The sequence below is a fragment of the Coenobita brevimanus genome, chromosome 114 (genome assembly GCF_032717465.1).
Source record: "Coenobita brevimanus isolate Jiangsu-jjx chromosome 114, ASM3271746v2, whole genome shotgun sequence".
NCBI lineage: Eukaryota > Metazoa > Arthropoda > Malacostraca > Decapoda > Coenobitidae > Coenobita > Coenobita brevimanus.
The window spans coordinates 18884848-19029026 of NC_137067.1; positions in this window are offsets into that span (position 1 = coordinate 18884848).

The following is a 144179-nucleotide window of genomic DNA, read 5'->3' on the forward strand; positions in this document are numbered from 1 at the left end:
TGCGATACTCATGGTCTGCCTGAATCCTAGCAAGTTCAACTTGTGCGTGAAACTCAGCCTCCTTAGCACGAGCCTCCTGCAGGGCTAGCTGTAACTTAACTAATTCAATCTGCGTTTGCTCATCTGGAGGACTTACAGCTCCGGACAGATGAAACGGCTACACCCCATCCACCAGCGACTTGGTTTGGGTCTCAGTGGTTCTGGTAACAGTTGCAGGTGGAGGGAGGGTTGATGTGGGAGGGTGAGGAGGGGAGAAATGTGGGCGGAGTTATATAGGGGGTAGTGTGGGAGGGTGAAGAAGCATCACAGTCTGGCTGGTGGGAGGGGGAGACGAATGGTTGGGTAGCGGAGACGAGAGTCTGCTGGAGGGTAAGACAGGTGAGTGTGATTAGATGAAAAGAAATTACAAAAAATGAATTATTATAATATCTGCTGCATATATTGCATTTTATCTACTAAATAAAAACACTGTCTATTATTCACCACCGTATTTGGGTATCCTACTCATTATTATTATCCTTTGGATATTAGGCAATAAATAAAGATATTGGACGGTCTTTCGGACCCGAACCAATTTTTTCATAACTTTTTTCTTCAGCTATTTCCGTATTCCTATTATCCCTCGTGCTTGAAGTCCCTCTTTTTATCACTTTCTCCTGCGCCCTACATTTTTTTTTAGGCATAAGGCAGTTTAACTTTCTCTTTAAATAACCATATTTGTCAACAAATATTCCTTTCATTAATCTATTTAATTACCTGTTTTCTTTCAATATGCATTTGTCTAATAATGGGTGTTACACCTTAATTGGCGCCGCTATTTGACGTTTTGAATAAATTTGGTCTAAATTTACGCATATATTGCAGTCTCTCTCAAGTAGGCTGGCAACCTCACACATCCTCCCCCCTGCTTTCTCCTTCTCTCGCTACCCGTTCTCTCCTTTCCATTTGTAGTACTGTTTATCTATTCTTTCTCATATTTTTAACCTCATTCCTTCTTACAAACTTTTAGTGCCATAGGAATTTCTCCCTTATCAACTACAGTCCTACTACATGAAAGTGGAAAAAACTGCCATCGGGAAAAGAATAACTGGATATTTATGGCGAAGGTTACGATATTAGTTATTTAGAATGAAAGTGTTGGCAGATACGCATTCTTGACGTGATTATCGCAGCCACAGCATTTCGCCTTCATAAAACAGAAGGACTATAGGTTTCATGCATTACCTCCTTACGTCCAGCATTACTGTGCAGAACGTCATGTATAACACATTAAGGACCACAAGGACAGTACTGGTAGTCATCGTGATTCTCATGAATCTCTCCATAGGCTATTGAAAACAGTGCTTTATGCTCAACTTCAGAATTATGTTCTCATCATGGCAATGATAGGCAAAGATAATAAAAACAATATATACAACCAAATTATCATTTATTATACAACAAAGCTCAAACTGCCTCCGTGCGCAGTCTCAAGGGTGTAACCAGCTCACACAATCACATGTAACCTGAAGAAATTAAATCCAATATCATATATATATATATATATATATATATATATATATATATATATATATATTAATAACCATGAACAACACTGTTTGATCTAAAATTTATTGTGTTGGGTAAAGCAGAGGACACTAACTAGCATGGCAACCTACCACACGGAAACCACCATGTTGCACTACACGCTACAGAAACCGATGCACAGACCATGATATCAGCGAAAAGACTATGAGAAGAGTATTGCACGAAGCAGGGTTGCATCACAGGACCCTAGCAAACGTTATGTTGACAAGCCAGAGAATTTTTGGAAGTGTGTCACTGAAGGTGCAACTGCTGGAGAAGGAATAATACTCGGTGAGTATTATTTCTGAGGTTTTCGCTTGTGTAAACTAAACTATTCAGTCATACATGACCATAAAAATATATTAATAATTACTGCAGGGGGACAACCAGTTTCGTTACAACGTCAGTCCATGCAGAGGAAATTACTTTAGGCATATAGGGTTACTCGATGTTAAATTTCATAAGTGTAGAGCCTGTATGATTATATATATATATATATATATATATATATATATATATATATATATATATATATATATATATATATATTGTTATATATATATATATATATATATATATATATATATATATATATATATATATATATATATATATATATATATATATATATTATATTGTTATATATATATATATATATATATATATATATATATATATATATATATATATTGTGACATAGCCTATGATTTCATCATCCTTTGTATAATTCTAACGTTCAGTATGCTGCATGTTTGATCACGATTCGCCTCGTGGCTTCCATAGTGCGTGTTCTACCTCACTCCCCCCCTCCTCCCTTATAGTAAAGACGTTCTTTCTGTTGTTCAGAGCAGGAGTGTCAACTCTTTGTCCCCTATGGCTTCATTTGCGCGTCCTTCTTACAAGTTGTATCAAGCTCTGCCGGCCCCTATATAATGAGCTCAGTCTCTGCATTAATTGCCACTTAGATCTACTCCTCATTTTGTTCACATCTCTGTCATCCCCTGTACAGTTGTTATTATTTTTGTGAGTGCTCAGGAAGTCTCCAACCATCTAGCTGCTGTGTAATTTGAGTATAAGTGTTATTACATTTTTTCTTGTACTGTATAGCATAAGGTGTTAATTCGTAGGCCTGGTGAGGTTTTTGTGATTAATGTAAAGTTTTACTGTCAGCCAGTAGTAATAATATTTTGTGTCTGTAATAATATATATTGCATTAACTGAGCATTATCCCGTTTTCTCATTTTATCAGGGCTGACTTAGATAAATTTACTCTTGCTAATTTCGTGTTAATAGAGGCTATTGCAGTTAATCATATATTTAACCTGTTTTTTGCCATTACATTATCCTTATGAGTCCTGAATGTTTTGTTGTTAGTTTGAACATTAAACTTTAACTTGTAATTTTACCTAACTCTTTTTTTTTTGAACCTGGAACTTTGCGGGACAGTTTTCTCTGTTCCGTAACATAAATTTGGCGACCTCGCCAGGATATTCAGGATATTGCTTGATATTTTGTGACTGATTTATTCATGATGTCTACTATTACTACTCTTGATGAAGCCAAAGATTTTTTGTCAAATGTGCAAACAGTGTGTGATGTAGAAAACAAAACAAAGAATGAACTTAAGCTTGTTGCTCAACAATTGGGAATTGCTGTTCGCTCTCATCATTCTAAAGATCAAATTGTTGACATAATTAATAAAACCTTGTTTAATGTAACTCCTCCAGATGAGCAAACGCAGATTGAATTAGAAGCGACAATAGATCGTCTCACGAGGAAGGGAGCGACAATAGGTCATCTCTACCAAGACACTCTCAGAGCGACCATAGATCGTCTCTACCAGAGCACTTTCGGAACGACCATAGATCGTCTCACGAGGATGGGAGCAACCATAGATCGTCTCTACCGGAGCACTGTTGGAGCGACCATGGATCGTCTCACGAGGATGGGAGCGACCATAGATCGTCTCTACCAGAGCACTTTCGGAGTGACCATAGATCGTCTCACGAGGATGGGAGCGACCATAGATCGTCTCTACCAGAGGGGCGCCGTCTGGAGTGTCTTTTTCAACTCCACCCCTAGCTGACCCAACAATTCCACTCCGTGAAGGTAGTGTCCTTCTACGGCGGCGACGGCGTGGTGGCTGCATGACACAGGGGCGCACGGCCCGGGTGACATATGTCGCTGTTGCCGGGAGTGGTGGTGACTGGTGGCGGCTACCCTGTGGGGTCCGTGTGGGGGTGTCGGCCCATCCTCGGGCATACTGAGCTGTGTTTGGCTTGCCCTGTCGTCGGGGGTACTATGGTATTTTTCGGGGGCACTGTTCTTTAAGTCACGCATTTTATATATATATATATATATATATATATATATATATATATATATATATATATATGTACTATATATATATATATATATATATATATATATATATATATAAAATGCGTGACTTAAAGAACAGTGCCCCCGAAAAATACCATAGTAACCCCCGACGACAGGGCAAGCCAAACACAGCTCAGTATGCCCGAGGATGGGCCGACACCCCCACACGGACCCCACAGGGTAGCCGCCACCAGTCACCACCACTCCCGGCAACAGCGACATATGTCACCCGGGCCGTGCGCCCCTGTGTCATGCAGCCACCACGCCGTCGCCGCCGTAGGAGAAGGACACTACCTTCACGTAGTGGAATTGTTGAGTCAGCTAGGGGTGGAGTTGAAAAAGACACTCCAGATGGCGCCCCTCTGGTAGAGACGATCTGTGGTCGCTCCCATCCTCGTGAGACGATCTATGGTCACTCCGAAAGTGCTCTGGTAGAGACGATCTATGGTCGCTCCCATCCTCGTGAGACGATCTATGGTCGCTCCGAAAGTGTTCCGGTAGAGACAATCTATGGTCGCTCCCATCCTCGTGAGACGATCCATGGTCGCTCCAACAGTGCTCCGGTAGAGACGATCTATGGTCGCTCCCATCCTCGTGAGACGATCTATGGTCGCTCCGAAAGTGCTCTGGTAGAGACGATCTATGGTCGCTCCGAGAGTGTCTTGGTAGAGATGACCTATTGTCGCTCCCTTCCTCGTGAGACAATCTATTGTCGCTCCGAGGGTGTGCAGAGAGAGGTGAGTAGAGAGACGTCTCCATGGCAGGAGACTAGAGCCCAGGCTTCCTGTCCCAGAGTGACCCAGACAGGCATCACAGCCTCCCCTGGTCTCTGTTCCCTGCGCTTGGCTCTAGAGCAGACGCACCTGACGGACCCCAGTGGAAGTCGCTGCCGCAGCCCTCACCTGTCGGCGCCCCTAGATGCTGGAGACCGCAGCCCAGTCTCTCTTGGTTCTCCCCAGGACACCTGGGCGTGATCTCTCTACGCCCCCACGATGCCGGGACTGATCACAGAGGTTCCTGGAACTATTCGGCCCCAGTCCCGAGGGCCACACGCCTGAGCCAAGCCCAGAAGCCACGGGAAGCCCAGGACGCGAGAGGACGCCCTTACGAGTTATCCCGTGCCCTCTCGGCACGCCTCGCATTGGCAGTGCCCCTAGCCCGGCAGGATCACAGATGACATGTTCCTGCCTATCCCCCTGATGAATACGTGTGATATTGTAGCACGAGTGATTTAGGTTAAGTGTGATTTCCCCTAATGTAAGTATTGTGCAGTGATTTCATATAGTGAATATCGGGGTAAATAAGATCACAGTGAGAAGTTAAAGGACGAGAGTGTGGAACAAGATCTGATTGACTATACTTATGAGTGACATCCCTGTTATACAATTAATAAGCCTGTGCCGCTTGGAGATTCCCCTATAAAGACATACCCCCATTACTGTGAAGGAATATTGTGAAAGGAAGTATTAATGGTATTCTCTCCCTCCCCCCACGCTACCCATAAATCTTGTTTATCACCCTCTCTCACTCCAGTATCCCGAGTAAGTGTGAATCAAGAATAAAATCAATTACCAAAGTCCCTTGGCTAGTGGAACCCACATAAACTTCATGGCTAATATCTGCCGCTCTCCAATATTACCATAACTTTCCCCCTACCCGTCACAAGTCACTCCCCGCACCTCCCCTATCTCCTCCTTGTGAGATTCAACACCTCTCCCGCACCCCCGTGCGCGCCTATATTTATTGCACTCATGATACACTAGGGTTGAGATTGTTGTCATTATTATCAGAGAAACAAGTATCCTGCGAGATACACATATCCTAGATAAGGTTTTATATTGCTATGTATTGTGCTGTAATATCTGCTGATTTGTCCTGTGTCTGATTGTGGTAAAATACGTGTAAAGGTTGTTGCCTAGAGTTTTTGTGTCCTGCCTCTCTTTATTGCACTAAGCTCCGGTCTCGAAAGAGGACCCCGCTCCACGTTAGGTGAAATAGGAACGAGAAGTCGCGCCTAATTTCACCTAGCATTACAATATATATATATATATATATATATATATATATATGGAATTCTGCCAATTGTTTTGAAAAAGTGTTCCCCTGAACTTGCCTCTGTCCTAGCTAAATTCTCCAGACTATGCATACGTACTTCTTTATTCCCAAATTCATGGAAAGAAGCCAAAGTCCACCCAGTTCCGAAGAAAGGGAGTTCGTCTGACCACTCCAATTACAGACCAATAGCTGTCACATCTTCTCTTGGTAAGGTATTTGAAACTTTAATTAATAAGCATATTGTTAAACATCTTGAATCCAACAACTTAATTAGTGATAGACAATACGGTTTTCGCCACGAAAGATCCGCCATTGACATACTCAATCTCTTAACTCATACCATCCATCAATCAATTGATCTTTTTGGAGAAACTCATGCAGTAGCTCTGTGGTAGGTCTCCATATTATAATTGCAAATCATAATAGATAGATAGATAAATAGATAGATAGAGAGACAGATAGAAGCAGGAAGTCAAATGATGAGAAGGTGTTGTGTCTGCGAGAATCGAGCAATGCTAAACATGCTTACACTGAGGAAAGCTGACGACAGCAGCCAGTAAGGAGATGATGCAGTTAGCTGTCAGCAGTCCTCTCGTGAACAAAGACCCACGAGGAACACACGTGACACACCCCTGCTACACCAGAATTTAGGAAAGAGAGCTCAGACGGAGATTAGCCACCGAACAGGCTAGACAGAAGGAGACAAGCGACCCTAGAGAGAGGTCGAGACGGAGATTAGCCTTAGAACAGAAAGAGAGAGAGATAGCGAGACAGGAAGGTAGCTACCCGGGACTTATACTCTTATACCTTTTTAATATTTCCAAGACAAATAAAAATAGTCCCATACTATTCTTTACCTCTCCCGTCACTACATGACATCTGGTGGGGAAACTACTACAAGATATAAAAGCCGCTCGACCACAAGTCTAAAATATATGCCTCTACAAGCAAATACAAAGTCGCTGCTTTATGATACAAAGTCTTTATGACATTTGGTAGCAGCGAACGTATACGAACCTCGTCTACGAATCAACATTAAATTACTACAAAATATCAAGATTGAAAACAACCAACAACATCAGCTCCTGACAGTATTCTCTCCATCCTGCCCCCTCCGTCTCCCAGATCATTACGCTGATGCAGAGGTCAAGAGATCACTCGACGCCTTGCACGTAGCTTAACGACAAACCAGCAAATCTGCGGACGTCGTCTCCGAATTAAAAGCAAATTTCTACAAAAGCAACCGAGACTCTACAAGATTAGCTTCAGTTCAACATTGAATCCTACAAAATACAGCCTACAGTGCGAATAGTCTACAAAGTCTACGGGTCTACGACGAATCAGCGAACTACAACCATCTACAATCAACTACAATTAACAACTCTACGTCGTCTGTATAATCTTCTACACGCACCTACAAGAAGCGGCAGTCTTCATCCCACAACGAGTAAATCACAAGAAAAAAGGACCAAGAATACATCAAGAAAGAAAGAAAACAAACAAACAAACAAACGAAGAGTGAGAGACGACTCACAACTCATAACCACCAGACCTCACCCTCCTCTCTCTGCTACATCCACCCAACCCCCAACGCTTACGCAGGTGTGAAGAGGTCAGGACGACGAAGCAAACACCAAGTCCATATTCACAACTCGTCTTACTCACTCGTCTTCACTCAAGTTACTCATCGCTACTCATTCACTCACCACAGCTACCAGTGTGGGAAGCCGACGTCACCATGTGCTGAGACGACAACACGTTAATCAACCCGCGAAGGACAACGCTATCACCACGTGCACCACCACTCACACCATTTTCCTCCACGGTAAAAATTAGTGAGTTACATAGTTACTTCATTTATACAATACACAGTGATAGACAATAAGCTTCTGCACAAACATAAAAAACGTGTTGTATAGTTACAGTTTAAATACACATACTTCAATTATCTGCATAACTCAAATACTAAATAATCACCAACAATAAATATTCTACACTGTATATATTCATTCATTTATTATAACATTTATTTACTACCAACGAGTGTTACCATTTATACCTACATAAAATACGTGTTTCATATATACAACTATACATTAGTACATCTACAAAGTAATAAAGAAAATATCCAATCACAGTTACTCAGTGAGCAATTAAAAGAACTATATTAAACATTTATTAATTAAAGCTACCTAGTGGAAACAGACAAATTAAGTTACAAGGTAAACTAGAGAAAAAAAAAAAATGGCCAACACAAATGCCGTTAGCAAGAGTGAACATCTTCAACACAATCGTGAAGACAATGATTTCCACACAGTGCTGACACACATATTACCCACGATAGGTACAGGTGAACAACAAGTCAGTGTGTATAGTTAATACTGTATATAGTGTATATATTTTTTATATAAAATAACAAAATATGGGACTATATAATATCATTTTCAGTAGTATCTGTGCAATATAAACTAAACTTTAAAAAAGTATCCCAAGTAAATTAGCCAGTAATTATGTAACCATGAACAACATGGAAAAAAGTGTACACAAGCAAAGAGAAACAAACTATAGAAAATCATACAAAAAAAAAAAAAGAAAGAAAGAAAGAAAGGAAAGTAAAACAGAAAAAAGAGAAATAAAGTAAGATCACATAACAAACAAATGAAAATAAGTGTAAGTGTTACTATATATGCCAAAATACCACATAAACTACAAACAAAAAAGCAAATTGTTGTCTCCACAAACAAGTGGCATGACACGTCATCACTATCATCGACCGCAGCATATGTTAGGACTGCAGTTATTACAATCATGTTACTCCATATTATAATTATGTAACTACAAACAATATGTACCAATTTATGTGACAGTTGCATTAACAAGATGTAACTTTTATGTAACTTTAACTACAATTATGTAACTACAAACGATAGGTAACAATTATGTAACGACAAACGATTGCATTATGTTACACTAACTACAATTATGTACCTACAAACGATATGTAACAATTATGTAACGACAAACGATTGCATTATGTTACACTTTGCCAATTATGTAACAGTTGCATTAACAAGATGTAACTTTTATGTAACTTTAACTACAATTATGTACCTACAAACGATATGTAACAATTATGTAACGACAAACGATTGCATTATGTTACACTTTGCCAATTATGTAACAGTTGCATTAACAAGATGTAACTTTTATGTAACTTTAACAACAATTATGTACCTACAAACGATATGTAACAATTATGTAACGACAAAACAGTTGCATTAACAAGATGTAACTTTTATGTAACCACAATTATAAGGCCAACACAATTATGCATTAACACAATATTTGGTAACAATTCATAAAATGTTACAATTATGTAGTACCACAATGTTAGTACAATATTATAAGTCATACAATTATAGCACAATTCTATATTACCAGTATCATCATACAAGTTAGGTGAAATATTAGACATTACTAAAGTGATAACTCAAATATATAATGTATAACCTAGCAGTATTACCATTGCACAATTATATGCGTAATATTACTGAATAATCACTATTTACTATGAATAATATATGTATACAATATTCATACAATTATGTTACTTTACAATATTATGTATTTCACTTAATTAGCTTATAAGTTCATTATAATGTGTATGTAGTATATATTAATATGTTATGCCTATTATATGTCGATGGCACGCCATTTTTGCGCGGCCGAGCAATGTGGTAGGTCTCCATATTATAATTGCAAATCATAATAGATAGATAGATAAATAGATAGATAGAGAGACAGATAGAAGCAGGAAGTCAAATGATGAGAAGGTGTTGTGTCTGCGAGAATCGAGCAATGCTAAACATGCTTACACTGAGGAAAGCTGACGACAGTGGCCAGTAAGGAGATGATGCAGTTAGCTGTCAGCAGTCCTCTCGTGAACAAAGACCCACGAGGAACACACGTGACACACCCCTGCTACACCAGAATTTAGGAAAGAGAGCTCAGACGGAGATTAGCCACCGAACAGGCTAGACAGAAGGAGACAAGCGACCCTAGAGAGAGGTCGAGACGGAGATTAGCCTTAGAACAGAAAGAGAGAGAGATAGCGAGACAGGAAGGTAGCTACCCGGGACTTATACTCTTATACCTTTTTAATATTTCCAAGACAAATAAAAATAGTCCCATACTATTCTTTACCTCTCCCGTCACTACATGACATCTGGTGGGGAAACTACTACAAGATATAAAAGCCGCTCGACCACAAGTCTAAAATATACTTCTCTACAAGTAACTACAAAGTCTTTATGACAGCTCTTGATATCTCTGAAGCTTTCGACAGAGTATGGCACCGTTCCCTGCTGTCCAAACTTCCTTGCTATGGACTAACGTCTTTTGTTCCTTTGATTTCTTCTTATCTTAGTGACAGTAAAATAAGAGTAAAAGTAGATGATGTATATTCGAATTTCCACTCAATTAACGCCGGCGTGCCGCAGGGATCAGTTCTGGCGCCAACGCTATTTCTGGTTCATATTAATGATCTCTTATCTGTCACTCACAATCCCATTCACTCATATGCAGATGACTCAACACTACATAGTTCATTCACACTCAGACATCCATTTACAAAGTCTAATATCTCTACCTCTCAACTCAGTACAGCCATCTCCATAAATCAAGATCTATCTACAATCAGTGAATGGGGACAAAACAACCTTGTCACTTTTAATGCTAGTAAAACTAAATATATACAGTTTACTAATAGACAGATATTGCCAGATTCGTACATTACCTTCAGTGCTACTAATATTCCCATCTTCAAAAGTATTGAAATTCTTGGTGTCTCACTAAACAGTGCCCTCAGCTGGACCTCTCATGTCAGATCACTTGCTAAAACCGCCTCAAAGAAACTTGGATTATTGTACAGAGTCTGTAACTTCGCCGATGAGCAGTTGGCTGTAATTTATAAGAGTCATGTGCGCTCTCAGCTTGAATATTGCTCACCCTTGTGGAATGGTTGTTGAGAGGTTGCATTAAGACAACTAGACAAAATTCAGAATAAAGCAGTTAGAATCATTAACAACCCTGCCATTACATATAAACTACCTCCCCTGCAAGTAAGAAGGAATGTTGCCTCCCTTGCATTATTTTACAGATATTTTTTTGGCAAATGCTCAGACGAAGTTGCGTCCATGGTGCCACCTCTCCATGCCTTCCCTCGTGCTACACGGGCATCTGGTAGCGCTCATGACTGGAATGTCACTCAACCATATTGCAGAACTTCTGCCTATCAGAATTCTTTCATTCTCCGAACTGCATCTCTGTGGAACTCGCTTCCCCAGAGTTGTTTTCCTCCAAATTTCAACCCACAACTGTTCAAGTCTAACTGTTACAGATATTTTATGAACAGAGGACACCAGTAATCTGGTGTATGGATTATTTTTTTTACCCATTTGTTTTTCCTTCCTCCGTTCTGTTATTAAAAAAAAAAAAAAAAAGTATATATATATATATATATATATATATATATATTTGACAACCGGGAACAAGAGTTTGCTCAAACTTCAACTCCTCTCTTACTAACTTTCCTCTTCTTACTAATGTTTTCATTCTGAGAAACGCTTCGTATGTCATATGTTTTCTGCTAATAGGTCATATGATTTATCAGGGAAAAAAAATGACGAGTAAGCCCTAAGTGTAAAGTAGATGCATTAAAGCTGGAGGTGTACTTATGTCTCTGGCTGTACTGAACAGTTTCTGAACAGAATATTAATTTTATACTCTTCATCACGATAATTAACGAGACAATGAGAAATAACTTTTGAAAACCGGTGAAGCAGTGTTCCGAGCCCCATAATTTTGTCCGATGTATTTTCAAATATTTCATATATGTTCAGCTGAGAAGTGGAGCGATATTATTGTCTGCAGCTGTGGATGTAAAATAAGTCGCTGAAGAAGAGGCGTTGCGAAAGCTGCTAAGCCATCGAAATACGACCTCTTGTCAGCGGTGTTGTGGCACCGTACAACTGCCACTTCATATTGTGATAAGGACCATAACAATACCTGGTAGTTTTGTCTACCGCCACTACAGCACGCTATGTTGGATGGTCCACACGTCACAGTGGTTGTTATTTACATGATGGGGGTGTGGTGCCCCGGGAGTGGACTGAGGCCGGACACTTGCATAGCGAATGTATGGTAAGTATGAATGAGACTGCCGGCCAGCGTTGTGGTAAAGGAATAAATGTCTTTGTCGTTTCGCTTCTGACTAAAGTATTTGGAGGTTAGTTAATGTGAATCCACTTTCATTACACCTTCTAGCTGTACAGGGGACCGAGGCGAGGCTACCGTAATACAGTCACATATAACCCCTTCGCTCCGGTGACATTTAATCACACTATCACTTGACTATTATTCAACGATTTTATTCAGCTCTGGTACTGAGGGAGTTGTTGAAGGCTGTATCTAACCCCTCAATGCGAGGCCTTTCCGACGCTGAATAAAAATCGTCTGAAGGTACTAAAACAAATCGAAACATACTTCGTGGGGATGAAGGAGTTAATATATAATGACCAGACTACTACCATTTCGTGGCACAAGACGATATAAAACTCCCCAGCCAATTAATGTGAATGGAATCCATGTGCCTGGCTGAGTTCTCACTGACTGGCCTCTCCTACCACTGACCACCAGACACCCACTGCCCTCCGTATCATTCCTCCCCAGACAACATATTTACATTTCCACCACACAATACACTTGCCTTGTCTTTACACAGAGATTTTATGCACCAACCTGATATATGACGGGCAAGGCAGTACTGTATTTGTCAGCGAGGCGGACCCCATGTGTCACGTTCTCGGCCTTTAAACTTGTTTCATTTAAATCAAACCACTTTTTGTTTTCTTGTTCGACTCTGTTTAGTACTTTTCCCTGCCACGCAGCTTCACATGTCACCATTTCAGCTCCAACAATAAAGAGTACATGTATGACTGTAACAGTCACGACCAGTATGATAATATAGTGGAATTATTTTTATGATATGCTGACAAGTCTTGCGAATGGTTAGTTGTTGCCTTAACAGCAACGACAGCAACAAACGTTATGGGAACGTGTCATATTCAGTCCAAGGATTGAACTGGCGTCTTTTCAGACAGCAGACCGCGTCTCTAACCACGTAACCACCAGCTTCCTCTGCCAGAACGATGCTATCACTGTTGCACAGAGATGATACAGCCAGTTGCCATCTCATTCGCGCTTCGTATTACACTTATCTTACCAAGAGATATGTACTGCCTAATAGCATAATTATCTGTGATTATTTACACACACACACACACACACACACACACACACACACACACACACACACACACACACACACACACACACACACACACACACACACACACACACACACACACACACACACACACACACACACACACACACACACACACACCTCAGATGCTAGCAATCTGGTCATATATTTTTTCCCACATTGTAGTGCAATCAGATGCTGTGTTTCGTCGTCTTGCCTTAACCCAGAGTAAAAGATTATTTCATTCCGTCCGTCTGCAAAACTTGGCTGTTCTCTTAAGTAATCGGTCGATGTAGGAGAGGGGTGAGGGAGAGGGTGGAGTGGGTAAGGGGAAGGCTTGGGGAGGGGGTTAAAAGAGAAGGACTGGGTAGAGGAAGGGGAGAAGACAGGGTGGATGGTGAGGGTAAGGGGAAAAATTAAGGGGAAAGAGAGGGGTTGAGGATGGGGAGGCGAGAGGGTGGATGGCAAAGGCAGGGGAAGGTTTGAGGAAGGGGGTGAAAAAGGAAGGCGGATTTGGGAAAAAGGAGGAGAGGGTAAATGGAGGGTGGTGAGGGTGATGGGAAAGGTTAGGGGAGGGGGTTGGAAGGAGGCGCGGTAGGGAGAGGAAGGATGGTGAGGGTAAGGGGAAACGCCGGGAAAGGAGGGTAAGAGAGGAGGACGGGATAGAAGGAGGAGAGGGAAGAGGGAAAAGTTAAGAACATGCAGGAAGGAAGGACAGAAAATCAGGGGAGGGAGGGAGGGGAGGTGATGCGGATAATGGGGAGAGGGAGAAGAAACAAGGAGGGGCTCGAGGTACGAGTGTAGAGGGAAGTGAGCATTGCCATGTGTAATGAACGAAACCGAAGAAAAATTATGGGAAGTGATGGAGGTCTTTATCCGGAAAACATTTATGATTTTTGGTAATACACTATTGTTGTTTGATGATGTTTCTGGGAAAGTGTGTTTGGAGGAAGGATTGGTCTGGGAGATGAACCATTATCTTACCTTTGTTGGCGATTCTGATAACCGGGATGTATCAGTATCACACACACACACACACACACACACACACACACACACACACACACACACAGCGAGGGGCAAAATAGTGAAACCCATCATCTTATCTGCCCACTTGTTAAGTTATATAGTCATTTTGATATACACTGCTTCTATCCACAACACAGTTTGTTAGTAACAGCAAGTCCTCACAAGGTATTAATAACAAGGCATTTCCCCGCAAAACAAGTATGATTCTTTTACCACAAAACTGTAAAACTGTCCTTGGGTCCCGGGTACTGGCTGAGTAAAGACGGGAAATGTTTATGATCGTCTGTGATTTAAGCTTTGCCTGTACAGTATTCTTGTCATCTCATCCCGGTTCATAGATATAGTCGAGTGTGTGTATGTGTATGTGTGTGTGTGTGTGTGTGTGTGTGTGTGTGTGTGTGTGTGTGTGTGTGTGTGTGTGTGTGTGTGTGTTTTGTGTTTGTTCATTGCTTGTGTTCGCCTCGGAGCTTAGCGAATGCTGTGATGTATCATCCTATTCGTCTTTGACTTTTTCCCAGTCAAGTTTGGCCACTCTTGTGTTGTGTTGTGATGTTTGTTCATAGCCTGTGCACGCCTCGGATCTTAGCGAATGCTGCGATGTATCATCCTATTCATCTTTGACTCAGTCGAAGTCGAGCTTGGCCATTCTTGTGCATCCTTTCCACTGCCTTATGTCTATGATGCTCTTCTCTTGTATACCCATGTTTCTTCTACTTCTTAGCACTTCTTTGTTTTTAATAACACCATGAAATACTCCTACATGTTGTCTTGCAAAATTTACATGGAAAATATACGAAAAAAAAAAAATGAAAATAATTAGGCAAAATAAATGTTGATAGGTGCAAACACCCACCAGTCACTCACACAGTATACTGTTTACTGATACATTCAGCTGACGCTACGATATGAGACAAGCCAAATGGTTTCCTGTACTCCACGAAACCATTTACTGCGGTTGTGATAACCGTAACATCAACAAATGGATACCTGGTGGTCTGGTGGTCTGAGTCAGTCCAGCCAGATGTGTCTTGTATGGGTCGGAGGTGAGGGAATACTTAGGGTTTATTGCTCACTTAATACCACTGAAGGGTCTGTGAGTGGTCACCCTTGTCTTAAGTACCCTAGTCCCGATCCCCTGCCATCCTGATTTTAGGTTCAGAACAGGACCAGATGATGGATAAACAGTTGGCAAAATATGCTGAAGAGATGTTAGGAAATCAAAGCCAACAAGAACATTGTCCAGTGACTGGTGCACCGGCTGGGTGGAAGCCTCGCACTATCATCTGTAGTGTGGGGCGAGTCTAATTGTTTTACTTCATCGTAGAGGAGGGCAGTTACTGGCTTCCCAATTGATTCATTTTGACCAAAAACAGCCGAGCTGGGGAAAATGTAATTCGCGGATCCCCGCGCTGCAATCAGCCAGACACAGGCGGGTAACTGCTATTCCAAAACCGGCGAATTTTGGTTTATATAGCTATATAGTTTGTGTGTTATTTGCTGCACAAGCAACTGTGTGTTTGGTAGCCATTATTTATACAAATTGAGTTACTCTAGTAAACAGGTAAACCTCTTCAGGACGCGGAAGTCATTTTGATTTCACTTTCGCTATCTTCTGATGAGATTTTTTCAGCTTAGGATAAGTTTTTCTTAACTGAGTGGGATTAGACAAAAGTTCGTGAATACTTGGCGGAAGCTGAGAACTCTCCTAAGTAAAATTTTCAGATGATAGCAAGATTAAATTAAACAATTCAGCTTCTTACTGGGAAGGAATGAGCCAAAAACTTCATTATTCGTGCTTAAGCTGGGGACTCACCTAAGCTGAATAAAATCGTTGTTGACACATAGGGGACACATACGGGTTCGTTATATGGTTACCATCCAGTGTTCTAAATGGTTTCCTGGCTTACAGGAAACTACTAGGGTTGCCAGTCAGTGAAAAGGAAAGAAGAGTACGTTAATAAGTGACACGAAAGATGGAAAAGATGGGAAGAGAGAAGGGAAAACCAGAAAAAGAAAGATGAAACTGAAGGAAAAAGTAGGCAGCGCTACATCTAGTGAGTAGATGATGCTCACCTCTAGCTATGATAGACGATAAGTAAGGAAACTGGAATGCGCTGACCGTTTTCTAGTTCACGGAGTGCGGGCTGTCGGGACTGAAGGGGGAAGAAGGACATACGGACAACTGTAGGCGCAGCGATAGATTAGATCCAGAGTGATTCGGGGTCGTTCACGTACCAGTATTCCTCCCTCAGTGCTTAGGTCTGGTGGTATAACGTCTTGTGCCACTACTTCATTTTCCACAGTCAGAGACTGGCTGTATTTTGGGGGATTTACATCTTGAGAAAAGACTCCCGCCGCCATCATGCAGCACCGTACCTGCAGTCAGTAACCGTGGCTACCTACACCTGTTGTGAAGCAGGCAGGGCGCCGCGAGAGGTACGACCCAGAGATAAGTAATGCATGGGTGGGCGAGGGTGAGGCTGCCTGGGTGGCCACAACAACTGCCCCTGGAATGGACCAGCAGCGCCGAGGTTTCAACTGAGCTCATACGCAGTCCCTTTTGTGAGTCAAAGGTGTGTTGGACAAAAAATAAAAATTAATAATAATAATGACAAATGCATACATGTCATACTGGCAAAAATTTGTCTCGTCACAAGTTTTTAGGAAGCACGAATTATAATGGTATTTTTTCCGGGATTTACTATGGTCCAGATAACAAAAATGTTTTCAAAATTTAGTTTTCCATAAAATTGCAGCTTTAGTCTGGATAAGCTGAATAAACTGATCATTCAGTTATATCCGGGTGGCAATTGATATTTAATGGGCCATTTTCTGTGATTTACCGTGCACTAGAGAACAGAAATGATGAGCTGCAAAATATCTTACTATCCGTCCAAAGGCAAGTGGCAAATCAGTTTTATAGGTAGCATTGGAGCTGTAATAGGCAGTTTTTGTGCGATTTGTTGTGGACTTAAGAGCAACAATAGTCAAAATGCAGCTTATAACAGGACCTGCCTGTAATAAATCGGTCTGACGCGGTGTGTGTGTGTGTGTGTGTGTGTGTGTGTGGAATCATGGCAAGAAATACGTCATGTCCCTGGTTTGGATCCCGGGTCTCACTAACCAGACCCAGTTATCAACCACTGTTGGCCGCTGGGCTTCTAAACCTTTGTTCACCTCCGGGACTCGATCTGCGGCGCCTAGACCAAGTGCTGACGTCATGTTTACACTTTGCTACCTTTAGACGATAAATAAATTAAATATTGCGAGGATTCAAACCAGCGCTTGCAACTGCTTGAGTGTGTGTGTGTGTGTGTGTGTGTGTGTGTGTGAGAGAGAGGGGGGGGGCAGGGGAAAAAGGATGGAAGAAAGAGCTAATGCGGTACTGAGGGCATTGCAAAGGGGAGAGGGGGAGGCAAGGGCGTCAGTAGGCAGAGGAATCAAGAGTTGCATGCAGCTTGGCACAGCAGATATTTTAAGACAGATTTACTCATTCAGTGTTTGCATTTTCTGTAGGAGTATGTATATTTTTCTAGAGTCGAGTCGTTCTTTATTTGGCGACATTTTCAGTGTTGTTGAAAGTTAGTAACGTTTTGTTCAAATATGACTTATGTTTTCAGAGCTGACGTTTGTATTTTCTAACATTGGCAATTCAGAAATGTGGTTGTAATTGTTTGAAATTCGCTTATTTCTTTTTTTTTTTTCAAAATCAGCTGAGTAATTTTGTCTTCGTTGCCAGAGTCAAATACTTTCATATTGTAAGATTTTCTCCATCCCCATACACAATACTCAAGAAAAAATCTGCACCTTCTGTTGGCCAGGAATTACTAAACCAGCCCCAAACCTCGATATATTAAGCATCGGCGTCAATAATAGTTCGAAAGCAATCAAGGGTGAGACGCTGAGAAGATTATAGCTTCACGTAGATGGGCAGGCAAGTGGAGAAGAGAATGACTATTGGCGGGCGGGGAAGAGACGGGATGTCTGGCTACAGTCTGGAGATAATGATGATGATGATGATGCAGTCAGATTTTTACCCAGCAGGTTTGATTTCGAATTCGTACAGTTAGGAAATTATTTATCTACAAAGTTTATTGAATACTTTGTGGAAACATTGGGCCATCTAATACACGCTTTAGTCTCGTTAAGATTATTGTCATCTTTTGCCAGTCTAAATTAATCTTCGGACAAAAGTAAAGAGAGTTGTTCAATATGGATTAGTACAAGCCTGACTCCTGGTCGCTGTGGATTGTGTTGGATGTCAGAGGATGGGGTTCGTTACCCGTCCCTGACCCGGAGGGGCTTAGGGACGGATATAGTTTTCACTCGGTTTGTCTGTTTGTTTGTCATTCTGTCGGTCTGTCTGTTAACAACTTTAAGTGAAAACAACTGGTGCAATTTTGACCAAAATTACAGATATGGTGGGCTATGACCTTCTGATCACCTGCTTAAATTTTTGGCCAAATTGGGCCAAGGCCTAGACTGCATGCCAAAAAAGGGTAAAAAAAAAAAAAAAAAAAAAAACAGATGGGTAAATATCGGTTTTCTCCTTAACTCCTTTCAAATCCGTCATATCGACATGAAACCAAAACCTAAAGGTGCATCTTTCAAATCTGCATCCTATAACATACCTCATTACATCAGAGGGGTCATCCCTCCAGTTAGCGGTAGGGTGGTCAGTGTCAGGTGGGTCGTCCCTAGATTTCGAATGGGCATAAAATCGTCAATTTTCACCTGATTTCCTCCAAGTTTGGTATGTGACATCTTTGACTAGATATCCTGTTGTGTTTATACGTCAGCACTAAATGACGGTCGGGGACGGGTTTACTGTGGCTTGGCACTGCTTCTTGTTCATCCTAAGTTAGTGACCTGCCAGCGAGGCAAGGGTCGACTGGGCCGAATGAAAACTTTTCCAGAGGGTGATTGAAAACCGTGGGTAGTTGGCGGGCTTTGACAAAGTCCAGGAGAGCTGTTTGCCATGTAAGGAAACCAGGCTTACGTCAGGACTGCAAGGGTCGCTACATCTCTTTACTCAGGTCACTCCAGCAATATGGTGGCATTCACAGGCTTGGAGGCAACACCCGACATAATGCACAACAGACCTTAGTATTACCCAAGACTTTAGTCACACTGGCAGGGGTTTTTATTTATCTGACCGTCCAGTGACAAACGACAGCTTTTATGAAATTCGATCTGCCTTTGCAATTCCTTCATATGCCAGCCTTAGTTCCCTGCAGCTGTGTACCAGCGAACGTGATAAGAATACCGTACCTTTAACGTGTTAAACTTATACTCCTGTCTCCTTTCTTGTACATATTTATATGTGGTGTCAGGCCTTAGGGTACCAGAATATTCTGTCGAATTCACACAACCACTACATAAGAGGATTAAAAGAAAATAATTTCAAACAAGTTGTTGCCTAGCTCTAAAACCGGTACAAATTTTCTACCTAATTTGTGATTAAATAAAAACGAATTATACCGTAAGACAGACCAAACAGGCATTCAGTAATGGACTGTGGGTATTAATGCCTAAGTACACTTGTGAAGGTGTGTAAAACATAAGACTCCTTGGTCTCGAGGAAGGGTCTGACTAGAGTCAAAATTGGTTAGTGGCGTGAATTGTTCAAGTAGAAGTATTATTTCCCACATATGGTGACTGTGTTTGTTCAAAAAAAATAATAATAATAATAATAACTCAAAAAGGCTCACGTCTGGCTAAAAATGTCGAATCTTTAAACATTTTTTTTTTAATATATGGGTATAATTCTTCCAGCTGAACAATTAACAACAGTGTGAAGCAGCTGCTGTGGTTCGGTGGTTGGCATACATATGTCCTAATGCGTGGCCCCTGAGACTGGTTCGAGTTTACGCCGTGACAGATATTTGGAGGGAGTGCTGGCTACATAATGTCGCTCCCTGTCCGTTCTGCTGATTACATAATTTAGACTCTGGTACACATAAGCTTAACGAATGATTTATACAGACACTCCTTCCCCTTTTGCACTTAGCCAGCATGAAAACTGATTTATATTGGTAGCCACTCTCCCTCGTGCAGCACTGCTATCCTTGTCATTGTTGTATTCACGATCGTGGTGGAAGCCAGTGACTGGCCAGTCGGTTCTGGTTCCCCCTGGTCCCGGCCATGGGTGAGCCGCAAGACCTCCACCATATTAGCCATAGTTTATCACGTCTGGACCTGCCCTCGCTGGTGGGAGATGTCGAGGAGAGAGTGAGAAAGGATCGAAAAATCGTGTGTCCATGTTGGTGTGTGAAGGACGGGCAAAGTCGAGGTCGGGGAAGGTCATGTGTTTTCTTGATCTTGACTGAGTGTATGAGGGAGGAGGCAGGGGTCATGGAAAAATATTAATAAAATATCTCAGTAAAATGCTGTAATGAATAACTTTTTGTTGTCTAATTCATTATATCATTCACTCGCTTGGTGCAAAGTGTATGGTACTTGTGCGAGTGAAGATATAAATGAGCTATTTAACACGCCAAACATACACATAAAAGTTTATGCATACAGCTCCTGGTCTCGTCGTGGCCAGTTAAGATGCAAGGGATGGGTGGGCGTTCGTGAGGCGGCGTCACTCCACTGTAAATATTGTCAATTGTGCCGCGTCCACGTGTACACTGAGAGAACCTGAAGAGTGGGAGGAGGTGGAGTCTGCAAAGAAAAAAAGGGAAGGGGAAGCAAGGGGGGGCGGGTAGCAGTTGAAGGAGGAGGAAGAAGAGCTGGAGAGGCGAATAAGGATCAAAATATATTGCAAGAACCAAGCATGAGGAGCTGACGATCACAGGAAAAGCGGAAAGAATGGACATCTGAAATAAGAGAAGAAAAAAGAGTTATTAGATTTATGAACCAACTTACGATTCATTTCCTGCTGTACCTGTGATTTTTTCTTTTTTTCTTTTGAGGAAAAACAAGGAGAATGCAGAACCCTTCCAAGCTTCTTGTTCTTGCAAAAATAAATGCTAGTTAAGAGAAAAAAATGATTATGTAGGTCTGTGAATGTCAGCAATGGAGAGGCAAGGAATAAAGGATCAAAAACTGTGGCAACAGAGAGGGGACTAACGACCCTAGAAAAGCTTATTCAGCATTAAGGAAAAAATAATGGAAAAGTGAGCAGCAAAAACAAAGGATGAGGCTGAGGCTGTTGTTGTTCCACCACCACCACCGATCTGCTGGCTTTCACTGGCTCGTTTTTACTGCACGCCTGTTTGTCTGAATGCTTGCTCCTGTGAGTGTGTTTGTTTGTGGCTATATATGGCCATATGCATGTATTCCTGATTGTCTGCTTATGTATGTGTGTGTGTTTCTGCATGTGTGTGTGGGCGCCTGCTTGTATGTATGTGTGTCAGTGGTAGCTAAAGACACAGCACATTTATTGTCGGTATCTGATTACTGTATATACACGAGTTCACCTGAATGATTACCTTTGTTGCCATGTGTCTGAATCAAGAGGAAACATTTCTCTCTCTCTCTCTCTCTCTCTCTCTCTCTCACACACACACACACACACACACACTTATTTACTGGCCCGTGCTGGTGGTGGTGTGTGGTGTGTCCCAGGCCGACCCAGGCAATGTACTCGACTGGTCCCCGACGCTGTTACGGCGCTTATGACAAGGAGAGGGGGTGGCGACTGACAGGGCCGGGGCAGTGTGTGGCAGGGGTGGACAACAGCCAGGAGAAGAAAGTGACCTGATGAAAAACGAGGAAAGGATAAGAAAGAGATACTTATAGAGGAGTAACTGGAGGGAGAGAAGACCAACAGAGACCAATATGTGGTAAAGATGGCGATGATTTTTTTTTTTTTTTTTTTTTTTTTTGAAGAATGAAGACAGTGGATGGAGTGGAGAGGTATATGAGAGAGGAGGGTGTGTGAGCTGGGAGCAAGGCAGTGAAGTGGCATTGGACAGGGCGACATGGAGGCGATTTTTTTTGTGACCACTCCTTATATGATTGAGGCGTCTGGCAATAGGTAGATAGATAGATAATGTAAGAACAGACGAAGGGGGAGAAGAAAGAATAATAATGATAATGGGGACAGAAGAAAATAATGAGTTTTTGATAAATTAAAGGCAAAAGGGTGTAAGAGGAGAGTGGAATATCTGTGTAGTAAATGATCACTGGATGGGATGTGGGGATAAGATGGAGATGGAGAATACTCGATGTCCTCAGCACAAAATACCCATACAATTAGTGCTTCAAAGGAAGACAACTGGCAAATTAGCTTTGAAGGTTACATTTGGTAGCACTTTATTACCGCCACCAACGAAGATGGAGGAGGTTATGTATTCACCTATGTTTGTCTGTCTGCCTATTTGTCTGTTTGTTTGTCCAGACGATATCTCCTAAAGTTCTCAGTGAATTTCAATGAAATTTTGTGGAAGGGCGAGCTATGGGCCAAATTTTAAATTTTGGGGCGGATCCGGATCCGGAGTATCCCGCACAATATTTCCAAAAGTTCTCATTGAATATAATTGAAATGTTGTGGAAGGGTGAGCCATAGGCCATAAATGAATTGATTAAATTGATGGGGGGGGACAGATCCGGATCCTATCTCCACGGATCCGGATCCTTTTTAATGGCAATGGCAGTGGCGGAGGTATGGCGGAGGTATGATGCCTCTGAATACTTTCTAGTTGATAGTTGAACGCCAATTAGAACTTCAGAATACTGACCTATAACGACACTTTATGTACTGATTAGGAAAGATGGAATAATTGTGATCAAATTTACTGTGCAAATAATGCTGCGATTCCATACTGCGGAAAGAGACAGAACAGAGGTGAGGGGAAAAGTATGAAAAAGAATGATGTACGAGTACCTTATATTTTTATTAAAGGAATTATTTTAGTCATCATTATCGTGACCATGTTAGTCATCCTCAGGGTGGGGTGAGGTAGGATACAGAAACTTGGAAGGAGAAACAATGAAAGTAGAAGAGAACCACTGATAAGTGAAATAAAGCAGTGGGAATTAGTGAGCAGAGATGAGAGGTGAGATTATCATTGGAGGGAGAAACGATGGAGAGAAGAATATTGGAAAGCGCACTCGCGGTAAAGTTAGAACGGCGGAACTGGAAACTGAGCGTCATATAGGAAGAAGTAGGATATAAATTCTGGGGAATGAGTAGAGGGAGGGAGGGGGTTACAAGGGTGGGAGGATGGGGTGGAAAGGAGGGAGGAAAGGAGACGCTCTTGCTGAGGTCACGAGTTCAGTATTGATGATTCGGGTCCAGACTCCTCCCATCCCCATGAATCTCCTCCTGCGTTTGCACTTTCTCCCTCTCTTCTCTCAGACTTTGGAAGGTATAAGTTTCTTATATCAGACTGTCAGATTACTTTATGTGTCCTCGCCAAACCTCCTAACTTTTGGAGATTAATCGTATTTTAATAGACTCGTCTGGTAGCAGTAAAAATAAATCCGTTTAGATGTTAATTTCACTGCAGGGAATGAATTAAATACATACGGGTAACTGCTTATATGACGTTAACCACCCTCCACTGCAACCACCAACTTATCCACTGTCGCAATCTACAGTCATTCACCATTAAACCATCCACCACCACCACCACCACCACCACCTCCTCCAGCACCAGCATCACCAGCACCACTGGAGGTAACACATTGGTCCAGTTTAGTTCCAGCACCACAACTAATTCTCTCAAGTGACTTTTTCTGTCCCTCATACCCGAGTCAGTTGGTAATCCTTGACATCACCCTAGTATTAGCTTTGGTGCCTTACTCATAAAATTTACTGAGCTTACCTGCTGTGAAGTCGTTTGTTTATATCTTTATCTTCCCTGAAATACCTGCTAAATGCTACACAACCAGGTAGGAGTGAATATCCTTAAAAGTACAACACAAAATGAACCATGTTTTTTAAATGCTATAGAGATGTGTTAATCGTGAAAAATGATGAAGCTCTAACGCGATGTAATTTCGTTTTATACCTACTAGAGTCCGACGAATTTGTTCTACTTAATAAAGGACTTCTGAAGGTGATGGGACTAACGATGGCTGTATCTAACCACAGCAGTTCCAGAATGTTCCCTAAGCTGAATAGAAAACATTAAAGGTGGAGGTGACAATGTAAAAAAAAAAAAAAAAAATGGGCTGAACGGATTATGATTTGTGAGTATTCCAGCTGGATTAACAAGAAAAAGATGAAAATTGTAAGTTGTTTCAATTTAACTTAGCCTAAAACTGCCATCTCGACATTTCGAAAGCCTAGTTGTAGCATTCAATAAACGCTAAAATATGATGCAAGTTGCGTAGAGGCGCAATGGAAAAGATATACAGCTGTAGCACTGCCTTATTCTGGCACTGATCTACTTGAGATAAGTTGCAAAAGGACGAAATTCTAGGTTAAGCTGCAAAAGGACAAAATTCTAGGTTAAGTTGCAAAAAGACAAAATTCTAGGTTAAACTGTAGAAGGATAAAATTCTAGGTTAAGCTGAAAATGGACAAAATTCTAGGTTAAGCTGCAAAAGGACAGGATTCTAGATTAAACTGCAAAAGGACAAAATTCTAGGTTAAGCTGCAAAAGGACATAATTCTAGGTTACACTGCCAAAGGACAAAATTCTAGGTTATGCTGAAAAGAGTATAGCTCCTGAAACAACGAGACACCAAGTGAAAAGTGGAAGAGTATCGTTTGGGAGTAAGATGGACTTTGAAAATGGCTGCTGATAATTGTACTAGATGAAGGGGTTTGGTAATGGGCGAGAGGTTTTCAGTGGTACAGGTTTGCATGGCTGGATATTGGCAAAGCCTCACACAAAAACTGGTTTGTGTGAGTGGATGCATATAACCCCTTCACTACCACAGCTGCATCTTAAGCTGAATAACATCATCCCGTGCTGCCAACACTGACATATTTATACACCGTAGCGTTCTGACAGGGGTCACTGCAAATGTTTCTGACCTCTTATGTACGAGAGAGAGAGAGAGAGAGAGAGAGAGAGAGAGAGAGAGAGAGAGAGAGTAGAAACAAATATTGTATATGAGAGACATTTTCACAGCATATTGGCTGAAAGATTGGATAAACTAGTCATGCGAGAGACAGTAATTCGTAGGAGATAATTTAAAAGTCGATGTATGCATGAAGGATGTAAGGAAACTGGAAATGTGATGTTACAGGGCGGGAATGTGGTACAGAGAAGATACTTCTCTTCTCTGTAGATATTATCTAACGAGGCTGCCAGGCCAGAATTATAACCAGATGGAAGTAAGAAAAAGAAGGGTTAGATACACGCCTGTTGATTATAAGAGGGTCATTAAGGCTTTATTGGTATAGGAGAGCAATTATAGTGGCCAAATTTTGTGTATTTTACTAAGCATTTAATTTTATAAATAGAAACCTCAGAAATAAATAGCGTTTATAAACAGAACGTATTGTATTATGCTCAGGATACACATGCAAAACAAGCTTTGTCAAGTTAGCGAGAACTTCATCATCATCAGCATCACCATCATCATCATCATTACATTATCATCGTCGTCGTCGTCACTCACTATCCGTCATCAATTATCATCATCATCATCAATCATACTCATAATAAAAATTCAGCAGATGGCCGACGCAGCAAAATCAGGAACTGAGATGACTCCACAGCTAAATAATGCCACACGTTAACAGCGCATCCATCTACGTCCTACACCAAGACCCGAAAAAAGTTGAATTTACGCCTGTTGGTGCAGGCAATGTACTGTACGGGTATGCGGACAGGGGATGTGAAAAAAGAAATGTAAATGAAAAGCCGTGGATATCTGTGCTGCAAGCGACTGTTGTGTGGAATGTACATGTGAATTATAATTTTGGCCCTGAGAAGTTTAAATATGCATCAAATTCTGGGCAAAGAATACACAGTTTACTGTAATCTCGAGACAAGGTGTAGCTGTGCTCAACCGAGGCGTCACATATCCATGAAATACCAACATTTGGGCACTAATCCCAGCGTCCGTAATGAATGTATACCAAGGCTGTTTCATTCAGGAATAGTGTGACGGTATTAGAGGGAAGGATTTTGAGATGTCCTTGGGTTATGTAGATGATCTCAACTGTTATTATTATTATTATTATTATTATTATTATTATTATCATTTAAGATACGGTAAGATCAAGGTGAGAGCATACACCATGAGGCGCTTAGCCGCGATGTTCATCTCCGTAACTTAGGCCTTTGAACCTGTAGCGGGTTATTCACCCAATAGCCTAGGATACAAGGCCACTGCATCATTCAGGTCACCACAGTTACCTCCTGTAGGTGTTACCTTAGGTACAGTATTCATTTTACCAACCAACCCACATAGGGTGGATGGACACCTGAGCCAAGTGACCCCAACTGCCCACACCAGGATTCTAACGCTGGAGCTAACGGGCCGGCGGCTTTGCCATCAGCGATACTAACCACTCAGCCACCGCGGGGCACAGATTATTCCACACCCACCATGGGATCAAACTTGGTTCCTTTCAAACGGCAGGGCAACATTCTACCCCTTGAAAGTGAATAATGACTAAACCAGAATAAGGCATGGGTTGAGGCAGAGGTAGGAATGGAATGAGACTAGGCGAGGCATTGAGGCATCCAGGAAGAACAAGAGACTTGGGAATAATCTACACATTCCTTATCTTGTTCATCCTGCAGCAAGGAAAAAAAAAAGTTTGTTATAGTTTTCCATTACCGTGTTATTTCCTTAACCTTCCTGTAAAAATCAAGGCAAATGACGATATGGACTGGCATTAGTTTGTGGATCAAACGTTCTCGTTCTTAATGGATTGAGTTCCTGCTGGCTATGAAAGTGTTGTAACTCCTCTTCCTCGGTGACTTTTGTTGTTGAATACTTATAAATATCTTGTTACTGATGCAAGTTTTGTACAAAGTATGGTTTATTCATACATTACTCTTACTCATATATTTCATGCATAATTAAATAATAATCTTGTGTAATAAGGTGGCGACCACCATCCACTCACTTGATGTAGTGCTGCCTACTTCTTCCTTAGCCTGTATCACTCTTTTGCTATGCCTGCCCTCCTCCCTTCCTATTTCTCCCATCTTTCCTGTCACTTCATATTGCTTTTCTTTCCTTTACAGGTGGCTTTACATTGAGTGACAAGCCAAATGGTTTCCTGTAACCCAGGAAACCATTTACAACGCTGGGGGTTAACCATATAACCAAACCATACGTGCTCCCTAAGTGTCAGCAAGTGGGTTGGTGAGGGGGTTAGTGTCCCTCCCCGTAAAACAAATAACTCAAAGTCAAATGGCCACCCCTTACGGGATTATGACATCTGGCAATAAATAGACAGAATAAGGTTTCTATTGATCCAGGTAATAGTGGTGCAGTGCCTGTTCTGCGTATGTAAGAGCCAACTTTATCCAGTTCATAATGTGTTGACACTGAAAGACTGATTAATTATTTTTATTAGTTCTTCATATTCTCAAATATCATTTGGATTACCGTACATTGTATTCATTTTATAAGGTAACAGTGTGGAATATTGTTTTGCTGGATATGTTTGTCCCTGTCTGGGTGTTAATTGTACATTCAAACAGTGTTGGTTCGATTTTAACCAAACTCGTGGAAAATGCTGAGGGTCAGACAGTGGGTTGACTTTTTTTTTTTTTTTTTTAGAACAAAAATCAAATTATGATATTCCTGTTACATATACCTGTCCTCATTATCTGATACAACTTCTCAGCCGGTAGTTTACATAACTCCTGTTTTCCTGCCACGCCCTTTTCTCAATACAGATATATACCTAAGCACTGGTCAGATTCCCACTGTTCTCTCAGAACACAAACCCATGGACCAGTAATGTCTATCACCTTCTCTTGTCTTCCTTCTCATCTAACTACGAACCCATCCGCACTTTGACCCAGCTCTAAGGTTTGCTTCACCGTAGAGTGAATGGACTGAGTGTTCACTTACCCTAATTTAATTTGCTGAAGTAGGGGAAGGAGTTACTGACTGTTGTTTTTGAGAGTACACCATCATACCTTTTTTTCTTTTCTGTTCTTCAGGCACTCTCCTCTGTCTACGTATCTGTCATGTCAAGCTGATTACACTCTTCTTCAGATTATGTTTATTCATACTTGCACATCAGCAATTCCCGGTGTCTTTCCTCTCTGTGTCATAAGAAGTCGGCTACGTACCAATACTGCTAACTAAGTGAATCATCGTTTAGTCTTCATTTCATAGCCACAATCCAACGATAATGAAGTACCGTATATCATAACAAACGGTAACCAAGTTTTCCCCTGAGGGTGGAGAAAGTAACAGGACATTATCACACCTTACTTACCAGAACATTTATTCTCAGGTATTCTAAAACATAAAATTAAACTGTTGGCTAATCAGCAAAATTATTGCACATATTAAGGCCGCAGTTTATTCCAGTACAGTCAAGGGCTGTCAACACTGTTCCAGAGAAGGTGGGTGACATATTACATATCCAATGAAAGAAAATCATTCGGGAGCCGAACGCCAATCGCCCACCAGAATATGCTGTTGGTCAAGTCCAAGATTTAGGCCATATTTTGATACCCTGACTGTTTCATGTTGATAGCTTAAGCCGTTCATGAGACAGTTTTGCTTGGGGGGCTATAAAAACTAGTTGACCTTTGGCAGCATATTGGTGACCTTGACCTTGACTGCGAGTACCCATTTTCGAACTCGTCCAAGATTTTGGTCATATCTTGATACCCTGAAGGTTTCAAGTTGATAGCTCAAGCCGTTCATGAGATATAATAGGAACACACACACACACACACACACACACACACACCGAGTCAGGCAAAAACATTATGGCTCCGCCTTCTAGAGGCGTGCGATAAATATTTATCGGTAATATACATTCGAGAAACAAAGGAAATAGGAAAGCTAACTAGACATTATCATTCATTCTGTTAGCTTTGGATCAGTTATCTATATTGTTACATAGCCTATGATTTCATCATCCTTTGTATAATTCTAACGTACAGTATGCTGCATGTTTGATCACGAGCGTGTTCTACCTCACTCCCCCCTTCTAACCCTTATAGTAGAGTAAGTCGTTCTTTCTATTGTTTAGAGCAGGATTGTCAACTCTTTGTCCCCTATGGCTTCATTTGCGCGTCCTTCTTACAAGTTGTATCAAGCTCTGCCGGCCCCTATATAATGAGCTCAGTCTCTGCATTAATGGCCACTTAGATCTACTCCTCATTTTGTTCACATCTCTGTCCTCCCCTGTACAGTTGTTTTTATTTTTGAGAGTGCCCAGGAAGTCTCCAACCATCTAGCAGCTGTGTAATTTGAGTATAAGTGTTATTACATTTCTTCTTGTACTGTGTAGCGTAAGGTGTTAATTCGTGGGCCTATTGAGGTTTTTGTGATTCATGTGTTATTGGTGTCAGCCATTAATAATAATATTTTGTATCCATAATAATATATCTTGCATTAACTGAGCATTATCCGGTTTTCTCATTTTATCAGGGCTGACTTAGATAAATTTACTCTTGCTAATTTCGTGTTAATAGAGGCTATTGCAGTTAACCATATATTTAACCTGTTTTTTGCCATTACATTATCCTTATGAGTCCTGAATGTTTAGTTGTTAGTTTGAGCATTAAACTTTAACTTGTAATTTTACCTAACTCTTTTGTTTTGAACCTGGAACTTTGCAGGACAGTAGTGATTTTAGTATTCTCACTTGAAGTGTTCATTATCTCTTTCTGTTCCATAACAATATATATAAAAGAGTCGCGTTCTTTGTTTGTTTGTTTGTATGTCCTTTAATTTTGCCCAAACCAAGGGCCAGAGACCCCCAGACTCATTTATATTCTGAATCAGGGTGACTCAAGGATGGTTATGGGGGGTCAAAAGACGGATCTGGGTCATTTGAGGTCAACGGTAGTGTGTTCGCCTTCTGGTCCGGGCAACGCCGGGTACCCCTGCAGCCCAATTTTTGGCATGGAGACTCAGATGACCTCCAGTTCGGACATAGGCTGTGTGAAGTTGACCTCCGAGGTCATTTGAGGTCCCCGGTCAGAGGTCATTTGAGGTAACTGATAATAGTAAGCAAGTGTGCATAAATACTGTCCGCTAGTCTGTGAAGGCTGAAATAGAAAGTTCCTGGACCTGCTCTAATCCCTCTTCAAAAGCATAAGAGGTACATGATCTTTCTTTAGTAGAAAGAAAGACTGAACTAGAACTAACAGGATTAGAGTGTTAGCCTTTTTGGCCAGGCAACGCCGGGTACCCCTGCTAGTTTAAGCTATAAAATAGTGCAGTGCCACAGCCTGAAGTTTAGCCGGATAGGGGAAAAAATGCATTATCCCACTCTTTTATGTACACCTACACAAAGAACTGAATACGCTTCACAACCATGGGTGGTATTTACTGCAGTATTGATTAATACTTAGGCTGTACGCAGGATCGGGATCGTCAGTATATTACTTGGTTTTCCATGTGAACTGTGGTTTGCCTTGTGACAGCTAATCATTCTGCACGAGCCCTTCGTGTCTCTCTGGTGAAACCCAACAGCATCTCGTGGCGCCTCTCGTCCTTCGTCATTTTATCGGACGGCTTGTCGTTTCTTGTGCCATTGCTTCTCATGCTGTTACAACTCTTCACACACTTGTCTCCCACTGTTCCTTTTACATGTGCAACAGTAACCTCAGCTTTCCCTAATGCAAAGCTTTGCCAATACTTTACTCATCTCTACTTTTTTTTTTTTTTTCCTTTTTTTTTTCTTTCTGCCTCAGTACAGTTTTCATCAACCTAGTGAAGCTTCTCACTGGATGTGTTAATGAAGGCCATATATGACTCCCATTCTTCGGAAGAGCTTTCATAATCTGAGTAAAATCGTCTGGAGACTGGAAGAATAAAATTTGTGACGCCATCGTAGTTTTGTGTACCGGGTAGTAGTGTGTGTGGAGGGACGCTGTACAGGCTGTTAAAAGGATGGTTGGAGAGGCACTGTGTGGTGAAGAAACTGCTGGATGGTTTGAGCAGAGCTTATGCAAGAAAACAGTGTGCGAGTTTATGTGTTTGGAGACTGTGTGTGCGTGTGTGTGTGTGTGTGTGTGTGTGTCAGTGTGTGTGAGAGAGTGAGAGAGAGAGAGAGAGAGAGAGAGAGAGAGAGAGAGAGAGAGAGAATTATGAAAAGGAAAGAGATGGAGAAAGTACCTGATGAAGGACGAGGAAAAAGAACAAATGGAGAAGGAGAAAGATGAGAGACAATGAGAAGAACGGCTGGGAGAAAGGGAGGGTGGAAGGGAGGAGCGGGTGAGTTAGAGGTCCAGTAAGAAACAACAGGAAGACATAGGCTCCATATATTCCTAATTTAACAGTAAGTAATATAAGGGAACACTGAATGATGAGACAGATGTGCCACACCCTCACAATACAACATGCTCGGGGATCTGTAGTTACCTCCAAGTTGGCAGATTTACTCAAGACATTCTGATCACATGCTTCGTTTCAACTAGGCAGAAAACGAGACTAGGATCCGTGTTAATTAACTTTCCTAACCCCAAACTGTGCATAAGGCTGTTGTTGATATGATTATCTTCACCCCAGCAGGTAGCAATAACTTTGTAACCAAATCATATTGAATATTAAGTTAATAGAATGCAATCAAAATGTGTCATAAAACGACTTTGTATTTACTTGTAGTGGAGTTATATATATATATTAGACTTGTGGACGAGCGGTTGTTATACTTGAGTAGCTTTGTAAGTAGATAATCTTCTTTCCCATTTGTCATGCAATGACAGGAGAGGTAAAGAATAGTATGGGACTATTTTTATTTGTCTTGGAAATATTAACAAGTCTCTCACACAGAGCGAAGTATAAAGTAGAGTCCCGCTAGCTATCTCTCTGTCTCGCTCTCTCTGTCTCTCTCTCAAGTTGCTAAGCTCCCTGCGACCTGTCTGTTCTATGGCTAGCTTCCTTCTGAGCTCTCTTTCCTAAATTCTGGTGAAACAGGAGTCGTATCACGTGTGTTCCCTGTGATTGGAAAGTTCTAGAAGCCTGTGTGTGAGTATGTGTGTATGTGTGTTCACCTGGTGATCGCTGACCAACTAACTGCATCATCTCCTGACTCCTACTTCCTAGTCTGTCGTCAGCTTTTCCTCAGTGTAACTTGCAAGATCATTTCCCATTCCCAGGCTCGCATAGAGCTGTCTATCTATCTATTTATCTATCTATCTATTATGATTTGTAATTATAATATGGAGTCCTAATATATGCTCGGTCACGCGAAAATGGCGTACCATCGACAGTTAATAGTCATAACATATTAATACATATTATATACACATTATAATGAACTTATAAGCTAATTAAATGAAATACATAATATTGTAAAAGTAACATAATTGTATGAATCGTGTATACATATAATATTTATAGTAAATAGTGATTATTCAGTAATATTACATTTTAAACAAGCTGTATACATATTTGAATAAATGCATTAAAAGTAAATTATTTAACTGTAATACAGTATGTACTTGGGTTATTGTAGTGAAATGCATACATGCAAGAATAAAAGAAAAAAAATAGTTTAAAATTAAGATTATGGTAAGAGTTATTAATATTTCATTTAAAGATAATGGTACTGGTATGCCATACATGGGTCATTCTTCTTTGTATTTTTTTTTTTTTTAATATGTAATTAATACTATATACAAAATATGTACACTTCATTCAGGGGGGTTAACTTGGATGTTAACTCTCCCCCCACTAAATAATGACTCCAAATTAGCAATTCTTGCATGCATTCTGTGCATTGCGAACAGCAGTACTGCAACTACAGTGCAGACGATTATAAAGACAGTAGGTGCTGGGCTATACACATAATATGAGTTGAACATACTCAAACTCAAATCTTCCCAGGGCTTCATTGTTTCATTGATCAGCTGCATAGTTTCAAACTTAGGTGAAGTCAACTTAATACTTGTGCTCATGTTTAAGTTCAAATCATGCAGTGGGTGGAAATGTTTGTGTGTATGATTGAGAATGGCGTAGTGATTGATGGTGGATAAAGTAGACATGGCTGGTGTAAATACCGAACAGTAGTCTGGTGCTATGTATAATCCTGATGCTGATGTATGAGATGGTGGTATATCTGGACAGACTATGTAAACTGATGTGTTATGAGGAAAATAAAAAAACTGTGAGTGTCCAATGCGTTGATGGTGTACAAGTTTATCTGGAGCAAACGTGAAGTTGCAATGATGATGAATATTGTCATTTCTGATGATAGCCATTTCACAAGGGACTGTATCAGTAGGCTTAAACGTGAAAATGTACGCAGGACAAAGATGAACAGCATGTAAGGATGTGCGGCACTTTCGTTTAATTGTTGATTCACTTGCGAAAGTGACAGTGTCCCGTCTCTTGGAGACCATGATGAGTTCGGTGTCTGTGTTGATGTTGATGATGACCAAAGTGTTGTTATTTTTATAGGGGAAGGGATGTATTTGGTATACTGTGAACAGGTCTTCAGTTATGAATGGTACATGAACTACTACTGATGCTGGTGTTAGTGTTGCTTCTAAATATAGGTAATATTGCATGAATTCCCTACTGCGGAACAACGGCTTCAATTTATGTTTATGTATGCCTTGACTAACTATCTGACGTAGCTCATGAACTGGGAGTAAGTCAATTGCGATCTTGCCATCACCAGCATTCGAAATTCCTTGCATAAGTGCCCTGAAACGATCTCTAGTGTTGTCTAATTGTAGTAGAATCGTGTCAATATGTTCTGTGATGATGGAGAAGTGTTGGAAAAGTGTAACGTTTCCCTCCATTTCATTTATTTTATCTACACTCTCGAGAGCTATGTTTTCTGCTTTTTTCAGATTTTTCACAATTGTCTTCATTGCTGAGTTCTGTCCTGTGATGAATTTATCTTGGTATGTTAGTACCTGAGCTATCTTATTAAATTTGTTGTTTATTTCTTTAAGGTCATCCTCTGTAGCCAATCCAAAGATGTTTCCAAGAACTGCGCCACCCAGGTCGAACAAACCGCGCTTTTGGCGAGTACGTGTGATGTTGTTCCTGTCGCTCAGTACCTCCGTTCCATAAGATGGGAGATCTTGGATCATGATGAGCATAGTTGACTTTGCCTGTTCTAGTTTCCATTTCGCTAACTTTACCATTTCATTCACTTCCTTGGTGTTATGTGCTTGTGAAACATAATTTCCTATCATGAAGTCCAGAGTTCGCATCGGCGTCGCAAGTCTGTCTAGATAAGTAGGTAATTCATACAAGTAATCTAGACTTATTTCAGTACTCATGACGTCCTTAACGATTGTAGTCGTGGCCGTTGGAGCTATGAGGCATCCCTGTCGTACTATGTGTTGGGGGGTCTAAGTGCGCATATCCTCTTGCTATGTAGAGGAGAATCCATAGCATAAGTCCCTTCATCGTAACCTACCGAAAAAAAAAAAATCTATTAATTTCCTAATTTGGTCATGCTGTGGTCGATGATAGTGATGATGTGCGTTACGGTTGATTGTTATTTCATTTATAGAAGGAGTTTAAATCGATATTTAATTCTCGTAAATGATGTACTGTAGATTTGATTGGAACAGTTGCACCTATGTTCGATTGTTTGGTATATGACCTTAATTTCTTTTTGTAATCATTGTTGTTTTCTTGCTTGGTTTCTTTAGGTACGTTCGCCTGTTCAGTTGTATCCGAGGCTGAATAATTATGAGATAATTCCCTTGAAACTCGTTTTAAATGGTCAATATGAACTTGTTTCTCCTCGCCACTTGAAAGTGACTTAATTAAAACTTTGTTTGCTTTTATGTTAATTACTCTGTATGGGCCCTCAAATTTTGGGGATAATTTATTGTCTCTCGTTTGAATGACACCGTAAACAATGTCTCCTAAGCTGATAGGTGAATCTTTTGCCTTCTTGTTAAATGCCTCCGTCATTTCTTCCTTGGACATCGTTAATTGTTTTTTGACTCTTTTGTGAATGTCCTGGAATTCACGTAAACGGAGTTTAGAGTAATCATCGTAATTGTATATAGGCATGCTGTCACCTTCTAGGAGCTCATATGGTAATTTTTTTATCTGTGCCATATATAATGAAATGTGGTGTGTCACCGATGGATTTATTTATAGACCCATTAATTGAGGCCTCTACTCTGGGAATCCAATCATCCCAGCTTGCATAATTTTCACTGAGAATGTGTCGTAGCACATCTAATACCTTTTATTTTGTCTCTCTACCAACCCATTCGATGCTGGGTGATAGGCCAAAACGTTAACCTTTTTGATGTTGTATTGTTTACATATTTCTTGTAAGATCTCAGAATTAAATTCTCCTCCATTATCACTTATTAGTACCTTTGGGGTAGTAAAGCGACATATTACATTATCTGTTATTGCCTTTGCTACTGTCTCTGCTGTCTTATCTTTAATTGGAGCTAAAATGACATAACGGGAAAAATGATCCTTTGCTACGAATAAGTATAGGTTATTATTGTATGATAATGGCATCTTGAGTAAATCAACAGCTACAACGTCCCATGGTTGATGTGGTACAGGGTAATTACCCATTGGTGCAGGTGTGATTGGGTATCCTTTGTGTTTCGCACATGATTCGCATCTGTCTATATGATTGTTTATATCTTTTCGTAATGAAGGCCAGTAATATAATAGCTGGGCTTGGTTGAATGTCTTATCCTTTCCAGGATGTCCTGCATGTGGGCTGTCGTGTATCAATCGTAATACTTGGGGTATCATGTCATTAGGTACTACCAACTGGTTAGTATTTCTTTGGCGTTTTGGTTGTTTAGAGATAATTTTGTATAATGTATTATTGACCGTTGTGAATTGTTCAAATGGGACATGCAGTTTGGGTAATTGTATGTCATCTCCACTTTCTAACTTGTATATTACTTTAGACCATATTGGGTCAAGTCTTTGTGCCTTTGCGATATCCTCGTGGTTTGGGATATTTCCTTTGAGATCTAACGCCGTGACCTGAATTGTGTTCGGGTTCCTAGATAATGCGTCAGCTACTATGTTCGTTTTACCTTGTATATAATGAATTTGTACATTGTAGTTTTCAACTGTACACTTCCATCTTGCTCTCCTCCCAGAAAGGAGTTTTTCTTTAAACATACCCACCAGTGGTTTATGGTCGGTGAATAAGTGGATTTCGTAACCATATACCAAATCTCGAAACTTTTGTAATGCAAAAACCACTGCAAGTGCCTCTAAGTCTGTAGTGCAATAATTTTTCTCCGCACCTCTTGTTTGTCTGCTGGCAAATGCAATTGGTTGATTCTTTCCTCTTTTATCTTCCTGCATCAGTACAGCCCCTAATCCTTTAACTGATGCGTCTGTACAAATAAGAAGTGATTTTGTGTACTCCGGATATGCTAAACAAGGTGCATTTGTTAGTTTAATTTTTAGATTGTTAAATGCCCCTTTTTGTTCTTCTTCCCATTGGAATACAGCATCTTTTTTGAGTAGTTGGAATAGAGGAAAGGCTATATGAGAGAACTGTGGTACGAATGACCTATAATACCCAGCCAGACCTACAGTAAAAATTGTGTAACTTCGTCAGTCGTAGTGGGTTCAGGAAAATCTCTCACTGCCTGTATTTTGTCATCAGTGGTGTGAATACCATCAGAACTTAATTTGTGGCCTAAGAAATTTATTTCCTTAAAGCAAAATTTGCATTTAGAAAGTTTAATTTTTAATCCAGCATCACTAAGCTTTTGTAAGCGTAAGTCTAATTTCCTGAGATGATCCTTAATATTCTTCGTTGCGATTATAATATCGTCAAGATAAACAAATATTCCTTGTCCTAAAATTCCGGACAATACGTAATTCATAAGACGCTGGAATGTGCCTGGGGCTGTCCTCAGTCCCATTGGCATTCTTGTATATTGATAATGGCCTCTATTTGTTGAAAAGGCAGTGTATTTACGTGACTCCTTAGATACCGGAATCTGATAGTAGCCGTTTAGGAGATCGATGGTCGAGAATATATTATTCTCAGGACCAATATTCTGTAGAACATCGCTTAACAATGGCATGGGAAATCTGTCTGGGATTGTGTGATTATTCAGTTTACGGTAATCTACTACCGCACGCATTTCTCCATTTCGTTTGGGCACGAAGAATAGGGGGGCATTCCACGGGGAGACTGAAGGCTCAATAATTCCAAGTTTTAACATTTCATCGACATACTGATTTGCAAGTGTACGGTGGGAGTGTGGTATGCGGTAAGCTGGTCCGAAAATTGGTGGTGTTTGTGGATGCACATTAATCATGTGATTAATCAAGTTAGTACACCCTAATTGTTCTCCGGGCAATGCTACGGTGTTCCTGTGTGTTTCCAGCAGGGTTAACAAATCATTTTCTTCATCAAATTCACCTGAGTGAATTAAATTCTCTTTTATTCTTTCTCTATCCGTAGATTATATCTCACTTGTTACTCCAGCTATAACTGTTTCCTTCACAGGGGCGGGACATTTTTCAGTATTAACTATGCAAGTTCCCTTTTTCAACTGAACTTCCCCATTCATGTGATTAATTATGAATATTTGAGTTTGCCCTTCGTCGTTCGTATGACATAATGCGTTTTCTACTGACAATCCCTTTACTTTACATAATTCTTCTAAGACAAGAACAGTACTATTCCGTAATTTGCTCTTTATGGTAACCTTCATGTATGAATTAGGTGGTATAACTAAATCATTAGTGAGATGGGCTGGAAAAATTGATAAATCAGTACTGTTATCTGGGTCACTAATTCTGGAGGATGGGGTTGGTGGTGGGAGTGGATCTATACACTCATCTGTTTGTGTATGTTTGTTTAAGCCTTTAATATTACCAATTCTTTTGGCTCCCTTCTACCAATCGGTGAGGGCTCTGAAGTTATTTCCTCTATGAATTCATTATCAAAGTCTATTCCATTCATTTGTGGGAGTATAGTTATGTTCTCAGCTCTCATGGATCTTAAGCCCAGTAACATATGAGCTTTAATTGCTAAGTTTTCAACGATATAGAAAAATGCAGAGAATGGTCTTGTAGTTTCTGTGAAACTGAGATTTAATCTTATCATACCCTTCACTGTAATCTCTTGTCCATCTACTGTGTATAAATCTAAATCAGCTTCATCCAGAAAAGTTACTTTCTTTTTATTTTTAAGAATTCTACTTAGTTCTTCATGTGTTATTAAGTTCACTGGAGAGCCTGTATCTAAAAATAAGGAAACGTTTTGATCCTCACATACCGCTGGTATCAAGATGCACTCATTTCCCAACATGCCTCCTATGTGAAGTTTAGCCTTGTTCTTCTTTACGTTTGTTCGTTTTTTGTCATGACTTGGTCTTCCCCCGATTTGAACATAGACACAATTTTTTCTACTGTTTTGCAATCACTAGTCCAGTGCCCTTGGTATCTATGATGCCTACAGTAAGGACCAAATCCTTGTGTCTTTTGTTTGTCCTCTTTTGCCTTGATGAAGCATTCATACCTTGTGTGTCCTGGTTTTCCACAATAATGACATAGAATGGACCTATCCCTTGACTGTGACCTACGAGGTGATTTCCCATAAGAAGTGTTGTTTATGGCGCGAGACCTGCTCGGGCTGCGCGAAAACTTATGAAACTGCCTGTAGGAAGGCATCTGGGAACGAGGCCTAGGCGTTTTTGTTTGTTTGGCCTGCCTGATTTCTGGTCGCGATCGATTTTGTTCTCTGTTTGGGGTCGGTGTAGATGTTTTCACAGCTGATACTGTCTCAGGTACCCTGATTCTACCAGAATGTGCATGTGTGTCGACCACACCTGCTTTACTGCACTGCATCTCTACCTCGTTCATTAAGTCTAGCAAGCACATTCCTGGGGTGTACGCGATCGTCTTGGCGATCTTAAGGGTCCTATCAGGTAATTTACACAAGGCAGCTACATAACCAATGATGTCCACGACGAGGCCTGGGGACATCTTTCCATCATCTGTTATCCAATAAGAATTCTCCAATGTAGCTAATAAAGTTCTCTTGATTGTGGAGACATCAGCAGTTATTTCACTGAGCACATGGTTTGTAGTGTGCTCCCTTACAAGATCTACAATTTTATGTAATTCTGGAATTATACCTGGCAAGAAGTTCATACCTCCAGAAAATTTCTTCAGAAATTCAGTTTTAAATTCATCATATGTCCTAGCACGATGGAGCTTATCTGAGCACAATAAATTGCTTGCTGGACATCTTTCCTGGCTTATGCAAGATGAAAAAATAGCAATTTTCTCTTGTTCATCTACTATGTGGTGCTTGATGAACATTTGTTCGCACTGACTGACTAATGAAATGACATCAATGCGATCTTTGTGCCAGAGAATTTTGGGGCAGTTTTATCCTCATGATACACAAACACGTGAGGTGTGGTTGTTAGATCAGCGGTATTTGTTTCTTGATCCATTTTTATTGTTTGCCCTGTTAATTCAACTTGGACGTGTTTATCGTTGTGTGAGGGAATGGTGGAATATGTACGACCGGACCGGTGAACCCTGTTAAGTGTATTGGCATACGTGTGCAAGGCAGCGGCAAAGTCCGCACTTCCTACGTCAGAGGTGGTTTCCCACTCATCATCTGAAACTGCCGTATTTGTTTCTCGATATTTAGTGTGTGGTGAGGTTTGTACAAGGGGTGGGCTGCCTTGAGGCTCTCTTAAATGTGAGTCTGATGTTGTGGCAATTTGTGTGTTATCTGGTGTGTTGCCTTGAGGCTCTCTTAATTGTGAGTCTGTTGTTGTGGCAAGTTGTGTGTCATCTGGTATTAACGTGGGTGGTGGCGAAAATATTCCTGTCATTAAGATATGGTGTTATGAAATACGCCTCTTGTTTATTTATGTCCTAGCAAAATAGATGAGTAAATAAGTTGAATATAGCTAATTTTAGCACTGAGAAGAAATGAGTAAGTATAATTTTACCCACTTGATACAGATCGTAGAGGTGTGTCGATACAAAAGTCGATCTCGGAAGAAAAATACAGGTTTGATTGAAGATCTCTTGATAATTCTAGTGGTGTGTTGATGGACGATATTACTCAGGAAATTCCATGGCCTGGTGCTTGCGGTGGTTAACAGCTGTCCCAGGCAAACCTCAGCATAGAACGTCGAATTTCCAACTTAACTGTGAAAATAAATGAGTATGAGTAGGAGCTATGTGAATAATGAGTAATGAGTAGTGGGTGAGAAGTGCCTGGTGTCAGTCACACATTGCTTGGCATGGCAGACTCGCGTTGTGATGTCATCTCAGCACATGGTGACGTCGGCTTCCCACACTGGTAGCTGTGGTGAGTGAATGAGTAGCGATGAGTAACTTGAGTGAAGACGGGTAAGATGAGTCGTGAATATGGACTTGGTGTTTTGCTGTGTGTCTTGACCTCTGCGTCAGCGATGACAGGAGAGAGTGGTGGGGGCTTGTGTGCTTGTTGCTTTGGTCTTTCCTCTTCTTTACTTGCTTTGTTTTATATTCTTCTTGTTGCTGCTTGAAGTTACGTGAAGATTATAGAGTTGTTTTGTAGACTTGTAGGATATTTGCATTGTAGGCTGTATTTTGTAGGAATCACTGTAGAACTGAAGCTAATCTTGTAGAGTTTCGCCTGCTTTTGTAGAAATTTGCTTTTGATTCGGAGACGATGTCCGTAGATTCGCTGCTACCAAATGTCATAAAAGACTTTGTGGTTCCTTTGTGGTTGAGTTATATATATATTAGACTTGTGGACGAGCGGTTTTTATATCTTGGAGTAGCTTGTAGTAGATAATCTTCTTTCCCATTTGTCATGTAGTGACAGGAGAGGTAAAGAATAGTATGGGACTATTTTTATTTGTCTTGGAAATATTAACAAGTCTCTCACACAGAGCGGAGTATAGAGTCCAGTCCCGCTAGCTATCTCTCTGTCTCGCTCTCTCTGTCTCTCTCTCAAGTAGCCAAGCCCTTCTCCCTGCGACCTGCCTCTTGTATGGCTTGTCTCCTTCTGAGCTCTCTTTCCTAAATTCTGGTGAAACAGGAGACGTATCACGTGTGTTCCTTGTGGATGGAAAGTTTAAGAAGCCTGTGTGTGAGTATGTGTGTATGTGTGTGTATGGTCACTAGGGCTTTGTTCACGGGTGGACTGCTGACAACTAACTGCATCATCTCCTTACTGGCCACTGTCGTCAGCTTTCCTCAGTGTAATTTGCAAGCTCATTTCCTATTCCCAGGCTCGCATAGAGCTGTCTATCTATCTATTTATCTATCTATCTATTATGATTTGTAACTACAATACAAAATTACGACTGAAAGGGCGTCGATTTGACTCGATTGAGGAGATCCAGACAGAATCACAGGAGGTGCTCAAGACCATCACACTTGAAGCCTTCCAGGGATGCATGGACTCGTGGAAAAAAAGCTGGGACCACGATATACATGCCCAAGGGGACTACTTCGAAGGTGACAGTGAGAACTAAGAGGTCAGGTAACTTACTTTCCTACAATATTCAAATTACTGAAACTCTTGGGTAGCACCTCGAGAGAGAGAGAGAGAGAGAGAGAGAGAGAGAGAGAGAGAGAGAGCTTTGGCATGAGTATTATAATGTATGGTCGGATGTGTTTGGATGTTGATTCCATATTGATGCAGGGGATGTTGTGTCATGGGAAGCTGGGTTGTTACTGAATGACAAAAACATATGGTCATTATATTCAGGTTACCTCTGACGGGATACGATGTCAGGCAGTATATGGCAAGTTAGATTCTTGGTTGCATAAGAGATTTTATAGTACCTCTTCCCTTGTGAGTAAGTGTGCTTGTTACGCCTTGATAATGTCCTGCTGGTTATTTACGCCTTGATTTGCGACTTCGTATGCATCACTCGGCTGACGAACAAGGAATACTGACATGTAATCAGAAAACATCGCAGAGGAGAAGTTTTACGAAGTCTCCCAGTCTTAGATACATCTGTATGTACAGTAACATATATAGTAATTTCCTTTTCGTTATTTTTTTTTATGCTAGGAAGAAGGAACCAAAGGCCACGAGCCCGCAATAACCGTTGCCTCCAAGAGGAAAACAAAATACAAGAGAGCCAAATTCAAGATCTGATCATTTCGAGATGCCTGGACACACTGCTTTTGAAAGACTGGGGATCATAGGAAGCAGGAAATACAGACTGAGGGAGACAGTTCCAGAGTTGACCTGTTTCATAAATGAAGGGCTGGGAGTAACGGTTAACTCTTGCATTAGAGAGTTCGACAGAAAAAAGGATGAGAGTTTGCTGCTAGACAGGCGCTACGCTCCCGTCGTAGAGGTGGAGGGATGCAAGCAGACAGTTCAGAGGAGCAGTGACCATGGAAGTAGCGATAGAAAAGAGATAAATATGCAACAGTGCGGCGAAGAGACAGAGGTTGAAGGGAGCCAGTAAGAAGAAGAGAGTTAATAAGACGATAAGCCTTCGACTCCACCCGATTCCAAAGAGCTGTATGGGGGGAGCCTCCCCACACATGAGAGTTGTACTCTACATAGGGGAGGATAAAATCCGTGTGTAGAGTCAACAATTGTGCAAGGGTAAAGAAGGAACGGAGTCGGCTTATCACACCTTAGCTCTTAGAAGCAGATTTACAAGAGATGTAATATGATCTATCCAAGATAAGTTCGAGTGAATGAAACCCCAAGCATGTTCAAGGATGATGAAGGATTAAGCTGAATATTATTAAACATTAGTGGGTATACCTGTAGAAGATTTTGTCTGGTTGATAGGTGTAAGAACTGAGTTTTTGATGCATTAAAAACAACAAGATTAATTTTAGTCCAGTCAGAGATACGAGCCAAGTCAGACATTAGGTGTGCCATAGCCTCATCTCTTGTTTGTTGAAGTAACTGCTGAGATGGAAAGACAAGGAAAGTGGTGCTAAATTTAATACCTGGCGGCCGCAGAAGTAAAATAGCTAAGATTCTCATTGTCGTCGGAGGGTTAAAGCGAACCACGTGTGGTGACACCATGCCAACATCATCCTCATACAGATGCACACAAACAGACACACGTCACCCACATCCGCGTCCATCATCCACAAATACACAGGGAACAAGTAGTACACACACATAAACAGACACACGTCGTCCACATCCGCATCCATCATCCACAAATTCACAGACAACAAGTAGTACACACACATAAACAGACACACGTCATCCACATCCGCATCCATCATCCACAAATACACAGGCAACAAGTAGTACACACACATTATCTGCCAGCCTTTCCAGTGCCACCAGAACCACAAGGAAGATTAATAATGTGGAAACTGCCTGTTTGCTCCACAGGGTAATGAATTTGCACAAGGGGCACCGCATATGGACAGTGGGGTTTGGTGAGGGAGGAAGAGTGGCCGGGTAGAGGAGATTCACTCACGAACGTTAAATAGCCATGACATGCACAAACAGTGGTGGTGGGGGGGGGGTTGCTGTGTGGTTGCGTATACGGTCCCAGTAATTGTAGAAAACTTTTGTAGAAATATACTCTTGCCATATGTTGGAGATGTTGGGAATGGTGTCCTAATGCCAGGTGACATGCGGGCTGCTGAGTATCATGTCACTGTTGGTGTAGCAGTGGTGGACTACCGGACTTCGTAAGTGGTATCCTAGCCTTTGTCTGGAGTCATATGTATAATCACACACACACACACACACACACACACACACACACACACACACACACACACACACACACACACACATTCAGTATAATGACGTACAGTATTTTTAGCAGTGTTTTTGTTGGCTCCATGTAATTATCTATGAAGATAATTCACGACCTAGAGGTTCAAGTGTAAACCCTCATTAAGGCCTTCAGTACGAGGGTGCTGTCTAAAGTTAAATAAGTAATGGCGTCATTGGCCTGAATAGGATATGATGATACTTGCCGACTCTGACCATGGCACCAGGATGAGCTGTTATGTCTCTTAATTAGCACAGCATTCATTAACTGGATCGAGTCTGCATGTGGTGTCAGTGGCTGGGGCTTGAAGGGGAAGGTAATGGTACAGGCCCATAATTGTCGCTCTGTTGCCGGGTTGGCCACTTTGTCTTCTGGGAGGTTTTAGACCAGGTTAGGTTAGATTGTTAGGGCTTGGTTAGATTCGGTTTGTTTATGTTAGTTTGTCAAGGCTTTGTTAGGTTAGCCCTTCTAATGCCAGATGGGGTCAGATGGACCCCAGCATATTTTTTTTAATGATGCCATGTAGCCTCTTATTGTTTTAGGGATATGGCGAACCATGACTTTGTTTGTCATGGCCGATTATATAAGCACAAGAGATTTTAGCGAAAAGGCTCTTTTAGTTCAGGAGTTTGGAAGGCGCCAAGTACAAGGAGGGTAATCCAGTACCCCACCTAGCATTCCAGGTAACACTTTTTTTTTTAATATATATTCTTGATATTATTCACCATGTCACTGAATTTTGAGACTTTCTACAGTCCTCTGGGGAGAATCGTACAAGATCCTCCCGTTGCTGATGCTGTTAATGACATATTAATTGGCTTTACTGAATGTTTACTAAATTTGTAATCATTTTTCTGAATATAATGTAAATGCCAATCTTTTCCTGGACATCAGTAATGTCAGTCTAGTTTACTTCATTTGTAAATCATTCAGGGGTTTTCTGAAAATAAATGCTAATTTTGTCTATTTTCTGAACATCGATTCTACCTAATTTATCGAGAAATTTTATTTTCATGATTTTTTTTCTATGGTATTACTGTATAACTGATTATACAGTTATTTTATTATGTTCAGAGCATGCTGAATGAATAAGAATGACGTAACCTAAAAATATATACCACATTATCCATTACATGTGCAAACTTCAATAAAAAAAAATTGAAGAAACTCATAAAAATTTTACTAGGAAAAAAAAAAAAAAAGGCTGTACAGTGGATTGGCTGCACGTCCCGTGTCCTGGACAACATATGTGCAAAGTTTGGCAATTGTAACTTTGGGCATATGACAGAAATCCACCAATTAAGTTGGGGTCTCTCAAGACCCCACATGGCGCTCGGGGTTACGAATTTTCACCTGGTGTACGAAGGGTAATGTTAGTTATGGTTTGGCTTTGTTGTTTAGGTTATGTTAGGTTAATCTTATTTGCTGGGGATAGGGTAGGCTACGTTAGTTTGTTAGGTTAGTCTGTTATGATTTAGTTTTTGTTAGAATAGTTAAGCTATAGATAGATAGCTATAGATTGATAGATAGACTAGTTAAGAGTTGGGATGTGTTTGGATAAATGCGGTTAGTTTAGTCTGTTAGGGTTTGAACAGATTAGGTTGGGTTGGGTTAGTCTGCTGGAGTTAGGTTTGGTTCAGTTCAGTTAGGTTGATTTGTTAGGTTTAGGTTATGTCAGGTTAGGTATAGGTAAATGAAGTAACATTCTGAGCATAGTACTGAGTGCGTTGTGCTGAAATGGCTGTATGGAAGTATGCGACTGGGACATTGACTCGTAGCAACGCTTTTTACTCACTTAATTAATCTATACATCTGTGTGTCTGTCGTGCCTTTTAGTGGACACTCGGCCACTTCATCATACTTTAGTCTTCACGTCCTTTCCCTGTCGCTGTCTTTGGATGGATGGAGGGAGAAACTTGTTAGCAATGATTAACGTCATTCATCCACTATTTTTTTTTTAGTTAATCCTGTTGACCCGCTGGAATTCGGCTTCCAGCACTAGAGTGACAGTAAATAAAATATTCGCAGATAATTTATCATTATTGCAAAACTGAGCTACGAAAAACAATGACTGATGAAAATGTACGTCGTGGTACGTACAGTAAAATGGACCATCAGTGTAATGCAAGAGACAGCAGAAGTATGGGCAGCAGCAATTACTCCTCTGCCAAAACTGTGTATTTATATGCATACCATGTGTCTCTGGTACAGGGAAAGACTAATATATCTCAGTATATATTTACCTTCCGGCGAAACTGAATATTCTGGCGGCAATTGTTCTGTCTATCGACGCCGACGCTCTTTCTTTTACACTATCTTGAACTGAAGCTAAGCAATTATGAAGAAGATATAGCAACTATCTTGCATACGGCAAAGTTCTTCTAGCCCTTTGACAGCAAAAATCATATATTTTTCTCTTATTCTGTTAAAAGATACAAGAGAGTTTCAGTTCAGAGAAGACTACCTCATCAGAAAGGTTACCAAATATCTCGGTTAACGTTCTGGGCGGGAATTAATGCAGCACTCGTTAGTAATTTACCTTAAAAAATGGCAGCACTAGTTTAAAAAAAAAAAAATTCACTGAAAACCCGGAAATATATATAAATATATATTTCAATGGCGCTGTTGTCAATAATATTTTCATACATTTGGGGTTCCAACCAAATGAAGCAAGATTCTATCCCTTTCAATCCGCTTGAATATTACTCGTTATTTTAGCAAGATCTCATCAGGTTTTTGACCCGGTTTTAAGACAGTACGAAAAAGAATATTCTTGCTGTCACCGGACGATTGAAATAAACTTTGGAGTGTTCTATCGTCGATTAAGAACTGAAAACGGTCTCTGCTAACCCTCAGACGGTGATGGATAGATGAGTTTCTGCATTTCTGTTATCTCCAGACGTTTTCATTTCATATATATATATCTATATATATATATATATATATATATATATATATATATATATATATATATATATATATATATATATATATATATATATATATATATATATATATATATATATATATATATATATATATATATATATATATATATATATATTTTTCCTCTCAGAAGAGAAAAAATTGTTTCCACGAAGCGTCTTACCGACAGTCTCGATATAATGGTATGAAAGTAAAATGTCTTGTTTTTTTGAGAGAAGTGTCGTGGTGAAGTAAGGAGGGCCATGCGATACAAAATTAGTGAGGCTTGAAAAATAAGATGTGGCATCAAAAGGTGTTTAATTTGACGGTAATAGCATCAGATTCGCCACTGACAAGGTGGAAGTTTGGTGTGCTGTGCTTTGACCAAAGTATATTGACAACAGAGTATACTTTATCTGTATCCTTTGAGTCTGGGCGTGAGGTGTGACCGCAGTGAGGATGTTTGGTGAGGTGTGGTGTAGTGTGGCAGAGTGAGATGGGCTCAGAATTTCTTGGAATAATAATATTAACCTTTGTAGATATGTATGGAACGTTTGACATTTATGGTTGCGTCAACTCTCGTATTTGGTTGAGGTTGCATTTTCGGTCTTTTTTTTTTTTTTCTAGTAAACAAAAAATTATGAAATTCATCTCAAGGGTGGGTCACAGGACCAAAGTTAACACTGTCACCATTAATCTTCTGGTGTTCAGAACACCACCTCTGGTATTCTGTTCCGGCAGTTACCAGGCGACTTTATTCGGATGAGACTTTGTCATAGGAAACAATCATGAAACACTATAGTCTGACCACTCAGAAAATATTGTTTCGGGTCATTTGGCTACATACACAGTGACTTTGAGGAGTTCATAACTGTTCTTATAAATATGAGTACGAACCCAGCCCGCTGTACCATGGACTAATGGCCTCAAACGTACAGTCAGGGACAATGTTCGCCTACTATTCCAGTGCGTCCATTTCACACTCACGGCGTGTTCCTCACTTTCTTCTCTGCCTCATCATATCAAAAAGAATCATACAAGAACCTCCTTTAGCTGGGGAATATTAGCCAGTAAAGAAAAGTGAGAAATAGGGAAGGTAAAATATTAGGCTAACTTTTGCCCTGGACTATACCTGTGATGATCAGTGAGGTGTAAATTAGATCTACGCCAGACAAGTCAGTGTCCGCACCATCTCACATCCTGAACTGATAACCATGAAGCGGCTAATTACGAGCGACAGCGATTGGGAGGGCAGGGAGGAGACAGGTATTGTGAGGGAAAGGCGATATTGGAGATAGAATAGCAAGGATGGACGGAAGGGGTATTGATGGCAGGAGGAAAAAGAGTAAGATTGAAAGAGGTGATGAAGGGGGAGGAGAGGAAGGCCATCAAAAGGAATTTCTTAAAAAGGAAGAAGGCAACAGCGAAAAAATGTGGGGAGACAGAGACGGTCATATAGGATGGAAAATACAGGTAAGGGTCAGGCAATGATGAGAGGAGGAAAGAATGGCAAGATGGAAGGAAGTGATGAAGCTGGAGAAAGAAAATCGTAAGGCTATTGCTTAACCCTCTAACTGCTACGATTTATTTCGACTGAACAAAATCGTCTAGTGTTGGCCTAAGTAAAATATTTCAGTGATCTAGTAGCAGAGAAGGGGTTATTTAAGATTTTTTTTTTTTAAGCTTATGACTTAAAGTATATCAGTCGGTTCAACAAAATCTTCTGAGGTTAGCCAAAATATATTGCCCAAGGGCACCTATTTCAGTAAAAGTGTTAATAGAAAGAAGGTAGTGTGGGACAGGTAGTGATGATAGGAAATGGAGGTAAAATACAGGTATAGGAATTAGGCAATGCTCTGTCTATTCGTCTATCTACCCATAGCCAGAAGTCATAAACCCATAAAAGGTGACCGCTTGTTTTTGAGATGTTTTACGGGAAGGGGCACTAACCCTCCGCCAACCAGCTTCTTAACACGTGGTGAACACGTATGGGTTGGTAACATTGTTACCACCCAGCGTTGTAAATGATTTCCTGGCTTATAAGAAACCATCACGCTCGTCACTCAGTGTAAAGCCACCTAAAAAGGAAAGAATAATAATAAAAGTGACAGAAAAGATGGGAGAAATAGGGAGAGAGGAGGGCAGACACAGAAAGAGAATTATAAGAGTAAAGGAAGAAGTAGGTAGCACTACATCAAGCAAGTGGATGATTGTGAAAAATAAGAAGAGAGGAGGGCAGACAGAAAGAGAATGATGAAGGAGAAGGAAGAAGTGGGCAGCACTTCATAAAGTGTGTGGATGATGGTTGATATCACCTACCACTAAAAGCAATGATGAGAAGAGAAACACGAAGTAATATGAAAGGAAGTTAAAGAGAAAGAATACCAGTGTCAAAAGATAGCTACTGGCAAGGAAGAAAGCAATACAGAAAATACTGTAAGGGGCTGGTGGTGAAGGTGATGAAGGGAAGATGCAGATGGAGGTGATGGGGGCAGTGGATGCAGTGAGAAGGGTTGGTGTAAGTTGGAATGGTGAACCTGAATAGGGATATCTTGTACACACACACACACACACACACACACACACACACACACACACACAGGGTGGAGGGAAGTGCGGTGACGGACACCTCACTGTCGTTTCAAGAAGGTACGTCCTGAAGGCTGAACAAGTTTACTCCTTAATTACAGAAGTCTAATAACATGACAGGAAAGCACACAGAGAGACAGACACACACAGGGAGCATGTGTACGTTTGTATGCGTGTGTGTGAGTGCGCGCGAGCGCGTGTGCTTTCGTGCGTGCGCGAGCCAGAGATAACTAAGACACGGACCAGGAGGCGATATATCGGACAAAGAGGGGCGGACACAGACAAATGGACTGGAAAAAAAAGAAAGAAAAAAAGAAAAAAGACCACAAGATGGATCTTTTTATGACGGCCTGTTGATTGCACCGCCGACAACCCGGACACTGCACTTGTTAAGTTAGAGAGAGAGAGAGAGAGAGAGAGAGAGAGACCAAAGGAAGAATGAGGGGTCAGATTAAGAGCGTATGGGAGAAGTAATTCAGAGAAGGCGGGAGGAAACCATGAACGGGACGATATGCCAGGATGCTGGAGTGCAGTATGGGTGGAGTGATGTTATGGGAAGAAGAGGGAGTCGTTACTGAGTAGGCTACACGAGAAAGTAACACCTAGAGGCCATAAAGATGAGCCCACCCCTCCAGGATGCAAAGTAGGACAATAGGCTTCAGACAATAGATAGGCACACAAATGGACAAACAGACAAATTCGCAGAGAAAGGGAGAGAGTGTGAGGTCTCACAGCTGTTCCCTTACCACATTCAGCCAGTCCCAAAGAAGGGTGACCACTCCCAACTCTCCAACTATCGTCCAATTGCTTTAACGTCCTGTATTTCAAAAGTTTTCGAGTCAATTCTTAATAGAAAAATTTTAAGGCATCTTTCCTATCACAACCTTCTTTCCGATCGTCAGTATGGGTTCCGTCAGGGACGCTCCACTGGCGATCTTCTCACCTACCTTTCAGACTCCTGGTCATCCTCCTTTCGGGACTTTGGCGAAAGCTTTGCCATTGCACTTGACATCTCAAAGGCTTTCGATCGAGTCTGGCATAAATCTTTAATTTCCAAACTGCCCTCCTACGGTTTCTATCCTTCTATCTGTTCCTTCATCGCTAGCTTCCTTTCTGGTTGTTCTATAGCCGCTGTTGTAGACGGCCATCGTTCTTCTCCTAGATCTGTCAACAGTGGTGTTCCTCAGGGCTCTGTCCTATCACCAAGTCTCTTCCTTTTATTCATCAATGATGTTCTAAGCTGTACATCTAACCCTATCCACTCATACGCTGATGACTCCACCCTTCACCTTTCCATTCGGTTCCCGCAACGCCCATCTCAACAGTTACTTCAAGAAACAAGGGATGAGGCTATGGCACACCTAATGTCTGACTTGGCTCGTATCTCTGACTGGGGTAAAAATAATTTGGTTGTCTTTAATGCATCTAAGACTCAGTTCTTACATCTATCAACCCGACAAAATCTTCCACAGGTATACCCACTAATGTTTAATAATATTCAGCTTAATCCTGCATCATCCTTGAACATGCTTGGGGTTTCATTTACTCGGGACTTATCTTGGAAAGATCATATTACATCTCTTGTAAAATCTGTTTCCAAGAGATTGGGTGTGCTAAGCCGACTCCGCTCTTTCTTTACCCCTGCACAATTGTTGACTCTATACAGGGGTTTTATCCGCCCATGTGTGGAGTACAACTCTCATGTGTGGGGAGGCTCCCCACATACAGCTCTTCTCAATAGGGTGGAGTCAAAGGCTTTTCGTCTCATTAACTCTCCTCCTCTTACTGACTACCTTCAATCTATGTCTCTTCGCTGCACTGTTGCATCTTTATCTCTTTTCTATCTCTAATTTAATGGTCACTGCTCCTCTGAACTGTCTGCTTGCATTCCTCCACCTCTACGACGGGCGCGTAGCACCCGTCTGGCAGCAAACTCTCATCGCTTTTCTGTCCAACTCTCTAATGCAAGAGTTAACCGTTACTCCCAGTCTTTCATTTATGCAACAGGTCAGCTCTGGAACTGTCTCTCTCTGACTGTATTTCATACTTCCTATGATCTCCAGTCTTTCAAACGCAATGTGTCCAGGCATCTCAAAATGATCGGATCCTGAATTTGACTCGCTATTGTATTTTGTTTTTCTCTTGGAGGGAACTGTAACTGCGGGCTCATGGCCTTTGGTTCCTTCTTCCTTGCATAAAAAAAAAAAAAAAAAAAAAAAAAAAACAGGCGGTGTGGGTGGCAGTGCTTTGATCGTGAGCAGCCGACCATGACAGAACTGAGCAACTGCGCATGCCCCGTGACTGGCCAGTACGTGTAGGGTGCCTACTGGCCATTGTGAACTGTTGGTGCAGAAAACAAACTACTATTACGGTAACCTCCACCAACTTAGTTGGACGTGCGTGTTTGTTTGTGTACAAAATATCTCAAAAAAATTATCGGATTTCGTTGGAAGCTTGTGAATATGTGGACAATAGGTCAAGGAAGAGTTGATCAGATTTAAGATGGATCTGGCATCTGATGCAGGAATGAATATAGATTTTATCATCGTTGAAAGAGGTATACGTTCCCTGAAATTGTGTAGCAGGGCAGACTAAGACCGTAGAATTAACTGTGTGAGATCGTAAATGTATTCGTTTGGTATGAAAGGGGAACTACAGCAGTAAATCATAAATTTTATTGGCGTTGGCGGAGCTGTGCGTTCTGGATGCTTTCTAGTTTACTTTGTATTTCCTGCTGTCGCCAAGAGGTTTTGTTTGACATAAGAATTGTCTCGTATCACTATATTTCGGGGAAGGGATGGAACGAACATAAGACTGAGAGGAGGCCAAGATCTACATCTGTTCATTTCGACATGGATAAACGCATTGTATACAAGACTAAAGTCCGTGACAAAGACACCTTGAGGAAAGCAGTTATGAAGCTGACAAGTCTCCAGTTCATAAAATATCTCCAGCTGAAAAAAATCGTTAAGACTTGTTAAGAATGAATTAAAACGAAATATTTTCTTCGGTTGAAAGGTCTAATGGTAACCAAAAAGGTTTCAAGAAGGCAATGAGATAGCAGTTTGTTAGAGAGAGAGAGAGAGAGAGAGAGAGAGAGAATGGACCTGTAGAGATGCAACGAAAGAGAGGAAACACGTCGGCTAGAGAAAGTATCATGATTAATGAACGGCAGCAAAAGCTACTTTCCTCTACCTGCCATTTACTTTACTCCCTTATCTCTGTCGATCCTGCTGTCTAGTCAGGAAAAAGGGAGCGACGGGGAAGACAAAAACAGAGTCACGGACTCACGGGGATGCCAGTGTGTCGTCACCTCGCCGTGGGGAATCAATTCTTCACTTGAACCAGACCAGATCAAACGCCACCACCACCACCATCACCTGCCTGTCACTGCTGCACACAATGGCTTTTCATGTACACCCCCCAAAAAAAATATCGACCTCATTATAGCATGTATCATTCTGAAACATGGAAGAAGCATTGTAATATCTGGGGCATCCTGTAATTACAAGTGTGATTATCATCTTTGGTAATTATTTGAACTCAAAATTGCAAAAAGGATCACATACTGAGTGGTATATGTTTTGAGGCACCACATTTATAGACTCATGTGTGTCCGCGGAAGTTGCTCATTTTCACAGCCATCGTACCCTAAGGGGCCGATTCTTTTTTTGAGAGAGCTTACTTCACCGTGAAAAAAAAAAAAAAAAAAAAATATATATATATATATATATATATATATATATATATATATATATATATATATATATATATATATATATATATATATATATATATATATATATAGAGTAAGATCATCTAGCACAGCGCTTTCACAGTAGACATAATGATGGTAATGATGATGATGATCATGATGATGACAATAACGATTATTTGCAGAGATCCCTATGGATGTAACCATACCTTGCTTATTATACCCGTTATGTGACGACCATCACCAAAAGCATATTTCTTTTTCTGTATATATAACCTTTCCTCATCTTTTTAACTCACTACTTAACAATACCAGTACAACAGAATTCTCTCCCCAACCATTTTACATGTATCTGTAAACTTCTGTTGTTTCCCTCAGCATCAGTTATGGGTTGTGAAATACTGCTAACCCTTGAAATAGGTAATGTATGCTATTTTTGAAAGCCACCGGTTGATTTTATTTATTTTACTGGAGATATTTCAGAGTGATGGGGTTGAAGGATTCTTCGACCTTCATAATTTCGAAGTCTGTCAAGTATTATACTGAACTGCTTTTCAGGGGCAAAGACCTTTCACATTTATTGTACTAAAACTTACCTGCTGCCGAGGTAGATCATCACTGTGTCCTCCCTCATTTTTTTCTTTAGGTTTCAATTGTACATATATTTTTAGCATATTTCCTCTTTTCCTCTTCTTTGTTAAATTCTGCTTCTGCCTTCCTCTTTTCCCATTCTCCATCACTGTCTCAGCCTCTCAGCTCACCATTATCTCATGTTGCCTTTCATTATATTTCCATATTACTTTCTTCATTACGATGACTATTGTAATACATTCTCCCTGCCGCCACACGACATTCTTCAGTTTAGGATGGAGCCCCAATAATGAAGTGGATAAAGGCAATCTCCATTAAGTCCTACAGTGCAATGCTGACTTATATTGTTCTTGATACCACCAGATAATTTTCTTTTCGTTCTTTGGAAGATCACTGTCTTGTAGTGAAGGGATTAACACGGCCACTCACACCATCCCTGCATAATCTCTCTCTCTCTCTCTCTCTCTCTCTCTCTCTCTCTCTCTCTCTCTCTCAAAATACTGAAATTGGTATGTTATGGTAACAGAACAGCTTTAACTAAGCAGAGTCAATGATTGGCTGAAACTACTTTCGACATAACACAGTATCACAGTGTGGGTATAGAGCATATGCACACTCTTATTGTCAGACTTATCATTACATTATATTATATGGCTGGATCGACCTCTCTTGCATATTACTCACATCCCATCACTCACAGTTCATCACCATCACTCCCTCCTACAATATGAATTTCCATTTCTGTTTCTCTTCCCATTACAACTATCTCTTTCGTAATATTTTTTGTCTATAGTGCACGCCTGGTTTGGTTTACATATTGTATTATGTGCAAACTTAACTGGTTCTTATTCTTACACAACATTTCTTCCACTCCCCCTTCTCCTTCGTCTTTCTTTCCTTTTCCCTTCACTTAAATATTTCTTCTCGTTTTCCTAACTTCTTGTCACCCTTCTCCTGGTCTCTTTATCCTTATGTCTTATTTCTGTTTCTTCCTCATTTTCGTCCCCTCTGTACTCTTCTTCCATTTCCACTCTTTATCCTTATCTCCTTCTCTTCACCTTATCCTTATCTCCTTGTCCACTCTTTATCATTATCTTCTTGTCTACTTTTTATCCTTACCTGGCCACTCGTCATCTAATATACTATAGCACTAGCCGTGTGTGTGTATGTAAGCGTCGCTGTGCTCGCTTGCTCGTAACAACAGGAAGAGACGCTGAGACCAGGTGAAGTGCAGGTGAGGATGCACACACCATACCTGTGAGAAAATGCTCGAGGAAAAGTTTACACACAGAGGGCCATTTCATCTTGCTGATAGAGGGAATTATTTTATTATTGTAAATAGCAATCCTGTGTTCATAGTAGTGGTCGTATTTATTGATTTATTTATTGATTACAATTAATATATCAACGTATAAAGTTTGTTATATTAGGATAGTCATATGAAGTATGGAACCGCGTGGAGAATGTAAGCTAATGTTTATGTTTATTTATGTAAATTAAATTGTCCAAATATAATTAAATAGAGCAGTGTAGTGTAGGCTAATTTGGATTGTATTGTTTCAGGTAAGTAATTGTGCAGTACATGGTCTACATAATCTGTAAGTACCAATTTATTCAGCTCATAGTTTGCCTCTCACTCTGCTGTCCAAATATAATACTCCTGTTCTTAATTTCATGTCTGTTTAACACGCATGTCGAAGTATATAGATAGGTTGAAAGTTACACATAGATAGACAGGTATGGAAGAGGCGGCAGTAGCCATCTTCAACACAGGATTATACTGCCCATTGCATTTGTGTGGCGTTGATATAACAGGCTCTCGTATGGGCTTGGTTCACGTTCTCACAAAATCCAGCATCCAAACCCTATATCAATATCTCTATTGTCAGTGCCTGTTCCTCCCGCCTACAGTCGTACATACTGGACATCCCACTTCACCCTCCCACAATTTTTTTTTTTTTTTTCCGGGAAGATCTAGGTTAGGGTGGTTTAGCTTGCGTTAGCTGCTAGGTGTTTGGTTGGGTTATAGTAGGTTAGATTAGGTCTTTTGGCATTAGGTTAGGTGACAAACAGTGACAGGGACCGCACACACAAGCATCCACGCACACAAAGATACAAACTTTCTACTGTCAGCCTTTAACCCTCCAGTTGGAACGTTAACATTTCGTGTTTTACTCTGGTTACTGTTTTATTCAGTTATGAAAAGCACTGTGCAGGTAAAAAATGGAGCAGTGCCACCTTTGGAGGGTGTGGTGGTATGTCCTTTTATGTGTTCTTGTTCGAAGTCATTCCAGGTTTAATGTATGACTTATTGACTTTCATTTACAGACACAACTATTAAGCATAAATTAACCTCTGCACTTTCACCCAATACTGCTAAAGCCTTCCACACCTATACCCGTGTGTGAAGCATTGGGTGGGGATTGAAACTTCTTCACAGGAACAAAGTGATTTCCGACAGCCCTACGTATCAGTTACCCTTCAGGACCCGCGAAACGTGGCTTGGACGTGTAAAGTACAGTTTATATCCTAAGTTAGGTGTGTAGAAAAATCGGTCACTAGAGTAATATAGTAGACATACACACTGTGATGGCTATTAATTAGGTACTGTATTGTTGCTATTGTCAGACGATTTTCTTCAGCTAAGAAAACAGTGCAGCTAAAGCGTAAACCTGCCTAATCTTTCGTCTGTAAATAATCTTGTGTCATCCACGAGAATAGCATGGCATCAGAGAGAACCCCAGTGCAGCTACAAGTGACAAAACTGACTAAATCTTTTTCTCCATATAATCATTCTGTCTCCATTTCTTCTCCAGCCATCCCTTATGAACCCTGCTGCTTCTCTCTTTATTATTTTTACCTGTATCATCATTTATTTAGTCTGGCATTATATTCCTGTTCACTTAATTGACGACCGACAGGCATGTTCTCAGGGGTAACATTAATTTGACCATAACTTTGTTTTCTTATACCTTCCTCAACATAAGTAATTAGTCACCAGCGTGGGAACGTGGTCTGTGGTTTGGTTGGAGGGAGTGGATAATGATGGGATGAAGAGGAAAGGCATTTGAATTTAATATGTTTTGCATTTAATATTATTGCCAAATCATTACAGTCGAAGAGATATGTGTGTAATACTTATGTCTGTCTGCCCGTCAGTCTTGTAAATAGGAAAAAAGACATAGATATACAGACACAGACAGATAGACTGATAGATGAATAATGTTTGTACCAGCATTCCTTACCGTGGTAGGGGTAGCACCCACTCCCGTGGCTGTATATCTGTACCAACACTCTTTACCCTCGTCCCAGCCACCCTTAATGACTAATCACATTCTTTACGGCGCATAAATCGGTTTCTAGTTCCTATTACATGTATTTTAGTGGCAAGGTCTGAGAGCACCTTCATGGGGCAGAGCTGATTGCTGTCTCGTGAACTACTTTGCATGCCTCGGTCAGAATGTATCGTCTAAATGTGGCAAAATCCAAATGCAGTTACACCCACGGCCAACTGTTACCGCCTGTGATAACCATTTAAATGCCTGCTCCAGAATGTTTATCTGTGTATAAGTGACTGAACTCTCCCTCCTCTCCCTCCCTCCCTCCAGAGAAGGCAGCCCCCAAAAGCTGTAAAAAACCCAAACGCGGGGAGGTGTCTGGCCGGGTCCAAAAACCTCCCTTTCTCCCCCTTCCCTCCCTCCTTCCATAGAGAGCGGACACCAAAGGCTGAAAAACACCCAAGGGTGGGGCGATGTCTGCCCGGAGCGAAAAAAAACTCCCTCTCTCCCTCCCGCGCTCCCTCAATAGAGAGTGGCCCCCAAAAGCTGTAAAACACCCAAGGGTGGGAAAGTGTGTGCCTGGGGAGAAAAAACTCTCTTCCTTCCTCACTCACTCCCTACCGAGAGAGCGGCCCCATAAACTGTAAAACACCCAAGGGCGGGGCAGTGTCTGCCTGGGGCGGAAAAACTATCTCCCTTCCTCCCTCCCTCCCTCCCTACCGAGACAGCAGCCCTCAAAACCTTTAAAACACCCAAGGGCGGGGTGGTCTGTGCACGGAGCCAAAAAACTCCTTTCCTTCCTCTCTCCCTCCCTCCCTACCGAGAGAGCGGCCCCAAAAACCTTTAAAAAACCCAAGGGCTGGGCATTGTGTGCCCAGGGCCTAAAAAACTCTCCCCTCCTCCCTCCCTCCCTACTGAGAGAGCGGCCCTAAAACTTTTAAAACACCCAAGGGCGGGGCGGTGTGTGCCCAGGGCCAAAAAACTCTCTCCCTCCTTCCCTCCCTCCCTACCAAGAGAGCAGCCCCCAAAACCTTTAAAACACCCAAGGGCTGGGCATTGTGTGGCTTGGGCCTAAAAAACTCTCCCCTCCTCCCTCCCTCCCTACTGAGAGAGCTGCCCTAAAACCTTAAAAAACCCAAGGGCGGGGCGGTGTGTGCCCAGGGCCAAAAAAACTCTCTCGCTTCCTCCCTCCGTACCGAGAGAGCCGCCCTCAAAACCTTTAAAACACCCAAGGATGGGGTAATCTGTTCAAGGGGCCAAAAAATTCCATTCCTCTCTCCCTCCCGCGCAACCGAGAGAGCAGCCCCCAAAACCTTTAAAACACCCAAGGGCGGGGCGCTGTGTGCCCGGGGCCAAAAAACTCTCTCACTTCCTCCCTCCTTCCCTCCCTCCCAACCGAGAGAGCGGCCCCCAAAACCTTTAAAACACCCAAGGGCAGAGCGGTTTGTGCCCGGGGCCTAAAAACTCTCTCCATTCCTCCATCCCTCCCTACCGAAAGAGCGACCTCCAATCCTTGAAAACACCCAAGGGTGGGGCAGTGTGTGTCCAGGGACAAAAAACTCTCTCTCTTCCTCCCTCCCTCCCTAACAAGAAAGTGACCCCCAAAACCTTTGGAATACCCAAGGGTGGGGCGGTGTGTACCCAGGGCCAAAAAACTCCCTCCCGTCCTCCCTCCCTCCCTACCAAGAGAGCAGCCCCAAAAACCTTTAAAACACCCAAGGGCTGGGCAGTCTGTGCCCGGGTCCAAAAAAACTCTCTCTTCCTCCCTCCCTCCCTACTGAGAGAGCGACCCCCAAAACCTTTAAAACACCCAAGGGCGGGGCGGTGTGTGCCCAGGGCCAAAAAATTCTCTCCCTTCCTCCCTTCTTCCCTCCCTCCCTACCAAGAGAGTGGCCCCAAAAACCTTTAAAACACCCAAGGGCTGGGCATTGTGTGCCCGGGGCCTAAAAAACTCTCCCCTCCTCCCTCCCTCCCTACTGAGAGAGCGGCCCTAAAACCTTTGAAACACCCAAGGGCGGGGCGGTGTGTGCCCGGGGCTAAAAAAACTCTCTCCCTTCCTTCCTCCCTCCCTCCCTCCCTACTTAGAGAGCGGCCCTAAAAACCTTTGAAACACCCAAGGGTGGGGCGGTGTGTGCCCGGGGCCAAGAAACTCTTTCCCTTCCTTCCTCCCTCCCTCCCTCCCTCCCTACTTAGAGAGCGGCCCCCAAAACCTTTAAAACACCCAAGGGCGGGGCGGTGTGTGCCCGGGGCCAAAAAACTCTCTCCCTTCCTCCCTCCTTCCCTTCCTCTCTCCTTCCGTCCCTCCCTACTGAGAGAGCGGCCCCAAAAAATTTTGAAACACCCAAGGGCAGGGCGGTGTGTGCCCGGGGCCTAAAAACTCTCTCCATTCCTCCATCCCTCCCTACCGAGAGAGCGGCCCCCAATCCTTTAAAACACCCAAGGGTGGGGCACTGTGTGTCCAGGGCCAAAAAACTCTCTCTCTTCCTCCCTCCCTCCCTAAAAAGAAAGTGACCCCCAAAACCTTTAGAACACCCAAGGGCGGGGCGGTGTGTACCCAGGGCCAAAAAACTCACTCCCTTCCTCCCTCCCTCCCTACCAAGAGAGCAGCCCCAAAAACCTTTAAAACACCCAAGGGTGGGGCAGTGTGTGCCCGGGGCCAAAAAAAACTCTCCCTTCCTCCCTACTGAGAGAGCGACCCCCAAAACCTTTAAAACACCGAAGGGTGGGGCGGTGTGTGCCCAGGGCCAAAAAACTCTCTCCCTTCCTACCTTCTTCCCTCCCTACCTACCAAGAGAGCAGCCCCCAAAACCTTTAAAACACCCAAGGGCTGGGCATTGTGTACCCGGGGCCTAAAAAACTCTTCCCTCCTGCCTCCCTCCCTACTGAGAGAGCGGCCCTAAAACCTTTAAAACACCCAAGGGTGGGGCGGTGTGTGCCCGGGGCCAAAAAACTCTCTCCCTTCCTCCCTCCCTCCCTCCCTCCTTACCAAGAGAGCAGCCCCCAAAACCTTTAAAACACCCAAGGGCTGGGCATTGTGTACCCGGGGCCTAAAAAACTCTTCCCTCCTGCCTCCCTCCCTACTGAGAGAGCGGCCCTAAAACCTTTAAAACACCCAAGGGCGGGGCGGTGTGTGCCCGGGGCCAAAAAACTCTCTCCCTTCCTCCCTCCTTCCCTTCCTCTCTCCTTCCGTCCCTCCCTACTGAGAGAGCGGCCCCAAAAAATTTTGAAACACCCAAGGGCAGGGCGGTGTGTGCCCGGGGCCTAAAAACTCTCTCCATTCCTCCATCCCTCCCTACCGAGAGAGCGGCCCCCAATCCTTTAAAACACCCAAGGGTGGGGCACTGTGTGTCCAGGGCCAAAAAACTCTCTCTCTTCCTCCCTCCCTCCCTAAAAAGAAAGTGACCCCCAAAACCTTTAGAACACCCAAGGGCGGGGCGGTGTGTACCCAGGGCCAAAAAACTCACTCCCTTCCTCCCTCCCTCCCTACCAAGAGAGCAGCCCCAAAAACCTTTAAAACACCCAAGGGTGGGGCAGTGTGTGCCCGGGGCCAAAAAAAACTCTCCCTTCCTCCCTACTGAGAGAGCGACCCCCAAAACCTTTAAAACACCGAAGGGTGGGGCGGTGTGTGCCCAGGGCCAAAAAACTCTCTCCCTTCCTACCTTCTTCCCTCCCTACCTACCAAGAGAGCAGCCCCCGAAACCTTTAAAACACCCAAGGGCTGGGCATTGTGTACCCGGGGCCTAAAAAACTCTTCCCTCCTGCCTCCCTCCCTACTGAGAGAGCGGCCCTAAAACCTTTAAAACACCCAAGGGTGGGGCGGTGTGTGCCCGGGGCCAAAAAACTCTCTCCCTTCCTCCCTCCCTCCCTCCCTCCCTACCAAGAGAGCAGCCCCCAAAACCTTTAAAACACCCAAGGGCTGGGCATTGTGTACCCGGGGCCTAAAAAACTCTTCCCTCCTGCCTCCCTCCCTACTGAGAGAGCGGCCCTAAAACCTTTAAAACACCCAAGGGTGGGGCGGTGTGTGCCCGGGGCCAAAAAACTCTCTCCCTTCCTCCCTCCCTCCCTCCCTCCCTACTTAGAGAGCGGCCACCAAAACCTTTGAAACACCCAAGGGTGGGGCGGTGTGTGCCCAGGGCCAAGAAACTCGCTCCCTTCCTCCCTCCCTCCCTCCCTCCCTATTTAGAGGGCAGCCACCAAAACCTTTAAAACACCCAAGGGCGGGGCGGTGTGTGCCCGGGGCCAAAAAAACTCTCTCCCTTCCTCCCTCCCTCCCTCCCTACTTAGAGAGCGGCTCCCAAAACCTTTGAAACACCCAAGGGTGGGGCGGTGTGTGCCCGGGGCCAAAAAACTCTCTCCCTTCCTCCCTCCCTCCCTCCCTACTTAGAGAGCGGCTCCCAAAACCTTTAAAACACCCAAGGGCGGGGCGGTGTGTGCCCGGGGCCAAAAAAACTCTCTCCCTTCCTCCCTCCCTCCCTCCCTCCCTACTTAGAGAGCGGCCACCAAAACCTTTGAAACACCCAAGGGTGGGGCGGTGTGTGCCCAGGGCCAAGAAACTCGCTCCCTTCCTTCCTCCCTCCCTCCCTCCCTATTTAGAGAGCGGCCACCAAATCCTTTGAAACACCTAAGGGTGGGGCGGTGTGTGCCTGGGGCCAAAAAAACTCTCTCCCTTCCTCCCTCCCTCCCTCCCTCCCTACTTAGAGAGCGGCCCCCAAAACCTTTGAAACACCCAAGGGTGGGGCGGTGTGTGCCCGGGGGCAAGAAACTCTCTCCCTTCCTCCCTCCCTCCCTCCTTACGTAGAGATCGGCCCCCAAAACCTTTAAGACACCCAAGTGCGGGGCGGTGTGTGCCTAGAACCAAAAAACTCTCTCCCTTCCTCCTTCCATCCCTCCCTCCTTAGCAAGAGAGCAGCCCCCAAAATCTTTAAAACACCCAAGGGCTGGGCATTGTGTGCCCGGGACCTAAAAAACTCTCCCCTCCTCCCTCCCTCCCTCCCTACTGAGAGAGCGGCCCTAAAACCTTTAAAACACCCATGGGCGGGACGGTGTGTGCCCGGGGCCAAGAAACTCTCTCCCTTCCTCCCTCCTTCCCTCTCTCCCTACTTAGAGAGCGGCCACCAAAACCTTTAAAACACCCAAGGGCGGGACGGTGTGTGCCTGGGGCCAAGAAACTCTCTCCCTTCCTCCCTCCCTCCCTCCCTCCCAACCGAGAGAGCGGCCCCCAAAACCTTTAAAACACCCAAGGGCGGGGCGGTGTGTGCCCGGGGCCAAAAAACTCTCTTCCTTCCTCCCTCCTTCCCCCCCTCCGTCCTTCCCTCCCTCCCTACTGAGAGAGCGGCCCCAAAAACCTTTGAAACACCCAAGGGCAGGTCGGTATGTGCCCGGGGCCTAAAAACTCACTCCATTCCTCCATCCCTCCCTACCGAGAGAGCGGCCCCCAATCCTTGAAAACACCCAAGGGTGGGGCAGTGTGTGTCCAGGGCCAAAAAACTCTCTCTCTTCCTCCCTCCCTCGCTAACAAGAAAGTGACCCCCAAAACCTTTAAAACACCCAAGGGCGGGGCGGTGTGTACCCAGGGCCAAAAAACTCCCTCCCGTCCTCCCTCCCTCCCAACCAAGAGAGCAGCCCAAAAAACCTTTAAAACACCCAAGGGCTGGGCAGTGTGTGCCCGGGGCCAAAAAAACTCTCCCTTCCTCCCTCCCTCCCTACTGAGAGAGCGACCCCCAAAACCTTTAAAACACCCAAGGGCGGGGCAGTGTGTGCCCAGGGCTAAAAAACTCTCTCCCTTCCTCCCTCTCTCCCTACCTCGAGAGCGGCCCCCAAAACCTTTAAAACACCCAAGGGTGCGGCGGTGTGTGCCCAGGGCCAAAAAACTCTCTCCCTTCCTCCCTCTTTCCCTCCTTCCCTACCAAGAGAACGGCCCCAAAAACCTTTAAAACACCCAAAGGCTGGGCATTGTGTGCCCGGGGCCTAAAAATCTCTCCCCTCCTCCCTCCCTCCCTACTGAGAGAGCGGCCCTAAAACCTTTAAAACACCCAAGGGCGGGGCGGTGTGTGCCCAGGGCCAAAAAACTCTCTCCCTTCCTCCCTCCTTCCCTCCCTCCCTCCCTACTTAGAGAGCGGCCACCAAAACCTTTGAAACACCCAAGGGCGGGGCGGTGTGTGCCCGAGGCCAAGAAACTCTCTCCCTTCCTCCCTCCCTACCGAGAGAGCGGCCCCCAAAACCTTTAAGACACCCACGGGCGGGGCGGTGTGTGTCTGGGGCCAAGAAGCTCCCTCCCTGCCTCTCTCCTCTCCGTATCTCCCTCTCCCCCCTCCCTCCCTCCCTTGTCTCCGTCTCTTCCTATCCTCCCTCCCTCTCTCCCTCCATCCCTCCCTCCCTCCCTCCAGAAAGAACGGCCCCCAAATCCTGCAAAACACCCAAGGGCGGGGCGGTGTGTGCCTTGGTCCTGGATTGACTTAGCCTCCAGGATGAGGTGGCCATTGAGGATGTTGGTTTGGGCGGCCTTCACCTCCATCACCTCCATCTCTCTCACCTTTACCGCCCTCACCTCCGTCATCCCCCTCACCTCCTTCACCGCTCTCACCTCTTTCACCTTCTGCATCCCCCTCACCTCCCTCAACCCCCTCACCTCATTCACCCCCCTCACTTCCTTCACCCCCCCTCACCTCCTTCACCCCCCTCACTTCCTTCATCGCCCTCACCTTCACCGCCCTCACATTCTCGTTCTCCTTTTCTTTTTTTGGTCAGATTCCAATTTAGTACATTTTTGCTGCTAAATTTGGAATCTTTGACATTTAGGTTTTTAAGGCCTATTTTTTTGAAATTACTAATAATGTGGGATTATTTCTCTCTCTCTCTCTCTCTCTCTCTCTCTCTCTCTCTCTTTACTCGTATTTTTCACTTTTACAGGTCTCTTTTTTTTCTCCCTTTTCTTTTCATTCGTTCTTAACATCTTGCAGTTTTTCCTTTTTTTTTTTTTTCAATAAATTCACCTTTTCCTCATTATCTGTTTTCCCCTCTTCTCGTAATCTATCTCTTACGTATTTTAAACTTTCATTTTTGTCTCTGTTTTCTGTATTACGATTTATTTTGACATCTTTCTTAGTCCTTTTGTTTTTTCATCATTTTGTATTAAGTGTAAGGTTTAATGAGGGAGTGATTTTGTGAGTGCTAGTGAGTGGATGTGATGGTGATGGAGTGGCTAGGGAGTGATAGTGATAATGAAAATGTAGTGAGAGTGATTTAGTGTGGCTGTGATGATCATGGAGTGGCTAGGGACTTTTAATGATAGTGAAGGTGTAGTGAGAGTGATAAGTGTGTGTGATTGTGATGGAGTGGCTAGGGAGTGATGGTGATAGTGAAAGTGTAGTGAGAGTGATTCAGTGTGGCTGTGATAGTGATGGAGTGGCTAGGGAATGATAGTGAATGTGAAGTGAGAGTAATTCAGTGTGGCTGTGATAGTGATGGAGTGGCTAGGGAGTGATGGTGATAGTGAAGGTGTAGTGTGAGTGATTAAGTGTGCCTGTGATAGTGATGGAGTGGCTATTGAGTGATGGTGATAGTGAAGATCTAGTGAGAGTGATTCAGTGTGGCTGTGATAGTGATGGAGTGGCTAGGGGGTGATGGTGATATTGAAGATGTAGTGAGGGTGATTAGGTGTGCCTGTGATAGTGATGAAGTGGCTAGGGAGAGATGGTGATAGTGAAGGTGTAGTGAGAGTGATTCAGTGTAGCTGTGACAGTGATGAAGTGGCTAGTGGGTGATGGTGAAATGAAAGTGTAGTGAAAGTGATTAAGTGTGGCTGTTATAGTGATGGAGTGGCTAGGGAGTGATGGTTATAGTGAAAGTGTAGTGAGAGTGATTAAGTGTGGCTGTGATAGTGATGGAGTGGCTAGGGAATGATAGTGAATGTGTAGTGAGAGTATTTCAGTGTGGTTGTGAGAGTGATGGAGTGGCTAGGGAGTGATGGTGAAGGAGTAGTGAGAGTGATTCAGTGTGGCTGTGATATACTGGTGCCACTCAACTCAGGTATCCATTCAGCCTTTATGGGTTGGTAGGTAAAATATGTACGGGAACACCAAGGGGGGTAACTGTGGTAACCCGGAGCGGTGGCGTCTTTGTCGTGGGCCCACCCCCCAGAGGCTGTCGAAGCGAAGGAGGAGGACAGCATGGGGACCAAACCACCACAACCCCCCCCCCCCATCCGAGAGCCTGGGAGTGGCTTTGGTCGCCTGGGCAAGTACCACGTCTCCAAACACAACACACACAACAGCACTTTTTTCCACAGCGAGAAATGACCCCCCCGGCGGTCATTTCTCAAAGACTTCATCCAGCCAGTGACATCGAGTGCAGTCCAAGACCCATCAACAAATACAGCTCCCAGTTATCATCACTACCAAAACCAGAATCACCCCAGCTGGCCACACACACACACACACACACACACACACTAATTATAGGAGTGCCAACTGGGAGGCCTTCACAACTGCAACAGAACAACACTTTGAAACACTAAACAGTACACCCATCACAAATATCAACACCGCTGTGCACACTTTCAATACAATTACGCAAAACGCAGACAAAAGGCACATCCCTAGAGGCAACAGAAAGAGACTCAACCCCAACTTCACTCTAGAAACTCAAGGCCTCATCAGTCAACGCAACACACTACGACACTCCCCAACACCCGATACACAAGACACCGTACAACAAATACAAGAACTCAACACCCAGATAAACAATAAAATCTCAGAGCAGCAAACACCAAATAGGAATAATTATCTCCAAACACTTGATCACAAAACATATACCAGCAAACTCTACAAGACACTAAACAGCATCACACTCTCCAACAGCAACATTACACAATCACATACTGCCATCACAGCAACAGACACTATACACTCAGACAAACAACAAGCACTCTCATGAATCACTTTTGACACGTTAGTGATGTAAACCCCTATCTCGACGACCGACGTGTCATCTGACGTAAGAGACAGTTCCCTACACACACAGACTTTTCACCTTTCACTTACAACCAGATGATGCACATCATTAGCAACCTTAAGCACTCATCTGCCTGTGGACCAGACAGCATAAACAACATACCCCTTAAACATCTTGGACCACAAGGCATATAAGCACTCACCAACATATAAAACTACAACTACTTACACAACATTACACCCAACATCTGGAAGCATGGTACTATCATCACTATCCCCAAACCCAACAAAGACCGTTAGCCTCCTCACACCGTCCCATCACACTCCTCTGCACCCCCTCCAAAGTCACTGAATGACTGATATTACAATTAGTTACACCTCACATCCCCTTAGCCCCATCACAACATGGTTATAGGCCACTCCACTCCACAAACACTCTTCTTACAGACCTTATGCATCAATTCAGCTAGGCCATCACACAGAACACTCTTAGCCACACTAGACATTACCAAAGCCAGAGTTATTTACCACAAATCGTATCGTCATCTCGCCATAACTCCTGGCCGTAATTTTACTTTCTCATAAATTTATCGGCATCCCGGAAGTATTGACAGGAAACATACCATCCGGAGCAGTAACATAGTCAGACCGCCACAAATGGGGGAGTCAAATGGGGCCAGTCCCAATTTTGAAGGGATTCACTGCTGAAATTCCGAGTACGGGGAGGGCAGTGGGAGGGCCGTGGGTCTGACTGGAACGGGGGCGCTCACCATGCCCTCCCCCCCCCCCCATAGCTAGACGGCATTGCTTCTAACTTCTGCCCTCAACCCTATTTTCTCAGCGTAACTTCTTCATGACTTGCTCTTCAGTTACTTTATTATGATTCCTTCCTAAGCTGCCCGTCTCACTGCAGAAAAAACTAATACCTGTCATTCAAGTAAATATATGAAGGCGATGTGGCAAAAACGGCCCGTGAGCGAGATTCCAGGTAAGTGGGCCACCTGACTAACTCGACCCACCTTTTTGTGGCCTATGGTGTGATGGCCTGAGTGAGGGAGGGTGCCTTGGTGTGTGTGTGTGTGTGTGTGTGTGTGTGTGTGTGAGAGAGAGAGAGAGAGAGAGAGAGAGAGAGAGAGAGAGGTTACAAAGCACCCCAGATACACAGACTTTACAGACCATAACTTTTAACTCAAGCGATGAAGTGCGTCCCAATCTTCACTAAAAAATACGATTATTATTACAGTAATGGAGTGTACGTTGAAGCTCTCCCCACCCACTTCTCCCTCCGGCATACCAGCCTGCATGAAAAATTGGAGGAGAAAGAATTACCTCGAAGAGAGAGAGAGAGAGAGAGAGAGAGAGAATACTTCGATTACCCGACCTACGTTCTGTTATTCTGATACCTGTTTTGATCTCATTCGTCTCTACTGCACAATCACATTAAATTTTTACTATACCCGCGCACGTGAAGCAAGAGAGGCTGTGATGTTTTGCTTGACGTGTGTGTGTGTGTGTGTGTGTGTGTGTGTGTGTGTGTGTGTGTGATCTGATTTCGATCAAACTTAGTGGAAGGGTTGAGAATCGACCAAGGATTTCACCTGTTGTTTTTAAGAGGGGTTGTATGGGGCTGAAGGCGTCGGGTATGGGGGGAGGTGACTCATTCCCTTCAAAAAGATGTTTGTTCACATCTTAAAAGTCTGTAGCATATCACGATTTTCTATATATTTTGGTAATCAGTTCACAGTGGAAGAGGTGAATGAAGATTATTTTGATCCCATTCACTATGAGAAGCATCGTCACCGTTAATTTGAACTGACGAGATAAAACTAATATATGGAAGAAAACGTCATCGTAATAATGGGTGGAAGGAGGAGTGGAGTAAATGGTGGAGACCTGTGTGGATCATGGAGTGGAAAAAAGCTTAATGCTATATTGAAACGTAAAATAACTTGTTTTTTAGACCAGTAATGGGCGTCTTTAATGGAAACTGGTCTTAATAGCCTTTTTATGCCGTAGACGACGAGGTGGTTTGGTCATGTGGAAAGCATGGAGAGTGAGAGACTGACGAGGAGAGTATGTGAATGAGGTGGAATGGGGGAGAGGGAGGGGGAGGCGAAGAATGAGATGGAGAGATGGAGTGGAGAGGTATATGAGAGAGGGGTATGTGAGCTGGGACCATGGCAGTGAGATGGCGGGGGACAGGGCGACATAGAGGCGATTTGTTTGTGGCCACCCCTTACGGGATTAAGGCGTCTGGCAATAGATAGATAGATAAATAGACGACGAGGGGCCACAACTGAACAGAATAATTTCGCATGTCAATAGCAAGAATTTTTTGTCATAGGATCCTGGAGACTATTTGACCTCAGACAAGGAGAGATTTCGAGGCAAGTTTAGATCATGAAATCCCTATTTATCTCCTGCCTGGCCGTCCGTGATACAGTGGAGGTTTTTACAGAAACTGAAATGAGTTACGTGAACATCTTGAGTGTCTAATTCCTCCTAAACCATTCTGTTACAAAATGACCCTTAATTATCACCTGTATATCAACTAGACCCTTGTGGCTAATGGTCGCTCCTTAATTAACAGACGGAATGAATACTGGGAAAATTAAGAAGACTTTGAGCATAATATAAAGGTCCTTAAGCCAATGCTTCTCCTCGTTCTTCTGAAAAGCCTGGCTATGTTGTCACCTATTTTAAGAACTTACTGTTATCCCCATTATATTAATTGTTCTTTTTCCTAGCACCATGAACGTACAGCTTGCCATGTGTATGCTCGTTATTCATCATCTCACCTAAGGAAAAGAGGTACAAGCCAAAAACAAGGAAGAGTAAGTACAAAGATGGGAGAACTATCACAATCGTGCCCAGCAAAATAAACCACAGTCATCCACACACCACACACGTCCGCGAAATCCTACCGCTGTCTTAGAGGCCTAAGCGTCATGTAGGTCTATGCTAGGTCACAGAAAACCTACAACAACTTGACAATGAAAGAGATAAAACAGGAGAGGAGGTAAGGTTGCTGGTGAAGTGGTGGATCCGTCTTGAGTCTATAGCTGGCCACGTATGAACTTAGTATTCGTGTGAAGTGGAGGTCTGTATACACCTTTTGACATCCCTGCATCACAGTTTCTTAGCCGTTTTGTATAATATTTGACACCCCTGTTCGTTCATGTTACTGCCACCAATTGTAAATACGTCAGGGTTAAGTGCAGCAGATGCCCGACCTTATCCATGCACTGACGCTGTCCCAGGTTCATGTGGCCAGCTGTACGTGTAGTGAATGATAGGTGATGGCAGTGTGGGTTATGGTTAATGAATAGGCTTGTTCAGAAGTATATACATGTTTGGGTGGTACTACGTATATCTTGACAATGTGGTTGGGGAAGTGAGAGTTGGCTATAGGTTTATCAGTCTGTCCATCTTTCTATCTGTCTACCTATCTATCTATCTATCTATTGCTAGATGCCTTAATCCCGTAAGGTGTTGCAACAAACAAATCGCTCCCATGTCGCACTGTCCCTCACCATTTCACTGCCCTACCCCCAGCTTACACCCCCCTCTCTCATATACCTCTCCATTCCATCCCTCCATCTCATCCACAGCTTCCCCCTTCCTCTCCCTCTCCTCCACTTCACTCACATACACTCTCCATGTTAGTCTTTTGCCCTCTACTGTATAGGTAAGAGAGAAATATAGATTGCAATTTATCCCACTAAATCCATTGACACGATTTGCATTTTGTTTTTGTTGTCATCATTGGGGACTTTGTTTTTGTTGTCATCATAGGGGACATTCTTGACACTGGAGAGGTTGAGACAGCCTTACTTAACCTCCTCAGTACAACAGGTGTGTCCTAAAATTAATTAACTCACTTGCAGGTGCCTAAAAAAATATAAGTCTCTCTCTCTCTCTCTCTCTCTCTCTCTCTCTCTCTCTCTCTCTCTCTCACCATCATCGCACACATCCTCCTGACACCACCATCGCACACATCCTTCTGACACCACAATCGCACACATCCTCCTGACACCACCATCGCACACATCCCTCTGACATCACCATCGCACACATCCTCCTGACACCACCATCGCACACATCCCTCTGACACCACCATCGCACACATCCTTCTGACACCACCATCGCACACATCCTCCTGACACCACCATCGCACACATCCCTCTGACACCACCATCGCACACATCCCTCTGACACCACCATCGCACACATCCTCCTGACACCACCATCACACACATCCTCCTGACACCACCATCGCACACATCCTCCTGACACCACCATCGCACACATCCTCCTGACACCACCATCGCACACATCCTTCTGACACCACCATCGCACACATCCTCCTGACACCACCATCGCACACATCCTCCTGACACCACCATCGCACACATCCTCCTGACACCACCATCGCACACATCCTCCTGACACCACCATCGCACACATCCTCCTGACACCAGTATCCGAATAAAAATAGGAATTACTGTAAAGTGAATAGATTTATAAATTGTTGTAGAAGGAAAGGATATATCTATGGCTGTAGAATGAGAACATGGATGAAGTTAAGCCAAAATCAGTGCTGGAGAAAGATGGTGACAGTGGATGAAACACACTTCCATTAGCTTTGAGAAGGGATGGGGTGGTAAACAGAGAATACTAATGTGAAGCTGACTCAGACCCACGAGCTGAATTTATAATTATCAGTTTATAGCTCACCGGGACACTAGCGTGCCTTATAAGGTAGCGAATCCTTTACCACCCCTGGAACCTTCTACTAACACACACACACACACACACACACACACACACACACACACACACACACACACACAAAGTGCATCAGTATTTATTTTCACAATTGTTCAGATGTGGACAAAAGTTCGGCCTCTGTTTCACTGCATCTTCTTCACATGTATCATATCAAAGAGAATCATCTATGAGCACTGACACAGACCAAGTCTTTCTCAGCTTGGGATTATTCAACCAGAGGAAAGTAGAAAGAAATGGTGAAAATCATATTAGGTCAACTTGTCTGTGAGTGTATGTTGCTGGGAGCCCTGGACCACGTTTGTGTACAGGAAGGAGACTTAAGTTGAGGGATGGGTGTGGGTATGGGTGTGGGTGTGGGTGTGGGAGGCTTTGTGTGGGGATGTGGGGCGGATGGAGTGTCCGGCTCAGGCCATAATAGTGGTGCTGATGATTTACACACACACACATATACCTACTAAGCCACACCTGCCTACGCCTTTCATGTTCTTAGACATTGTAATGGTTCTTAGATATTGAATTTCTTTCCTTAAAGAAGTTGTATTCTTGACATGAACATCCCTTATATGACCTTTATCCTGCTTCTCTCTCTTTACACCAGACAAACAACCTCTTTGGGGGATATTATTGGAATATATTAAGAAACACCATTAGGCGTCGAAGGAACTTCACTTCAGGAAGGACAATAAGAACGTAATGAAGCATTCTTATGCTTATCATGCAAAATAACACCATATTTACCGAGCAACAATGAGAATCGGTGCTTTGGCAACATTGGGTGGACCGTCCTCCATTTTTCCCACAAAACATGGATCATGTTTTCATTGAAAATTTAAAGATATTCATCTTTGTCGCGGTTATTACGTAAAAACATAAGAAGAGAGGATAACTGCAGTAGGCTGGTTGGCGCATGCTAGGCAGCTCCCAGAAAAGTAACTGAACTACTAGAATGAGACATGGATAGCAAAGAAGGAGGCTCTCAACCGCCCTCCAAACGCTCAAGCCGAAGCCGGCAGGAAAGGGCAGGAAGAACGCCAAGCAGTAGGCTTTAGAAAAACTGGCGTGGACATTTTATAGGAAAGTGTGAAAGGAGAAAAAGAGACTATCATAGTTTAACCTGAAAAGGAAAATGAATGAGTTAATACTGGTTATACGATTTTTTCTTTCCTCTACCCACCCCATATTTGTCACATGCTTATCTAGCCTATACTTGAAACTCTCAATGGAAGAGGCAGCAACTACTTTAATAGGTAGCTTATTCCATTCGTCTACTACTCTATTACCAAATCAATTTCTACCCATTTCTTTATTAAAACGGAATTTTTCTAGTTTGAAACCATTATTTCTTGTTCTATCCTGTTTGTTCACAATAAGTACCTTGCTAATATCTCTCTTATTTATTCCCTTCATCCACTTAAACACTTCAATTAAGTCTCCCTAACTCTGCGCCTCTCTAGTGAGTGCAGATATAGTTTTTTTTGGTCAGTCTTCATATAACAGGTTCCGAACATCATGTATCAATTATGTCATTCTTCTCTACATTGTCTAACGAGTTTATATTCATTCTATAGTAAGGACACCAAAATTGGCCTGCGTAGTCTAAATGTGGCCTTACTAATGCTAGATAAAGTTGCAGTATTACTTTTGATGACCTATTGCTCACTCTTCTCGAAATAAATCCTAGGACCCTATTTGCTTTATTTCTCGCACTGATACACTGTTGCCTTGGTTTGAGGTTTTTACTTACCATAACTCCTAGATCTCCCTCGAATTCCGATTTACTAATTTCTTTGTTATCTAAGTTGTATTTAATATTTCCGATGGTCTTGCCTACGTTAAGTACTTTACAATTTTCATCATTAAATTCCATTTGCTAAGTTTTAGACCATTTGGACAGTATATCGAGGTCCTTTTGTAAATTATAAGACACTGCCTTTCCTCACAGCACAACGGTCCAAGGCTACAAAGACATCGACAGTGATTAGAGGCACTTTATTCTGCATTCTATCTCGGGCAAAATTCGTCTCTTTATATACTCCAGGATTAAATTTCCAAAGTCTTATTACTACTGACTTGTATGGCAATTGCGGCAAAGGTGTGAATTTGGTTAAGCCTTTAAGTATGATGACGACTATTCTTTTTGTTCTTGGTACGTGTGGCAGTTATGTGCATTGTGGTAGTGACCTTCCGCAATGCAGGGGTTATAAACAACCTCATTTAACGATTTCAGTGAGAGAGATCCTTCCTTACTGACTGAATCGTCCTGCATGACCCTCTGTAAGTTACAATTGGGGCTGAAGGCTGCAGTACAATGGTACTCAAGTTCTAATATTCATGTAAATCTTCAGCACTGGCTACAACAAGGTGTCTCCTTCCTTGCTGCTGTTGCTCACCATCTCACCTCACACATGCTCACATTTGCAAGTTTATGCCGAGTTTCTACGTGGTGATGTTTAGCCAGGCAGCCAGATCTCTTACTGCCACCCCTCGATTTTTGCCAGCGGGGATTCTGAATAAATAATGGAAATTATGTATACAGTACGTTGTCATTGTCATTTTATTTTACGCCCGACAGTGCACAGAAACACATATTTTCTATATATACCTTCTAAAATTTGTGGAGTTGGTCTACATGTTACTTCATATATATATATATATATATATATATATATATATATATATATATATATATATATATATATATATATATTCATATATATATATATATATATATATATATATATATATATATATATATATATATATATATATATATATATATATATATATATATATATATATATATATATATATATATATATATATATTGTTACATATATATATATATATATATATATATATATATATATATTGTTACATAGCCTATGTTTTCATCATCCTTTGTGTAATTTTAACGCACAGTATGCTGCATGTTTGATCACGAGCGTGTTCTGCCTCAGTCCCCCCTCCTACCGTTATAGTAGAGTAAGTCGTCCTTTCGGTTGTTCAGAGCAGGATTGTCAACTCTTTGTCCCCATGGCTTCATTTGGGCGTCCTTCTTACAAGTTGTATCAAGCTCTGCTGGCCCCCATATAATGAGCTCAGTCTCTGCATTATTGCCACTTAGATCTACTCCTCATTTTGCTCACATCTCTGTCCTCCCCTGTACAGTTATTATTGTGAGTGCTCAGGAAGTCTCCAACCATCTAGCAGCTGTGTGTCATTTGAGTATAACTGTTGTTGCATTTTTTTTTTTTTTTTACTGTGTAGCATAGGGTTAATTCTTAGGCCTAGTAAGTTTTTTGTAATTTATGTAGGGTTCTTATTGTCAGCCATCATTAATAATATTTTGTATCTGTAATAATATATCTGGCATTCACTGAGTATTATCTGGTATCTCATTTTAACAGGGCTGACTTAAATAAATTTACTCATGCTAATTTCGTGTTAATAGAGGCTATTGCAGTTAACAATATATTTAACCTGTTTTTGCCATTACATTATCCTTATGAGTCCTGAATGTTTTGTTGTTAGTTTGAGCATTAAACTTTAACTTGTAATTTTACCTAACTCTTTTGTTTTGAACCTGGAACTTTACGGGACAGTAGTGATTTTTAGTATTCTCACTTAAAGTGTACATTATCTTTCTCTGTTCCGTAACATAAATTTGGCGATCTCTTATCAGGATATTCAGGATATTATCATAAGGATATTGCTTGATATTTTGTGACTGTGATTTATTCATGATGTCTACTATTACTACACTTGATGAAGCCAAAGATTTTTTGTCAAATGTGCAAACAGTGTGTGATGTAGAAAACAGAACAAAAAATGAACTTAAGCTTGTTGCTGAACAATTGGAAATTGCAGTTCACTCTCATCATTCTATAGATCAAATTGTTGACATGATTAATGAAAGCTTGTTTAATGTAACTCATCCAAATGAGCAAACGCAGATTGAATTAGCTAAGTTACAGCTAGCCCTGCAGGAGGCTCGTGTTAAGGAGGCTGAATTTCAAGCACGTGCTAAGGAGGCTGAGTGTCAGGCTAAGGAGGCGGAGTCTCAGGCTAAGGAGGTGGAGTCTCAGGCTCGTATTCAGGAGGCTGAATTTCAAGCAAATGCTAAGGAGGCTGAATCTCAGGCTCGGATTCAGGAGGCACAGATACAGGCTCAGGCACAAACTGAACTTGCTAGGATTCAGGCAGACCATGAGTATCGCATGAAACAAGGTGGAACTGGATCATCTAGCTCTGATGATTTTGATGTGGCTAAAAATGTTAAACTTGTCCCTCCTTTTAATGAATCTGATTTAACAAAGTATTTTCAGTTGTTTGAGAGGGTACCTACAGGTTTTAATTGGCCAAAAAAGTATTGGCCAGTACTCCTTCAAACTGTTCTCACCGGTAAAGCTCAAGTAACTTATGCATCTTTGCCTCAGGATCAATCTGATAATTATGATGTAGTTAAGAGCTTGATTCTTAAGGCCTATGAGCTTGTTCCTGAAGCCTATAGAGTAAAATTTAGGACAACTTATAAGCAAGATAAGCAATCCCATGTTGAGTATGCAAAAATCAAAGAAGATCTGTTAGAGCAGTGGTTAAATTCTAAGAATGTGGATTCTGATTTTGGTAAATTTAAGCAGATGATTTTGCTAGAGGACTTCAAGAGGTGTATTAGTAAAGATGTAAGCCTATATCTTGATGAGAAAAGAATAGATAATTTGTCTGATGCTGCAGTTTTAGCTGATGAATATGTTCTCACTCACAAGAGATATTCTAGAGAAAAAGGGAAAGCTGAGAGTAAGTACGTTGCCTCTACTCAGAGTACAGGTAACAGGAAAGACAATAAAGATGATGTTTCTCAGGAAGTAAATACCAGCTTCACCTCTAGATTTCAGAAAAGTAAATGTACTTATTGTAGTAAGCTTGGTCATACTACGGAGAAATGTTTCAGGAGACAGCGTGATGTGAACAAAAAGGAGTCTTTAAATATTCAGTCAATTGGTCTAGTGTCCACTCTTGAGAGTTCCCAGAATTCTTTAACTGAGTTAACTGAACCTGCTTTGAGGGGTAACTTAAATTCTCATGATGGAGCTCCTCTTTTGAGCAGTAACGTGGGTGACACTCTCAAGAGTTCATGTGCTATTTTCCTGTCTGATGGTTTTGTTAGTCCTCTGGACAGTAATGACAGGAAATCAGGTAAAATATATCGTGATACAGGTGCTTGCCAATCCCTTATGCTGACCAGTGTTCTAGGCTCTAATGTTAATTCCTCTGATGAAACTGTAATCTTACATGGTGTAGGGAATCATTACTTCTCTGTCCCTCTGTGCAGAGTGAATTTAGAGTCTGGTTTTGTTAATGGTTCCGTTATGGTTGGGTTGGTTGAGACACTCCCAATGTCAGGTGTAACTTTCTTACTTGGAAATGATATTGGTGGAAGTCAAGTGTGTCCAGATCCTCAGTTGTCTAGTGAGCCAGTGGCTGCGACCCAGGATTGTGATGTCCCTGATGTGTTCCCTGCATGTGCTGTCACTAGGGCTAAGTCTAAAGTTACTGGTGATTTAGAGGATAATGATGATGATAATGTTTTCCTAGCTGACACTTTTCTTGCTAATTTGGACCACTCACCAAATGAGGCAGTACCCCGCAGTGTTGATAATTTGTCTCGTCAAGAGTTGGTTGAGTTGCAGGTTGCTGACCCTGAGTTGAAAGGTCTAGCTAACTCTGCTTGCAGTGAGGAAGAGTCAGCTGATGCTTCTACTTGTTATTATATAAAGTCAGGAGTACTTATGAGGAAGTGCAGACCCCCAACAGCATCAGCCGACTGTGAATGGGAGGTTGTACATCAAGTTGTCATCCCTCGTGTTTGTAGGCAGGATATCATTAGAGTGGCTCATGATTCCAGTTTGGCAGGACACCTTGGAGTGAAGAAGACTGTGGCACGCATTTTGAAACACTTCTACTGGCCATGTATCTTCAGGGATGTTTCCTGGTATTGTAAGTCTTGTCACACCTGTCAAGTTGTGGGGAAGTGTAATCAGACCGAAAAGGTTGCACCTCTGGTTCCCATTCCTCCTTTTCAGGCGCCATTCACCCGTGTGTTGGTGGATATTGTGGGCCCTCTTCCTAAGACTTCTTCAGGATTTTCTTATGTGTTGACCCTGATTGATATGGCTACTCGTTATCCTGAAGCCATTCCACTTAGAAATATCTCAGCAAAGAACGTGGTTAAGGAAATGCTGGAGTTCTTCACAAAGTTTGGTCTGCCCAAGGAGGTACAGTCAGACCGGGGAAGTAATTTCATATCAAACGTTTTCAAGCAGTCTCTGAAAGAGTTGGGCATCACCCAGATCACGTCTTCAGCTTACCATCCCCAGACCCAAGGAGCGTTGGAGAGATATCATCAAACACTCAAATCGATGCTCAAGAAATACTGTTTGGAACATCAGAAAGACTGGGATAAAGGTATTCCATTTGTTGTATTTGCCCAAGAGAATCTCCAAATGAATCACTGGGCTTCTCACCTTTTGAACTACTGTTTGGCCAAGAAGTAAGTGGACCCCTTAAGTTACTCAAGGAATGCTGGCTGTCGGAGGAAGATGACGTCAACCTGCTGGAGTATGTGATGAAGTTCAAAGAACGGCTGTCCACTGCTTTTCAGCTGGCGAGAGAGAATTTAGGAGCTGCTCAGGAGAAGATGAAGACTTGGTATGATAAGAAGTCCAGGTTACACCACTTTCAGCCAGGAGATCAGGTTTTCATTCTGATACCAGTTCATGGGCAACCTCTTCAAACCAAGTTTAGTGGTCCTTATTTCGTGGAGAAGAAACTCAGTGATGTCAACTATGTCATCGCCACACCAGATCGTAGAAAGAACAAGCAACTATGTCACATCAACATGCTAAAGTTATATCACAGGCGGGACGAAAATAATCCAGTCTGCACTGTAGCTGTTCCACCCGAGTCTGCAAGTGAAGCTCTCCCATGCAGTATGAGCCTGAGTGATAGTTTGGGGAAGAATCCTGATATCATGAATGATCTCCGGACTAAGCTTTCTCATCTACCTCCCGTGGAAAGGCAGGACTTTTCGGCATTACTGCAGGAGTACCCGCAAGTGTTCCGTGCCACTCCAGGAAGAACTACTGTGTTGATGCATGATGTCGATGTTGGAGACGCAAAGCCAATTAAACTGCCTCCTTACCGTGTGAACCCAGTGAAAGTTCCTCTCATCCAGAAGGAGCTTGGCTCCTTGTTGGACCACAAGATGATTGAGCCCTGTCAGGGCGAGTGGAGTTCTCCTGTCACTCTAGTCCCTAAGCCAGGTGGGTCACAGCGGCTTTGCATCGACTACAGACGTGTTAATCAGATAACCAAAACAGACACTTACCCTCTCCCTCGCGTGGAAGATTGCATAGACATGATCGGAAAGGCTAGGTACATAAGTAAGTTTGATTTGTTAAAGGGATACTGGCAAGTACGGATGACTGAACGTGCTAGGGAGATCTCATGTTTTGTAACACTAGGAAAGACTTTTGCATGTTCGGTGATGCCATATGGTATGAAGAATGCACCAGCCACATTTCAGAAGCTCATGAACGTTGTAACAGAGGGTTTGGCAGGGTGTGTTGTTTATATTGATGATGTATTAATCTTCAGTGACAACTGGAAAGATCACCTATGCCATGTCAGTAAATTTCTTGAGCGTTTGGTTCATGCTAATCTTGTAGCTAATTTATCAAAGTGTGAGTTTGGTCAAGCTAAAGTTCAGTACCTTGGGTACGTAATTGGTGATGGACATGTTGCACCACCAGCAGCTAAGGTTCAGGTTATAACTGATCTTCCCAGACCTAAAAGTAGGAAAGAGCTACAAAGATTTTTGGGAATGGTAGGTTATTACAGGAGATTTGTTCTTAACTTTTCAATTCTTGTATCACCACTTACAGACCTACTGAAAAAGGGAGTTAAATTTGTCTGGACCGATAACTGTGAATCCTCTTTCAACAAACTTAAAACTATCCTATTAAGTCAGCCAGTGCTCGCTACTCCAAATTTTGCTAAGCCTTTTAAGATGGCTGTTGATGCAAGTGATACAGGAGCTGGGGCTGTTTTGCTGCAAGAGGATGATCAGGGTATTGAACATCCTGTATCTTATTACAGTAAGAAGTTCACTCCACCTCAAAAGAACTACTCAACTATTGAGAAAGAGCTTTTGGCCTTGATTTTGGGTTTACAGCATTTTTCATTTTATTTGTGTTCTGGTTTTGACCCCATAGTCATTTATACCGATCATAACCCACTGAAATTCCTTAGTAAGTTTAAAGATAAGAATCAGAGATTGACAAGATGGAGTCTACTTCTTCAGGAGTATTCATTAGACATACAACATGTCAAGGGGAAAGAAAATGTTATTGCAGATTGCTTATCTAGACTTGAGACAGATTGTTTTAGAGTAATAAGAAATTTCCTTTGTAATTTTCTCTTTTCTTTGTGGGGAGGTGTTACATAGCCTATGTTTTCATCATCCTTTGTGTAATTTTAACGCACAGAATGCTGCATGTTTGATCACGAGCGTGTTCTTCCTCAGTCCCCCCTCCTACCGTTATAGTAGAGTAAGTCGTCCTTTCGGTTGTTCAGAGCAGGATTGTCAACTCTTTGTCCCCATGGCTTCATTTGCGCGTCCTTCTTACAAGTTGTATCAAGCTCTGCTGGCCCCTATATAATGAGCTCAGTCTCTGCATTATTGCCACTTAGATCTACTCCTCATTTTGCTCACATCTCTGTCCTCCCCTGTACAGTTATTATTATTGTGAGTGCTCAGGAAGTCTCCAACCATCTAGCAGCTGTGTGTCATTTGAGTATAACTGTTGTTGCATTTTTTTTTTTTTTTTACTGTGTAGCATAGGGTTAATTCTTAGGCCTAGTAAGTTTTTTGTAATTTATGTAGGGTTCTTATTGTCAGCCATCATTAATAATATTTTGTATCTGTAATAATATATCTGGCATTCACTGAGTATTATCTGGTATCTCATTTTAACAGGGCTGACTTAGATAAATTTACTCATGCTAATTTCGTGTTAATAGAGGCTATTGCAGTTAACCATATATTTAACCTGTTTTTGCCATTACATTATCCTTATGAGTCCTGAATGTTTTGTTGTTAGTTTGAGCATTAAACTTTAACTTGTAATTTTACCTAACTCTTGTTTTGAACCTGGAACTTTACGGGACAGTAGTGATTTTTAGTATTCTCACTTAAAGTGTACATTATCTTTCTCTGTTCCGTAACAATATATATATATATATATATATATATATATATATATATATAGATAGATAGATAGATATATATATATATATATTATATATATATATATATATATATATATATATATATATTCCTGTTTTTGTGTTCTTTTTGGCCACCATGAAATAGGTGTCAGCCATTATTGAACAGCACAGATTTATATGGTAACATAAATTCAGGCCATTTACATTAAAAAAAAAAAAAGAGGAAATCCGATCAGTAATTCCAATAAACAATGGTTCCAGAATAAGATATTTTTGTTTTAAGATCTCCAGGAGAGACTAACTAGAGTATGTAGCCGTGTTGAGAAGAGTAAGACCAAATTATAATGCTCAGGTAGTGAGAATGATGTAAGCAGGTGATATACACACGTTACGGTACAGATAAACGCACAGGAATGTGAGGATGATGGGTTGTTTGTGGCTGTGCAGTAATAGGGTGCAATGAGGCAGGAAGGTGAGGTAGGAAAAGAGATATGATGAGAAGGTTGGAAGGGGAGGCAGGAATGGTACGATATGAGGCAGGAAGGTGAGACAACAAAACTGTGAAATGAGACAGGATGATTAGGCGGGCAAGTAGTGTGAGATAGGAAAGGTGCAAATTGAGCCCGTGATAGTGTGCGGTGAGGTAGGAAGGTGAGGCAGAAAGATCATGCAGGCAGGGAGACAGGCAGAGCGAGGGTTGCATGGCCAGCATGATTACTAATACCTGCCGTGGGGGATGTGACCCCAGGCGCTGTGTCCGCTACCTTAACCACCCCAGACAACACCCACAGTGAGCCGAGGGCCGGCCTGGGGGGACGGGGTTGGGGTGGAGATGGCGGGGGAAAAGTGGGGCATTAAAGGCAGTGTGGGGAAGGAAGGGTGAGCAGGGTTACTTAAAAGTGGAGAGACAGAGAAAGAGATGAACAGAAACAGAGACACAGGGAGGCAGAATTGGAGACAGAGATTATAATTATGATGAAGGAGTAAAAACGGACAACTGAGGATGAGAGATTTAGGAATCGGACAATTTAAGAGGACAGGTGAGAGAAGAATGTGACACGTGTGAAAATGAAATAAAGCAAAGTTGTAACTCAGTAGAAGTGTTAAAGGTCAAGCAAGAATGAAGTAGGTCTGTTTTGAGATCAGTAGGTCTAAGGGTAAAGTCAAATATTCGGTCCTTAGATCATTTGTAAGGTGAGGGTGCTGCATTCTCTCTTTCTTGTTACCTTTATATTAATTAGTACTTGTCCAGTGTTGGTAATGCTACGGCTTTTTTATCAGGTGAACACATGCACACCCCAGTCACACCTTGAGACTCTGTTCCTAATTAACAATATGTGTCGTATTTTGCTTGACTTATTCAGCCATCATTCTTCTGTAAATTTTGCCTGGTATTCTCAACAGACTTGTGCCTCTAGAGCCTAAAATGTGAGCTCACTGCCAATATTAAACTCGTCATTATTCTGACGTCATTTTTTTTTTTTAATGCGAGGAAGAAGGAACCAAAGGCCATGAGCCCGCAGAAACAGTTCCCTCAAAGAGAAAAACAAAATACAATAGAGAGCCAAATTCAAGATCCGATCATTTTGAGATGCCTGGACACACTGCGTTTGAAAGACTGGAGATCATAGGCAGCAGGAAATACAGACAGAGGGAGACAGTTCCAGAGCTGACCTGTTGCATAAATGAAAGACTGGGAGTAACGGTTAACTCTTGCAGTAGAGAGTTGGACAGAGAAGGGATGAGAGTTTGCTGCCAGACGGGTGCTACGCGCCTGTCGTAGAGGTGGAGGAATGCAAGCAGACAGTTCAGAGGAGCAGTGACCATTAAAGTAGCGATAGAAAAGAGATAAAGATGCAACAGTGCGGCGAAGAGACAGAGGTTGAAGGAAGTCAGTAAGAGGAGAAGAGTTAATGAGACAAAAAGCCTTTGACTCCACCCTATTGAGAAGGGCTGTATGTGAGGAGCCTCCCCACACATGAGAGTTGTACTCCACACAGGGGCGGATAAAACCCCAGTATAGAGTCAACAGTTGTGCAGGGGTAAAGAAAGAGAGGAGTCGGCTTAGCACACCCAATCTCTTGGAAACAGGTTTTACAAGAGATGTAATATGATCTTTCCAAGATAAGTCCCGAGTAAATGAAACCCCAAGCATGTTCAAGGATGATGCAGGATTAAGCTGAATATTATTAAACATTAATGGGTATACCTGTGGAAGATTTTGTCGGGTTGATAGGTGTAAGAACTGAGTCTTAGATGCATTAAAAACAACCATATTATTTTTGCCCCAGTCAGAGATACGATCCAAGTCAGTCATTAGGTGTGCCATAGCCTCATCCCTTGTTTGTTGAAGCAACTGTTGAGATGGGCGTTGCGAGAACCGAATGGAAAGGTCCCGAAAGGAGGATGACCAGGAGTCTGAAAGGTAGGTGAGAAGATCGCCAGTGGAGCGTCCCTGACGGAACCCATACTGACGATCGGAAAGAAGGTTGTGATAGGAAAGATGCCTTAAAATTTTTCTATTGAGAATTGACTCGAAAACTTTTGTAATACAGGACGTTAAAGCAATTGGACGATAGTTGGAGGGTTGGGAGTGGTCACCCTTCTTTGGGACTGGCTGAATGAGAGCAAACTTCCAGCAAGAAGGAAAGGTACAAGTTGACAGACAAAGGCGAAAGAGTTTGCCTAGGCAGGGTGTAAGCACAGAAGCACAGTTCTTGAGAACAACAGGAGGGACCCCATCAGGCCCATATGCCTTGTTAGTACTGAGGCCAGTGATGGCAGAAAATACATCAACTGAAGAAATTTTAATGTCAGCCATGAGGAAGTCAGAGGGGGGAAGTGAGGGAGGAACAGCACCGGAATCGTCTAAGGTGGAATTGGAGGAGAAAGTCTGTCCGAAGAGATCTGCTTTATCTGGTTTATCAGATCTGCTTTATCAGATTTTCACCCACCTCCAGACGATTGCATTTCAGTTTAGGAGAGACTTTTCGTTGTTGGGTTTGGCTACGTCCTTCATTAACAGATCCTTGCTAGAGGGTTCTAAGCTGAGTAAAATCACTTAAGAGACATCAAAAAGACACAAGACGAAGTTATCATACTGAAGGGTTAAACTTGGATATCTTTATACTGTATTAGAACTATTGATTTGTGCCACATCATGCTGCTGGAACAAAGTATTCGAGTATCTTTAAATATTACTCCTCCATACATATTTTCTGACATTCTCAGCAAACTAGTACTGCGGCTGTAAAATCTGAGCATTCCCTTTGATCCTTTCATGACCCTAGAAATACATTACAACCAGTACTTAGAGCGACATCATGATGCTGGAACAAAGTAGTCAGCCAATACCACCAGCACTGACCAGGCGATGTGCTGCTGCCATTGGAGGATCCATCCGGTTGGCTAGTGCCTTGGGAGATATTCACAAACAAAATTTCGTATCGTAAACAGGATTTATGTTTGCAGGAAGAGCAAATGACTTGTGAAGATCCTGCAGTCTCGCTTTTCCTCCTTCCTATGAAAATAAATATTCGTTGTGAAAGAGAAATGATTGTGTTTTCCTTTCTGAAACTGGATCACCAACATATCGTGGTTGAGCACTGAAAATCACTAGATTATATCTTGTACCTTCAATTCATTAGACTGGTATGCTGCTCCTACGATCAGCTGATTTGTGTATTTACTTCACAACAGAAAAATTATTTGTATCATATAATCAGCAGGTTTCCTGGCAGGAAAAATATTATTCAGTGTTGCGGTTATGTGGATAAAATTGTAAACCTGACTTTATTCCCAGTCTGAATGTGCAAGAATGACTGCTTTATTTTCTTACTGTAAACTAGAATGACTGCTCTGGTTTTTACTGTAAACCTGTCGGTGGTGTGTTGAGTAGGCATTTACTTCGGTTGATTTACAACTCGCTCAAGAGCTTTATCAAAGCGTCGTAATTCCGAGCAGAGAAGCAGCATCCAATATTTTTATTAAAGCATGGCCGAGTAACAGTATATTCTCAGCCTGCATTCAGTTATCAGGAAATACAGCCTCATAAAAAAGGAGCAACGGTTTTAATGAATGTTAGTTTACATGTTTAAGTCTGCCTTATCCACTTCAGTCCAGTGATTTTTAAAAAATCCCATTGCACTTCTTGAAAAGGAGTTATCGTATGCAGACACCTTTTGTATTCTTGTTGCCGTTACTAAACGATTATGTCAACTTAGGAGAGTATCCCAATAGTTAAGGGGTTGATGAAAGTTATATCTAACCCTGCCATTCATAATTCTGATGAGAAAAGTAGCTACAGATACCAAGAATAAAATATAATGTGAAACTTCATGTATAATTGTACCTTACCTTGTAGTACACACGTTAGGCCTGGCTACCATTAAGAGGCAGGGGGAGAGCAGGATTGCATATTTACCTACTTTTTGAAGCGTAAGTTATGTATAAGACTCATTCTTTACCCTTTTATCTTCACTGACGCAGGTACCAGACACTTGACAAACTAAAGTCAATCTTAAAGTGAAAAAATACGAAGGACGGAAAGATTTCCGATGCTGCTAATCTGCAATAGAGGGTTGTTTCCTGCCTGTTGGTTAATCCTTTATATGGCGGAAACAACTCGAACATTCCATTCCAGTTAACGCCAGGCGATTTTATATAAACGAATGAGTCACAGCATCCTGACTGCTAATACTGCTACCGTTAACCCTTTCATGGTCAGGATTACTCTATTGTTCTATTCCAGCTAACGGTAATATTCCAGCTAACTGTTAATACTGCTACCTTTAACCCTTTCATGGTCAGGACTACGCTAGTGTTCTACTCCAGCTAACGTTAATATTCCAGCTAACTGTTACTACTGCTACCGTTAACCCTTTCATGGTCAGGACTACTCCAGTGTTCTATTCCAGCAAACGTCAGACACATTAAGCTAACAGTGAGTCATGGCAACCTGAGAGAGTTAGAGCCTTGATAAATACGATACCCGGTTCTTGTAGGGCCATAATAGCTTTATTATTCCTCCGGCTCTTTTGTTCCTCCCTCCCCCCCTCCCCCCCCACACACACCACTACACGCCGGAGGGAAAGAGGTGGGATGGAGGAGAACGAGAAGGGGAGAGAGGCAGCGAAATGCAGGATGGAGGAAATGCGAGAAGCAGAAAGGTAGGATGAAAGGAATGCGAGAGAGACTGACAAATGTAGGATGAAGGAAATGCGAGAGACAGAGAAATGAAGGATGGAGGAAATGCTAGAGACAGAGAAGTGAACGTTGGAAGAAATACTTGCTGGAGGAGAGAATGGCTGGATGTTCATGAAGATAGGATGAAGGAGAGTAGAAGTAAAACAAGGAACGGCAAAACAGTGAAAGATAACAGGGGGAAAAGATGGCTGACTAAGGGAGGAAGGAAAAAAAAAAAAAAGACTGGTAAACCACAACACATGAGACAACTCTAACATTTTCCACGAACAGAACTGATCGAAAAATATTAATACTGATGTTCAGCGATGAGTTAACCCTTGCAGCACGAGCACGCCAGACGATTTTGTCCAGCTCAGGAGAGGCCCCTGAGGGCAGTTTGTTTGAGACATGTCTCTATTCTACCCTTAAGCCTCTGGGGACCCATATCTATTTTCCTCTGCCCAGGGCAAGATGATTTTATAGTGGTTAACTCCAGACAGTTTTCTTTGCCTCCAGGAATCCTCGCGAGTTGTGATGATTAAAGGTAATTATCAAGGGAGGAATGACCCAAGATGGTTATGCATAATAACTGGAGTGAGAAGGTTGGCAACATGGAGAACAAAGGCATTGAGAATCCCACGCCACACCCACCACAGCTTTTCCTACATCCCACACATTAACCATTAACATTAACCATGGCAGCCCCTGGACGGATTTATTATTTTCTTGCTTTTGCCAGACGATTTCATTCAGCTTAGGAGAGCTGTCTCAGTGAAGTGGTTGATGTCAGACTCTAACCCATCAGTGTACATAGTCTATACTGAGCTGAGGAAAGTCGTCTGAAAATAGCGAAAAGAAAAGGGGTAAATTAAGTCCTTATCAAACCCTCTAGTCTGCAAGCTCTATCCCGGCTGGGCAAAAGCTTCAAAAACAGCTAAAAAAAAAAAAAAAAAGCGTGAAGGACTTCTGTATCCAGCCCACCAGTTAAAAAGTCTGTACCATGTTGAGTGACACTGTTTGGAAATGACATTAATAAAATAAAGATGATTTTCTCGGCCTGAGGCAGATAATAAGCACCACCTTTATCAGTATCACATTTTCCACCATGCGAAAACTAGGGCTTAAAGGTAACGTATTTACTCATTGCCTGCTTTAGATATCAGTTTAACACCAGCTGCTTTATAATATCATAAGAATATCTTTCGGTTAGAGTCTCATAATACATCATTCATCATCATCATCATCGTGGTCGGCGTCGGCCGCGGTGTCCTTATGCCTATCATCGTCATCGTCTTCGTCATCGTTGTCATCGTCATCCTAGTTTCCAGCTGAAGACTGGCTGAAGTAGGATCTAGAAATATGGAAAGAGGACATGAATATAAGAGAACTGTCAACGCCGTGCCATATGATGGAGAGGTCGAGATATTTGCTGGGGTATGATATGTCTTGCCAGTATAGAATATTTTTAAAGACACTATTTGAGAATTTTGCGAGTTCGCAAGTTTGTTTTAGTCTCATGTTTCACCTGCAGAAAAGTATTAGGGATTTATGTTACCAAGAAGTAGGCTTCCACACCACTGGTCCTGGATGTGAACGAGCAAGCAGGGTTGCATTTTTGGCTTTTTTAAAAGCAGGATTTTTTTTTTTTTTTTTAAGAAATGACTGATAATACTGGAAGGCATGTTGCATGACCAGCAAAAAGGTACGACAAATCGTGACTGATTTAACAGCCGAGAAAATTTTAAAAATCGATTTTCTGTTCTTGCCATTTTTTTTTTTTTTTTTTCCAAATTTGGCTCTTTTGGGAAATATTCTGGTACCACAAAAGGACATTTTTCATGGCAATTTCAAAATGATATAACACGCCATGATTGGATAAGTAGGTGAAAAAAAAAAAAAAAATTTTGGTGCCTCGGAAGTAGGAAATTTTACAAGCCAAATGTGGAAAATATTTTTCACACTAAGTTTGAGCTGAGGTACATTACATGTGTTGGACGTTAAGATAAGTGTGACACTTATTGGATGGTCATTAGTACTGTATAGTTCTGTGTGGGTAGTTAGGTAAGGAAGGAGCACGTTCGTTGGTTTGTAGTTTTCCTCCACCAGTAGTGGAGGCCGTGCATAGCGTTGTTTTGTTGTTGAAAGATTCCCTGCACATATAGTGCAGGCCGGGCCATACATTAGCCCGGTCAGTGGTGTAAGGGCTGATTAAAATTATAGTAAGTGGGGAGGTCAGGACCTGGGGAATGCCCAGCACACACGTCCTGTCTCCTGACTGGCTTTGTGGTGTGTGTGCGTGCATAGCAGTCTTCCCTGCCTGATATTCAGTTTGCCTGCCATAGTGCCGGTGGCAGTGGGTGCATTCACCCGGACCAGCAGAGGAGGAGGATCCAACGCTGCTGCTTCAGCATACTACACCCACATGACAAAAACACCCACGCAGAGTGCTGTGCGATGGAGTACCCGACGCTGCTGCATCTGCATAATACACCCACATGGAAAAAACATCCACCCATAATGCTATGTGATAGAGGCCCCGACGCTGCTGCAGTTAGATAATACACCTACATGGCAAAAACACCCACCCATAGTGCTTATCATTATTTTTTTTTTCATGCGAGGAAGAAGCAACCAACGGCCATGAGCCCGCAAAAACAGTTCTTCCAAGAGAAAAACAAAATACAATAGAGAGCCAAATTCAAGATCCGATCATTTCGAGATGCCTGGACACACTGCGTTTGAAAGACTGGTGATCATAGGCCGCAGAAAATACAGAGGGAGACAGTTCCAGAGTTGAGCTGTTGCATAAATGAAAGACTGGGAGTAACGGTTAACTCTTGCATTAGAGAGTTGGACAGAAAAGGGATGAGAGTTTGCTGCCAGACGGGTGCTACGCCCCCGTCGTAGAGGTGGAGGAATGCATGCAGACAGTTCAGAGGAGCAGTGACCATTAAAGTAGCGATAGAAAAGAGATAAAGATGCACAGGGCAGCGAAAAGACAAAGGTTGAAGGGAGTCAGTAAGAGGAGAGTTAATGAGACGAAAAGCCTTTGACTCCACCCTATTGAGAAGAGCTGAATGTGGGGAGCCTCCCCACACATGAGAGTTGTACTCTACACAGGGGCGGATAAAACCCCTGTATAGAGTCAACAATTGTGCAGGGGTAAAGGAAGAATGGAGTCAGCTTAGCACACCCAATCTCTTGGAAGCAGATTTTACAAGATATAAGTCCCGAGTAAGTGAAACCCCAAGCATTTTCAAGGATGATGCAGGATTAAGCTGAATATTGTTAAACATTAGTGAGTATACCTGTGGAAGATTTTGTCGAGTTGATAGGTGTAAGAACTGAGTCTTTAATGCATTAAAGACAACCAGATTATTTTTACCCCAGTCAGAGATACGAGCCAAGTCAGACATTAGGTGTGCCATAGCCTCATCCCTTGTTTGTTGAAGTAACTGTTGAGATGGGCGTTGCGGGAACCGAATGGAAAGGTGAAGGGTGGAGTCATCAGCGTATGAGTGGATAGGGTTAGATGTACAGCTTAGAAGATCACTGATGGATAAAAGGAAGAGAGTTGGTGATAGGACAGAGCCCTGAGGAACACCACTGTTGATAGATCTAGGAGAAGAACGATGGCCGTCTATAACAGCGGCTATAGAACGACCAGAAAGGAAGCTACCGATGAAGGCACAGATAGAAGGATAGAAACCGTAAGAGGGCAGTTTGGAAATTAAAGATTTATGCCAGACTCGATCGAGAGCCTTTGAGATGTCAAGTGCAGTGGCAAAGCTTTCGCCAAAGTCCCGAAAGGAGGATGACCAGGAGTCTGAAAGGTAGGTGAGAAGATCGCCAGTGGAGTGTCCCTGACGGAACCCGTACTGATGATCAGAAAGAAGGTTGTGATAGGAAAGATGCCTTGAAATTTTTGTATTGAGAATTGACTCAAAAACTTTGGAAATACAGGACGTTAAAGCAATTGGACGATAGTTGGAAGGTTGGGAGTGGTCACCCTTCTTTGGAACTGGCTAAATGAGAGCAAACTTCCAGCAAGAAGGAAAGGTACAAGTTGACAGACAAAGGCGAAAGAGTTTGCCTAGGCAGGGTGTAAGCACAGAAGCACAGTTCTTGAGAACAACAGGAGGGACCCCATCAGGCCCATATGCCTTGTTAGTACTGAGGCCAGTGATGGCAGAAAATACATCAGCTGAAGAAATTTTAATGTCAGCCATGAGGAAGTCAGGGGGGGGAAGTGATGGAGGAACAGCACTGGAATCGTCTAAGGTGGAATTGGAGGAGAAAGTCTGTGCAAAGAGATCTTTATCAGTAGAAGAAATAGCTACAGAACCATCAGAGTAGAAAAGAGGAGGGAAGGATGATGAGGTAAAGTTGTTAGAAAGATTTTTGGCAAGGTGCCAGAAGGAGCGGGAAGAATTCGAGTTGGAGAGTTGAGAGCATTTAGTACGAACGAAATTATTTTTGGCAGAGCGAAGAACAGACTTAGCACGATTCCGGGCAGAAACGTAAAGATGATGTGATTCAGGGGTGGGTTGGCTCCAGTACCTTCTGTAGGCCCTCTCCTTGTTGCGGACAGCATTAGAACAAGCGTGATTAAACCAAGGCTTTCTTGCATTAGTCAAAGGATATGAGAAAGGAATGTATGCTTCCATGCCTGAGAGAATAACCTCCGTAATGCACAAGGCACACTCAGATGGCTCCCGGACATGGAAGCAAGAATCATTCCAGGGAAAATCAAAGAGGTACTGCCTGAGGGCCTCCCAATCCACGGCTCCAAAATGCCACAGACGACGTTTCTTTGGAGGGTCCACAGGCCGTACCGGAGTGATAGGACAGATTAAGGTGATAAAGTTGTGATCGGAGGAGCCCAACGGAGAGAAAAATGAACAGTGTAAGCAGAAGGATTAGGTGTAAGGAAGAGGTCAAGTATGTTGGAGCTCTCTCCAAGGTGGTCTAGGATACGGGTAGGGTGCTGTACAAGCTGCTCTAGGTCATGAAGGATAGAAAAGATGTAGGCTTGTTCACCAGGTGGATCAGTGAAAGGAGAGGAGAGCCAAAGGTGGTGGTGAACATTGAAATCTCCTAGAATGGAGATTTCAGAGAAAGGAGAAATGGATAGAATGTGTTCCATCGTAGAAGTAGTCGAAGAATTTTTGATAGTCAGTAGAATTAGGGGATAAGTAAACAGCACAGATATATTTAGTCAGAGAATGACAGGAAAGCCGAAGCCAGAGTGTAGAGAATTCAGAAGAATCGAGTTCAGGAACACGAGAGCAAGATAAGTCGTTGCGTATATATACACAACAGCCACCTTTGGCTTTGAAATGAGTATAGAGAAAGTAGGAGGATACAGAAAAGGGTTTGCTGTCAGCTGCCTCAGATAGCTGAGTCTCAGTTAGAAAAAGAAGGTGAGGTTTAGAGGAGGAGAGGTGGTGCTCAACAGAGTGAAAGTTAGAGGAAAGGCCGCGAATGTTACAGAAATGAAGAAGAAGAGAGTCAGACAGTGGTTCCAGGCACCTCGAGTCATCACATTCTAGTACCTTCATTGTCCTTGATAATACCTTTTCCAGTGTCCTGCCCTTGACCTTGCCTATCTCTCTCTTGCCCTTACCATTGCCGTTCTCACTCTCTTCTACTTGCCTTTGCTACTCTCATGTGCTCCTGCACCTGTTCCTGCATCTGATACTTCCCCTGTCTTCGTTCATCACACACATACAGTGCTCTCCCTCTTCTGTGACCTCACCTTCCCACCACCAAAGCCACCTACCCAAGCCTCCCGCCTCTTCTGCCTCTGCTCCTGTCCCTGACCTTGATCTTGCTCACCCCTCCCTGGTTTTCCACTCCTCTTATTTTTTAACCACCAGTGTCCCCTGTCTTTGTCTACTTCCCTAGTCCCTGACTGTCTTACCCCTGCCTCGTGCCTGTCCCACACACTCGTCCCGGCCCTCACCGTATCACTACCAGTCCTTTACCTTACTCACGTGCTTGCTACAGCCCCTTTCCCAGCCACTGCCTGCCTCGTATCTTAACCCTCCTAATTCCACCCCTCTAATCCTCTACTCTGCTTTGTGCCTTCCCTGCCTCACAATTCTGTCCCTGCATTCCTCTCGTGGCCTTCCGTAACCTCTCTGTGCACCTATCGCAGCCTTCCCTTCCTCCTGCCTCTCCAATTGCCATTACCCTTGTCAAACCTGCCTTCCCTACTGCCCCAGCTCCATGTATATTCCTGCTTGCCTTATTGCCTTGCCTTATGCCTGCCGCTGCCTGCCCTTCTCCTCTCCTTGCCTTCCACGTTCCGTCTCAATCATCATCATCAACCTGACTTTATCATCTACATGAGTGGCCTCTTATCCATGGTAATAACTTGTCATCCATAATTCCCTCCTGTCATACATAGCAGTCTTAAGTAATACTCTTTCATTTAAAAGTATACTGAGCTAAAAGTTTATTCTTACCGCCATAAAATATGAATCTGTTTAAGTTTAGCGTGTCTGTCACAGCCTGTTCCTGATAATAATCATAAGCCTATCAACCCACACAAACTCTCATCATTCTATATACAGCTTTTCTGTGCTCTTGTTAACCATTCAAAACTTATGTATACTCTAACTAACTTCTTTCTACAACTTATTCATACTGTCACCAACTTAATATCAACTTTCCTGTCAGTAATTTGTTTATAAACCTACTTATGCCATCACAACGTCCATTTTTAACATTTTCATTCCAACACTTAACTTTATACAACTTTAAGTCACCACCAACTTATTTTCAACTTTGCATATCACCAACTTTATGCAATTTGTTCTTACTTTCATAGAATTCTATCGGTAACTTTTCCTTACCCTCCCTAATCTGAGTCTTCCGTTGCGGGACCTACCAGTATCTTATAACTTCTGTCTTGTCAATGAACTGGTTATAACATCCATGAGTTGCTTATGTCTCCGTCAGAACCCTTCATTGCCCCATATAATTACCCTGTCAGCAATCCAGCGAAAGTCAAACCTACCCTGCTATTCCATTAACTCTGCATGTATACACAATATCCTGCCTCACCAATTTTCTTCCCCATAAACCCATACCATTGTGTCTTACTGTACAATTACCGGTTCAGCTATCTCGCTCTCCAACTACCCTGTCGCCAGTCCATCCTACTATTAAACTGACCCGAAATTAAACCACACTGTAATTGACCTTCTCTGCCATACACCGCCTCGATACCAAATCTCTCAACCCTACAAGGCTCCCCCATCCTCTCTTAAAATGGCGTTAAGGAGAGGGTAGAACAGATACAATATGGCACAGGCAGTGAAACAGAAGATAATGGTAGATCACGGTGCTATGTTGAAGAAGGGAAGGATACATATAAAACAAAGACAGAGAAGCAGAAAATATTATAAATAGAGTTATGGTGCGGGAGAGTGGGAAAGATTGAGGATACAGACAATGGAATAGAAGGTGCTGATAGGAGACACTAAAGCACATATAAACTGAAGGTAGCAGAGGACAGCGGAGTGGTGAAGGAGGGTAGGAATGATACAAGGAACAGACCGTGAAACAGAAGACAGTAGTAGAAGACAGTGGCGCGGTGTAGGATTTGTTATACGGTTGTTGTGTACAGGCATTAACTTGGAAGTATCTACCCACATATTCATAGCCTGTCGTGAGAGTCGAACTCACGGCATAACATCCTTCAAACACAAGGCCAGTACCAAACCGACCAAGCCACGGAGCCGCCACCTTCCCTTAACCCAGCTGTACATATCACGAGCCAACAGTCCCACGGCAGCATTGTGTCCTACCTTCCATGGTGCTCATTCCTCCCAGAACGTCAGAGAGTATTAGTCCTTGTCATTCTACTGTGTGTCTGGTACACACAGGTGGCAGGAGGACGGATCAAGCGTTTCCAGGACGAGATTCTGAGAAAAAGGTTGAAATGATGTTGCGCGTTGTGCTGTGGTGGAGCGCTGTGTGATGTGGTGTGGCTGTGGAGATTTTAGTGGCCCTCCCAGCATGGTTTGGTTTGATGCTATGTATGGTTTGGTGATTTCAGTGCCCCTGTGCGCAGTGATCCTTTCAGTATGGTGTGGTGTAGTGTGGTGTGGTGTGGTGGCTTCAATGATATCATATGCAGGGATCTTGCTGGCATGGTGTGGCGTTGCGTAGATTTGTGTGTGGTGTGGTGTAGTTTAGTGTGGTATGGTGTAGTTTAGTGTGGTGTTGTGTGTGGTTTGGCGTAGTTTAATGTGGTGTGGCTTGATGTGGTGACTGTGGTTGCCCTATATGCAACCACCCTCCCAGCGTGGTGAGACGAGATGAGGTGTGGTGATCAGTGTGGTGACGTGAGTGACCCCGTATGCAGCAACCTTACCCTGCCAGCGTGGCGTGGTGTGGCCTGAGCCGGGACAGCGTGAGGCATCTTAAATACTGTACCCTCACTCCCACCCCATTATTACGACGGTAGTGGCAGGATTACCTCAGCCAGGAACAACACTTGCAGGCTTTGTACCAGAAAACTTAAGGTTATATGGTTTATTTTAAACAATACTATTGCATAACCAGATTTCCACATTTCAGTCAATATGTAGCTGTTAAGTGGCGAACCTGATTTTTATTCTTCAGTAAAGAGGCGAACCAAATGGCATTTATGACTTGAATTATTCGGAATTTTGTATTACAGAACTTTCATTAATTCAGGGATGTTTTAAAACCCCGTATTAGAAAGAACAGCTATAGTGTGTGTATATTTAACATTTTCCTTAACCAAATTGTCCATTTTACAAAGGGAAGGGTAAATAATATTCCGTTTCGTTTCGATGAACATACTCTCAAAGCTCGTGCAGGTTCAAATTAGTGGCGCATCGTCTGAACTTTTATGGTGATGAATTTTTCATTCATAACTATATGAAGGACCAAAAATTTCCCAGTCACTTAAATATGAACACATCTATTTTTCCTTGTCCTTCATCTTAGTAAATATTCCACATCAGAGGTTAGCCGGATACACTCATTATTACAAACCTACACGACTCTAATTCACAAGTATTCTCGTGTGGAACTAATTCAGCGTGAAGCCTCGGAAGCATTATCATGTTGCTCACCCCACACCACCTGACTCTTTCAGCTTGAAAAACGCTGTGATGTTAATGTCTGTATCATACTGCTTGAGATGCAGCTGTTTATGTGACTGCTTTTACCTGTTTCGCTTCGGCGGTGTTTTTTTTTTTTTTTTTTTTTTTTTTTAGGTTATTTCCTCTGCCACATGACGATTTTAAAAACGTACAATAACTCCCCAGTTAATAACATTTTGCGGTAGCATCCATGAAGAAAGACATAGCTACTATAATTGCCTGTATCTTTTTCGTGAAGTTGTAGCTGTGTTTATATATACTGTATATATATATATATATATATATATATATATATATATATATATATATATATATATATATATATTTAATACAGAAAAGAGTAAATGAAAAAGTGAATGCTGTAGTTAATGTGAAGCAGGCCTTTGAGCCAGCACAGGTAATCCCGGCCATCACACAGATGACACTTCCGACCCCGACACACGGGTGGAGAGTGCGTCAGCTGGCAGCCATTTGTGGTGTGACCCCGGTCTACTGACACAGAAGCAGTGCTGACCCGACCCATCCTAATGCTCACCCTCTCTCCCCTCTGCCCATCTGTACTACTGTCTGAGCTCCACCTCCCCCCCAACCCTCCACCCATCGAGGCAATACAATGCACCAAATAAAAGCCTCAGCAACGCAACAACACTATGCCAATTAATATGAGCACACTACAGTTACGGTATTCGTACTTCTTTACCTGCGTCGTGACATGCCTGGTAAGCGAGAAATGTGCATGCTTGCTTTCTTGTTCACTTGAAGAAAGTCTTGAGAAAAGTTGCACGCAGTGAAGATGGTTCTTGCATGGGGGATGCTGTTGGTGGTGGTAAAACTTGTAACAGAAGTGTGATGTTGGAGGGCAGCGAAATGGTGGATGGATGAGTGAGTAAGGCAAGATGGACTGGACGGGTGGTGGTGGGTGGGGTAGGGATGTATTGCACCCAGTGAATATGGACGTTTTGGATTGGCCTGTGTGGACGCGACGATGGTTTACTTCAAATATTTCCCCAGTAATGACAGTAATAATACTAGCAACAACAAAAACAGTCAGAACACACCGCTTCAGTATATCCGACTTTTCATGAACATGGAAAAAACTACGAGACAGGCTATATTCTACCAGAGTGCAACTGTAAGGCAGAATTTCGGTATGTTAGTTGCCCCTAAATTATTGCTAACGTCACATAAGGTGGCGCAGTCTTCACGGCACGTTTTCTATGGTGCTTCATATAAAAGCTTTCATTTCTTCCCTGTGCATAGCTTTTGCCTGAGCCTCACTTCACCCTTATTTTCCAGTAGCCACTTACTGCACGGGTTTACCCTGGATTTTCTACCTTTCCCTGAATTTTCTTGTACTATGCGGTGTTGTGATATTAGGATTGACAGTGGCTAGGATTATAGTTACAATGAGTGATAATAGCAGTGACAGTGGCCAGGATTATACGGTGTTATAATGAGTGATAATAGCAGTGACAGTGGCCAGGATTATCCGGTGTTTATAATGAGTGATATTAGCAGTGACAGTGACCAGGATTATACGGTGTTATAATGAGTGATAATAGCAGTGACATTGGCCAAGATTATAAGGTGTTATTATGAGTGATATTAACAGTAACAGTGACCAGGATTACATGGTGTTTATGAGTGGTAATAGCAGAGACAGCGACCAGGATTATCCAGTGATATAACAACAGTGACAGTGACCAGGATTATACGATATTGCAATGGGTGATGTTAGTGACAACAACCAAGATTATACGGCGGTAATAAAAGTGGCAGTGGCCTGTTTTATGGTTAAATGAGTAGTAATAGCATTGACAGTAGCGTGGATTATAGTAAAAATGAGTGACAACAGCGGTGACAGTGACCAGGATTATCTGGTGTTATAAAAACTGTGACAGTGACCACGATTATACGATATTATAATGAGTGATGTTAGTGACAACGACCGGGATTATACGGTGATAAAAGTGACAGTGGCCTGTTTTATAGTTAAATGAGTATATTAGCAGTGATAGTAGAGTGGATTATAGTTAAAATGAGTAACAATAGCAGTGACAGTGACCAGGTAGCAATTATAGCTGTGTTATTTATCAGAAAGTTTTTGGTGGTTCTCTTGGCTGTAACATTAGTTACAGCTTTGAGTACTGTTACATTGTGTGTGATATGTGCTGTGCCGTTCCCCCTTCTGCAACATTCACGGGTTACGTGGGTGACGGATTTGTACTGTGGTGGAAAGTTGTCAGTCATGGGACGAGGTCGGTGACAAACCAGATATTAATAACAAGACGCGGTGCCAAGGCTAAGCAAACCCATTCCCTGCAGTCATTTTAGTGCCGATGCATAAACATAACACGATATCTAGTCAAAGATGTCACATATCGCATATGGAGTAAATCTGGTGAAAATTGATTATTTTACTCCCATTTGAAATTTCAGGCCCGACTCACCTGACATTGACCCCCCTACGGTCAACCGGGGGTGACCCCCCTGATGTAATGAAACATGTTATAGGATGCAGATTTGAAAGATGCACCTTTAGGTTTTGGTTTCATGTCTATATGACGAAACTGAAAGGAGTTATGGCGAAAAACTGATTTTTACCCGTTCCAGCTTCTTTCCATTTTGGGGGCCTGCAGCCTGGGCCTTGCTTCTTTTTGGCCCCAAATTTAATCAGGTGATCAGAAGGTCATAGCCCATCATCCCTGTAATTTTAGTCAAAATCGCACGGGTTGTTAACACATAAGGTTGTTAACAGACAAACAAACAAACAAACAAACAGATAAACTGAGAGAAACGATACCCTTCCCCGAGCCTCTCCAGGGCGGGGACGGGTAATAATCCGCAGAAAAGAAGGTGATGAACGAAAATAGTTTGTGTTGCTGCAGTGTAGAAGTTTCCCATCAGTGTCTGAGGATTACTGACGATAGAATAGCCCCACAGAAAGTATACTGTATTGCATTCATGTCAGTGCATTATTGCAATATGTGAGTGGACTGGGATAAGTGTTGGGAACCACATAGCCGGTCATATTACCAGCATTTGTTTTGCGTTGACTTGAGTGTCCTCTCTCAGCGGAAACTAGTAACTATTGTACCAAGACTGTATATATAAAGATGCTAGGTAAAGCTAAAGAGCCAAAGTGGAAATAGCCATGAAGTAGAATAATACAGCCACAGCAGCGGTGGGAAAGGAGGTGGACCCCAGGGATAATGTGATGTGCTAGGGCTTCCTCCACGTGGTTGGTGTGTGTTCATGTTTTAAACATTTTCTTATACTTACCATACAGGTACTACATAATGGTGCCACATAAGAGATGAATAACGAGATTTTTTCTTTTAGTATAAGTCTGAGAGTCTTACATTAGCCATCAATATTGTCATCTTGTTCATTATGATTCGTTAAGTGGATAAGGAAGCAAGCTACAGTGAATCAAACTTCATTTTCTTCAAACGATATACTGGTGGGTTAGCGGATATTCCACCCAGTGTGACTACAACATCCGTGTTCTGGTGTTCACACGTTTTCCTTGAATATCGTTTTCGCAAATAAGACAAGAAAAAACATATTACTTTAGGCTACTTTAATAACTAGAAAGCAATGAGAGAGTGCATACCTCCGCCAATGCCATTGAAGGATTCGGATCCTCCCCAAAATGTAATCAATTCTTTTTTGGCCCGTGGCCCACCCTTCGACAAAATGTCATTGAAATTCATTGAGAGCGTTGGGAGATATCGTGTGGACAAACAAACAAACGAACACACAGACAAACATAGGTGAATACATAACCTCCTCAACTTCGTTGGCGGAGGTAATGAAATTTTATTTACAACCGTTCTAATAGTGCGAGTATTTGTATGTGTGCTAAACACACACACACACACACACACACACACACACACACACAAATGTATACCGTACCGTATATAATATCAGGAAACAGTTATCATTAGTCCTGTAATATGAACTCATCCATCCATTCACTCATATGAGAAAGTAAGGTATATATTAGAAAAGTTAGTGAACAATAATGATCGTGGTTATTGAAGCGGTAGGAAATGTACAGATCAGATATTTATAGCAAAACAAGGAAAACATGTGAGTTTGTCACTTTAGGCCTTATGATGAAACCCGATGGACGGGATAATGGAAGATGATTCCTAACATATACACGATGTGATAAAATTTCCAATGTGTCAGATTTACTACGATGACAGCAAATTTTATGTACTCTTACACGATATGGAATAAGACAAGCGTCTGTGATGCTCGATCCATCAACCCTTACACATACTTTTCACCTCTCATAGAACTTTTTCTTTATATATATATATATATATATATATATATATATATATATATATATATATATATATATATATATATATATATATATATATATATATATATATACATACATATATATATATATATATATATATATATATATATATATATATATATATATTTTTACATAGCCTATGATTTCATCATCCTTTGTGTAATTCTAACGTACGGCATGCTGCCTGTTTGACCACGAGCGTGTTCTACCTCAGTCCCCCTTCTACCGTTATAGTAGAGTAAGTCGTCATTTCTGTTGTTCAGAGCGGGATTGTCAACTCTTTGTCCCCATGGCTTCATTTGCGTGTCCTTCTTACAAGTCGTATCAAGCTCTGCCGGCCCCTATATAATGAGCTCAGTCTCTGCATTAATTGCCACTTAGATCTGCTCCTCATTTTTTTCACATCTCTGTCCTCCCCTGTACAGTTATTATTATTGTGAGTGCTCAGGAAGTCTCCAACCATCTAGCAGCTGTGTGTAATTTGAGTATAACTGTTATTGCATTTTGTTCTTGTACTGTATAGCATAAGTTGTTAATTTGTAGGCCTAGTGAGGTTTTTGTAATTCATGTAGGGTTCTTATTGTTAGCCATTGTTCATAATAGTTTGTATCTGTAATAATTTATCTTGCATTAACTGAGCATTACCCAGTGTATTTTCATTTGATCAGGGCTGACTTAGGTAAATTTACTCTTGCTAATTTCGTGTTAATAGAGGCTATTGCAGTTAACCATATATTTAACCTGTTTTTGCCATTACATTATCCTTATGAGTCCTGAATGTTTTGTTGTTAGTTTGAGCATTAAACTTTAACTTGCAATTTTACCTAACTCTTTGTTTTGAACCTGTAACTTTACGGGACAGTAGAGATTTTTAGTATTCTCGCTTAAAGTGTACATTATCTTTCTCTGTTCCGTAACATAATTTTGGCGACCTCTCATCAGGATATTCAGGATATTATCATAAGGATATTGCTTGATATTTTGTGACTGTTATTTATTCATGATGTCTACTATTACTACACTTGATGAAGCCAAAGATTTTTTGTCAAATGTGCAAACAGTGTGTGATGTAGAAAACAGAACAAAGAATGAACTTAAGCTTGTTGCTCAACAATTGGGAATTGCTGTTCGCTCTCATCATTCTAAAGATCAAATTGTTGACATGATTAATGAAAGCTTGTTAATGTAACTCCTCCAAATGAGCAAACGCAGATTGATTTAGCTAAGTTACAGCTAGCGCTGCAGGAGGCTCAGGCTAAGGAGGCGGAATCTCGTGCTAAGGAGGCTGAATTTCAGGCCCATTCTAAGGAGGCTGAGGCACAAGTTGAAATTGCTAGGATTCAGGCAGACCATGAGTATCGCATGAAACAAGGTGGAACTGGATCATCTAGCTCTGATGATTTTGATGTGGCTAAAAATGTTAAACTTGTCCCTCCTTTTAATGAATCTGATTTAACAAAGTAATTTCAGTTGTTTGAGAGGGTAGCTACAGGTTTTAATTGGCCAAAAAAGTATTAGCCAGTACTCCTTCAAACTGTTCTCACCGGTAAAGCTCAAGTAACTTATGCATCTTTGCCTCAGGATCAATCTGATAATTATGATGTAGGTAAGAGCTTGATTCTTAAGGCCTATGAACTTGTTCCTGAAGCCTATAGAGTAAAATTTAGGACAACTTATAAGCAAGATAAGCAATCCCATGTTGAGTATGCAAAAATCAAAGATCTGTTAGACCAGTGGTTAAATTCTAAGAATGTGGATTCTGATTTTGACAAATTTAAGCAGATGATTTTGCTGGAGGACTTCAAAAGGTGTGTTAATAAAGATGTTAGCCTATATCTTGATGAGAAAAGAATAGATAATTTGTCTGATGCTGCAGTTTTAGCTGATGAATATGTTCATCACTCACAAGAGATATTATAAAGAAAAAAGGAAAGCTGAGAGTAAGTACGTTGCCTCTACTCAGAGTACAGGCAACAGGAAAGACAATAAAGATGATGTTTCTCAGGAAGTAAATACCAGCTTCACCTCTAGATTTCAGAAAAGTAAATTTACTTATTGTAGTAAGCTTGGTCATACTACGGAGAAATGTTTCAGGAGACAGCGTGATGTGAACAAAAAGGAGTCTTTAAATATTCAGTCAATTGGTCTAGTGTCCACCCGTGAGAGTTACCAGAATTCTTTAACCGAGTTAACTGAACCTGCTTTGAGGGGTAACTTAAATTCTCATGATGGAGCTCCTCTTTTGAGCAGTAACGTGGGTGACACTCTCAAGAGTTCATGTGCTAATTTCCTGTCTGAAGGTTTTGTCAGTCCTCTGGACAGTAATGACAGGAAATCAGTTAAAATATATCGTGATACAGGTGCTTGCCAATCCCTTATTCTGACCAGTGTTCTAGGCTCTAATGTTAATTCCTCTGATGAAACTGTAATCTTACAAGGTGTAGGGAATAATTACTTCTCTGTCCCTCTGTGCAGAGTGAATTTAGAGTCTGGTTTTGTTAATGGTTCCGTTATGGTTGGGTTGGTTGAGACACTCCCAATGTCAGGTGTAACTTTCTTACTTGGAAATGATATTGGTGGAAGTCAAGTGTGTCCAGCTCCTCAGTTGTTTAGTGAGCCAGAGGCTGCGTCCCAGGATTGTGATGTCCCTGATGTGTTCCCTGCATGTGCTGTCACTAGGGCTAAGTCTAAAGTTACTGGTGATTTAGAGGATAATGATGATGATGATGTTATCCTAGCTGACACTTTTCTTGCTAATTTGGACCACTCACCAGATGAGGCAGTGCCCCGTAGTGTTGATAATTTGTCTCGTCAAGAGTTGGTTGAGTTGCAGGTTGCTGACCCTGAGTTGAAAGGTCTAGCTAACTCTGCTTGCAGTGAGGAAGAGTCAGCCGGTGCTTCTACTTGTTATTATATAAAGTCAGGAGTACTTATGAGGAAGTGGAGACCCCCAACAGCATCAGCCGACTGTGAATGGGAGGTTGTACATCAAGTTGTCACCCCTCGTGTTTGTAGGCAGGATATCATTAGAGTGGCTCATGATTCCAGTTTGGCAGGACACCTTGGAGTGAGGAAGACTGTGGCACGCATTTTGAAACACTTCTACTGGCCATGTATCTTCAGGGATGTTTCCTGGTATTGTAAGTCTTGTCACACCTGTCAAGTTGTGGGGAAGTGTAATCAGACCGAAAAGCTTGCACCTCTAGTTCCCATTCCTCCTTTTGAGGCGCCTTTCACCCGTGTGTTGGTGGATATTGTGGGCCCTCTTCCTAAGACTTCTTCTGGATTTTCTTATGTGTTGACCCTGATTGATATGGCTACTCGTTATCCTGAAGCCATTCCACTTAGAAATATCTCAGCAAAGAACGTGGTTAAGGAAATGCTAGGGTTCTTCACAAAGTTTGGTCTGCCCAAGGAGGTACAGTCAGACCGGGGAAGTAATTTCATGTCAAATGTTTTCAAGCAGTCTCTGAAAGAGTTGGGCATCACCCAGATCACGTCTTCAGCTTACCATCCCCAGACCCAAGGAGCGTTGGAGAGATATCATCAAACACTCAAATCAATGCTCAAGAAATACTGTTTGGAACATCAGAAAGACTGGGATAAAGGTCTTCCATTCGTTGTGTTTGCCGCAAGAGAATCTCCAAATGAATCACTGGGCTTCTCACCTTTTGAACTACTGATTGGCTATGAAGTAAGAGGACCCCTTAAGCTACTCAAGGAATGCTGGCTGTCGGAGGAAGATGACGTCAACCTGCTGGAGTATGTGATGAAGTTCAAAGAACGGCTGTCCACTGCTTTACAGCTGTAGAGAGAGTATTTAGGAGCTGCTCAGGAGAAGATGAAGACTTGGTATGATAAGAAGTCCAGGTTACGCCACTTTCAGCCAGGAGATCAGGTTTTGATTCTGCTACCAGTGCATGGGCAACCTCTTCAAGCCAAGTTTAGTGGTCCTTATTTCGTGGAGAAGAAACTCAGTGATGTCAACTATGTCATCGCCACACAAGATCATAAAAAGAACAAGCAACTTTGTCACATCAACATGCTAAAGTTATATCACAGGCGGGACGAAAATAACCCAGTCTGCACTGTAGCTGTTCCACCCGAGTCTGCAAGTGAAGTTCTCCCATGCAGTATGAGCCTGAGTGATAGTTTGGGGAAGAATCCTGATATCATGAATGATCTCCAGACTAAGCTTTCTCATCTACCTCCCGAGGAAAGGCAGGACTTTTCGGCACTACTGCTGGAGTACCCGCAAGTGTTCCGTGCCACTCCAGGAAGAACCACTGTGTTGATGCATGATGTCGATGTTGGAGATGCAAAGCCAATTAAACTGCCTCCTTACCGTGTGAACCCAGTGAAAGTTCCTCTCATCCAGAAGGAGCTTGGCTACCTGTTGGACCACAAGAGGATTGAGCCCTGTCAGAGCGAGTGGAGTTCTCCTGTCACTCTGGTCCCTAAGCCGGGTGGGTCACAGCGGCTTTGCATCGACTACAGACGTGTTAATCAGATAACCAAAACAGACACTTACCCTCTCCCTCGCGTGGAAGATTGCATAGACAAGATCGGAAAGGCTAGGTACATAAGTAAGTTTGATTTGTTAAAGGGATACTGGCAAGTACCTATGACTGAACGTGCTAGGGAGATCTCATGTTTTGTAACACTAGGAAAGACTTTTGCATGTTCTGTAATGCCATATGGTATGAAGAATGCACCAGCCACATTTCAGAAGCTCATGAATGTTGTAACAGAAGGTTTGGCAGGGTGTGTTGTTTATATTGATGATGTATTAATCTTCAGTGACAACTGGAAAGATCACCTATGCCATGTCAGTAAATTTCTTGAGCGTTTAGTTCAGGCTAATCTTGTAGCTAATTTATCAAAGTGTGAGTTTGGTCAAGCTAAAGTTCAGTACCTTGGGTACGTAATTGGTGATGGACATGTTGCACCACCAGCAGCTAAGGTTCAGGTTATAACTGATCTTCCCAGACCTAAAAGTAGGAAGGAACTACAAAGATTTTTGGGAATGGTAGGTTATTACCGGAGATTTGTTCTTAACTTTTCAATTCTTGTATCACCACTTACAGACCTACTGAAAAAGGGAGTTTAATTTGTCTGGACCGATAACTGTGAATCCTCTTTCAACAAACTTAAAGCTATCCTATTAAGTCAGCCAGTGCTCGCTACTCCAAATTTTGCTAAGCCCTTTAAGATGGCTGTTGATGCAAGTGATACAGGAGCTGGGGCTGTTTTGCTGCAAGAGGATGATCAGGGTATTGAACACCCTGTATCTTATTACAGTAAGAAGTTCACTCCACCTCAAAAGAACTACTCAACTATTGAGAAAGAGCTTTTGGCCTTGATTTTGGGTTTACAGCATTTTTCATTTTATTTGTGTTCTTTTTTTGACCCCATAGTCATTTATACCGATCATAACCCACTGAAATTCCTTAGTAAGTTTAAAGATAAAAATCAGAGATTGACAAGATGGAGTCTACTTCTTCACGAGTATTCATTAGACATACAACATGTCAAGGAGAAAGAAAATGTTATTGCAGATTGTTTATCTAGACTTTAGACAGATTGTTTTAGAGTAATAAGAAATTTCCTTTGTAAATTTCTTTTTCTTTGTGGGGAGGTGTTACATAGCCTATGATTTCATCATCCTTTGTGTAATTCTAATGTACAGCATGCTGCCTGTTTGATCACGAGCGTGTTCTACCTCAGTCCCCCTTCTACCGTTATAGTAGAGTAAGTCGTCATTTCTGTTGTTCAGAGCGGGATTGTCAACTCTTTGTCCCCATGGCTTCATTTGCGCGTCCTTCTTACAAGTTGTATCAAGATCTGCCGGCCCCTATATAATGAGCTCAGTCTCTACATTAATTGCCACTTAGATCTGCTCCTCATTTTGTTCACATCTCTGTCCTCCCCTGTAGTTATTATTATTGTGAGTGCACAGGAAGTCTCCAACCATCTAGCAGCTGTGTGTAATTTGAGTATAACTGTTATTGCATTTTGTTCTTGTACTGTATAGCATAAGTTGTTAATTTGTAGGCCTAATGAGGTTTTTGTAATTCATGTAGGGTTCTTATTGTTAGCCATTGTTCATAATAGTTTGTATCTGTAATAATTTATCTTGCATTAACTGAGCATTACCCAGTGTATTTTCATTTTATCAGGGCTCACTTAGGTAAATTTACTCTTGCTAATTTCGTGTTAATAGAGGCTATTCCAATTAACCATATATTTAACCTGTTTTTGCCATTACATTATCCTTATGAGTCCTGAATGTTTTGTTGTTAGTTTGAGCATTAAACTTTAACTTGTAATTTTACCTAACTCTTTGTTTTGAACCTGTAACTTTACGGGATAGTAGTGATTTTTTAGTATTCTCGCTTGAAGTGTACATTATCTTTCTCTGTTCCGTAACAATATATATATATATATATATATATATATATATATATATATATATATATAATATTTCAGGTGTTTTCTTTTAGCCTAATATGAAAGTTGTACAACACCTTACATTATCCCTTATACGAGTATGCTGATGTAACATACAAAGCAAGGTTCATTTCCCATGCATTGTTTGATGTGTTACTTTTAATATTCTATACACATATTCTAACCACTCCAGAAACATCCATTGTCATCACTCACCAAATCATTTTTCAATCATTATGCTTTTTCCCAGTAAACTATTATTTCTTTCTGCTTTCTTTTTAAATATTACCTCACCCACCAAACACTAGTACAGTGGTTTCCAACCTTTTCTAATTCTGGCTCCCCCCCCCCTCACTGAATGACACGTTCCCTGCGCCCCCCTTCCTCAAATACTGTATTTTACTGGCATAGTTGGCACATGTCAATAAATATCATAGATTCTTAATCTTTGAAATTGTTTATGTTTTCAGATAACTTGATTTCGTATTCGTATCTGAAATATTTACTCCATATTTAGAAATTACTGATTTCCATCATAATTCATAATTTTCAAATATAATTACCCTCTTTATCAAGCCTTCGCGCCCCACAGGTTGGAAACCACTGCACTAGTATTAGCCCTTCTCCCTCCACCATCATACCTGTTTGACTCCAACCTCCTCACCCCCACACACTCGGCTCAAGCTCCCTTCAGTCTCCTCTGTCTTTCTTAACCTAACGTAACTGACTCCTCTCTCTTTCTAAGTCTCGTCCTCTGCGTACGTTATCACCTCCCTCTACACTTTTCCCCAGCTAGTGCAGCAGATGTCACCTACTGGATAGAGTTTGTTTCTCCCTCCCCCCCGCCTCTGTCCTCTCGGCAGCACAACTGGACACCTAGATTTAAACATGCTACAGTGGGTCGTATTCAAGGGAAAGACTGACACTGTAGAAATCGATTATCTGCCTTAACCTTGGTTCAAAACATAAGCTTTAATTCAAGTCTTAATTGTACCTGAAATAACTTTTTTCCTCATTTAATTCACCTTATCTGTTTTCCTACCTGCATGGCTTTTCTTCTTCTTACCCTCTACCCCGCCATGTATACCTCACTTCCCTATCTTTCTCGTTAACAAGGTGGAGGTAGGTCCCTCGTACCATATCCATCTCCTAAATTCCTTCCAACATTTACTGACAGGTAAACCCATTATGACACTTGTTTACGTTAAGAGTATGATCGTCAGGGCGGGCAGACGGCCTACACCAATCACCCCGCCTGTCTGCTGTTTTGCTTGTCACCTGACCTTACTCTTCCTTACCACTCTCTACTTAGAGCTTCTCACTGCAGTCATTGATGCTCACGTAAGCATGATGAATTGTTACCCTTACACAACTAACAAAATAGATCCAACCACATACACTCACTCAATTCCAAGGTCTTCTCTCAAATGCCCATATGAACACTAACACTACAGTGTCACCCCATCCCCCTTTTTTCGTCTCATTACCCATTGATCCAAATATCTTTTTTTTTTTATTTTTTTTTTTAGTCTTTAGTGATGGGAAAAGCTCCTTATTTTATTTTAATTTTTCTGATAGCCGTCTTTGTAATGTACCAAGGAATTTCTATTCATTCTGTAATATGGACACAAAAACTTCACCCTGTAATCGAAGTTTGCACTTATTAAAGTAAGATAAGGCGTAATACACTTTTAGAAACACGTGCTAGGACCCGATCTACTATGCTACTACGAATACACTGTTGTATAAGTTTTAGTTGATTGCTGACAGTACTTTCTAATGCCCTCTTTGTGTTAATGATCGTTTTTATTATTTAATTTTTCTTTGCTTCCGATAGTTTACCCATAGAAAGTAAAGTAATTTACCTTTGTTTTTATTTGCAGTTGTCTGACTTTTTGCAAAATGTCAAAATATCTCCCTGAAGGCTGTTGGTCTCTTGCTGGTTAAGTAGCTGTCGTATATTTGCCATAATCAGAGTTACTGCTAGAGACTACAGCACCTAAAATGTTTATTTATAATAAATAAGAAGGGACCGACGAATGAGACCTAAGGTACATCGCCAGGAGATTTTCCTTCACGTAAGTGAACTTGACACACGCTTCCTTTGCTCTTCTGTCTCACCGTAACCTTTCAGCTGCTCGGTTCACTTGACTTGTACATCACACACACTGTGCGAATCTGTCTTTCAACCATCCCTCTCTCTGTCTCCATCCCTGCCCTTCCTTTGGCTGGACCTCCGTGTGTTTGCCTGCCACCCGCTTGTCAGTTAGTCCGTCTTTTTATGTCGGTCTGTGTGTATAGCGGACCTGTGAGACGATGCGTGGGATGGCTAGGGACTGTTGGGGTGGAGAGCAGACGGGCGTAGAGGGGCGGCGAAGATACGAGTGAAATAAACGGCGAAGCTAGAAAGTTGTGGAGACACTTAGCTCACCCATTTCAGGGAACTAGAAGTAAGAACGTTGCACACTGATGGTTTCATCTGAGCCTCAGAGCACTAAAGGAACCAGTGACATGTAGAGGTGTATGGTATGTAGGAGGACTGCTGGGCCTTGATAGCAGGCTGTGAAGCCTATGCCCAGAGTCGGACACATAAAAAAAAAAAAAAAAAAAAAAAAAAAAGTTTAGCTTAACTGACCCCCAAACAAGCAGACATACAGTACACACCGAGGGTATATAATTATAGTAAATACGGTGCCATGAAAAGTTTTTTTTTTTTTTTTTTATAGACCCTTGACATAACCTGCACCATGCGTCTTCATTCTACTACTATATTCGCTTCATCCGCTAAGCTTTCCCTCTCTGCCCCTTTGCATTGCTATTACAGCCATGATTTCTGAAAATGAAAAAGTTTAACTGTTGAGTTCAGTCACCATCCCAGGGAAGTTCCGTGGGAGAGACACTAATTTGTTTATTTTGTTATGAGATTCCCAAGTCATTATTCTTCCTCTCGCGCACAAACCTAGACTCACCTCATGCTGTTAGATACAAGCAATTCCTTTTTTCTCTTTTTTCTTTATAGTAACTGAAATCCCATGAGTTTAGTAGCAGAACAGACTTAAAAACAAAGTCCCAAACTCATTTAATCTTCCCAGCTAGACAAAGTAAGCTATTCTTTTCTGCTTGCTAGTACTCATTTATGATACTGAAAGTAAATAAGCAAAGTGGTAGTAGACTAAGAACTGGGATAGGTCTTAAACTGTCACACATCGCCTCACGAGTAAATATCTTGCCCCAACCCTGCTCAGGTAACACAACCTGTCTCATTACCCGCAAAAAAAAAAGCACCCTCGTTAGCTTTGAGGATCTGATTTCATAAGAGCTCCCTAGCCGAGCGACGTGAAATTGCAGCAACACGCAGACCGCTCTTGCCAGTCCCACCTATAGTTGAGGGGCTGAGAAAATTGATAATTCTTAGTGATGTGTTTGTTGTGCCACTCCTGCTCAATCTCAACTTACTCATTATCTCCCTGTCACCCTCTTGTAAAAAATTGTTCGATAGTGTCTAATACAGTGGTTCTTAGTTGGGGGTTCCATGAGTCCCTAGGGGTTCACAAGAGATATACGTGTTGATTCACTGTGTGACAGCAAACATGTCACTGAAGTAAGTTACGTTCACTACAGCTGCATCGCTGCCAGCTTGATCACGGACTATAAGTATGGTTTCATTTCAGGAGAATTGTTCTGAAGGGTACAGTAGATGTACTAAATATAGATATCACATTTGTTGTTACCTGTAGCAGTTAAGATACATTTGAGGGTTGAGTAAAACCAATTAGTTTACGATGCAAAGAGGAAGACACTCTAAACTAAAAACCAGAATACTCCTAATTTGTTTCTTACAGGGAAATCTGAACAAAAGAAAGCCAAATTCAAGACGCGTTCATTACCTGATGCCCGAATATACTGCGCTTGTAAAACTACAAGTCATAAAGAGGAGGACAGACAATCCTATTCCAAAGCCAGTGACATCACGCAGAAAAGATTGTTAGTCCCGGATAACTCTCGCATTAGAGAAATGGACAGTAAATTTAGAAGTCGGTTACATAAGTGTTGCAAGCCCTCCTTAAAAGGTGAGTTATTCAGGTAAAGACTTCAGAAATAGTTTCATCATGCCAGGGTAATACTGAAAATCTAGTGATGTAACACGGATGAACACACAAATAGACTAATAATAAACATGCTGGCACACACACACACACACACACACACACACACACACACACACACACACACACACACACACACACACACAAACGAAAATCACCACTTACCCCACTCGCACACCAAAGTTCATTTTACACAAATTAAGCTGTATATACAAAGACTCTGGTTAGTTTATCTACAATTAGGCACAAACAGTTAGAGGAATTATAGCTAACGCACATACGGTAAAGATGTTGTATTTATTGACAGGTTACTACATATTCGGCGTGATCCAGACCTGTTCATATATTTGAAAAACGAACTTTTAGTGGCTGAGTATAATTACGCCATGTGATAAACTTACTCAATAGTAATATCAAAACTCAAACTCCCACTTTTAACTTGTGACCTCATTACTAAGCCTAATTTCTATTATACTACTCACACACAGCATATGATAAACCAGATAATGGAAGCACATACAATTCACTCCACATGCACTCGAGCAAAAGCTAAGCTTGTTTTGTGGTTTACCTCTGACCGCCTGACCGCTTACCACACCTGGCGAAGGAGAAAACAGCACATCGTTAGATAGGATTAAATTTAGCCAGGGGAAAAAATTTGGCAGGGAGACAAGGAAAGCGATTAAGTTCCTTATTTCTTCAGCGTTTCGGACCAAAGCTCATTTTCACAGTCGGTCTAAAAGTCAGCTCTGTGTTTCCGTGCAGTTGATAAAATGACCAACATAGATTTTTTTTTTTTTTTTTTTTAATTTCCCTCTCACTCAGCGGACCCAGCTGTCATTAGGGAATCAAGCACATAAGCAGGAAAATACCTTGTTGCGTTAACTGTAGGGTGATTATGTGAAACTGTAAATAAACAGTACTCAGTAAGAAACATTTATAAACAAGACCTAGGGACTACACTAACAAGGAATAACTGTATCAACGGATTGAACTAGGCACGACATGCTTGGAGTAATTATGTGTTAAAGCGCAGCTTACTGGGAATTTCAACAATAATAATATATATTTATGACAGGGCAAAAATTAGGTTCCGTGCGGTATACTTGTGGTTATTATTCGTTATTTACTCACGTAGAACTACAAATAAACCCCTCACAGCGTACAATTTTGAAACGAAGAGCTCAGCGGTCAACACAAAGAAGAAAATTAGCAAGGTAGGGAACTAATTACAGCATGCTCGAGCTGTCTGTATGTTTTTTGTTCATTTGAAGATTTAAGTAAGCAACACAGCGTGAGAGCTTTGTAATGAAGAAATGGGCATAATAACGCAAACACCTTTGTCCGAACCACACCCACTCTGGCCCAGACCCACTCTTTCCACAACCAGGCTTCATTTATGTTCATGCAGGTGATCCTTAGTGCCGATGAGGAGGAAGGGGAAAAAAGCAGAACAAGGAGATAACACGCATTTTTCGGACTTAAGTAACGGTGGTCTTCAGCGTATAACTCTGGGGTCATTTGCTTCTTCAATACCCGCCCTTCTCTCACAATTCGCGATAATATTCATGTGCCTCCTCTGGATGACAACAATGAGAGCCAGGTAAGAGCCGCATTCATAACCTCGTAGTCTTTGTTTATACTAAACTCTTGCGGCCCAACTGACGTGCCTTCAGGTCTGCTCAATGCAATTCACTGCCATTTTTGTCCTACTGAGTTGAGATGGAGGGAGTGAGGGGTTCGAGGCTGAGGTAAAATGAGAGGAAAAAGAGTGGCATACTACATACATGGAGGAAATGCAGGAAGGCGTGCAGTGATGGAGGAGGAGGGAAGAATCTGAGGAGAATAAGAGTTTCGTAAGTGAATTAGAAATCTGAAACAATATCACGGAAGTGATGAAACGAATAAAAATTGCAGCCATAAATGAGGAGTTAGAGGGACAGATGTGAAAGCAGGTACAAAAGTACATGAAGGAGAATCTCTCTTACCATCACATTGTGAGCTGTTTGCAAAAAATAAATTAATTAATTAATAAATGAATAAGATAAAGAAAAGAAAATAAGAAATTGGAATTCTAAAGGTGAAACCATAAAGATACAGGTAAAGTATCGTGCTACGAAAGCCTTTCAAACTCTGCTGCTTTTACTGACAATTCTTTCTTCCTCCTCGTATCCTCCCCCCCTCCTCCTTCCTCCCCCCCTCCTCCTTCCTCCTTTTCTCACCCATTTATCTTCTTGGCTTCTCTCTCATCCCACTCCACCATTCATTTCTTCCTTGTCTTCTCGTCTTCTCTTGACATTCATCCTTACTTTTCTTGGTTCCTCCACTGTTCTTTGCTGTCCCTATATTAATTCTCGCAATTTAATGGGGTCAGCCAGTGTTAAGCACACATTCTCCTCTCTAACTTTCTTAGATTGTTTCGTCCCCCTCATCCTTCTCTTTCCTTCATCACCCTATTCCCATCTTCCACCCCTTCATCACCCTGTTCCCTTCTTCCACCCCTTCACCCTGTTCCCGTTTTCCACACCCTCCTTCCCTATCTTCTTGAACACATCGTTCTTCCTTTCTCACTCCCCCCGCCCCCCTCGTCACCCCTGGTCAGCAGATACAGGTACAGGTTTGGTGGCAAACATACTACGACAACAACGCTGGACTAATGACGACAGCCACAACCACAAATCTTTTCCTGGTTTGACCCTGACCCTTCACACTGTCCACCTTTTTGTCCCATCACCTCACAGTATTTCTCTCCTGCACTTCTCATGTTTCCTCCCCCTATCCCCTTTCTTCCCCCTCTCCCCGTTCTTCCTCCTTTCCCCATTCTTTCCCCTCTCCCCATTCTTCCCCATCTCCCCAATCTTTCCCCTCTCCCCATTCTTCCTCCTCTCCCCACTCTTCATACTCTCCCCATTCTTTCCACTCTCCCCACTCTTCCTACTCTCCCCATTCTTTCTTCTTACCACTTTCATCCTTCACTCCCATGGGCACAGGTGAAAGCAGCCAGACAGTCCACAACAAATTCCTGGGTGGAAGTAATTAAGGTATGTACAGGCGTGGACAAAAGTTCGTCCACTGCATCTACTTCACACTAAGGGCATGTCCGTCACCTTCCTTCCTGACGCATCCTTAACTTGAGAATCAACCACTGGCAGAGAAACATTGACCTCCCTTAGTTCAGGAATATTAGTCAGCAGAGTAAAGTGACAAGTTGAAGAGGTGGAAAATTAGACAGACTTTTGCCCCCGACTATTCAAGACAGCCCCGTCTACCAGTTAGCCAAGCTGTGTAAGTGTTGTCGTTTGTCTTGGTCATTAGCAACGTCACTCTCCTGTTTTCCTTCTCTCGTTGACCCTAATTCCATCATACACTGCCTCACTATTTTTCCTTTTCATTCTTCCGGTAACTGCTTGTCATTTATTTAATATTATACACGCTCGCGAAGCGAGAGCAGGTGCTGTGTTTTGATCGGCATATCTGTCTTTGTCTGTCATTCTGTTTGTCTTTCTGTACGTCCATGTGCGTGTTCTGTGCATGTGCACGCGCGCTTGTGTAGACAACAAACTGAATGGTACTCTATATTCCTGCTACTAAATGTCTTATTACATCTAATTACCCCAGTCATTACCAACCCTACCGTTTTATTTTCCTGCATCCTTGGGATCAAGTAGAGAGTTACTGGAGCTCAAATCTTGAAAAAGGCATACCGTAGCAATTCTCGCTTTCAGTTGTATAGGAATGTTTTCTTTGTTTTATATTTAGAATCTTTATATAAAAACTCTACAATTCCTGGTAATTAATCGTAGTGAATTCCATGCATAAATATAAAAAAATTGATACATAAAAGTACACAGAAAAAAAACTGTCTACATAGAAAGAATATCCAGTAAACCCTTTACTTCCTATCCCTGCCTCACCTAGTCCTGCCTCATCACTCCTATCTCCCCTTTTCATACCTGATCCTGTGTCACACCACACCTCTCTTTCTATCCCTGCCTGTCCTGGTCCTGCCTCATACTCCTCTCTGCCTATTCCTGCTTTTAGTGGTCTTGCCTCACATTATTCCTCTCTACTTATCTCTGTTTGTCCTGGTCCTGCCTCACACTACTCATCTCTGTAGTGTATGCCTGTCCTGCTCCTGCCTCGCACTGCTCATCTCTGTCTGTCACACTACCTCACTTTGCCTCCTGCCTCAGACTACCCCTTTTTGATCACCCCTACTGCTGCTGGTCCTGCCTTACCCTACCTGCCTTGCCCTATCCTTACCTCTCTTGGTCCTGACTCAAAGTACCGGTACTTCGCTTTTTATTTCCCTTCCCCTTACCTGATGCTGCCTTGAGCTGCATGAGCTACATCTCTCGCCACATCCATCAGATTCAATACGTCATTCTTTGTGCATTTACCTAATGAATCTAGGTCAGCTCCACAATTTATGAGTAAGTTGTGGTTCCCTGAAATTCTATGATCCTTAGCTGTGAGGTGGAAATGGGCCTCCTTGGTTAGTAAAGTCGACTCTCCATTCTGACTTCACTTAGCTATCAACTGAGCTTTGAGATTTGAGAATCTTCTTCAGGTTAGGAAAAACAAAAAATTTCCCTGGTTAACTAGCTATCAATCCCTGAGCCTCTTGTCATGCTTAATCACCCTCTCAGCCATTCCTAGTCCCTTAACGCTCTGGTGAACAGCGGGCGAATGAGTAGGCTAATCATGTAATGTGACCCTGACCAATGGTGCGTATTCTGACAAGCTGCTCTCACGCTGCCCTCACTGCCCTCCCTCATTCATACAACAGACGGTAATGACGGTGCACTGAGTTATTCCCGGACTTGGCCTTTTTTTTTTATATGATTACTGCACAACATGCGATGAGGTTTACTGTTTTGATCGTATTTCGTACTGTATTCTTAAAAGTGAGAACTCAAAGGCGGCTCGGTAAGTGTGGCCCCTGTCCTGCAATCAGATGACTCTCTGGTGTGGTGGGCTGCATCCCAGTGACTGCCATAATTTGTGTGGCGGACACTTACAAACTAACGCCTGTCCACAACAAACCAAAAACCAAACGTACTCGATCGTCTTAGGTTTCACCATTTTGTTCCATACATCTTTTGCCTCGGGTATTTCAGTGGCGTGTCAGAGGCTTATGGAAAAATACTGAAGCAAATTACAGTGTAGATTAAAATGATCCCTGTGTGATATTTGGTTGATGACAGATTGAAGCTTAATTAATTCACTGGGGTGGACTGACTGATTTACTGCCGATAATGAATATTGTTTAATGACTGGTTAATTGATCATTGACTCAATATTGATTGATTAATGATTGATAATTGATTATTCATTTTTGATTGATGATTGTTAAATGAAAGGTCATTGACGATTGACGTATTAATTGACGATTGATGGTTCATGATGGTTATCAATGATCGATTAATGAGTGACGAGTGGTGGATGACTGATGATGGATGTTCTATTGACTGACTGGTAAAATATAACTGACTGACAAATGATCAAGTGATAATTAAGTGACGTTTGGTGATTCCTGATGGCTGAGTAAGGATCAATTAATGGTTGGCGATTGAAGGATGATTGATAACTGCCAATAACTTATAACCGATGATTGCTGGATGCAGGCTGGTGATTCAATGATTAAGATTTGATTGATGGCTAATGGATGATTTGATAATTGACTGTTGATTATTGGATAGTGGTCTCAGTGGTGGTGATGATGATGATGATGATGATGATGATGGTGATGATATTTGGTATAAGGTATCCATGACCAGCATATATCATCAGAAGTATTAAGATCATTAGTAACGAACTCATAAAAACAGACTAGTTAAGGTAATTTATTTATGAGTGCACTGTTAGCTGGTATACGGATGGTTATGTATGTGTGGATGGTAAGTGCATCGGTTGTGTGTGTGTGTGTGTGTGTGTGTGTGTGTGTGTGTGTGTGTGTGTGTGTGTGTGTGTGTGTGTGTGTGTGTGTGTGTGTGTGTGTGTGTGTGTGTGTGTGTGTGTGTGTGTGTGTGTGTGTGTGTGTGTGTGTGTGTGTGTGTGTGTGTGTGTGTGCGTGAACATTAAATGACATGGGTGTGTTTGGTTGTGTGTGTCTGGAGGTGTATATTTATAGGCAGTAGTTAGTATGTGTGTATAGGCGCCAACTAGGACACATGTCATCCTTTCTTCGTGATACCCCCACCACACTGCTTCCTGAAAACACACTGTCCTGTCCCTCAGTTAACCTGCGACTGCAGTGGACGTGTACTGGAATGTCATCGATTATTCCATACCCTTCCATGAATTAATACCACAGATTATATGCCGATATACTAAATGGACATATTTATGCATGAGACTGAGCTTAATTGTGTATGCTCTCTGGTGCCTCTGTTACCATGGACAACGTACTATCAACAAGAGGGGCATATTTATCAGTTGCTGAAGGTTTACCACACTAATTTTAAAAGTCCATGGGGAGAGAAGCAAAAGAGGTTCCAGAGCTTTGGTTGCCGATGGTGAACTCATGGTCTACAGTTCATGTTCATCCTCGTGATCAGAGCTTCTAACCAATGAGACTTTTCATTCGGTGATAATGTAGTAGGTGAAAGTTTTCTTGTACTACATGACAAGCAGTTCGTGATGGCACTTCATCGTGTAGTCTGCCAAAGCTTCCTACTGCCACTCTAACACTTGGTCTTACGGCTTTCTGTAGCCAAAGACAAGGTGAACAGAAACAGTGGTTCAAGAGTGTACCAACACTAGAAATCGCTGTCTTGCTCAGACATCACCATCATCCTGTCACGGTTGAACACAGTCACTGCGATCTTTGTCATACAACGCCTAGTCAGACTTCACATGTTGGGCAGTGTGAGCTTCATGCACCACGTTGTGACACAGGTATGAGGCTCCACACACTCCCAAACAGTCGCATCCACGACTCTTTGCATCAAAGCTTTTGTGATTTACTCCATTCTTTTTTGGGTAACTCACGAAGTATTTCTTTGTTATCGTCGTCTGCATGTCAAGCAGCATCAGCTCAGAATAACCCTGTCATAACTTAAAGCTTTAAGCTTTTCATCTGCATTTTTCCTTTCCATGAAAACCTTGATGACGATGTACACTTGAATATCTTAATGGACGGCAGTGCACGGCCAACTCACGTGGGCACGTCATGTAGGCCAGGCAGTGGCGTACACCTCACTAGTCGCTCTTTAGCGTCAGGCTTTAATATCCCGAGAACTTAGATATATCTATCAAAATTGTGTTGTGGCGGTGAAGCTGTGGTGGCAGATAGCTAAATATTCAGAAATTTCACCCCTCCCCCCCAATCCCATCTGTGCTTTGCTAACTTTGTCTCAGAGTTACCAATTACACACCTTTAATATAAATCACCCTGTCTTGAACGGCGTCGATAGGACCAATAGGTTAGCTATTGTTTGCCTTCCCTTGTATCTTAATTCTCACTCTCTTTGCCCCACAGTTTCCATCCCCCACACTTTCCATAACCCCACTCTCCTTCCCCCCACACTCTCTATCCACCCACACTCTCCATCTCCCCACACTCTCCATCTCCCCACACTCTCTATCCACCCACACTCTCCATCTCCCCACACTCTCCATCTCCCCATACTCTCCATCTCCCCACACTCTCCATCTCCCCATACTCTCCATCCCCCCACACTCTCTATCCACCCACACTCTTCATCCCCCCACACTCTTCATCCCCCCACACTCTCCATCCCCCTTCACTCTGTCCCCCCCACACTCTCTATCCCCCCTGCACTCTCCATCCTCCTGCACTCTCCATCCCCCCACACTCCCCGTCTCCCCACACTCTCCATCCCCCACACTCCCCGTCTCCCCACACTCTCCATCCCCCACACTCCCCGTCTCCCCACACTCTCCATCCCCCACACTCCCCGTCTCCCCACACTCTCCACCCCCACACTCCCCGTCTCCCCACACTCTCCATCCCCCACACTCCCCGTCTCCCTACACTCCCCATCCCCCACACTCCCCATCCCCCACACTCCCCATCCCCACACTCCCCGTCTCCTCACACTCTCCATCCCCCACACTCCCCGTCTCCCCACACTCTCCATCCCCCACACTCCCCGTCTCCCCACACTCTCTATCCCCTCACACTCCCCGGCTCTCCACATTCTCCATCCCCCCACACACCCCGTCTCCCCAAACTCTCCATCACCCCCACTTTCCGTCCCCACACACTCTCCTCTCCATCCCCCCACGCTTCCCGTCTCCCCACACTCTCCATCCCCCCCACTCTCCTTCCCTCCCACACTCTCCTTCCCTCGCACACTCTCCTTCCCTCCCACACTCTCCTTCCCTCCCACACTCTCCTTCCCTCCCACACTCTCCTTCCCCCCGCACTCTCCTGTCCCTCACACTCTCGTTCCCTCTCACACTCTCCCTCCCTTCCGCACCCTCCTTCCCTCCGCACCCTCCTTCCCTCCACACCCTCCTTCCCTCCACACTCTTCCTGGCTCAGCGTCATACTCACCCAGCCGTGTCAAGAAATTTAAGTACAGTGTTGTTTGGTGTCGGGTTAACAAGGCAATGGCCACCTGATGGTTGACGGTGGGAAGGTAATTAGGCCAATTACCTCACCTGAGAAGAGGAAACATGGCCACCTCTCGTTTGATCCCCACCGACCCCACGACCCTCATCCCACCGCGTAACAAAACAAGTCGCACTGATATGATTCAACCTGAACTGAAATTCGCCTCTTGAATTTACCGCATACCTTAATATTTTCCCAAGCGTCTCTTTCAGTCTGCTCCAGCCAACGCCAGACTTCATTTAGCTTAGGAGAGCCCCACAGTAGTAAAGGGGTCAGTGAACGCTGTATCTAACCCCTCCACTTCGAAATTCGTCTCCTGAACTGATTAACATCGTATATAAAGAGATAATATAGAAGAGAAAAGACGCCACCCTACCGCATATCAGAAGGCACTCTCATAATATTGTCTCACTCGAATCTAACCCTCTTAAATTGACCAAGTAACAATTTCTTCCCAAGCACAGCATTAATCAACCCCATTTGTCTATAATGCCTCTAGCAACCCACTTCTGCGCCATTCGTGCCACTGAGTATATCCACGTGGTATATCAAGTGGATAGAATCAACAGCAGTCAGCCTCTTGGTTGATAACAGTGGCGCCGTGACCTCCCTTTGACTGACTTCACCTGCCGCTGTCCACCACCTCTTCCTACTTTACTGCCCCGCCTGCTGACTCAGTGCATGATGTGAGATAGCTGTCTTACTAAGGCTGATAGTGAGTGTATGATCGTGTGTGTCACTCTTTCTATCAGTCTGTCTAATGCCTGACACCACACCTATCAGTTACCTATTACGAATTACTTTTTTAGTGACAAGTAGATCAAATGTATGGGAGAGAAAATACAGAGCCCAGCTTAAGACCTTTCCTATGTCTTCCCTCCCACCTTTTAGAATAATGTATATTCCAGCAGTTTATTTGAAGACCATTTTAGCAAGCCAACAAACGTTAAGGTAAAAAAAAAAAAAAAGGGCTTGGCGAATAGATAAAAACCAGTTTTATGCGCATCATTGGCACACTGAGCCACGTGTTGTCCAGGTACACTAATATGGAATGATGAGGTACATAAGCAACACGGACGCACCCACCAGCTCTGTACATAAATATAATAAATAAACAGAGAAGCAGACAACACAGACCGTATGCACATATCAGGTAATAGTGAGGCAAGCAGTGGCCATCAGTCACACACTCTCTACAACCTTAGTATTGTCGTCACATCTCTGGCCCAGTTTGCCTAGTCGGTTCACACACCAGTACAGTGTGGGACCTGGATGTAATGTAATCGTTTCGTTACACTATTACATCCATTCTCTTCACATGGCCATACCGTCTAAACACATTTCCACTCGGCTATTAAATTGCTTCCTTGCACGAGGTTCATATACTCGATCCACTACTCTGTTTACTTCCATTCTGTCTGTGACCATACCATCTAAGCACACTGCCTTCGATCCAAATGTCTAATACGAACAGGCTTCCTTTCTTCAGATAGCGAGGGTAGAAGAGGGTGTTAAGGGATTTTTGTAGTTGGTGGTAACGAGGGGGTAAGTTACGGTGGTAATGTACAGTAAGAATGAATTTACGGAGCTGCTTGTTGATGGTGAGGCGGTTGCGCTGCCCTGTTTTATTATGACTGCTGACACAAATGGTTATGCTCATTGAATCTGGATGGGGTTCTCTGTTAACAGTTTATAAGTATAATCCAGTGGATTGCGAAACTCTTAAGTTAGCCAAGTTTCTCTGTGACCAAAGTTACTGGGGTACGAAGCAGGAAAACCTACATTAGATTATTATATTTAGACAAACGAAAAAACACGGGGACTATTTAGTGCAAAAACTACCATGATTAATGTTCAAACAGAAAATGAAGCATGTGTTTTATTGCAGCCAACGTCAGACGATATTATACATCAGTTCACAAAGACATACAGCAGCCAGAGGGTTAACCATGACTGTGAAGAACACGCAGCTCTTAAATATAACAGGATGGCAAGTATCAGTGTCTGACTCGGAGTGGACGAGCTCAAGAATCAATAAAAACTCATCCACAGTGGACAGCAACAAGGCCTCTGACATTCCCCAGTCAGATGGGATGCTCCTCACTCGGCCATATCAGCGTTACACAGATATAAGACATAGGAGTGGAAGGGAGAGAACTTGGGAGGAGATGGGACGGGAGAGGAAGTGGAGAGAAGAAACATGGAGCATAGCAGGACCCATATACATACCCATATATGTATATGGGTCCTGGAGCATAGTAGGGGAGAGGAGAAGAGATGAGAGATTCCGAGGAGAAAAAAGAGGAGAGGTGAGGAGCGGGGAGAAAGAAGAGTGGAGGGGAGTGGAGAGGGAGAAGAGTGGAGGGGAGAAGGGGAGAGAGAAGAGTGGAGGGGAGGGTGGAGCTGAAAAGAGGATTCTTGGGTGACAGAGGCGAGAAAGATGGGGAGAATAAGGGATTCCAAAGAGAGGAGAGGGAAGGAGGGAAGTGTAGTGCAATGAAAGGAGAAGAAAGCCAAAAAGATAATGAATTCCGGAGTATAGGAAGATAAGAGGGCTTCTGGGTGCAAGAGAGCCTCAACATTATTTATACATTTTACAGTATCTCCTGATTAACTTAACCCGTAATTCCTACGCGGACAGAACACGTGAACATATTCTAAAGAGAAAAGAGGGAAGCGTGTGCAGTTCTGAAGAGGAGAAGACGAGAGAGGAGAGAAGAGGGAAATGCCGATAGTGCGGGATTCCATTCAGAGAACAGTACAGGAGAGAACAGAGAGAGAGAGAGAGAGAGAGAGAGAGAGGAATTACAAATCTCAGAATGCAGAGATCGTTGGGCCACGACGTGCGTGAGTAGGCCGATATTACTCATACATTTTATGTTAATGACTAATCAAACTCTGAAGTGGGGAAAGGAGAGCAAGAGATGGCACTGGGAAGAGAAAAGAGGATCAGATACCTGTCATACTAGAATAGAATGGGGAAGAGATGGGGCAAGGAGAGGAGAGAAGGAAAAGAATATGAGGATAGGAAAGGAAGGAATTCTAATTAAAGGAGAGTAGAGATAATTGGAGGGGAAAAAAAGAAAAGGAGAGAAAGTAAGGAACTTTGAGAATAAAAGGGCCGGCAGGTGCGTGAGAGGGTGGACATCATTCATTTTCTTTACTGTAACGCGTAGGCAAACCCACCTCTGATCCCCACCAGTTTTATTGCTCGTAAATTAAGGCAATGATTGCCTGCCAGTAAACCCAGAGAACCCACGCCCCCACCCAAACAACGGTGGTGGTTTGTGGGGTGTGGGGTGTAAGATGGGTGAGGCACAAAGGCGGTGGGGTGAGAGGGAGAGAGAGAGAGGGATAGGAGGAGGGAGTGAGGGTTGTTGGGATAAGAAAAAAAATAAATGAAGGCCAGTGGTGACAAATGCGTATAGGAGAGAGAGAGACAGATGGTAATGGAAAAAATATAACAACAATAAACCTAGTGAGAGAGTGAGGGAGGGAGAAGATTGCGAATGTGAGATGACAGTGGAAGGAAAAAAGTGTTGTGTAAAAGTATTGATGGAAGAGTTACTGTGAGAGAGAGAGAGAGAGAGAGAGAGAGAGAGAGAGAATGTGATACAACGGAAGGAAGAGGGAAAGAGGGAAAAAACATGTCAAGACAAGAGAAAGAATGAAGAGAGAAGAGATGTTGAGAGGAGAGGGATAATGAGAGGTGAAGGGTGTCTGGGGATAAGGCCATGCGGTGTGAAGGGTCGGTGGGCAGTGAGGGGCGTGGTGACATGATAGGGCGTGGAGAAGGGTGTCTGGGGATAAGGCCATGCGGTGTGAAGGATCGGTGGGCAGTGAGGGGCGTGGTGACATGATAGGGCGTGGAGAAGGGTGTCTGGGGATAAGGCCATGCGGTGTGAAGGATCGGTGGGCAGTGAGGGGGCGTGGTGACATGATAGGGCGTGGAGAAGGGTGTCTGGGGATAAGGCCATGCGGTGTGAAGCATCGGTGGGCAGTGAGGAGATGGATAATAAGTCTGAGGTGAGGTGACTGGCGTGGAGAGAGATACATCTTGCAAGTATCTTGTCGGCAACGGAGGCACTATTTTTTTTTTTTTTTTGGCACTTTTAATTAGAATGATATTTTGCAGATTTCACCTAAATCCATGAGGCGTGTTCCCATTTGCTTAGGAGTTTGTAGTAGGTATTACGTAGCACTATATTTTGTGTATTACACTTTATTCTTTAACTGTCAGTCTTATTGTCGTCGGCAGAGCAGACTGGCAGTACCTTTCCACTGGCAATATAGTAAGCATAATCCTCCTTAATGTGTGGATATTTATCTCTCTATATTTAATACTGACACAACGAACATGTGCTAATAATATACAAGAGTCTGCAACAAAGTAGTGGGTATTATAATGCAAAACACAAAATAATTCACAGGAAGAGTTGTTACGAAATATCCTAGCCCATCGAGACTGCATCCCTCTGTGCAAATAAGCGTATAGGGTGATACTGTTTGCTACTGACAGGAGTCGTAGTGGATGAAAGGTTTGTGTGGGTGTGGTGTGGCGTGGTGGTGATGTATGGTGATGTAGTGGTGATGTGATCTGGAGTAGACCACGCGTGGGCACATGTCTAGATCAACCCATACAGCCTGCATGGGAACATCTTACTTAAGGTGCATTTAATCGTCTGGTGCACACCAGAGTGAACATAAAAAGCTTTTGCTGGTAAAGGTGGTGACCGATTAACTGTGATGATGTCTAATATTTAGGTCATGCTACTGTCAGATGATTTTTATTCAGCTTAGGAACGACCATTTTTCATAACTGGGTCAGCAACAGCCTTCATTAACGTTGCCAGCAAAATTTCCCCCCATTTTAATTTTATATCATAAGACTTGCAGAAGGAGATTGTATGAGAGGTGTGAGAGTAAGGGAGAGAGGGGGGGATGAGCAAGTGTGTGTGTGTGTGTGTGTGTGTGTGTGTGTGTGTGTGTGTGTGTGTGTGTGTGTGTGTGTGTGTGTGTGTGTGTGTGTGTGTGTGTGTGTGTGTGTGTGCAGAAACACAGGTAGTCAGGTCAGGCAAGGCGCTGTAAGGTGCGGTGCATGCATGGGCGTCACAGCAGCTTTCTGCATGGCTGATTGTTTGGGCGTGTCTGACTGTTGTGTCAGCACTTTTTGCCCTGGTGGGCCACATATGGGAAGAGGTTGCATCGTGAACCCTCAGGACAGGGCGTGATGTCTGTGGCTGGGTCACACAACTCTTCCCCAGTGTATAATTACCTCACTAGCCCTGCTATTATTACCAATCCAGAATTCAATAAATTACGAGGACATAATTGTAACTCCCAGATGTGATATTCTGTATCCCCTTATTTAATCACAAACAGCCTCGTCTAAAAAGGTGAATACATTGCAGTCACTGAGGCCGCTTGTCAAGGGGAGAATATCAAAAGACAGAAAGTCAGCAAGACTTTTACTACTGGAGTTCATAAGTGGCTGCAGATTTTGTTATATTATTCAGGTTTTAATTGAAGTGATTGTTTATTTCATACACGGTCTGTTAAATTCGACCTGATTTTCATGGATAATTCCTGATTATAATGTCATTCTTTAACATTTTGTTAAGAAACAAGGTTTGTGTTGGTAATGATGATCATACAACAGTCACGAGTCTGCATCTTTTCCCGGAAGTATAGATGAAAGGATTAATCCATTCAGCCCGAAAACTTTATACACAATACATTTTTGTTGTTACATGGCAACACTGTGTTTAGGAGAGCTCGTCTGTGCTGAACAAAGCTGTATGGTAACACTTACCCCTGCACTACAACATACCTCGTCTGTGCTGAACAAAGCTGTATGGTAACACTTACCCCTGCACTACAACAGACCTCGTCTGTGGTGAACAAAGCTGTATGGTAACACTTACCCCTGCACTACAACAGACCTCGTCTGTGGTGAACAAAGCTGTATGGTAACACTTACCCCTGCACTACAACATACCTCGTCTGTGCTGAACAAAGCTGTATGGTAACACTTACCCCTGCACTACAACATACCTCGTCTGTGCTGAACAAAGCTGTATGGTAACACTTACCCCTGCACTACAACAGACCTCGTCTGTGCTGAACAAAGCTTTATAGTAACAGGTACGGTAACACAAAAGACCCCATCGCAGTGAGATGATTAGCTTCGACATTAGATTTGCAGACCCCGGCATTTTAAGCCGTTAACAAACATATGGTAGATATGTGGTGGTTTTATGGCTGTATGGGGAGCTGTAAGTGCCGGAATGCAGTGGACGGCCAGAAAAGGGACTTATAACGAGCTCTGGGCCAGTTATCACGGACATTAAATATTGCATACACTTTTTTTCTTGGCTAATTGGAGTGTATTTCAAAGCTCTGTTTGTTCTGTACAAAAAATATCATTGCTCTGGAGGTGGTGTCGAGATTAGTAACTGTCTTGAAATTTTTGTTATTGCAACATTATAGCCTATGTAATGTAGATATTAGAGGGAAAATCCATAGGTTTGAGGAGGGGGGGAGGTAATTGGGCCGGGGGAGTGTAGGACAGGATAGAAAGTCTGAGAAGGGATGGGGCAAGAGATAGGAAAGAGGACGAGCCAGAGGAGAAGAGGGGGTAGACAAGGGAAGGGGGTAGACAAAAGGAGCAGGTGGGGGAGAGGAGGGAGCAGGTGAGGGAAGGAGAGGCATTAGAATGGCAAGGAACGAGAGCAGGAGAGGGGTAGGTGATTGGTAAGAGGGGGTAGACGCAAAGGTAGACCTGTGGGCTGTAGATACAGGTGGGGAGGGGGGAGGGGAAGGGATCGAAATTAGAGAGGGAAGGACAGGGCATGAGAAGGCATCTGGACGTTCGATTAAAACTGAAAATGAGAGAAGGAAGGAAAAACAATCCACAGTGCCATGCTGGATCTCAGCTAAATGATTTTGCCAAAATGATAATCATTATTCAAATAGAAACTAAAGAATTCAGAGACGACGTAGAATTATGCTGGGGAACTTGACTTTTGGAGTTGGATTTCCAAGTGAATAAAACTGCATGAAGGCAGTGATTTGAAGGAGATAAAATGTAAAGGACTGAGATAATGGGACGTATTCAGGGGCATATTCTGAGACACTGAAACATACACGGAGCGACAAAGAGGACAGGATATCAAGTTTTATGGGTGGGCAATATTGTTGAGATGGCTTGTCTAAAGGGAGGGAGGGAGGGAGGGTAGATTACAGCATAAGGAGAGAAGAAGAAGGGAAAGGGAAGATAATACGGGTAATTGGAGAAATACTTTAAGAGGAAGCGCTATGTAAAGTGCAGAGACTTTAATTCTTAAAGATAAGACGAAGAAATAAATAACTAGATTACAAGAGGACGTGAGTTGCCTACCTTATGTCCTGTCAAATTTTTTCACTGATACAAGATTGTTGGGGAGTGATTCTATTAGGATTACATCTACTATATGTTAATCTTGGTAACACCGGGCGATTTTATAAGTTCAGGAGTGACCTCTCGCAGTGAAAGTGCTAGAAGCACCCCCATGCAGCACCCTCGCTAGCTGTGCATGTGACTCCTTGTTTATACTTTTATCTTCAGTCATACAGCTGTCAAATACTTGAAATCAATTTGTGAATAGAATAACTTGTTTGCACAATACTTTTTTCGTCACTCATATAACTACCAAGCACTTCACAGAGAAATATGGAAGTCCGAAAATACGACTAAAAATGTGTTTCTGATAATATCTCACTTCAGTGGAGCGTTTATCGTTAATAATAGTGAGCCTGTTCAGCACAGCAATGTTTTTTTTTTTTTTTTTTTTAAGGATATTCTTACTGTTCTACTGCAATTTAGTCTGTGTACAAAAGCCAACTAATCGCAAAGGTTTAGTGGACGCTATAATTAACCCCACACAAATGCAATATGGTATCTTTTCATATGTCAAGATATCTTTAGAGGCAATGCATAATGTGAAACACGTTATGATAATGCTGAGGGTAAGACTGCATGATTATTTTTTTGCAGATCCACCATCATCTTGCTCCCCTCTCTCTTCACCCTTCCTTCCTCCACTACTCCTCCCTTCCATACAATTCTAACCATTCTAACTTCCTCCCATTATCCCCACCTCCATCCTTCTTCCTCATTTCATCTCCCCCTCCACCCCTCTCCCCTCCGTCACGCCTGGTGCCCTCACGCTGCACTACAGCCATCACTCTACTTAACAACCCACCATCAGCATGCTCAACAGTCCTTCACGAGGACCTCTTCACTTTCACATAAATTTTCTTCTAGCATTCAGAGCAAAAACACTAAACTACAAAAAAATTACAGGTATGTTATAAAGCGATGGCCGTAAAGACAATTAATACCCCATGTTTCCTGTACACCGGCCACCACAAGTCATGGTTACCGTCGTAAACGCATCCCTCATCCCGCCCCAGACCACCACTACAACAACGTGGACAAAGGAGGAAACCACAAATATGCATCTAAATACACTTCTGGTAAGCGAAAAAGTTCTTTAAATATCCACGGAGTTTGACGTTTATGTCTTCATTAGCTACACAGAGAATTGATGAACCTGAAATCTACATATAAATACATCTCTGCCTTTAAACTGCTGAGCTGTATAGAACATTAAATATCCCTGGAGTCTGAATATTAATATCTTTACGTAAAAAATGGATGAGCCAGACATCTACATATATATATGTACCTATTCCTTAGCACTGCTTAGCTGAATAGTACTTCCAGTATCCCGGAATCTGAGCGTTTGTTTTCATTGGCAACAAAGAGAACTGGTTAGCAAAAACTGCACATCTAAGCGCCACATGTGCCTCTAAATGCACCTTGATCCTTCAGCTTCTAAGAGTAATAATGTTTCAAATATTCCGGAACTCTGAGCATTTGTATCTTAATTACAGACATCGAGAATGGATGTGCCACAAATGTACACGCAATAGCGTGCGGAGAGAGAGAGAGAGACAGAGACAGAGACAGAGACAGAGGATCACAAAAACAGCCATTATTATATAATACCATTAGTTATACAATTCTGAGTATATAAATAGTGCAGTTTAGTACAATATGGTTTCCGTTGTTTCAGGTAAGCAGTTGTGCAGTACAGTAGGCTCGCACAGTGCGCGTCATCGCAGTGCACGAATCACCTTGTGCACAAGTGACCAAAAATCATAACCAAAAACCCTTCAATGCGCGAGTTTATCGCACAGAACGCGAGGCAGAGGCAAGGAGTGGCTCAAAAATGCCATTTTCTACTAGTGCGTGACCACCCCTCACACAGCGCATCACGTGTCGTCATGTTGATGCACAGAAATTCCCAGGCATTCTACTGCGCAGCTTGAGATACAACGGAGCGGGCGCGCCATAAAAGTCCTGGCTTGTGCGCTGTGCGGATCCGCTCTCTACAGCTAACCTGTCGTGTACAACGTGTGGTGTTTTTTGTGCTGCCTGTACTTCGCTGCACCATGGCTCCAACCCCAATAGTTAAGAAGCTTCTGATGCACACCACCAAGTTAAAGATCATTAAGATGAAGAAGGAGGGTCAAGGAAACACGGCTATTGGGAGAACCCTGGGACTGGCTGAATCTCCAGTGAGAACTGTGTGGAAGAACCGTGAAGCCATAAAGGCTGTAGTGAAGACTTACAGTGCCTCTGACCTAGACGGCCGTTCGGGGGTGGGAAATTGTGCTATGATACTAATGGAGCGCTATCTTGCCACCTTCATAATGCGGAAAGAAAAGGAAGGTGTTCCACTCAATGGAAGATTTATTCGGAACCAAGCCCAGCTTTTTTACAAGGCTGCATCTCGAAGGTTAAAAGTGGAAAAACCTTTCAGAGCATCGGTTGGATGGCTGGACCGTTTTCCCAAGCGCAAGGAACTCTGTTACATGAAAGTGTCTGGTGAACGTGCCTCTGCTGATGAGCTGGCTGCGAGAGACTATCCTGTGATATTTCAAGCCATTATTGAAGAGGGACAGTACACCAAGGACCAGATCTACAACATTGATGAAACGTCGTTATATTACAAGGCCATGCCAAAATCAACTTACATTGCTAAAAGACAGAAACAAGCCCCTGGTTGCAAGCTCCAGAAGTGTAAGATGACGGTAATGTTCACTGTAAACCTGTCTGGGAGCCACAAGATGAGGCCAGTTGTTGTACACACAGCTTCACATCCAAGGTGCTACAAAAACCTCACGAAGATGGATGCAAGTGGCGTGTATTGGTACAAGTCCGTAAATGGTTGGATGACCGGGAACATTATGGCAGACTGGTTAACGAGGCGGTGTGTCCCTGATGCGAGGGCCAAGTGCTGGGAACTGGGCATTCCATTTAAGATGTTCCTTGTGCTTGATAACGCACCAAGTCACCCTCCATATCTGGAAGATCTTCACAAGGATTGTCGTGTTGTGTTTCTGCTGCCCCGCACGACGTCACTAGTGCAGCCTCTGGATCAAGAACTAATCACCACAGTGAAGCATTTCTACCATAAGCAAGTGTACAACTACCTATGCAGGAAGACCGACACACAAGAGGAGCTTCATGCCCTACAAGAAGATCACGATGAAGACCTTGATGAGGCATCTGCTCCTGTTCCATCTCCACCAGCACCTGTATCCCGACCTACCACAGATGCCATGACTGTTGAGGCATTTTGGCGTAACTTTACGGTGAAGGACGCAGTTGAATTTCTCCTTCAAGCCTGGCACAAGATTACACCTGCAACGGTGAACCATGCGTGGGGAATGCTCGTGCCTCACCTATGCATCACCCAGGAGACAGCCATTCAACCACTGGCCGATGCTGAGGCAGCAACATTGACAGCAGCACAAGCTGTACCAGGTTTCGAGGACGTTACATTGGCGGACATACAAGAAGTGCACACTGCTACTGAGAAACAGCCTCCCGAGGAAGTGTTGCAACGGATAGACGAGGCTGACGCAGAGCCCGACGCCAGACAAAGTCAAGTTGAGCAGCCTAGCGTGATGGAAGGCAGGACTGAGCTGTGTATGTCAAACATTAGCAAGATCCTTGCTGCCGTGGATAAGCTCAAGGAAGAGGTGAAGGAACAGGAAGTGAGCAACCTAAGAATGGAGGAACTTCTGGTTGGTATCGACAAACTCTTCCGTTTCTACACAGACAGGCACAGGGAAGAAATAAACAGGAGAAGACAGTCGCTCATAACAAGCTACACACAGTGGGCTCAAGTTGGTGAAATTGCAGAACCATCGACATGTCTGCTCCTGTTCCTGTTGAGGATGAAGAGGATGCAATGTCAGAAGTGTCAGCATTGGACTTTGAAGGGTCTATGGCCGAAGTGAATGACTTTGATGCTCCTGGGGAAGGTGATCAAGAGGAGTCTGTGGAGGGAATTGTTGGTGCGGTGGGGAGTGCGGCGCTGTAAGTGTTGCCGCGCCTTGGAACCCCTGTTATTTAAGGTCATCAGACCTGTTGTCTACTGATGTTAAGGTGACTACCCATATTTTTGTTATTGTAGCTGTAGCTTTAGTACAATGTCTGAAACGTATGACCTTTATTATGTCTCTAAGGGCCAAAAAATGTCCAGGTATGAGGGGGTACCGCCCATTTGTAATTATTCCCATAAGATTATGTATTCCTAGTACGCGAATTCCCAGTGTGTGAGCTCGTGCACGCCCAATCTCTTGCGCACTGTGCGAGCCCACTGTATCTGGTTTATGGTACCTAAGTAACAGCTTTATACAGTCTACTGTTATGTTGTCTCATTCAGACGCTGAGTGGTTGGGCGCCGAATCTCACCATAATCTGGCCGTTTCCATTTCTATTTTATAAAAGGTTCGATGAAAATTTTAACACTTTTCTTTTTACATACTTCGAGTTGATCAATTGTTCTGAAGTTTTGCCTGTAGGCAGCAATGACCAAGGCTGTTCGATTCAAGCAGGACCGAGCCACATCAAGCTCGTAATAGCAGCGCTGAATCCCACATTCCGACCCTCAGGGCGACAACTTTACTTAGTTTGCCAACTTTATCTAGTCCATAGTTTGAAGCCTCATTCAGTGTTTAGGTGGTCATTTAACTTACTTCATCGCATCCCTTTATCGTTTGAATTATGTGTTCATTTATGGATATAATTCAATTTTAATTTTCCGCATGAGAAGTTCTTCGTATACAGTATTTGTATTTGACTCTAAATATTTAAAGTTTTGTCTATGCTTAACTTAAGCATATCGACGGATACCTGAAGTCTGACTCCTCAGATATGCCGAGACTTTAAATTCTTTTCTTACACTTGGCCTTATTTTCTTTATATCATATGCTATCTTGTCCCTCTATTTTTTTCTTGTTTTCCGTCTTATTGCATCCAGTTAACTCGAAGACAGTGCACTAGCTTCTTACACTCCATTCTCTCCCTACGGTCACACTACATAGCAGCAATATCTCTATTTTCCAACATCAACCGCAAGCCACAGTTTTCAAAGATTCCTCTCATTTGCCTGCCTGGCTTTCTTTTGTCACTCCATAGGTATTTCGAAGGTAATTTTCATCAGCACCCATCGCTTCTACCCCTGCCCTTCCAGCACCGCTCAAGCTTCATTGCTGTATTCATGTGTTAAATTAGTACACTGTCATGCAATATACTGTACTCTTCGCTCCCACACTGATCCTTTTGCTACCACCGTCCAGCACTACCACCACAAGCCCATCTACTACCACTATTAAGCCATCTACTACTCCCATCCACTGCTTTCTCTACCACCATCTACCACCACCACCACAAAATCATCCACTACCACAATGTACTCGTTCCATTCAGTGATTTTTTCTTCATTCTTGTTCAGACTATTTGAGACTGAGAGAGAAAATTTAGAGAAACCTTGTAGTGACTGAGTCTCCGTTAACGTCTTCGCATCTTTATCTCCCCCCAAGCTGAATAAAAGCTTTCGAAGGACTGAAAAATAAAATCCGAAATGTCATCCAGTTGAAGGGGTAGAACAATCCACAACCATCATCATCATCCACCATCATTACCATGACTACCACCACCACTGACTGATGTCACATTTACCATCATCCACTGTCACCGCTGTTGTTATTACCATCACTGGCGAGACATTTACTACGAATATCCAATACCACCATCCACTGCCATTACAACCACTGGTCACTTCCACATAAGCCTTCCAAGACTGCCGATGATCCATTTTCTAACATCATCCACCACTATCAAATGATCACCATCCACCACAACCATCATTATCTCCATCACCACCATCACTGACCCATTTACTATCACCATCACCACCACCACCATCACCACTACCACCATCACCACTACCACCATCATCATTACCATGCACTACCAGCACTGACTCGTTTAACAACACTATCACCACCATCTGCTACCACCAGTGACCCATTTACTGCAACCTTTCATTACCACCCCCACAATCGTAACCAAGGTCTGATTTTGCAGGAAGACCAAGGAAAAGACAATACAGATCTTCCCATGCCTTGTTTCTGGGCCCTGATTCGCAGACTAGCTTACGAACTGCTCCCTCTTATAAAACAGATTTGATTTCGCAAGATGAGGAAAAACCATGACAAGATTCAACCTTTTCTCTCCCTTGTCCATCTAATAAAGCATAAACTTATGATAATTTTTCTCCCTCAACTAAGATTTGTTATTGTAAGAAGAACAAGAGACTTATTAAAATTCAGTAATCCTCTTTTCCTTCATAAGAAAACAAACCAGTTATTTTGGAGGCTTTGATCATTGTCTGCGAATTATGGATCAGGTCTCATTCGTCCCTGCCACTTCCCTTCCTCGTTATATCCACTCGTTTCTCTCATCCTCTATGTTCCCAACTTTATCCACAACACACTATGTATTTCTGAACGTTCTCACATTTCTCTATATGCGTATCATTTACCTGTGAACTGTATCTCTTTAGCCTTGAAGACCACGTACCGCCTCTTCTTTAACGATATACGGTGCATATTATTATTAAATATTTTCTTGGAAGATATATTAACTTATTTCGACATAGTTTGCATCAGTAACATAGGTGAGATTAAAGTGTAACAGGGAATATAAATTACCGAAAGAGGTGCCATGAAAACTCCTAAATCAGCTAGAAATCGATCCTGATTCACCTTCGTACACGGTAACTTTGGTTTTGGCTAAGTTCACTCCTAAATTTATGCTTATGAAGTGTTCAACAAATTTCGCCAAGGAGCTGGAACTTTCACCTCTCGCCTCCTCTCAGCACTGCACCATCCTCAGACAAAAATGCAGTCAGTTCTCACTCATTACCTTTATGTTTCAGAATCACTCCCTTCCCAAACTAGTCTTTCACAGCACCTCATCCATATGTATCATGAAAGCTACGGTGACAGTCCTGCTTTTGCTCCAACGTAAACTGTAGACGGCTTTGATTACATTTTCTTTTGCTTCATAAATATCCGGTACCTTCCACAACGCTTTCCAGTCTTCGCTGTAACACGTGTTCTCCAGTTCCATAAATGTCATAGACTACACAAAAATAGTTTTCAGTCCACTTCGAAAAAACCTATTTTAATGTGAATTTGACCAACACATCCCCTGCCTTCTCGGAAGTCACCGTTTAACCACTCATCTCTTCCCATATCTGTTCCTCAGTTGGCTGTGTATCTTAGTTTATCCCTTCGCCAACTGGAACAACCCGGATTGATTCTCAGGCTGACCACACTGTTTGACGTGCACTGTATATATTACCTCTTGTCCTTGCTCACACAGCAGGTAAGACTGGAACATATTAAAAACAGATTGTGTGCCGTAATGATCCTCGTGCAGTCGATCGTTTACATAATATTATGCTAAGTTAAACGACTGATTTCTTACGGCCGAATATTTACAGCAGCTAGCGAAAGGAAAACAAGCCCCTAATTGTTTCCTATATTTTTGGAAACTCATGACGATAACAGACCATGTTAGGCTTTTCTTAGCATTGCTAGCCAAACATTATAACCACGGAATAATGAACTTTTATTTCACAGGCGTAGAACTACGTTACTGAACAATTTCTTTGATAATCTGATACAAATCCACTTAACTAGAAGAATATGAACTGGTATGAAAATTTCACCTAATGACAGAGATAATAACTGAACATTATCAGTGCTTGCATGTCAGCACAAATTGTCAGGCACAGCGAGACAAAAAACTGATTGTAGGACAGTCAGTAAAATTATTATGAATATAAAGGCCAGAGTCTGCTGCCCTCCAGCGAGGAGTTCTCGGTAATGTCTTAAGAAGATGAACACCTGTTATTATATTATGTCCAGTATGTCAGTACCAGCAAGATTTCAGAAAGAACAATGGAAGTAGGAAACTAACGGGAAGTTATCAACCACTATCTTGGCAGCATGTCAGTTGTATAAGCGATAAGTAATTCAGTATTGCAGGCTAAGGCGTTAGACATAACTTATTTATCCTGTACTCTGAGCATAGAAACCACTGAATAAGCTTAATAAATATTGACGGTAGTTATATCAGAATTAATTAACCCGTAGCCGACTACAGACCACTACTAGGCGGAATACAGTTATCTGGCAGGGACAAGAGTAAGATTCTTAAAATAATTATATAATCGTCAGAGGGTTACCGAAGACTGAATTTAACTCTTAAAAAACGACAGGCCACTCCTAAACTAAACATCTGGCGGTAATTTTTCATCAGAAGGTCAATATCAGCGATGTTCACAGAATCATTATCATCAGACTTTTACAATCATTCCCACGAGTATTATGTGTGAGTTGTGGTTTACTGTACGTCATAACCCAATCTGCACGATCGCTTGCTGTCTCTCAGCTGAAACAATGTGTCCAACGATTGTTAATGGTACTGTATCCAGTGTTTTACTCGGACTGCTTGTCATTCTTCTATCATTCATGCTTATATTCATACTTCTTATCTACAAAGCTATTTCTCTTTGTTGCCTTTGCATGTCCAGACCCTCTCAACCTACCACTAGGAAAGGCCTCGCCTTGTATCTTGGGTCCGCGCCAGGAAATTTAGCTTTCGTGATTTCCTTTGCGAACAAGAGACCTTTAGTTTTTGGCCTCCATACTCTTTTTCCCTCCTAGAACAGGTAAGTGCGTGGCCGGTAATTACAACCTCTTCTAAACATAAGCCGTGTATAATATTTCTGTTTGTGCTTTCATCTTCAATCATGCAGATACTAAACATTTCACAACCAAAATGGAACGAACTTTCAAGTTAACAACCGTGCAATATAATTTCATGTAATCGTTTGTGTGATGGAGTTTTGATTATCGTAAAAATTGGTTAAAATACTTATAAATTCTTCCTGTTCATTGTACAATGACGGTTGCATGTTGTTGTCTGGATGAATGTGTTAATGTCCTTGTTAGTCACGCTGCTGGAAAACATTTAAAACCCACGAGGATTCTCCTACAGGACCCGATATGAACCCAAACAGCCTTGTGAACTAGGAGGAGGGGGTGGGGCTATCAAACTTTCAAGTCCGTTTCAACAAGAATTTCCTTTCTTACCCGCAATCATTGTTCTTCACAGATGAGTGGCAACGCACTTCGGATTCACATGTGCCTTTTATGTCGCATTTGTCTCATTCTTTTAGCGATTCTTTCACTTTTCTTTAGCGGAGATTTTTGCCATTTTGCAACTTGTTTTTGCAGCTCATTTTTCACAGCAGTGTCATGATAAGAAAGTACTACGGCTCTGCATACTTACAGTACTCTAACTCTTCGTTACCAGTACCCATTCTGGTGTTAATATCTTGTTAACGTTCATTATTAAAGATGTTGAGACAACACTTTAAGCCGCCAAAGTACAGTCATAAGAAAAACTATCGTTACCCCAGGAATGTTCGATGCGAAACGAACGTTAGCTGGGCTGTAATGTGGAAGCGGGTCCTTGCTGTTCTCCCCTCCCCTATCTAGTGTTGCCATATCACAATCCTATTACATGAGTTGGAATAATGAGCAAAGAATGAGCCATAAGGCGGGGAAATTTATGGGACGTGTTTGCGTTACGCTGAGCGCCCCACCGGGGAATAATAATGAAACTCGGCACGTTTATTATGTTCCTACTATTCAACACAAAACAAATTATTTTGAAGGGTATTAAATCTATAGGCATCGACTGTTTTTTATGATAGTGTAGCAGGGGTGCACGAGTTCCTTTGTTTGCTTCAGATGGATGGTTAAATGCTTCAGATGGATGCCTCAAATTTAATATGGGTGGAGTGTGGTATATCCACGTTATGCATTATGCTGAAGCAATGAGACTGAACACGTATTATTATTTTCCTTCTACTCAACATATATGTAAAAAGTAATACATATCATTATTACATTGAAATTTACTAACTTGGCTTGTATCGGCTGATTACTATCATACGTCTAGCATGGGTGCACATACTCATTGCCCGTCTGCATGTGTGTTGCCGACTATGCACCATTCTGTTATATTTTTATAATGAATTCGGTGCCGGATAACAAAACGTATTGTCTCTACGCACAGAGGCCAAACGATCTAATTCGCTTTAATACCTTTAGCACAAATTCTAATATCTGTCTCTCACATAACCGACATTGACGGGTTTGCGGTACAAACTTTCCTGTCCCGTCATTCCACAACACTTCGTCGTTGTCATAGTGCATAGCTCTGAAGGGTACCGATAGTTTTCCCTATGACTGTACACAGACAACAGTAATTAATTTCTCTGTCAAAAGAGTAATTGCAGGAACATTCGAGTAGAACACTTACCAATTTTCCGTATCTGTTTACATTTTAGGGTTTATTTCATGTTTTATCCATTGTTGCATTTACAGTTCAGTGGTTGCCCTTAATCCTACGAGAGTCCACTCCTAAGATAATTGCAACAGTCTTACGATAGCCAGAAGAAAATAAAGCAATTTTTCTCTGGTCGCTAGAGAGTTAACGGATGCTTTTTAGCCATTCACGACGAATGGCCACTCGTACGCTAAATGTGATCACTTGAAGGTAGAAAGTATAAAAATAATAATCTTTATGTCGCTGTTTTAGGGAGTTATCGGAGACTGTTTTATCCTTTAGCTGACTAGAGGCCAAACCTAAGCCGAATAAAACCGTCTGGCGGTGGTATGAATAGAGTGGTAAAAACCTGTCATCGATACAAAGTTTTTGGATGCTGTTTTTACCCCTTAGGCCACTACTGTCTGAATGTCATCCTTCAGTGGTAGCTTATATGAAAGAGTGTGTGTGTGTGTGTGTGTGTGTGTGTGTGTGTGTGTGTGTGTGTGTGTGTGTCGTTTGTGCTGTTGTCAGGTGGTGTATGGGTCAATAAAATGAAGTCAGGCTCTGTGCATTAATTCAACTGGGTGTTTCTGCAAGAAAGTGCGACGGGAACAACAAAATAACAACAAAAAATAAAGAAAACAACGAGAAAGACATCAACAGAGGCGATATGAATAAATTATTAAGCAAAGGAAGCTGAATATAAACAGGTAGGCCTATGTAAGTTTTTTTTTTTTATGCGAGGAAGAAGGAACCAAAGACTATGAGCCCGCAGTAACAGTTCCCTTCAAGAGAAAAACAAAATACAATAGAGAGCCAAATTCAAGATCCTATCATTTTGAGATGCCTGGACACACTGCGTTTGAAGACTGGAGATCATAGGCAGCAGGAAATACAGACAGAGGGAGACAGTTACAGAGCTGACCTGTTGCATAAGTGAAAGACTGGGAGTGACGGTTAACTCTTGCATTAGAGAGTTGGACAGAAAAGGGATGAGAGTTTGCTGCCAGACGGGTGCTACGCGCCCGTCGTAGAGGAGGAGGAATGCAAGCAGACAGTTCAGAGGAGCAGTGACCATTAAAGTACGATAGAAAAGAGATAAAGATGCAAGAGTGCGGTGAAGAGACAGAGGTTGAATGGAGTCAGTAAGAGGAGGAGAGTTAATGAGACGAAAAGCCTTTGACTCCACCTTATTGAGAAGAGCTGTATTTGGGGAGCCTCCCCACACATGAGAGTTGTACTCAACACAGGGGCGGATAAAACCCCTGTATAGAGTCAACAATTGTGCAGGGGTAAAGAAAGAGTGGAGTCGGCTTAGCACACCCAATCTCTTGGAAGCAAATTTTACAAGAGATGTAATATGATCTTTCCAAGATAAGTCCCGAGTAAATGAAACCCAAAGCATGTTCAAGGATGATGCAGGATTAAGCTGAATATTAGGTAGAGTGGGGTAAAAGGCCCATGTGAGGTAAAAGGCCCCCCCCTTGTTCCTCCTCTATTATCTACTTATTCATCCTAGTCAGCTGATCAAGGGATCAACACCATCTGGTGGCATTTCCCTACACTAACAAATCAGTAGCAGATGACCGGGGAAGGAAGCAGCACGTGTTTTTCTCCTTTGACTACTTTTCATGTAAGTATAGGGATATGTTTGTGATATCTTGTGCATATGCTTTGCATGCAATATTAACATTGTGGGTATAGATAGAGAGGTTAGTAACGTAAGATTGCTTTGCAGTGCAATTCACAATTGAATATAGTGCTGTTTAGTTGTGGTGTTTCGTTTACACCAATATGCCGTTTGGGGTAAAAGGCCTAATGTGTTGTGGGTCAAGAAGCCCACTAGGGGGCTTTTTACCCCACGTGGGGGCTTTTTAACCCTCATTAGTATTGGGTGTTTATAATTACTTGCTTTATTGGTTTTACTATACTATGTTCCGTATTACAGATTATTGTATGATAACTTATATGCTTGTTGTCTATTTTCTTCAGCTTAATTAAATAAACTATAGTTTGTTTGTTTGTTTTTTTGTGCTTCAGGTAAGAGATGCCACGTGTATACCAAAGGAAGACAAACCGTACTTCGTATGGGACCAGAGTTCTACAGGATGCGTTGCAAGCAGTTCGGGATGGAACACCACTAAAAACTGTTTCCAAAAATTATGGCATCCCTTGCAAAACTCTTAGACGACATCGGGATGGGAAAGTCAAGAATCCTGGGGCAGCACTGCTAGGTCGTTTCAGACCACACTTTGATGAAAATCTTGAGGCTATGTTAGTTTCTCATATCCTTGCAATGGAAAAAGCTCTGTTTGGCCTCACACCTATTGATGTATGGCGGCTTGCTTTTGATTTTGCTGAAAAAATGAAGATCGACCATCGATTTTGTAAGACTTCAAAGATGGCAGGAAAAGATTGGCTAGCAGGATTTCTCCAAAGAAATCCAACACTATCAATCAGGAAACCAGAGGCTACTATGGTCAGACTCAAATATGAAGTCGGTTTGGGTGGGGCCCGAGAGGGGATTTCCCTCTCTACAGCTCTGCCTCATCAACCCCAGTACCTATCTCTCTCTCTGTCATACGTCAGCTATTTACTATTTGAAATTGTATATTAAATATTCTGTACTTATTAAATATATTAAATAAGGCTATATAGTGCTATGAATGTGTCGCTTTTTATGATAATAACAATGATTTGTATAAATTCCACACCACGTGACAACGTCGCTTTCCGACGTTGCCAGAGGTCAAGGGCACCCACCTCAGACTACAGGTGACCGGTCATTTCCTCTCTGATCTCCACCCACGATGGCAGCTACTCCGACTCGCTCTCGTGTGCTCCACAGTCGGGAGAAAGAACTTATTTACAATGTGAACAAGTATTTTTTAGAAGAAAAGGCTATTGGAGACTTTATAATTCCACCTTCAGGAGCAGTTGCTCGCACTGCCAAAGCTACCAATGTTAGCGAAAAAACAGTCCAAAGAATCTGCTCCAAATTTAATAAAGCTTGTGTGACACAAATGTCACCAGAACAACCTGTATTCTCGTCACCAAAAAAGAAGCGCAGTGCAACTGTAACGAATCTCGACGATTTCGACAAGCGTGTGGTCAGAAGAACTGTCCTGGGATTCTATGAAAGGCATGAAATTCCTACATTGCACAAGATTTACGAAGAACTCAAGGAAAACATATCTTTCAACGGAAGCAACGAGTCTCTTCACAGGATTCTCTTGCAGATGGGCTTCAAATATACAAAAGTTGATGGCCGAAAGTTCCTTATGGAAAGGAGCGATGTAGCAGCAGCTCGGACCAGATTTTTGAGAGAAATTCGGCAGGTCAAAGTGTCTTCCCAGAACATTGTATATCTTGACGAAACTTGGGTAAATCAAAATTATACAGTTGGAAAATGCTGGACTGACACTGCATCCCCACAAGCCACTGGAATACAGCAACCGACTGGAAAAGGACGTCGTTTAATTATTGTGCATGCTGGAACGAGAAATGGCTTTGTTAACAATGCTGAGTTGATATTTCAAGCAAAAAACGATGGGGACTACCATAATCAGATGAATTCAACACTTTTTGAAGACTGGTTCAGGAATCAACTAATACCAAACATTTCACCAAACTCTGTAATTGTTATGGATAACGCTTCCTATCATTCAGTCCAACTTGAAAAAAAAACAACCTCGTCCTGGAGAAAATCGGATATAAGGGACTGGCTTATCAAGAAGGGAGTACGGCCCAGCGACAATCTCTTAAAACACGAGCTGTATGAACTTGCAAAGAAGTTTGATACTGGCACAAAGTATGTAATTGACACAATTGCTGAAGAAGCAGGGCATCGGGTCATAAGATTACCACCGTACCATTGTCAGTACAACCCTATTGAGCTCATTTGGGCTCAGGTGAAGACCCTATATAGCCAAGGCAAACACCTTCAAAATGGTTGATCTTAAACGTCTTGCCAAAGAAGCTTTGAATCATGTAACACCGAATAACTGGATGAAAGCAGTGCAGCATGCTGAACAACAGCAAGAAGAAGATTCACAGCAAGACGTAGCAGTCGACCATTTCGTGGATTCATTCTTAATCAACATATCAGAAAGCTCGGAGGATGAATTGTCTGATTAAAGATCAGAGAGGACTTATGCCTACTGGGGAAACCTCTATAAAAAAAACGCGCCAAGACTTTTACCTCAGTGGTGGTGTGGAAAAAAGGTCGAAACAATATAGAAGAAAACAAAACTTATAAATATATAAAAACTTTCTCAATCAACTGAGAGAGAGAGAGAGAGAGAGAGAGAGAGAGAGAGAGAGAGAGAGAGAGGAGGTTTGGCAGAGCTGTAGAGAGGGAAATCCCCGCGCGGGCCACACCCAAACCGACTTCATATTTGAGTCTGACCATAGTATGGCACGAGCGGTAGGATTTAATCGTCCTCAGGTTCACCAATTCTTCAAAGTTTATCGTGATGAATTATCGAAGGGTAACTACAGTCCAAGACAGGTGTGGAATATGGATGAGACAGGTATAAAGAATGTGCAGAATCCATGTAACATTGTGGCAACAAAAGGAGCAAAATCAATTGGACGTATAACTAGTGCTGAACGTGGACAGACAACATCCGTTCTTTGTGCAGTTAATGCAGCTGGAGCATATATTCCCCCAATGTTTGTATTTGCCCGTAAAAGGATGACACCACATTTAATGACTGGTTGCCCACCTGGATCTATTTCAAGATGCACTGCTAATGGATGGTCTGATGATGATTGTTTCTTACAATGGCTGCAACATTTTGTTACCCATGCAAAACCAACTTAAGATGACAGGCACATTATAATTCTAGATGGGCACCACAGTCACAAAACTCTAGCTGCCATTGACTTTGCAAGAGAAAATGGCATAGGTTTGATAACTCTGCTGCCTCACTGTACTCACAAAATGCAGCCTCTTGATGTATCATATTTCAAGTCATTAAAGGCTGCCTACAACAGAGCAGCAGACAACTGGATGCTTGCAAATGCTGGCAAGCGCATTTCCCAATTTAATGTGGCAGAAATATTTGGCACTGCATACATGAAGACAGCCACTATTGACAAGGCCATTAATGGTTTTAGAGCAACAGGCATCTGGCCATTTAATGATGATGTGTTTACAGATGAGGACTTCGTAGCAGCACAGTTAACAGAAGAACCACCACCCACTGCGGCTAGCAAAGACAAGAATAACAACAATGATCCTCCAAATGAGAATCAAGATGTGGAAGACATTCCTACTAGCAGTAACATTGGTGATGTATCACTTAATGATCCCTGCGATTCCAACACACAAGAGCCTCAAGCTGGAACGTCCAAAGACGGTGAAGCCAGGAGGTTACTTACAAGTCTTTGTAGCCCCCAAACCAAGTGAGAAGCGAGCTAGGAAAAGGAAAAACACAGAATTCTGAGGTCATAACATCATCACCTTACAAAAAACAACTGCTTGATAAGAATGCAACTTCTAAAACCTCAGCTAAAGGAAAAGCACCAAAGAAAAGGAAGAAAATTCCAAGCCCAGATTCTTCTTCTGATGAAGAATGGCCTTGCTTAGTATGTGGAGCACCTTATGGTAGCAGCAGACCCTCTGAAAAGTGGGTGCGGTGTAATTCATGCAAAGAAGTGGTCACATGAAGACTGCACACCTGGCTTTGATTGGTATGTTTTGTCACAACTGTGAATCTGACGAAGATTGATAATGTTAAGTTATTATGTTGATTATGTAAAGTCCTAGCAGAGATTTAGAAATACCAATTTTTCCTTAATTACATGGTTTTTATAAAACGGAAACTACAATTCAGTTTGCTCATTTATTTGGTATCAGTAAGTAATTGAGAAATATTTTAAGAGAAGGCCATTTATTTGTTATTAAGTAGGCTCAGTATTTGAAAAATATTTGTAGAGAGTAAGGATCAGTTCGGATGCAACAAAAGAATGTTTCTCCAAGGCTCATACAAAATCATTTTCTTTCACATAGAGAAGGTTTTTGCTTTCATACTGTTTAGAAGAAACTAAGAGCTTTAATTTTATTTCAAAATGAATGATTTTCTAATTGTTTGGGCACTAAATATTATCTTCTACGTCTCACAACAAAATAGATATAGAAATTCAGTATATAAAATACTGTTTTATTGATACCTAATATAATTCCTAGTATAGGGTAAAAAGCCCACCCCCTGGGCCTTTTACCCCTGGCCTGGGGTAAAAGGCCCTTTTCTTTTTTCATTTGTAATACACAATTTCACCCCTACAAAATGGTAATAGATGAATAAAAATCTCAGCAATGGTAGTCCATTAACTAAGGTTTCTAGCAAAACCGGTGTCAGATGAATAGCTCAAATAGCTTAAATGCAGCAGGCCTTTTGCCTTAAGGGGGGCTTTATACCCCACCCTACCTATTAAACATTAGTGGGTATACCTGTGGAAGATTTTGTCGGGTTGATAGGTGTAAGAACTGAGTCTTAGATACATTAAAAACAACCATATTATTTTTACCCCAGTCAGAGATACGAGCCAAGTCAGACATTAGGTGTGCCATAGCCTCATCCCTTGTTTGTAGAAGTAACTGTTGAGATGGGCGTTGCGGGAACCGAATGGAAAGGTGAAGGGTGAAGTCATCAGCGTATGAGTGGATAGGGTTAGATGTACAGCTTAGAAGATCATTGATGAATAAAAGGAACAGAGTTGGTGATAGGACAGAGCCCTGAAGAACACCACTGTTGATAAATCTAGGAGAAGAACGATGGCCGTCTACAACAGAGGCTATAGAACGACCAGAAAGGAAGATAGCGATGAAGGCACAGATAGAAGGATAGAAACCGTAGGAGGGCAATTTGGAAATTAAAGATTTATGCCAGACTCGATCGAAAGCCTTTGAGATGTCAAGTGCAATGGCAAAGCTTTTGCCAAAGTCCCGAAAGGAGGATGACCAGGAGTCTGAAAGGTAGGTGAGAAGATCGCCAGTGGAGCGTCCCTGACGGAACCCATACTGACGATCGGAAAGAAGGTTGTGATAGGAAAGATGCCTTAAAACTTTTCTATTGAGAATTGACTCGAAAACTTTTGAAATACAGGACGTTAAAGCAATTGGACGATAGTTGGAGAGTTGGGAGTGGTCACCCTTCTTTGGGACTGGCTGAATGAGAGCAAACTTCCAGGAAGAAGGAAAGGTACAAGTTGTCAGACAAAGGTGAAAGAGTTTGCCTAGGCAGGGTGCTAGCACAGAAGCACAGTTCTTGAGAACAACAGGAGGGACCCCATCAGGCCCATATGCCTTGTTAGTACTGAGGACAATGATGGCAGAAAATACATCAACTGAGACGTTGGGTCTGGTTAGTACTTGGATGGGTGACCGCCGGGGAACACCAGATGCTGTTGGCATCCCTACGTGTCAAGTGGGGTTAGTGGGGGATTAGTGCCAATCCCTGTAAAACAATTAACTCTAAGCCATTGGCCACCCCGTCTGGGATACATGGCGTCTGGCAATGAATGAATGAATGAATGAAGAAATTTTAATGTCAGCCATGAGGAAGTCAGAGGGGAGAAGTGATGGAGGAACAGCACCGGAATCGTCTAAAGTGGAATTGGAGGAGAAAGTCTGTGCAAAGAGATTTGCTTTATCAGTAGAAGAAATAGCTACAGAACCATCAGAGTAGAAAAGAGGAGGGAAGGATGATGAGGTAAAGTTGTTAGAAAGATTTTTGGCAAGGTGCCAGAAGGAGCGGGAAGAATTCGAGTTGGAGAGTTGAGAGCATTTAGTATGGATGAAATTATTTTTAGTAGAGCGAAGAACAGACTTAGCACGATTCTGGGCAGAAACGTAAAGATGGTGTGATTCAGGGGTGGGTTGGCTCCGGTACCTTTTGTAGGCCCTCTCCTTGTTGCGGACAGCATTAGAACAAGCGTGATTAAACCAAGGCTTTCTTGCATTAGTCAAAGGATATGAGAAAGGAATGTATGCTTCCATGCCCGAGAGAATAACCTCCGTAATGCGCAAGGCACACTCAGATGGCTCACGGCCATGGAAGCAATAATCATTCCAGGGAAAATCAAAGAAGTACTGCCTTAGGGCCTCCCAGTCCACGGCTCCAAAATGCCACAGACGACGTTTCCCTGGAGGGTCCACAGGCCGTACCGGAGTGATAGGACAGGTTAATGTAATAAGGTTGTGATCGGAGGAGCCCAACGGAGAGAAAAGATTAACAGAGTAAGCAAAAGGATTAGTTGTGAGGAAGAGGTCAAGTATGTTGGAGCTCTCTCCAAAGCGGTCAGGGATACGGGTAGGGTGCTGT